Source organism: Acomys russatus, chromosome 29 (genome assembly GCF_903995435.1).
Source record: "Acomys russatus chromosome 29, mAcoRus1.1, whole genome shotgun sequence".
Classification (NCBI taxonomy): domain Eukaryota; kingdom Metazoa; phylum Chordata; class Mammalia; order Rodentia; family Muridae; genus Acomys; species Acomys russatus.
This window is the reverse complement of record NC_067165.1, coordinates 26,777,225-26,919,278: the sequence shown is the minus strand read 5'-3', so window position 1 is coordinate 26,919,278 and position 142,054 is coordinate 26,777,225. Positions and strand designations below refer to the sequence as shown.

The window sequence follows — 142,054 nt, the reverse complement described above, 5'->3', positions numbered from 1 at the left end:
AAACAAATCTTAAAAAAAAAAAAAAAAAGATAGGGTTTTACTTGGTTAGCCCAGGCTGACCTTGAATATCCTGTCCCAGCCTTTTGGATGCTGAGGTTAAAGGTGTGTGCTGCTGGGTCTGGAGAGCTGGCTCAGAGGATAAGAACACTGCCTGTTCTTCCTAAGGTCCTGAGTTAAGTTCCCAGCCACCACACAGTGGCTCACAGCAATCTATACTGAGATCTGGTGCCCTCTTCTGGTGTGCAGGCACACAAGCAGGCAAAACACAGTATACATAATAAATAAATAAATCTTTAAAATCTGTGCTGCCATCACTGGCTTTAGAGGTATCTTTACAAACAAATAGCAATCTTGATTATGATAGCATGTGTGTAGGGTGTGGGAAAAGAAGGCGTTAGTACCACAATTACATGCGGAAGTCAGAGGAAAACTATGTAGAGTTGATATTTTTGTTTGGTTAGTTATTTGTTTTGTTTTTTGAGACAGGGTTTCTCTGTGTAGCCCTGACTCTCCTGGATTCACATTGTAGACCAGGCTGGCCTCAAACTCACAGAGATCTGCCTTTCTGTGCCTCCCGAGTGCTGGGATTAAAGGTTTGCACCACCACACCCTGTGTAGAATTGATTCTTGCCTTCTATCTTTGCATGGGGTCCGGGGACTGAACTCAGGTCATCAGGCTTGCTGGACAAGCACTTTACCCACTGTGCCATTTTTTAGACCCCAAGAAGTTATTATTATTGGTTTTATTGTTGTTTTTTTGTTTGTTTTTTCGAGACAGAGCTTCTCTGTGTAGCCTTGGCTGTCCTGAACTTGCTTTGAAGACTAGGCTGGCCTCGAACTCACAGTGATCTACCTGCCTCTGCTAGGGTTAAAGGCATGCACCACCATACCCAGCTTATTACTGTTTTTTATTATTGATTTTTAATTTTAATCTCTCTTAAGGGGACAAGAGCCACAGCGGTCCCCCTGAACCTCAGAAATGATACAAACCTTTGTGGTGGTAAGGAAATAAAGTTTGCCCACTTTTTCCAGAATAAGGTCACTGTCTGGTGTGGGCAGCCTGCAGGGCAGTGGTCCCTTCCTGAGAGATGCATCTGGCACACTGAGTGGGGTTATGGCTTTACCATGTGTGAGTTATGAAGTGCCAGGTGCAAGGAGGCCTCTGGACTTGGTGAGGGTGCACTACCCAGATGTCATCCAGGCACCATCAAAACCGAGGAGGGAAAAAAAAATCCCTCTGCACTCTAACCCACTTCCTCAGATACAGAATAGTAGGTTTCACTTTGGGTTTCAGTTCTGCACTTCCCCAAGGCCCCTGCCCTGAGTCCCAAAAGGCATGTGTCTGGCCGTCTCAATTCAAATATTCAACTGCTGTTTTGCCACCAATGCAGTGTGCTGATTAATAAAAGGACAGTTTGCAAAAGGGCAGCTGGCAGGTGACAGCTAAGTGTGAAAACAGAGCAAACCTCTGAGGGGAGAATCAGGGGTTCTTAAGGGACAGGGGTGGGAAAGGTGGCTGTCAGTTAAGAAGTAATGACGCCAGGCAGTGGTGGCGCACACCTTTAATCCCAGCACTTGGGAGGCAGAGGCAGGTGGATAGCTGTGAGTTCGAGGCCAGCCTGGTCTACAAAGCGAGTCCAGGTCAGCCAAGGCTAACACAGAGAAACCCTGTCTCGAAAAAGAAAAAAACAAACGAACAAACAAAAGGACACTGTATGCTTATAACTGCCATCTCTCTAGCCCCTAAACCCGGTGGTTTTTAAAAATCAACTAAAAGTAAGTAGTCTCAGTGATAGCTTACGTGCAGTTTTGTTGTCTATTTCTGCAGTACTGGGGGGCAGACTGGAGACCTCACTCATGCTAAGCAAGTGATCCGCCTCTGAACCACATCCTGGTTTCCCTTACCATGCAGGAGGCTCTGGGGTGCATCCCAAAAACTTCAAAAAGAACTTGCTGGGGTTTGTTTTGAGAGATAGCATCTCAGCCTGGTAGTGGTGGCACATGACTTTAATCCCAACACTCAGGAGGCAGAAACAGGAGGATTTCTGAGTTCGAGACCAGCCTGGTCTACAGAGTGAGTTCCAGGACAGCAAAGGCTACACAGAGAAACCCTGTCTTGAGAAACAAAACAAAAGAAGAAGAAAAGAAAAATAAAGAAAAGAAAAATAAAAGACAGAGCTGGGCAGTGGTGGCGCACGCCTTTAATCCCAGCACTCGGGAAGCAGAGGCAGGTGGATCGCTGTGAGTTGGAGGCCAGCCTGGTCTACAAAGTGAGTCCAGGACAGCCAAGGCTACACAGAGAGACGCTGTCTCGAAAAACCAAAAAATAAAAATAAATTTAAAAAAGAAAAATAAACCAAGAAGAGACTTGATACCCTATGAGCATATACAGGGGGAGGAGGTCCCCCTCAGTCACAGTCATAGGGGAAGGGAGTAAGGGGAAAATGGGAGGGAGGGAAGAATGGGAGGATACAAGGGATGGGATAACCATTGAGATGTAATATAAATAAATAACATATATTAAAAAAAGAAAAAGAAAAAGAAAGGACAGCCTCTCACTGTATAGCTCTGGCCAGCATTGAACTTGCTTTGTAGACCAGGCTGGGTTTGAATCCTCAAAGATCAACCTGCCTCTGCCTCCTAAGTGTCGGGATTGACGGCGTGCACCACCAGCCTTGTCATGAATAAGTAATGCGGTATCTTCAAGAGGGATCTTATGTGTCTCAGGCCGATCTTGAACTCAACTCACTGTGTAGCTGAGAAGGCCACTGTGAAGATGGAGGCCTTTCTGATGATCTCCTCCACGTCCCATGATCCTTGTTGGGGAGCCGTCTACAGAATCTGTTAATACGAAAACACTCAGTGCATTATGGGAAACTCTAGAGAGCAGGGAAGAGACAGAAGACAGCAGCATCCCAGGAGCTGTGAGCACTTCTGTATTCCCATGTATACATTTTTTTTTTTCAGCCACAAGGAAGTCAGTTTCCATGCCATGCAGGGCGTTAAGGAGAGGCATTATTACCTACACGTGTTCGGTAGGACATGGGTGTCCTAGAGAGGTAGGTAGCCAGCTCTGCATCACCAGAGGTGCCGGGTGTGTGTGTGTGTGTGTGTGGACAGGACAGTATGTCTTCTTCCTCAGAACCAAAGGGTAAGAGTGTGATTTTTTTCCTTTAATTAATTTACTCAGATTACAATTAAATTGTTATCCCATCACTTGTATCCTCCTGTTCCCCCCTCTCTCCTGCTTTCACCCTATTCCCCTCCCCTAGGTCTATGACCAAGGGGGACCTCCTCCCCGACTATATGGTCATAGGCTATCCGGGTGTGTATGTTCTAAGAGGACCGCTTGAATTTGGGGTACAGCGGCGGAGGCATCTGGGCACATCGCAGCTGGGGGAGGACGACAATTTTTATCCATTCAACATCTTCCTGGCCTGAAGTAGTGAGTGGCACCTGCCTGTTATCCCGGGACTGGAGAGGAGGAGACAGCAGGAGGACCAGGAGCTCAGCTACGGGGTGAGTTCAAGGTCAGTCTGGGCTGCATGAAATCCTGCCTCGGAAATCCCAAAGGCAGAAGATGCAGCTCTCTCGGTAGAGCGCTGGCTTCGAACGCGTGAAGCCCTGGGCTCGGGCTTCCTCGCCTAATGAAGTGGGTATACTTTGGTGGTGGAGGCAGAAAGCTCCCAAGTTCAAGGTCCTCCTCAGCTACATAGTAAATTTGAGTACAATGTGTGCTACTGGATACTCCGTGTCTCTCTGTCTCTGTCTCTGTCTCTGTCTCTGTCTCTCTGTCTCTCTCTCTCTCTCTCTCTCTCTCTCTCTCTCTCTCTCTCTCTCTCTCTCTCTCTCACACACACACACACACACACACACACACACACACACACACACACACACACGTCTTCTGGGTATCAAATCTTGATCTTACATCTTACATCTGTACCATGGGGCCAAAGCAAAGGAAGATATAGGAAGTGTCTTTTTTTTGTCAGTTTGACCCAAGCTAGAATTACCTGGGATCCTCGCTTGAGAAAATGCCCGGTAGGCAAGTCTGCAGTGCATTTTCTTAACCTATGATTGATGTGGGTGTGTCCAGCCCACAGCGTGGGGTAGTGCCATCCCTGGGCAGGTGGTCCTGAGTTGTGGAAGAAAGCAGGCTGAGCAAGCCAATAAGCTCTGTTCTTTCATGGCCTCTGTGCCGGTCCCAGTCCCTGTATCTGTATTTGTCGTGGGTTCCTGCTCTGACTACCCTCTGTGATGGAGTATCGTGATCCCAGGGCTGTAAGATGAAATTAAACCCTTTCCTCCCCAAGTTGCTTTTGGTCATGGTGTTTTATCACAACAATAGAAACCCTAAGAAATGATTCAAGCGTAGAGCTGAGGAGACAGGGAATAAAGTCCTCACCTTACAGTTCGGGGTGTCGGTGAACACAGCAAGGCTCTCACCAACCCGACTTGAGGGGCGTGGTCTCTATTGGGCGTGACTTCCGGGCGATCAGCTGCCTGAGGCAGACCGGTCTGAGCAGCGCTAGCTGGGGACAAGACTATGGAGCCCGTGCCGCTGCAGGACTTCGTGAGAGGCCTGGACCCCACCTCCCTCCCGCGAGTGCTGCGGGTCTGCTCCGGAGTCTACTTTGAAGGTGAGCGGGCCCTGTGGGCAAGCCGTCAGGCGTGGTGGATCACGCCTGTAATCCCAACGCTGGGGAGCTGAGGCAGGAGGGTTGGCAGGAGTCGAGGCTAGCCTGGTCTATATCGTTTTTTTTTTTTTGTTGTTGTTGTTGTTTTTTTGAGACAGGGTTTCTCTGTGTAGCCTTGGCTGTCCTGGACTCACTTTGTAGACCAGGCTGGCCTCGAACTCACAGTGATTCACCTGCCTCTGGCTCCTGAGCGCTGGGATTAAAGGTATGCGCCACCGTTGCCCGACTAGCCGGTTCTATATAGTGATCCCTGTTCGGTCTGGCATACAGAGTGAGACCCCTGAGGAATCTGGGGCTTGAATTCGGATGCTACTTGCCCCAGGCTTATGCACCAAAAGTCATCTCCTGCCTTAGCTTTTGTCCCTCGGGTGATGAGAACTTTGTGAGTTTAGCAGACACAGTTTCTCAACTGAGGTTCCTAGGTAATTCTAACACAAACTGGGCGGCCGCCAGGCAACCTAGGAAATCCTGCCTCAAGCAACAAGAAGTGAATAAATAAGTAAATGGAGATTACATGTCCTCTGTGCTATACAGACACTAGGGTGCTCTCCACAGCTGTTGTTGCCTTTTTTTTTTTTTTTTTTTTTCCTTTGAGATGGAGGACATGGTTTTGTAATCCAGTCTGGCCTCAAACTTGAAGTGATCCTTCTGCCTCTGGCTGAAATCACAGTACCTGGCTCATTGTTCCTTTTTTTCTTTTCCCCCCTTTTCCTTTCTTTCTCTCTCCTCCTCCTCTCTTTTCCTTTTTTTAAAAAAAATCTTCTCTTTCTACCGGGACCCAACCAAGGGCCCTGAGCTCTAACCTCTGAGACACCCCAGTTCTTAAGCACCAGCTCAGCCATCCACTGCTCTCGAGGCCTCTCACTTTCCCTGCTCCCTCTGCCAGACGGTGGGGTCATTTCTTCACTTTTCAGCTGTAATGGCCTTTCTCCAGGAAGCTGGCCCTGCTCTCTGCCTGCACGTGTCCTCCTTGTCCCCCCCCCCCCACTTTCCTGGTTCATAGCAGAGGTGAGATGGACATATCAGGGACACAGTCACCACTTACTGGCTAAATAGCAAGTGACCAGGGGCAGACCACGTGGGAAGAGGAGGGAGAGAGAGGGATGCAGTGGATGAGAGAGAGCCCCCCCACACACACCCGGGGCTGCTCTGTGAATGGAGGAACCATACATAATGTAACCTCCAGTGAAAAGAGGAAGGCCGGCGCCGTGGTGGTGCACGCCTTAATCCCAGCACTCGGGAGGCAGAGGCAGGTGGATCGCTGTGAGATCGAGGCCAGCCTGGTCTACAAAGTGAGTCCAAGACAGCCAAGGCTACACAGAGAAACCCTGTCTCGAAAAACCAAAAAAAAAGGCGGGCAGAGGAGAGAGTGGAGGGAGATATGGTGGGGGTGGAGGGTAGGGAGTGGGGGGGCTGCAGGGCTTCGTTCTCAGAGAGCAAGCTTCTCAGGGTCACACAGGAACCACTGCAGTTGAGTCTCTAGGGTCCACTGGAAGCAGGGCGCTGGGGCTGTTTGTTGTTTCTTCAGCCCAGACCGTCCTCCCAGTGTCTCTTGCCTACCAGTCACAACACCTGAGTCTCCTCATTTGCTCTGACCTGGAGTCGTGTGAAGTGGCCGAAGTTTGGGGTTGCGGTGACTAGAGACAAATGTCACAGGGTGTTGACATGCACATGAGGGTACCTGGAGGGTGGATGACCAAAGAGGCTGGGTGTAGTGGAGTAGCTGGCCATGGGGCTGGGAATTCCAGTCCTGGAGGTAAAGACCCTGGACTTGACACCCCAAGTTCTGCCTCCTGCCACCCTCACATCTTTCTCCTCCCACCTCCACAGCCCTGCCCTGCTGGAGATGGAACCTGGGCCTCCATACATCCTAGACCAGCACTCTAGTACTTAGCGGACACCCTTAGTCTTTTTGTGGTTTAAGACACGTTTTTCTGGCCAGGCATGGTGGCACACGCCTTTAATCCCAACACTTGGGAGGCAGAGGCTGGCGGATCGCTGTGAGTTCAAGGCCAGCCTGGTCTACATAGTGAGTCCAGGACAGCCAAGGCTACACAGAGAAACCTTGTCTTGAAAAACCAAAAAAAAAAAAAAAAAAAAAAAAAAAAAAGAAAGAAAAAAAGAAAAAAAGACATGTTTTTTCTGTGTATCCCAGACTTCTCCAGACTCAGTTTCCTGAATGGTGTGATTACAGATGTGTGCCACCACAACTGGACAACTGGCGTGAACTGTGTTTACATTTAGTGTGTGTGTGTGTAGCACACACATGCCACCATATGCATGTGAAGGTCAGAGGACTTTTGGGAATCCGTTTTCTTCCACCTTGTAGGAGTTGGGGATTAAAGAGCCTTTATGTGATGGCATCTTGCTGGCCCTTTTCTGCTAGTTTTGGGGCGGGGTTCCATGCAGGCCGGACCTGCCTAGAAGCCCCTATTTAGCCAAGAATGACTTGGAGTCTCTGCTCTTCCCCTTTACTGATCCTTGGAGGTGCTGACACCGCCTCTCTGAGCGCCTCTCTGAGCTGTCACTTTTAAGAAAGAGAAACTGCTGTCACTACTTATTTAGCAAAGGGAAAGTGCTTCTGTCCCGGGAGGGACAGTCACGTGTCTTCAGGGCAGTGAAGCATCAGTAGCCCCTAGCACAGGGCCAGTTATATATAACTCCTTGGCTAACAATACCCTCTGCCGGAAGGCCCACATTCCTCTGCTTGTAACAACGGTGTGCATTTCCCCAAGGCCACGTGGGCATCTGTACTAGGTACTTGGGGGAGGGGGGAGGAGCTGCAGGTGACCTCAGGGCCCTGCCCCTGCAGTTTCCCATCCTCTGCCTGCTGGCTTCAAATCCTGTGCACACTGCACTGAGGTCTTCACTGTTTATTTTCCAATGTTCTCCATGGCTTCATCACTATGTGTCAGGCAAGTGACCTGCTCAGAACCTCCACTTCCACTAAGAGCAACTCCCTGGGCTGATGAGCTGGCTGATAGGCTGTCGGGGAGCGGTGGTGGGTGGGTGAGGGGTGGTAGCTGGTGATCCCTGGGGCCCACGTGGTGGAAGAACTGACTTCCAAAAGTTTCCTGACTTCTACACCCATACTGTGAAACTGCATTCAATATGAACATGAGCGGGGGGGGGGGGGGGCATCGAGCAGAGTGTATGACCAACAAGGGCACAGGCCACCCAGGCCTTTGCCAAAAGGAGAAATTGAGTCCGCATCTCCACAGGTTCCGTCTATGAGCTCTTTGGGAATGAGTGCTGCCTCTCCACGGGGGACCTGATCAAGGTCACCCATGTTCACCTCCAGGAGGTAGTGTGTGAGGACCCAGAGACGGGTCAGAGCTTGGAGCTCAGCCTCAAATTCACAGGTAAGGCGTGGCCCCCTGCCTCCCCTTGTGCCCTGGCATCCCGTACCTTGAGTGGGTAGGCTCGCCACTCCCGGCATCACCCCTGCCCCTCTGGCTTTGCATGTAATGGTGACATATCTACTGTTCTGTAGCTGCAAAGCCAAGGGCACATTTAGTACATCCTTGAGGATGCCCTGATCTTGGCTCGTCCCTGCCCTCTTCTGATTATCCGCTGCCAGGTCTTCAGGTTTTGGTTTTGGGGTTTGCTCATATACTCCTCCATCACATGACCCTATGGGGAGCCAGGCCCTATGGGGAGCTGGGTGTGTGGACACAGGATGAACTAGGTCCTTCCGGAGTGTGAGAGAAAGGTAGGGCCCATGAAGCAGGCACCAGCTCAGGATGGAGTGGCCTGCCCACCAGAGTCTGCAGAGCCACAAGCAAGAGGTGGTCTCCCCAGCTGAGGGAATGTGGCATGTGCCCAAGGGAAACAGGTGTGGTGTCACGTGCCTGGATTCTAGCACACGAGAGGTAGAGGCTGAAGAGCAGGAATTGGAAGCCAGCCTTAGCTACATAGCAACCCAGTCTAGGATGCAGGAAAGGGTATCAAAAAGGGGCGGGGACCGAAGACAGCTCAGTTGGTAGAGTGCTTCCCTAGTGCACAGGAAGTGCTGGGTCCCTTCCCAGCCCGACATAAACCAGCTGTGGTAGCGGCACGTGCCTGTGATCCTAGGATTTAGGTGGTGGAGGCAGAAGGAACTCCTGTAGGTTTCATGCCTGGGACATGTCAGCAGCAGATGCCTGCTGCCAAGCCTGGTGATTTGAGTTCAATTCCTGGCACCTACATCGTAGAAGGAGAAAGTGACTTCTACCATAGTCCTCTGGCCTCCACACATGTGCTGTAACATGCACATGCACACACACATTAAATACATGTGACTCATTTTATCGAGGCAAGGTATTGCCGTTTGGCCTTGGTTGGTCACCATGTAAGTCAGGCTGACCTCAGATTCATAATGATCTGCCTCCTGAGTGCTGGGACTAAAGGTGTGCACCACTAAGCCTGGCTTTAAGGTAATTTTTAAATTGAAAAAAAATTAAAGATCTCTTTGGAAGCCAGGCATGGTGGTTCACACCTTTAATCCTAACACTTAGGGAGGCAGAGGCAGGTGGATCGCTGTGAGCCCTGACAGCCAAGCCTACACAGAGAAACCTTTTCTTGAAAAAACAAAACAAAAACAAAAAACAAACAAATTTCTTTGGAGAGCTAGAGAGATGGATCACTGGTTAAGAATACTGGCTGCTTGGGGCTGGACAGATGGCTCGGAGGTTAAGAGCACTGGTTGTTCTTCCAGAGGTTCTGAGTTCAATTCCCAGCAACCACATGGTGGCTCACAACCATCTATAATGAGGTCTGGTGCCCTCTTCTGGCAGCCAAGTACACATACAGGCACCGTGTTGTATACATAAGTAAAATAAACCGGTAGTGGTGGCACACGCCTTTAATCCCAGCACTCGGGAGGCAGAGGCAGGCGGATCGCTGTGAGTTCGAGGCCAGCCTGGTCTACAAAGTGAGTCCAGGACAGCCAAGGCTACACAGAGAAACCCTGTCTCCAAAAAACCAAAAAAAAAAAAAAAAAGAATACAGGCTGCTCTTCTATAGGGTTCAAGTTAAATTCCCAGCACTCACATGTAATTCCAGCTCCAGGGATCCAACACCCTCACAGAGAGATATATGAAGGCAAAACACCAAAGTATATGAGATAAAAATATAAATTAAATATATATTTTTTATTAAAAAAAAGATTTATTATTTGTACAGTAAGCATTTTGCCTGCATGTACACCTTCAGGCCAGAAGAGGGCACCAGATCACATTACAGATGGTTGTGAGCCACCATGTGGTTGCTGGGAATTGAACTCAGGACCTCTGGAAGAACAGACAGTACTCTTAACCTCTGAGCTATCTCCCCAGCTCTTGTTTTGTTTTTTGAGACAGGGTTTCTCTGTGTAGCCTTGGCTGTCCTGGACTCGATTTGTAGACCAGGCTGGCCTTGAACTCACAGCGATCCACCTGCCTCTGCCTTTGTACTGGCATTAAAGGCGTGCACTACTGAGCCTGGCAAAATGTATGTTTTTAGATTTCAGTGCCAGCCTGAGATCCATGAGACCCTGTCTCAAAAGCAAGCAAGCAAGCCATGCAGAAAGAAAAACAAAAACAAAACCCAAGGGGTTCAGTTAATACAAAACAGGAGGTGTGTTGTCTGTGGCCAGGAGCAGCCTAGGTGGAAAGCCTGATCCATCGGCCTCAGCTCCCTCCTCTTTATGAGCCCTTGGACTTGATGTGGGATGTGCACAGGTAACAATGTCTGAATAGAGCAGAGGAGAGGCCAGCACAGAGCAGGCGCATTCTGAACACACACATGGTTCCAGCGGGTGGTGAGCAGAAGCTGGACTCACACACTTTCTCTTGTGAAAGTGTTGCGGACCTTGGGGCTTTTCAGTTATTCAAATGAGGCATTTCCTCCTGTGTTTTGAGGGCTCCATTTTTTTTTCTACAGATTTCTTCCAACTCTGAAATACCTGCAACTAGACCCAACAACTATACACAGAAACACATGCAGGCCCATCACCCATACAGATGCACATATGGGTCCATGGCTGCACACACATACATGTGATTACATACATGGGTGTGTACACATGTTTATTAGAGATGCTTTGGCAGTAGGTAGTGGGTGTGGAACCTTTTTTTATAGACCACGGTCCCTAGAGGACATTTGCATGCAGAACCACGTAGAGGTCAGTGATCAAAGTCTGGGGACTTAATTTCATTATTTTTTGGTTTTTTTTTTTTTTTTTTTTTTTTTGCTTTTCAAGACAGGGTTTCTCTGTGTAGTTGGCTGTCATAGACTTGGTTTGTAAATCAGGCTGGCCTCGAACTCACAACGATCTGCCTGCCTCTGCCTACCGAATGCTGGGATTAAAGGCATGCACCATCACAAGAATCAAGGTCAACACTTTTTTCCCCCCAGCACTGGGGTCCAGCTTCAGGGTCTTTCACATACTAAGCAGTCTATCACTGGACTGTGTCCCTATTCCCAGACCAGTATTTCTGGAGGATGTCCTCCAGCCTAGGCTTGGTGGTGTTTCCATGATTAGATTCCAGTTGTGGCTTTTGGGACAGGAAACCATTGTTTCCAGAAGTTGGGCAATTGAACCAGTCAGATAGCAGAACATCTGGGGGCTGCAGAAATGGCAGGAGGGCGGTCGGTTGGTCCTGGCACACCCACTGAGGGGTGAGCATCAGAGGGCGCCTGGGCTGGTAGCTCCTGGGGCTTTATTTTGGGCAAAAGAGACAAGGATGCTAGCCGGGCGTGGTGGCGCACGCCTTTAATCCCAGCACTCGGGGAGGCAGAAGCAGGAGGATCTCTGTTTTTTTTTTTTTTTTTTTTTTTTGGTTTTTTGAGACAGGGTTTCTCTGTGTAGTCTTGGCTGTCCTGGACTCGCTTTGTAGACCAGGCTGGCCTCGAACTCACAGCGATCCGCCTGCCTCTGCCTCCCGAGTGCTGGGATTAAAGGCGTGCGCCACCACGCCCGGCCAGGAGGATCTCTGTAAGTTCGAGGCCAGCCTGGTCTACAAAGTGAGTCCAGGACAGCCAAGGCTATACATAGGGAAACCCTGTCTTGAAAAACAAACAACAGAAGAAACAATGATGCTGTGTCAAGATGAGAGACAGACCCTGGATGTGTGGACCTGGAGATATGGGAGAGGTGTCTGGAGGGAAAAAATGATGGCTTGGCAAAGCTGAAGACAGAGGCCAGGAAGTGGGAAAATTTGGGAGTCATGCATGTGCGTGTGCGTGTGTCTTAGGAGAATGCCCTCTTATTCTGTCCCTCGCCATCTACTCACACACTGCCATGCAGCCTCCATCCGTAGACCTTTAGTCTAGATGACTAGACGTAGGCCCGTCCTTGACCCCTGTCCTAGGAGGGACTCTGCAGAGCGTGCCTCAGCAAAGGCCTCCATCCTCCTTCCCTCTGCTGAATCCCACAGGTCTCTTCAGCCCACTCACCAGCCGGCAGAGCTACAGAACCCTGGAGGACCTCATTTCTGCCATGCCTCAGAACGCCACACAATGGCCCATCTTCTTCAAGTCAACTCAGAGAATTGTCACAGAGGCCAGTGTGGTGCCTGAGGACCAGCTCCTCAGGCTCGAGGCTGTGGAAATGCACCACGGAACCCGCTATGCCCGCTGCGCCCTGCCATCAAAGACCCAGGAGGCCACCCTTTACCTGCCCCTTTCTCAGAAGGGACCCTTCTGGAGATGCAAGCCCGGTGCCCCACAAACCATCCTCCAGATCCTGCAGGACCCTGCTATGACGGACCTTCAGTTTACCTGCCCTAGCCTACCCTGGCGCTCTGTGATCCTAAAGCCCCAGTATATGCTCCAAGCCATCATGCACAGTGAGTTACCTGGGCAGGCGGGAGTGGAGTGGCTGGGAGCTGCACCCGTTTGAAGATATCCCCAACTCTGCATAGTCTGGGGGCTCCAGCTTGCTTACCCAGTGTCTGCAATGAAACGGGAAATATGGTATAAAAGAGAGGAGCTGGGCGTGGTGGCGCATGCCTTTAATCCCAGCACTCGGGAGGCAGAGGCAGGCGGATCGCTGTGAGTTCGAGGCCAGCCTGGTCTACAAAACAAGTCCAGGACAGCCAAGGCTAACACGGAGAGACCCTGTCTTGAAAAACCAAAAACAATAACAACAACAAAAAGAGAGAGGAAAATGTATAAACACACCCAAGGTCCCCAAGCTTTACCAAGGTTAGGTTCTGCACCAGTCAGGGCTACATCGACGCTGTCTCAAAGTTGAAAAACAAAACAATTAATTAAAGGGGAGAGGAGCAAGGTAGCTTAGTGCATAAAAGCACATGCTGTGAAAACCATCCTCTGACCTCCATGTTCCCTTTGGCATGAGCGCACACACATGTGCGTGTGTGTGTGTTGAGACAGGGTCTCTCTGTGTAGCCTTGGCTGTCCTGGACTCCTTTGTAGACCAGGCTGGCCTCGAACTCACAGAGATCCACCTGCCTCTGCCTCCGAGTGCTGGGATTAAAGGCGTGCGCCACCACGCCCGGCTCCCAGGCTCTTGTAATGGTACACCACCACACCTGACTCATGTTTTATTTTTATTTTAATAAGGTTTTTTTCTGATAACGATTTCTGTTTTATGTGTATGGGTGTTTTGGCTGCATGTGTGTCTGTGCAACATGCCCATGCCTGGAGCCCGTGGGGGCCAGAAAAGGGTATGAGATCCCCCTGGAGGTAGAGTTATAATATCAGGTGGCTCACCACTCCAGCCCCCTGCAGAACCCAACTCCTCTGGCCTCTGTGGTCACCTGCACATACCCAACACATAGTTCAAAGTAATAAAAACAAAAACAAAGTTTAAGATTTTAAAGTTAAAAAATTTTGAAAGAAGACTGGGCTAAAAATCTAGTACAGTGGCAAAATGATGGTGGGAAAGAAAAGATGAGGCAGGAGGCAGGGCTGGAGCGGGGTGGGTGACGGCTCCCGGCCCCTGAACTGCCCCTCTCCCTGCAGTGCGCAGCACCATCGTCAAGATCCCGTCTACCCTGGAGGTGGAAGTAGAAGATGTCACCAGCTCCTCCCAGCACGTCCACTTCATCAAACCCCTGCTGCTGAGTGAAATCCTGGCCCGGGGAGGCCCCTTCCCTCTGTCCACGGAGATCCTGGAGGTTCCTGAGGGACCAACCATGTTGCTCAGCCCATGGGTGGGATCTCTCCACAAAGGCCAGAGGCTCTGCATCTATGGCCCAGCCTCACCACCCTGGAGGGTTGTGGCCTCAAGCAAGAGCCGGAAAGTGCCCAGATACTTCATCCTCTCTGGGGCCTACCAGGGCAAGCTCAGGAGGAGGCCAAGAGAGTTCTCCACGGCCTATGACCTGTTGGGCGCTCTCCAGCCAGGCAGGCCCCTCCGGGTGGTGGCCACAAAAGACTGCGATGCGAACGAGGAGGAGCATCCTGAGTTCTCTTTCCTGTCCGTGGGTGATCGGCTGGAGGTGCTGAGGTCAGGCCAGGTCTGTGGGACCCAAGGGCAGGACATAGATGTCCTGATTTGTCAGCGGCTGAATGAGCAGGCCGGGGAGGAAGAGGACGAGTTGGAGGAAGAAGAGGAGGAGGCAGATGAGGACAAAGAACAGATTTTGCTACCCTTCTACCTCTCTGGTGGCTTTGTGGAGGAGGTCAATGACAGCCGGCGCTATACTCTAGCGGACCTCACAGCCCAGTTCTCCCTGCCCTGTGAGGTTAAGGTGGTGGCCAAGGATCCCTGTCACCCCTCTGATCCTCTGGTTTCCTTCCCGGGCCTGCGGCTGGAGGAGAAGCTCACAGAACCCTTTTTGGTGGTAGGCCTAGACTCCCAGCCAGAATCGGGCTTTGAGATCCCTCCCCGGTGGCTGGACCTGACTGTGGTGGAGACTGAGGGCCAGCCAGGCCAGGGGGCTGGGCCACTATCTGTTGCTACAGTGGAGGAACTGTCGGAATCCTTTTACTACAGCCTCCGGAAGCTGCCAGCCTCCGAGAGCCAGGCTCCCCCACCTCGGCCCCCAAAGAGCCTGGGCATCAGCAAGCCGAAGCAGAGCAAAAACAACTATCAGGAAGGTGATTTAAAGGTAGGGACAGACCAGAACTAACGGGGAGGAGAGAGGGCGCCACCTACTGGGCTCACCCCTGGGTCCTGCCCTTGCTTTTCACCTCCCATGATTCTCTCTTTCAGTTGCAGTTCTTTTTTTTTTTTTTTTTTTTTCGAGACAGGGTTTCTCTGTGTAGCCTTGGCTGTCCTGAACTCACTTTGTAGACCAAGCTGGCCTCAAACTCGCAGCAGTCCGCCTGCCCCTGCCTCTCCAGTGCTGGAACTAAAGGTGTGTGCCACCACGCCCAGCTAAGCACTGAATTTATTACCGTGTAGTCATGTGGCAGCAGAAGTTAAAAAGATGAGTCCTTAAGTAGTTTCAATCCCAGGGAAGTGTGACCCAGAAAAGACAGAGAGTCGCACTGTTGGGAAACCCTGTCTTGTGGGCTCAGCAGCTGACTCTTGGAAGTTTACTGAATTCTAGTTTGTTTGGCTTGTTTTCCTGCTCAGCCTCAAGTTGTAGGACCAGAGCAAACCTGCCCACTGCCTGAACTCAAAGGGAAGACCTTGGAAAACCTCCCCAAGAACAAATCCAATGTCTACAACAAGATTTCTGTCAAGAAGAAACCCAGTCCCCAAATACAGGATTCAGGTGAGTTTGGCCCATCAAGGTCATCTCCCACTTCTGTTGGCTCTGCCCAAGGGACACTATTGTTGTCCTAGCTTGAGAGCCAAGCTTATATGAAATGGGTTGGGTGGAAAGGTCTCTAGTTTCTCCTTAGATTCTAGACCCTAGTGATGAAAGGAGTCTTGTCCCAGACACAATGCTGCAGTGTTTAAGGAAAATGAACTGTGGTTTTTGGGCCGTAGAGTTAAGCCAAGCCCTCCCCTATGCAGGGCACCACACTGAAGAGGGGGCGAAGAGCTTGCCCAAAGACAAACATTCGGAATGACCTGGACTTTTCTTTTCTTCTTCAGTGCTGGGTATGAAACCCAAATCCTCGAGCACGCTCAGCAAAACCTCCACCACCGAGTCACACCTTCCGCCTGACCCAGACATGGCTGACCATGACTATGAAGAAATCTGAGCACTTTCAGGAAGTCACCTAGGTGCTAGGGGAGCCACACTTCCCTGCTGCTGCTGCCACACAGGGGGTGGGGCACTGGCTCACTCTTGGGGGACCTAGGGCACAGAACTGACACTGCTCCTGTGTCTTTGGGGTCCAGGCTCCTTGCCTCTGCTTGGCCCCAGAAGGTGGCATGTGACACCCTCAGCCTTAGAGCTTTGGTGTCCAGAGAGGGCATTCAGGCTCAGGTCACTCCCGTGCTCATCCTTTGTCCTATTACAAGGCACAAGGAAGAATCACTAGCTTTGGTGTCGCCTGCCTCTCAGTAAAGGGAATTCAGTCCGCATCGCACTACCCAGTGTTTGCCACCTCCTCTGTAGGCTCTGCCGCCTCTGCAGTCCAGGCTCGGTGCCTGGGAGCAGACAGGATTCTCATGTTGGTAGATCCCAGCTCATGACCAGTTCAGTAAATGGACTCCTATGAATGACTCTGGGACTTTGCCTTCAAGAACAAAATCTTAGGTAAGACTTAGTTCTCAAAACCTGTTCATGGAACTAAGGACAGTTAATTTACAAAGATGGAGGGACTGAAGAGATGGCTCAGTGGTTAAGAGCACTGTGTGCTGCTCTTGCAAGTGCAGATCCCAGCACCTGTATTGGGGGCTCACAACTGCCAGTGACTCAAAAAATTAAAAAGAAAAGCTGGGGTTGATATCATACATTTTTTTTTTTATAAGTGTACACCTTTAATCTCAGCACTCTGGAGGCAGGTGCATTATCTGTGAGCTCAAGGCCAGCCTGATTTATATATTTATTTTAAAAACAAACAAACAAATAAACAAGGCTGGAGAGATGACTCAGAGGTTAAGAGCACTGACTCCTCTTCCAGAGGTCCCGAGTTCCATTCCCAGAAACCACGTGGTGGCCCACAACCATCTATTTGGGGTTTTTTTGTTTTGTTTTGTTGGTTTTTCGAGACAGGGTTTCTCTGTGTAGCCTTGGCTGTCCCAGACTCACTTTGTAGACCAGGTTGGCCCCAAACTCACAGTGATCCCTCTGTGTCTGCCTCCTGAGTGCTGGGATTAAAGGCCTGCGCCACCATGCCTGGCTCCTCATAACCATTTATAATGTGATCTGCTTTCCTCTTCTGGCCTGCAGGTGTACATGCAGACAGAGCACTGTATACATAATAAATAAATCTGTAAACAAACAAGAAACAATGGAGAGCCAAAGCTGTGGAAATTTGGCAGGCTGTGGGTGGTCCTCTGACACTGTTAAAGAAAGCTGTTAGGTAACTACCCAAGGTCATCTCATGCTACAGACACAGAAATACAAACGACATACGAATTGTCTTGTCTGTGTACTAGACCCCTTAGAAACCACATCCAAACCTTGAACTCTTGGAGAGAAGCAGCTGACTCATTTTTTAAAAAAGATGTATTTATTTAATGTCTACGGATACTTTGTCTACATTACGTCTACACACCAGAAAATGGCATCAGACAGTTGTGAGCTGCCATGTGGGTGCTGGGAATTGAACTCAGGACCTTTGGAATAGTGAGTGCTCTTACCCACTGAGCCATCTCTCCAGCCTGCCTAACTTTTAAAGGTTAGGAAACAGGCTGAGTGACTGAGGGACTCAGGACGTAGAACAGCATCACGGTTAAAGAGGACAGCTCCTCAGGCCAACGCCTGGATCAGGTTCCCATCACACCATGTAGCAGCTGCCAACTCTAGCAGGTGATCTCGCTTTAGGCTTTAGTTTCATAGCATCTGATTGATTTACGGATCAACTGATGTGTTTGCAAGGTGTTTAGTCCCTGTGCTCGGCAGTCACTGGTAGTGCTGCTATTAGCCAAGGTCACACAGCTGTGTCTCCAGTCTGTGTTTCTTGTAGACTTGTCGAATTCATGCTGTTAAAAAATAATATATATATGGGCTGGAGAGATGACTCAGAGGTTAAGAGCACTGACTGCTCTTCCAGAGGCCCTGAGTTCAGTTCCCAGCAACCACATGGTGGCTCACAACCATCTATAATGGGATCTGATGCCCTCTTCTCGCCTGCAGGGTTACAAGCAGGCAGAGCCCTGTATACATTAAAAATAAGTAAATAAACAACAACAAAAAAAATGCTAGCTCCATGGACTCTAGGCCACACAGTGCTGAGTGAATGAAAAGCCACCCTATCCCAGAGCTAGAGGACAAATACAAGCCTCTGTCCATGCAACTTCCAAGGTTGGTGTAGGCATGTTGGGTGAAGCCATTCAACCATCCCCTGGGCAATGTGGGAACTATAAGCTGGTGAAGTCACAGAATTTAGCCCTCGGCCACCAGAGAAGGCAGGGAACAGATGAAAAGATACTTACAGCTGATGTGAGACTGGGTCCAATTGCTGAGTCAGATTCCAGGCACCGCATCTGTGTGTGCTCCTGTGTCTGCTCTTCTTCTGGAGTATTCCAGGTGATTCCTACAGGCTGCTGGTCAGACCCAACTATGGGCACCTCAACCACCAGTTTCTATTCGGCTCTCCCCGGAAGCCAACGTTCACTGTACTGGAAGGATCCAGGGACAAACCGTGGAGAGAAGCAATAAGCAAGATCTCGACAAAATTCCTTCCTGGCTCTGAATTACCAGAGGGCAGACTAATAGTCAAGGTGCCTCTTGACTCCTGTAGCAGTTTTCACTTCTACGTTTGTCAGTCTTGGGACAAAATTGAATAAGCCACTAAAGGAAGGCAGAAATGAGGGCGACCAGCTCGTATAAAATAGGGTTTCTGGCTGGGAGCGGTGGCACATGCCTTTAGTCCCAGCACTCGGGAGGCAGAGGCTGGCGGATCGCTGTGAGTTCGAGGCCAGCCTGGTCTACAAAGTGAGTCCAGGACAGCCAAGGCTACATAGAGAAACCCTGTCACGAAAAACAAAACAAAACAAAAAGGATTTCTGGGGCTGGAGAGAGAGATGGTTCAGTGGTTATGGGGACTGGGCTTTCTTGCCAAGGGTTCCCAGCACCCATCCAGATGCCCACAGCGGTCACCCAGTTCCTGGGATTCTGACGCTCTCCCCTGGCTTCTGTGGGCTCTGCACGAATATGGTGCAAACGCATGTAGGCAAAGATAAAACGGATTTCTGAGAATCAGATGCCTTAGTGTAGAAAAGGCAGCAGCTTCTTAGCTTCTAAGCTGTGCTTAAAGGAAGCACCTGAGTTTGGGTCCACACCACGCACTTAAAAGCCAGGCCTCGTGGTATACACCTGTAACCCTAACAGTGGGAGCTGGGGGCCAGAGACAGGCAGATGCAGGGGCTCGCTGGGCAGCTGCTCTAGTTAAGACACCAGGTTCTAAGTTCAGCGAGGGGCCTTATCTCGACAATACATGTTTGAGGGAGGTACCTGGTATTAACCTCTGGCCATACATGCCTGAATGGGTAGATGTCCTCAACCAGTTGTAGAACCTCACCCATACACACACACACACACACACCAACTGCAGCTGGTTTTTATCAGAGCAATGGCAGCTGCTCGGGACCCTCAGAGGCCATTTTTCGGGAACCAGGTGGTTAGTGGGAGGGACGTTACAATGGGGCTGGGGTGCACCTTGTGCAGTGGTCTTCCAAGTGATGAATATACACCAGTGAGTTCCCTCAGGAACAGAAAATAGGTTGTCAGCACTTTTTGCTTTGACAGTCTATGTATGTAGCCTTGGTTGCTTGGAACTTACTATGTAGACCAGGTTTGCCTCTGCCTCCGTAGTGCTGGGATTAAAGTGTTTGTCCCTACACTTTGCTCATTTCAATTTTTGAATGCTTTATGACAGGTATATTAATAGGGTAAACTTATGTAAAAATTGCTAAACAAACTAGGGTGTGTGTTCAAATATTTTACCAATGTGAAGATTCTCCCAGGTACATTATCTTTTTTCTTTTAGGTTTATGAAATCAACTGCATTAAAACAACAAAACAAGCCAGTTGCGCTGGTGCACACCCTTAATTCCAGCACTTGGGAGTGAGAGGCAGGCGGATTGCTATGAGTTTGAGGCCAGCCTGGTCTACGAAATGAGTCTAGGACAGTCAAGGCTACAGAAAAACCCTGTCTCAAAACACCAAAATCAAACAAAAAAAAAAAAAAAAAACCAACAACAAAACAGCTGGGCATGGTGGCGCAGGTCTGCAATTCCAGCACTCAGGGAGGCAAAGGCAGGGAGATCTCTGTGAGTTCGAGGCCAGCCTGGTCTATAAAGTGACAGCTAAGGAAGGCTACAACAGAGAAACCGTCTCGAAAAGCCAAAACCCAAACCAAACCAAACTAAAACAACCTAAAGCAAAACCAAACCCTTAACCCACAGTAAATACTAATAGTAAATGTTGGTCTTTCTCTGGGTAAGCTTTATTTTCCACAATGCTCCATTTCCCACCTACAGTGCTAACTTTTCCTGACAGCAAGCTGAGCAGAGTCAGGTGACACTGGGCAGTTTCTTTCTTTCTTTCTTTCTTTTTTTTTTTAGGTTTTCCAAGACAGGGTTTCTCTGTTACACAGAGCCTTGGCTGCCCTGGACTCTTTTTAGACCATGTTGGCCTTGAACTCACAGCAATCCAACTGCCTCTGCCTCCCAAGTGCTGGGATTAAAGATATGCGCCACCACGCCTGGCTCACTGAACAGTTCTAAGAGCACGGGTTATTAGTGTTCCAACGTGCTGAGCACCTCACCCTGGATACCCAGACACAGCTCTTGTCCTGTGCTAAGCAGCAGTTCCAGGGGCTGAGGCGCACACTCTCTTGCCTGTGTTCATATCCAAGAAAGATTTAACAACTGGTTAACTCAACCAGGTGGTTCCTCAGAGGAAATTACTGTCTAGCAAACAGCCGGATGTTTACCATCAGCCATCAGGGCAAGGGCTCATTTAGAAACCAGCAGTTCTTATTTGCATGTCCCACACTATCAACTCCACCCTCAAGTTAAGTTTTCATTCAAGACTCCTAGCTTTGACATCTGTGAGCTTTCAGCCTTTGTGAAGTCTCACTGCAGACAGCCAACTCCATTGCATGATCACACACTGTCAGCACTAACACCAAAGGCCCCACCCGTCAGTGCTGCCAGGGGCTGAAGCAGCCTTGAGATGGCAGGTAAGGGCTCCAATACTGAGTTATAACCCTATCCCAGTCTATTCATAATCTGTCATGGCAGTGCCACATGCTTTGCACAGCTACAACAAACCCCTGAAGGAAATAAGTCTGGTGACCTGAGTTGGGTCCCTGGAGTGCACAGGATGGAAGATGACCGACTACACTGTAGAAGAGACACCAGACTGCAGCAAGTTGTCCTGACTTCCACACACTCACACAATAAATGTGAAAAATAAACGCAACAACATCTCAGAAGCTACTATAATTGAATTGTTTTATTAAACATATAGACATTTATATTACAAAAAATGAAGTAATGTTTCTTTCTCTCAGCCCTGTGAGGCCACCACACCAGAACCTCAGGCTCACTCCAACCTCATTTCAGCCACAGGCAAGACAAGGGGAAGGAAAAGTGCAATTTTAAAAGTAACACCACACACCCAGAGTGGTAAACAAAATAGGCAGAAGGTTGTGGGTCTTTTTTTGGGCCCTAGTTCTGTCCAGCCTCACAACAGGAAGCCTTTTAAGAACAGAAGCTACCAAGCCGGATGCAGCTCTGCCCTGCTCTCTTGGTGGTGTTCCTCTTTCAATCTCGACCATCCATCCTGGAGTCCTGACTAGCTTACCAAAATTTCTGTTAAGAAATCCCAGCCTACTTTACTTCCTTCTCAAGTGTCTATCTCCTTTTGAACCTCTAAACAACAAGAAACACAACAGCAGTAAGTTTCAAGAGGACTTCAGCTGAGATCTACATGAACCTTCTGTCCTAGAAGCCACTGGCCAAACTCTGCAGAGCTGGAGAGCACAGATGATGAAAACAGGTCCAGCTGGAAACCCTTCAGGTTCCCAACGAGCTCATTACTCTGCATCTGTGGACTTAAAGTGATCATCATCCACAGTAGAATAAATGTGTCCCTCGTTACACAGAAAATCCACTGCTTGCCTAGAAGAAAAAAGGGGAGAAGGGGGTCCCCACATTAAAACTAGTGCTGTATGAATATAGCTAAGCAAGCAAACACCACTTGTTTCTGCACCTCTCATCTTAGCTATGAATTATTCAGTCATTTTGTTCATGGGAGTCTCTTGCAGAGAAATGCCAATAAAACCTAAGGATTGACATTAACCATGCACACCAGGGGTACCAGGGCTGCCTTAGATCCTGGCTTTGAATTTCAAAAGAATATGGTCTCACTTAAAATGCCAATCTAAGCTGTCATTAAAAACCTGAAGCCAGGGGCTGGAGAGATGGCTCAGAGGTTAAGAGCACTAACTGCTCTTCCAGAGGTCCTGAGTTCAATTCCCAGAAACCACATGGTGGTTCACAATCATCTATAATGTGATCTGATGCCCTCTTCTGGCCTGCAAGTATGTGTACAGGCAGAGCAGTATATACATAATAATAAATAAATAAATCTTAAAAAAAAAAACAAAACAAAAACAAACCTGAAGCCAGCTGGGTGGTGCTGGCGCACACCTTTGATCCCAGCACTTGGGAGGCAGAGGAAGAAGGATCTCTGTGAGTTAGAGACCAGCCTGGACTACAGAGCTAGTTCCAGGACAGCCAGAGCTGTTACACAGAGAAACCCTGTCTCGAAAACCAAAAACCAAACAACCACCACAAAAACAAAAAAAAACACCTGAAGCCACAGTCAGCTTACACATGAAATCCTACTGTACTCCGGGGTCTTGAGTCTCCTTTCCCTGGAGTCAGGCCCTGGAATCACGTACTGAAATGCTTTCTGCTCTGCCTGTGGGCAGTAGAGTAGCAGGAACAGAAAGGTAATTCAGAGTGATTCCTCCAAACCCTTAGGTTCTCAAAGACAGTAACATATTCAGCAACAGCTAGAACTTACCCAGGGATTAGTACCTCATCACCAGTGACTCTGAGATGGGCATTATCTACAACCATGTTCTAGCACAGGCCGGGGAAACTGATCTGGGCACTTCTTTTCTATCTAGGCCTACAGTTGTTTGGCTGAGGCAGGGCCTCTTTTTACACAGTCAAGGCTGTCCTGAACGTGCTATGTGCACCAGGCTGGCCCTGAAGTCAAGTATCATGAGTGCCATCTACTCGTAATTCATCTCAGTTCGCTGCGATGAAACCTGGGGCCTAAAATAGAGTCACAGCAAAGGTGTAAGGACTGCCTCATGCCTTCAGATCCAGAACAGATCAGCAAGTGGTGCAGCACTGCCACCTGTGAGTGACAGAAATTCCTTCCTAACTGGTCAACTTCCCTCGCAGCAGGCTGCAGTTAACAGCTCCACTTTCTGCTGTGTGGTCTCACGCAGTCCATGTGAGCTCTCAACTCCTGATCCTCCTGCTTCTACCTTTCAAGTGCTGAGATTAGAAACGAGAAACCAAGCCAGGTCCAGCTTCCCTCTTGCACGCACTCTCATTATCAGGAGACTGTGCACAGACTGGTCAAGTGTGGACCTCTAGGCCATGGACAGCAACACTTACTTGACTGAGGCTACAGGCATGTGCTGCAGCTGGCTCCTGAGATCCTGAAAGTTCAGTCCTTCTGGTCTTGGGCAAGCCTTGATCAAATTCAGCACCTGACAGTTCAAATTAGAAAGACTTTAGCAATCACTCTGGATCAGTTTACTTCATAAGAAAAGAAAGGGGCTGGAAAGGCAGCTGCACCTCAGGAGGGGCACCTGTGGGGGAAACTAGGTTTCCACTCTCCAGCCCCCACTGTACCAGGCTCATGGACATGCACTCATACATTTAAAGGGGGTGGGTGTGAAGCAGGCATCCAGATTACCTGTGCTTTGCATGTGTAAATAGGCAGTTTACCTGGTTTTGGACCACAGTGAGACCATTTGCTGGCATGAAGTTACTCCCACTGAAGTTCCCTGGCTCACCCATTCCTGAGGTGCTGATGGATGGCCTCCCTGCAGAGGCCTGAATTAAGAACAAGTTGAGGACATTAGAAAAGCCACCAAGTCAAGCCTACTTCAAATAACTTGCAAGTAAACACCAAGAAACAGTTTTCCTAGTAACTGTTTATATAGCAAAGCTGTAACAATGAACTTTTCAGAGAGGAAAGTAATATAACCGCCAGAAGCACATATTCCCTGTCCCCTGAAAAGGATGCTCTGGCACTGATTTCATGTGCAAGCTATAATGGTTTCCTCGGGACCCCCGGAGAGAAAAGGGCATAGGTTTGCCTGTAGGTACAGATCTCCAACACAGGGCTTGTCTAGTGTGGTTAAGGTGATTTAAGTTCATAACACTATGAAGAAAGGGGGCACAGTTGCGCTGTGCTCTTTTAGTCACTCCTTTCTCTGCCTACCACTATCTGGATTATCTCAAATATACTTCTGAATTGACTTCTACCAGAACTACCAATGACTTCTCAATCAGCCACCAGCTGCTCAAGTTTTTGTTTTGTTTTTTTGAGACAGGGTTTCTCTGTGTAGCCTTGGCTGTCCTGGGCTCACTTTGTAGACCAGGCTGGCCTCGAACTCACAGCGATCTGCCTACCTCTGCCTCCTGCGTGCTGGGATTAAAGGTGTGCGCCACAGTGCCTGGCTAATCTTTCAGGCTTTATAACACTTGACCCCTCAGCAGCAGACAATGCTGACTACTCTTTTTTTTTTTTTTTAATTTATTTATTTATTGTGTATACAGTGTTCTGCCTGAGGGAGTCAGATCACATTATAGACGGTTGTGAGCCACCATGTGGTTGCTGGGAATTGAACTCAGGACCTCTGGAAGAGCAGGCAGTGCTCTTAACCATTGAGCCATCTCTCCAGCCTGCTGACTACTCCTCTTAAATGTGTCCCTTCTAGGCTTCTTGACACCATAATCTCTGATTTCCCACTTACTCAAACTGTACCTCCTCAGTACCGTTCACCTTTGCACAGTACCTGGTGAACAGTACATTCTGTACGTGTTGTATCTACTGTACTGAATGACAGAGGAGCACAAATATCCTGTAAGGTTTAAAGCAGCATGGAAACACAGTAGGAGAAATTCTATCCCATTACTAGGTCATCCAGTTAATAAACAAAATGCTGTCTGGCTTGGGAGTTTTCATTCAGCCTTCTTGGTACTGGGTGAGAAAGATCTCAAAACTCGGAGAAACATGAGTGTTTCACTCAGACTAAAACAATGGCAAAGCCTAGGAAGAAAATGTCTTGGAGGGCCTAAGTGACAGCTAAAGATGGCTTAGGAGTTAAAGCCCTTTCAGCTCTTCCAGGAGAACCAAAAATTTGGTTCCCAGCATGTGTGCCAGGTGGCACACAACTGTCTGTAACTACCTCCAGGGGATCTCATGCTCCTTCTGGCCTCTGAAGGTACCCTCACACATCACAAACATTTACACAAACACATGTAAATTAACACAATCTAAAATAAATTTGTTTCCCCCGCAAAGGGAAAAAGTCGATGGCAGCTACTCACCTGGTTGTTGGATTTGCTGAGTATCATGTGTGAATTGACCACTTCCAGAATATGTGCAGTGAGCTCATTCATATCTTCCAGGGGAATGATCTTAAAGGCTACCAAGCTCTTTTTGTTCTAGTAAAGAAGAAAATGCAAGTAAAAAACAAACATTCAAGTCACTTTCTGGGCAAAACATCAGCTTTTCCCTTGGTTATATTTTTCAATATGAACACCTGTGCATATGAATGCGGCACACGTCCCACACGTTCAAGGGAAGTCAGAGGGTACACTTGCTGTTGGTCCTCACCTCCCACCTCAAGGTTTTCTACTAATACCCCCAACTAGGCAGCCCCAAACTTGTAGAGATCCTCCTGTCTCCCAACTCGCCAGAGCTGCATTACAGGGTGGCCTCTAATTCAGACCCTTATCTGCCTCTGCTTCCTGAAAATAAAGGTATGTGCCACTACATGTGGCTTCAATGTCTATTATTTTAAGATAAAACCTAGATACTTCCTCTCAATAAAGAGAAGAAAAGTATCTCATTAATATACAGATTTGATTGTTTACTTTATGTTTTTTAAAGATTTATTATGTATACAGTGCTCTGCCTGCATTTACACTCACCAGAGGAGGGCATCAGATCACATTATAGATGGTTGTGAGCCACCATGTGTCTGCTGGGAATTGAACTAAGGACCTCTGGAAGAGCAGTCAGTGCTCTTAACCTCTGAGCCATCTCTCCAGCCCTACAGATTTGATTAAGGATATTTACCCATTCTTCTAAGGAAAGATGTAAATTGAGAAATTGCTTTTATCTTCCCTTCACTTTCAAGACAGGGTTCCTTTGTGTAGTCCTGGCTGTCCTTGAACTCAACAGATTCCCCTGCCTCTGCCTCCCAAGTGCTGGGATTAAAGGTTTATGCCACAATGCCCTGCTTCATGCAAATATCCTGAAGATCATCTTTTAAAATGTAAAGATGAGTCTGTCTGTATACATAACTGTACACAGCTCACTGTGGAAAGCAGAGGGTAGTCTTTTTCCGTTTGTTTTGTTTTTTGAGACAGGGCTTCTCTGTGTCGCCATGGCTGTCCTCGAACTCACAGCGATCCACCTGCCTCTGGCTCCCACGTGCTGGGACTAAAAGCGTGCTCCACCATACCCGGCTCAGAGGGTAGTCTTGAGTGTTGGTCTAGCCTTCTACCTCGAGACAGGTTCTTTTTGTTTGCCAATGTGTACATCAAGGCAGCCTGCCTGTGAACGTCCAGGGACTGTCTCCACTTCCCTCTTTCCACACGAGAGCTGAGTTACAGGTGTGTATTAGCAAGTCTGGTGTGGCTGGCTAACTTTGGTTACAAGGATCCAAACTCAAGTCTTCCTCTAAGCCACCTCCCCAGCTCTGAAGCTACCATTTTATTTGACATTACCTGAAAAGACCTGAGATGGCCAGCCACTTTCACATATGTTTCTGGAGGAACCACAGTGTTTTCACCACTGGCATCCTAACAGATAAAATATAAACACATCACTATGCTTTTTATTTACTTTAATTTTCTGATAGGTTTCATGTAACACAGGCTTACCTTCAAACAATACAGAGCCAAGGATGACTTTGGACTTCTTTTTTTATTTTTGGTTTTTCAAGACAGGGTCTCTCTGTGTAGCCTGCCTCTGCCTCCCAAGTGCTGGGATTAAAGGCGTGCGCCACCACCACACAGCATGACTTTGAACTTCTGACCTTCCTGCCTGTCTATCTATCAAGTACTAGATTAACAGGCTTATGCTGGGGTGGGGGGGGGGTGAGAGAGAGAAAGGAAGAGAGGAGAAGAGGGAGAGGAAGGGAGGTGGGAGAGGAGAGAGAGAGAAGGGAGAGGGAGCACCTCACGTTTACCTACTGAGCCATCTTCCTGGCTCCTGGTCAATAATTTTTACCCACTTCATTGTATGTGTTATGGGTATCTGTGTACCAGTTGTGTTCTTTTTTATTGGTGGGTGCCACCATGCTTTTAGTGCCATGGAGGCCAGATGCTGAATCCACTGGAACTGAAGTTAAGACAGCTGTGGTACTGGACCTCTGGAAGAGCAACCAATGCTATCAACTGCCTAGTCATTCCTCCAGCCTGCCTGGTCAATACCCTTAAACTAAATACTGCTACACATCTTTGTTTTCTTAATGTAAATCCCTGGCAGTGGATTTGTAGGTCAACCTTTCTCTTTGTCTATATGGCCCTGGTGGTCCTCTGCAAATCAGCCTGGCCTTGCAATCAGAGATCCACATGCTTCTGCCTTCTCAGGGCTGCCCAGCAAGGCCAATCTTTTTTTATTTTATTTTTAATATTTACTTATGTATCTTCATATGCATTCAGTGTTTTGTCTGTATGTAGATGTGAGGGTGTCAGATCCCCTGGAAGTAGAGTTATAGACAGTTGTGAGCTGCCATGTAGGTGCTGGGAATTAAACCCTATCCTCTGGAAGAGCAGCCAGTGCTCCTAACCACTGAGCCACCTGTCCAGCCCTGGTCAGTATTTTTAAACTGATGAGTTCTGGGAAAGCACACCAGAATTTATTCATACACTCATACTGTCAGAGCTGTACAGCAGCCACTTTCTTTCTGTCTGTCTCTGTCCCTCTCTTCTCGACAGGGTTTCTGTGTAGCCCTGGCTATCCTGGAACTCGCTCTGTAGACCAGGCTGGCCTCAAACTCACAGATTTACCTGCCTCTGCCTCCTGAGTGCTGGGATTAAATGCACTACCACTGCCTGGCCATAGGCATTTTCTTTTTTCGGTTTTTCAAGACAGGGTCTCTCTGTGTAGCCTTGGCTGTCCTAGACTCGCTTTGTAGACCAGGCTGGCCTCGAAAACTCACAGAGATCCACCTGCCTCTGCCTCCTGAGTGCTGGGATTAAAAACACCACCATGCCCAGGCTGTCATTTTCTTACTAAAATTAAAAAAGAAAAGACAAGTCAACAAATGATTGTCTTCTACATGTTTCGAGCACTGGGCTAGGTGCTACTTTCACACAAATTAGAAACTCTCACTCATTTTCAGCACTTACTAAATCTAAAGCTGACCTGTATCGCTGTTGCCATTTTTATCTGGTCTTTTACAAATGACCTATGTATCTTTCTCTGTCCACTTCTCTAAAGTGCAGTTACTTGTTTTTGCGTTGCAGAGCTTTTTATTAAGGTGTCTGCGTATGCCTCAGTATGCTTCCTATTCATTTAAACAGTATTTATTCAAGGCCCACTGTGTGCTATTATACTATATTGCCTGCTTAGATATTGGGGACAATGATGACCAAGAGGAAAACACTCCTTAGAGAATTTACTTTCTACTCTGTTGTGTCACATGCCTATTAATCTTACACAATTTTAGGTGGTTTTAAATTTTTATGTAGTGAAATCAATTATGTTCTCACTTTATGGGTTTTCACCTTTGGTATCTTGCTTATGCATTTTCACACTAAGAAAAGCCTTCCAAAGGCTAAAACTGAAAGAACTGAACACACAAAGTCCCAAAGTAGCCCCAGCTCATCAAGAGAAGACACTCACATCTGTATCAACCCACTGGCGAACATCCATAGGTGCTGCAGTCATGTCGTCTATTTTGTAAACAATATTGGTAGGAGCCTTCTCTGCATGTCTGATTATTCCCACAATAGTGACCTAGAGTAGAACAAGAAAATAAACAAAAAGTCTAATTTCCCTGGAAATCAAAGCCAGCTGTACAAATGTGCACAAACAATCATTTTTAAAAACAATTTTTTTTTTTGAGATAAGGGTTTTATCTGGGTGTGGTGGCACATGCCTATAATCCCAGCACTAGAGTAGCAGAAGCACATGGATCTCTGTTAGTTCAAGGCCAGCCTGGTCTACAGCCAAGGCTACAGAGAAACCCTGCTGTGCGGAGGGGGTGGCAGCGTGTCTTATTATACAGCCCTGGAGGGCTTCGCACTTGCTTCATGGGCTTGACTGGCCTCACACTTGTGGTAATCCTCCTGCCTGTCTCCTGAGTGCTGGTATTATAGATATGAGCTACCATGCCCATCCCAAATTTACCTATTTTTTAAAATCTCTCTCTCTCTGTCTCTCTCTCTCTCCAGAGCAAACATTAAAGAAAATGGAAAATAACTCCTGAGAGTAAAACTCCAAGGGAAGAATACCTTCATATACTTAGTCATTACTTTTGTGTGTACATGTGGCATGAACAGAGGTCAAAGGGTATTTTAGGATGTTAGTTCTTTTTTCCAACATGGATCTGGAGACTGAACTCAGGTCATCTGGCGTGTGCAAAAAAGCCCACGCACTTTCACCTATATACTTCCCAATATAGCAAGTCTATGTCTTTCCTTTTATGCGCCTGAGCAGACAGCTGTGCAATGCCCTTGCTGAGGCTGGAGGACAGTAGGCGCCCAGGTCTAGCACTAATGGCTTTATCCCTTCGACATAAGGGTCCTCCTGTCTCTGACCCACAGAACTGTGGTCGCAGGCACAAGGGTACTCAAACTTGGGTTTGGACAAGGGTGCTAGGATCTAACTCTGGTCCTGATGTTTGCACAGCCATCTTTCCAATCCCTATGTGTTTCTTCCACAAAACTTACATACCTGTGAAATCTCAACATTCCCAATTTTGAACACTTCATCAGTCAGAGTAGCGGAAAGCAGCTGAGATATGGTACAGGGCACAATGTGCTGGGCTCGGACCCTCTGAAAAGGACAAGCATACACAGTCACCATGAGAGAATAACCATTCATTTCATATTTGCTACGTGCCAAGTCCTTTGAATATACTCCAACAGTGAATTTTCAAAACCAAACTCTCCTTGCTTCAGACACAGAAGGAGGCCAGAAAGCTAACAACAGTCGCATCTGATCCATCTGGCTGCTCCTGAGTGCTAGGATTCAAAGCAGGCACCACCACACACAGCTAATGCCACACTGATCTGATCCAGGAGCTCCAGGTGAACAGATGTTTATATTATACTGTGGGTTCACAAAGAAAAGGCCAGACCAGAGGCAGGACAAGACAGCTGGCTTTGAGAACAAATCCCAGGCCCAGGCAGTGGTATCCCACACCTTTAATCCCAGCACTTGGGAGGAGGGGCAGGAGGATCACCACAAATTCATGGTCTGCACAGACTAAGTTCTAGGCCACCCACAGCTAGTGAAAACTTGTCCCAAAATTAAAACATCACAAAAGTCATGCCTTCACCTCACCTTTCTCCTTTACTTAGCAGAAGTCCTAATGTAAACAACAGACACCATCCTGATACATTATAGAACAAAATGCCCTATTTGGGATCTCAGAAACATTTACTGGCAATTTCAAATACCAGAAACTATAACATAGACTGGAAACATATAGGGAGCTGCTTCCCAGCTCTCAGGGAAGCGGAGGCAGAAAGGCAGGAGGATCACTCCAGCCCCATCAGCTCAAAGCCAGCCTGGGCAGCAGAGGTACACCCCATCTTAAAACAAACACAGTGGAGAACAGTCACTACAGGCCACAGGCAAATATTCGGTCAGCATCGGCCCAGGGACTGTCTGGCCCCCTACTCGCAGTCAGGATGAGACTGGCAGCCCACATCCTTACTCCCAGCACTAGAGAGGCAGTGGCAGGTGGGTCTCTGAGTTCCAGGCCAGCCGGGGCTACCTGGTGAGCCTGTCTCCAACAAAATCCGGCCCCCCAGCCCCAAACTCTCAGCCTCATACAGGGATGTACAAGGCAGTAAGAGCACAGCAGATTAAGGATTAGAGTGTACTTCCTGTCAGATAGCGACAGGAAATTAACTCAAACTCTGTTCTGAACACAGGCGGACTCCTGCTATTCAGGGATTCAGTAGTTCCAACCGTGGCCTGAGGACAGCGACACTTAACACTGCTAAAGCACACTTTCAAGAGGTAGGACCAGAAACGTGGAGGCTCAGCCGACCATAGCGCGCTGGCCAAGCAATAAAAAAAAAACAAAACATATATATGTATATATATATATATATATATATATATGTATGTATGTATGTATGTATGTGTGTGTGTGTGTATATATATTTTTTTTTAACACATTCTACCCTACAAAAAGTAGGTCACTGACAGCTTCCGAACCAGATCGGATATATATATATATATATATATATATATTTTTTTTTGTTTATTTATATATATAATTTATATATATTATATATTATACATTTATATATATATTTATTTATTTATTTTTACACATTCTACCCTACAAAAAGTAGGTAACTGACAGCTTCCGAACCAGATCGGGTGTGCCACCCCCCCCTCCACAAAACCACGTACTCTCACGGACAAGTTAGCCAGGAGGAAACAAATGAAAAGGGAGCAAGTCGCTCTACGTACTGATTTCTTCTCTGCCTGCGTCGGTGTGGGCGAGCCGAAGCCGCCGGGGGTCTGCGTGTAGCCGCCCGCTCCGCCATAGCTGGAGCCGCCGAAGCTTTCGAATCCGCCTGGTTGTGAACGGCAGTTATTAGTGTCTGCGCGGCGACCCGCGGGCTCCCGTCACCTTGTGCCAGGCAAACACCGTCCCCCCCCCCCCCCCCCCCTTAAACGTCGCCGCTCCGGCCGCTCGCTCGGACCCTGCTGTCCCACGCGCGACTCGCTCACTCCTGACACCCCCGCGCGACTTTCCGCCTCCTCCCCGCCGCCCGGTCGCCCGCCATTACTATTCCACATCCTGGTCGCGGTTCTCCGGACAAAGAGGCCCAAGAAGCTCAAGTCCGGAGAGCTGGGTGAGCACCTAACAACTATTTGGCAGCCGCTCCGGCGTGGCGGCCTTGTGTCTACTTTACACTGGCGCCACAAACTCCTTCCCGCGAAGGGCGAGCCAATCAGCGCCCGGGACGCATCTCGCTTCAACCAATGAGAACGCACGAATCTTACGCCTTTTCCGGTATCTACATCAAGTTTTTATTAAAAAATGCACGCCCCAAGAAGGGATGGAATGCCTAAGCGGCCACCTTTACTGAGGGCAAAAACCAGATAGGACGGTGTTTCATAAAAGTAACCAATCAAAACACTTCCGGAGCCATTTTACCCGCCCTTCCACGCCTTCAAGTGCGTGGCGGCTCGCGTCACTTCCGTTGTTTGTTGCCCTCCTGTTCCCGCCAAACTGCTAGTTTCCAGACGAAGCTGACTCTGAGACGATGTCGTGGAAGTCACACTTTCGACGTTGGCGTTCCCCTGTGACACGCCATTTATACACCTCAGAGACTCACAGTACTAGCCTCACAGGACCTCGTGGGATTATTTACTCTCTATAAGAAATTAAGGGCTGGAGAGATGGCTCATAGGTTAAGAGCACTGGCTGCCCTTTCAAAGGTCCTGAGTTCAATTCCCAGCACCCACATGGTGGCTCACAGCCATCTATAATGGGATCTGGTGCCCTCTTCTTGCACACATGTGGGCAGAATACTGTATAAATAAATAATAAATAAATAATGTTTTAAAAAATTAAAATCGGAGCCGGGCGTGGTGGCTCACGCCTTTAATCCCAACACTTGGGAGGCAGAGGCAGGAGGATCATTGGGAGTTCGAGCCCAGCGTGGTCTACAAAGCAAGTTCAGGACAGCCAAGGCTACACAGAGAAACGCTGCCTCGAAAAACCAATAAATAAATTAATTAATTAAAATCGGGACACATGCATTAATCCCATCCCTTAGGAGGTAGAGGCAGGCAGATCTGTAAGTTGGAGACCAGCCTGGTCTACAGAGCAAGTTATGTGACAGCCAAGGCTATACAGTGAAACCCTGTCTTAAAACAAATAAAGACCCTGTCTCTAAGAAATTAAAATGGGGGTGAGGGGGCGGAAGGCAGGCATGGTGGCACACACCTTTAATGCCAGCACTCAGGCAAGAGGCAGGCAGATCTCTGTGAGTTCGAGGCTAGCCTGGTCTAGAGGGCTGTTACCCAGAGAAACCTGTCTTGAAAACAAACAAAAATGAATTAAAAATCGCCCCATATGATAATTTAATCTCAGCACTCAGGCAGAAGCAGGGGGATTTCTGTGAGTTCGAGGCCAGCCCAAACTGTATAGCAAATTCCAGGCTAGCTGGGGCTGCATGGTGAAAATGAAATAAATGAAAATTTTCCTGTAGAGTCACGTGATGGCCTCCATGATTTTTGAGTCTGTAAAAAAACTCACGGAGGCCAACCACATGGGTCAGCAAGCCGAACTATCTTTTTCACAAAAAGATTTATTTATTTATTATATACACCTGCTTGTATGCGTGCCTGCCCAACAGAAGAGGACCCCAAATCCCATTATAGATGGCTGTGAACCTCCATGTGATTGCTGGGAATTGAACTCAGGACCTTTGGAAGAGCAGCCAGAGCTCTTCCCCCCCCCAACCCCCACCCCCCCCCCCGAGATAGGCTTTCTCTGTGTAGCCCTGGCTGTCCTGGACTCACTTTGTAGACCAGGCTGGCCTCGAACTCACAGAGATCCACCTGCCTCTGCCTCCCAAGTGCTGGGATTAAAGGTGTGTGCCACCACCCCTGGCTCAAGCTCAGAATTTCTAAGGTTTCCCTTCCTCCTCCTCCTCCTCCTCCTCCTCCTCCTCCTCCTCCTCTTCTTCCTCCTCCTCCTTCTCTTCTTCTTCTTCTTCTTCTTCTTCTTTTTCTTTACAGGCTCCCTGCACTACCCAGGCTGGCTTCTGACTTTCTTTATTTACTTCTAATCATGTGTCTGTGTCTGAGTGCAGGCCATGAATGCCTGTGCTTTCCAGAAGAGGGTGTCAGGTCCCCTGAGCCTGGACTCACAGGCTGTTGTGAGCCACCTGACAGGGTACTGGGAACTGAGCTTGGGTCCTCTGGAAAATCAGCAAGAGTTCTTAAACAGAGCCATTCTCCTGCCCCTGCTTTCATCTTCTTTGGTAGCTGGGATTACAGACCTGTACCACTACTGTTTGCCCTGCAACTTTTCAGACTGTGAAATACTTATGGGTGAGCTGTCTTAGAAAGCCCTGCTTAGAGAGGGTACATATCTTTTGTATAAGTTGAGCCTTCAAAATCTAATCATTGGCTAGTTATTCTTTTTTAAAATATTTATACATTTATTTGTTATTATGTATACCAAGCTCTGCCTGCATGTACACCTGCAGGCCAGAAGATGATGTCAGATCCTATTATAGATGGTTGTGAGCCACCATGTGGTTGCTGGGAATTGAACCCAGGACCTCTGGAAGAGCAGCAGGTGCTCTGAGCCATCTCTCCAGCCAGGCTATTTATTCTTAGTGGGATGTGGTTATTTAGATCTATACTGACAGCACTTGCCCAGGCTGGAGGCTCTTGAGTTTGAGGTCAACCTAGGGTATCCCCCCAATAAAAAGAGAGATTTGATCTCCCTGCAACTTTCATGAATCATTTTATTATAGTTTGAGAGAGAAAAAAATAATAACAAGGCAAATACATTAACTTAGCAGCTTCAGGGAGGAGGGAGATGAGCCAAGAGGAAGGGAGATGGCTCTGCAACGACCCTGCTGAGCAGCGAAGTTGGGGCAAGGTCTCCAGAGAAAGGAGGAGGATGTCTAGAGAGAAACTCTGTCTTGAAAAACAAAACAAAACAAAAGGACAGGATCTCACCCTGCATGGTAGCGCACATCTTTAATCCCAGCACTCAGGAGGCAGAGGCAGGTGGATCGCTGTGAATTCGAGGTCAGCCTTGTCCACAAAGCTACTCCAGGACAGCCAGGGCTACACAGAGAAACCCTGTCTCAAAAAACCCCAAACCAAACCAAAAACAAGTAAGCCAGCAGCAATAGCTTGGTCCTCAAAATAAAGCTGGCACACATGTTCCCTTCAGAATGAACTTCTTAATGAAAAGGCCTCAAGGTCATGATACTTTGATGCGGGACAGAGAACACTAGACAGAAATAATACAATCTACGGAGAGCTAAGCATGCTGGGAGATAAGCAAGGAAGGACAGACTTCCCCTAAAGCCTGGAGAGGAGCAGCCCTAGGGGATCCCAAGAAGTCCTCTGGCTCTGAAGGCACCTGTGGTCATGTGCACATAACCACAGAGACATACTTTTCAGAAAACTAAACACAAATGTCTCTCTAGCAGGCTATGGCAACCACTCTCTATCTCTAAACTCTATTGGTTCGTTCTTTCCCCTGGCAAAAATTCAGACTCAGTGTTGGCAACAAGCAAAGAATCTTATTCTAAGGACTATCATTTTGTTTCCAGACTGCACTTAATCATAGGGAGAAACTAAATTCAAAATCCTGGGCCCTAGGGGATCTGGGGACAGTTGTCTGAGTCCAGCCATCTCAGGGACAACTTGTAAGGAGACAGTTGTCTGAGTCCAGACATCTCAGGGACAACTGGTAAAGAGACAGTTGTCTGAGTCCAGACATCTCAGGGACAACTTGTAAGGAGACAGTTGTCTGAGTCCAACCATCTCAAGGACAACTCCATCTTGCTGGCAGGGTCAACTAAGTTCATGTTCCAGGCCCAGGAACCCACTCCTGTCCTGACGGATGGACACTCCCTTGCTCCACTCCTTATGACAGTTATGACTGGACAGGGCTACAGCCCACGGTGCTCTCCTCTCTTTATAGCTTTATCCTTTGAAAATGCTGTACAACGTCCCTTCAAGGTCACAATTCACTCCAGAGTCTGACGGATCAGCAGCAGCCTGATTACAATAACATTTTGTCATGTATATTGAGCTGTTGTTGAGATATGTTGGATTTAAGTGGACCCCACATCGGTAGTTCTTTTGACATGTGCCGCCTCTGAGTGACACAGTTCTCTGGACGGGGACAGAGCGTAACCCTTCTGGTACTCTTACTCATGGGACAAGTCTGTACCATTCTGAGGGACAAAGGTGGTTTTTCCTCCCTCTCCCTCCTCTCCCTTCTTTACCCTGCCTCTTCTCTGCCTTTTTTTTTTTAATATATATATATTTTTTTCAAGATTTATTTATTTATTATGTACACAATGCTTGCCTGCATGACAGAAAAGGGCATCAGATCACATTACAGATGGCTATGAGCCACCATGTGGTTGCTGGGAATTGAACTCAGGACCTCTGGATGAGCAGTCAGTGCTCTTAACCTCTGAGCCATCTCTCCAGCCCCTCTTCTCCGCCTTTCAATTCCTCCCTCCCGACTTTCCCCTCCCTTCCTGCCTTCTTCCATTCTTTCTTGCACGTGCAGTGCTAAGGATGGTACCAGGGCCTTGTACAAGCTAGACAAGCAATCCAAGTTACATTCCTGGCTGTCTTCCTCGTTTTGTTTTGACGGGGTCTCCTGTAGCCCAGGCTGGCATCAAGCTCTCTCTGAGACAAGACTTGAACTCCCCCACGGGGGTTGGTGGTTCATCTGGGCAAAGTCCATCCTCCTCCCAGAGCCCCATTAGTATCCAGTATATATATAATATATATATAGTTGTTTGTGTTTTTTTGAGGCAGGGTTTTTCTGTGTAGCCTTGGCTGCCCTGGAACTCACTCTGTAAGTCATAGAAATCTGTAGCCATCATTTGCTACTTTGTGAGTGTTAGGACATTGGGACCCCTATGAGACCTGGCAACCTCTGATGTCACCGCCTGCTGCCGCCAGGTACCAGGTGTGTGCCAGATATAAGGGTCTCTTGAGCACGTTCTCTCTGTCTCTTTCTCTTGCTGTTTCTCTCCCTCTGTCATGGGCACCCTCTTTTTTTCTCCCTCTTCCCCACAATAGATCTCTTTTCATACCAGATCTGATGTGTGGTGTATTTATCAAATATTATAACAGTAGGTTCTAGCCAGGTATGGTGGCTCACACCTTTAATCCCAGCACTCGGGAGGCAGAGGCAGGTGGATTGCTGCGAGTTCAAGACCAGCCTGGTCTACAGAGTGAGTCTGGGACAGCCAAAGCTACACAGAGAAACCCAGTCTCGAAAAACCAAAAACCAACCAAACAAACAAAATACCCAAACCCAAAAAGCAGTAGGTTCTTCTTTTTTCCATCCTTCTCCACCCTTTCCCCCCACCTTTAAATCCCCTAACACTAGATAAGACGGGAAAAAAAAGGGTAGAGCAAAAAGGAGAAAGATACCTGAATAAAATCAGGGGTTGGAAAGGCGGGTGACATTATCTTTAGACTGCTTCCTGCTGGTTAGGGCAGTTGACTTCCTTGGGGCAAATTTGATCTTTGTCGCCAAGATATCTCATTTCTTCTATCTGTTTCCTCTTTGCGCAGGACTACTTAACAAACCAACAACCAACAAATAACAACTTGCCACTAACAATCAACAACCAAACAACAGCCCATGATGCCTTTGGAGCGCTAAAATTTATATACCCTCTGAAAAGTTCCCAGAATTCCAAACAGCACACAATCACAGAAACTCTCTGCAGCTGGCAAAACCATGCCTCTGCTAGAGCACACGAGGCGAATCAGAGTCAGCTGCTGCAAAGCAGCCCCATATCTCCACACCTAGGATTAAAATGAAAACATATGCTTATACTATTGCTGGGTTTTGTTTGTTGTTGTTTTTGTTTTTTTGTTTTTTCAAGACAGGGTTTCTCTGTGTATCCCTGGCTGTCCTGGACTTGCTTTGTAGACCAGGCTGGCCTCGAACTCACGGAGATCCACCTGCCTCTGCCTCCTAAGTGCTGGGATTTTTTAAATTTATTTTTATTTATTTTATTTTATTTTGGTTTTTCAAGACAGGGTTTCTCTGTGTAGCCTTGACCATCCTGGACTCACTTTGTAGACCAGGCTGGCCTCGAACTCATAGCAATCCACCTGCCTCTGCCTCCCGAGTGCTGGGATCAAAGGCGTGCGCCACCACGCCCGGCTTATACCGAGTTTTCATTCTCACCTCTTCAAGATTTCCCTACTGATCATGATACCTTCAGGGACCCCACAACACGTGAGCAGCCTCACTTTAGACTTCTGAGCTTCCAGGAATGTGAGCTTTTAGAAATGTATTGACATTTCTGTTCTTTACAAGGTATCCAGAGCCGGACGTGGTGGCGCACACCTTTGATCCCAGCACTCAGGAGGCAGAGGCAGGCAGATCGCTGTGAATTCGAGGCCAGCCTGGTCTACAAAGTGAGTCCAGGACAGCCAAGGCTACACAGAGAAACCCTGTCTCAAAAAACCATAAAAAAAAAAAAATACAAGGTATCCAGTCTCAGGTCTTGTGTTACACTACCAGGAGATGGACTAAGACAACTTTTTGGCCTTAAGACTCTTTGCTGTTCTCACCCTGTATTCATCTTTCTGAGATTGCAGGTAGAACTGTCTTTTGAAAAACAAAAACAAAAACAAAAACTGGGCATGGTGGCTCGTGCCTTTAATCCCAGCACTTGGGTGGATCTCTGAGTTTGATGCCAACCTGGTCTACAAATGGAGTTCTAGGACAGCCAGGGCTGTTACACAGAAAAATTCTGGAGAGAGGGGGGGGGGGAGGGAGAGAGAGAGAGATTTATCTCTATTTTATACATATTAGGGTTTTCCCTTCATTTTTATGTATGTGTACTGTGTGGGGGTGGGGGTGTGGTACCTTCAGAGGCCAGAAGAGGGCGCTGGATCCCTGGAACTGGAGTTACACACAGTCATGAGCCGCGCCCCGCCCCCCCCCCCCCCCCCCCGCCCCCCGTGGTTGATGAAAACCAAACCTGAGTTCCGTGCAAGAGGAACAAGTGCTCTTAACTGTTGAGCCACCTCTTTGGCCTCGGTTTTTTTGTTTTTTGGGACAGGGTTTCTCTGTGTATTCTTGGCTGTCCTGGACTCGCTTTGCAGACCAGGCTGGTCCCGAACTCGCGGAGATCCACCTGCCTCTGCCTCCCGAGTGCTGGGATTTGGCCCCAGTTTTACCTCTGATCCTGGTTCCCCAAAGCTCTCAGCTTAAACATCTAAGCATGGCATGGCTTCTGCCTGCATTCCTGGCCTCAGACCCCAAGTCTATTATATTCTCTCTGTTGCTGTCTCTGTCTCTCTTCCTGTCTCTCTCTCTCTCTCTCTGGGGTGCCCCTCCCCCTCCCCTGCTCTCCCACACTCATATATTATACTTTTCCATATTGTATCTGTTGCCTGGTGACAGACCAAAGTAAAAATTCCCATTTCTGTGTTTGGGTGACCTACTCCTGAACTCTGGATCTAGAAAAACCCATTGAAGGTACACTTGGCACAGAGACAAAGAATAACCAATCAGCTGCAAAACAGAAGGATACTAAAAGTTCAGACATTCCCCTAAATCCCTCCCAAAGTTATTCCTTAGAAATTAATCGTCTGTGGTTTGGCACCAGACTAGTACCAATCTAATTTAAAGGGCAAATTCCCCTACAGATGTCATCCAATCATATACTGTAAAACCCATTTCTTTGTCTAAAACCTATAAAAACACACTTTCTAAGCTCAGGGCTCCCATTCCTAGTCCACTGCGTTGGTGAGGGAGGGAGTCCCTGCCCAGGCTTAAATAAACAACCCTCGTGCACTTGTACCAGAAGTGGCTCCTGAGTAGGTCAAGATTTGGGAATCTTGAGATCTGGGCATAACACTGGCATCTTTTTCTTTCTTTCTTTCTTTCTTTTTCTTTTTTGGTTTTTCTAGTCAGGGCTTCTCTGTGTAGCCTTGGCTGTCCTGGACTCCCTTTGTACAGCAGGCTGGCCTCGAACTCACAGAGATCCACCTGCCTCTGCCTCCCAAGTGCTGGGATTAAAGACGTGCGCCACCACAGCCCAGCCCTGTTTTTGTTTTGTTTTTTAAAGATTTATTTATTATGTAAACATATGTATGCCTGCATTTATACCTGCATGACAGAAGAGGGCATCAGATTCCATTATAGATGGTTATGAACCACCATGTGGTTGCTGGGAATTGAACTTAATGCCTACAGATGAGCAGTCAGTGCTCTTAACCTCTGAGCCATCTCTCCAGCCCCAGCATCTTATTTTCTAATCATCACTATGGCTCCCTGGCAATGCTATTCCTTCTTCACATGTTGCTCCCCCTGCCTCACTCACACCCTTCTGCTCCCAAGACAACCTGTTCTCTCTTTTGTTAATTGACTTCAAGCTGGTTAGGTGTGGGGTGTGGCTGTGAGGTGGAGAGTTTGTCTTTCCTTGAGTTAGCATCTGGGTTTCATCCCGGCAAGCCACAACAGGAGCAACAAAACAACAACAACAACACAATAAACCACAAAAAGACAAAACCCAAACCATCAGTAGTAACAAGAAACAAAACAGAACTCCCAAAGGGATTAAGCCTGTGCCATCTCCTCCCAGAAACCTGCCATTGTCTTCCTCAGGCTGAGTCACAACCCTCCTCAGCCTTCTCAGGTCAGGTAACCTGCTGAGAGGTGATCTAGCCCTCAGTCTCTTAAGGACAGGTTCCACAGGACCACACCTTCCTCCCTGTCCCTCAGTTCGTGCGGCAGTTCCAGGCTCCTGGCAGGATCAATGAAGAACTCTAAGAGATGTTGAGAAACTGTAAAATTGTAAAATTATAAAATGTAAGACCTGAGGCTTCTCCCAGTTCTTGTTACTGCTAGCCTCAGGAGTTCCACCCTAGTTCCCAGAATAGATACATGCGAGCTCCCCACCATCAAAGGTCTCATACAGTTTCCAGTAACCGCCCTAGGGACCCACACCCAAGTCCCCACAAGAGGTCTCCCAACGCTAATGTCCATATGGTCTAACTGGATAAGCAACCCCCCTGCTTTGTGGTTTTAGCCTTTAAAAACTAGCCTGTAACAGCTACTCAGGGTCATTCACCTCCCGAGTGCTGAGGGACCCTGATATTATCAACAATTGGGACTTCTGATGTGTTAGTAATAAATTTTACCTATATATCCAGCCTGTGTGACTTGAGTGGTCTCTCGCGGCGACCCCCTTCCTGAATTGGACTCTAGGGTCCAACAATGTTTGTTTCTTTTATTTTATTTTTTGGGTTTTTCAAGACAAGGCTTCTCTGTGTAGCCTTGGCTGTCCTGGACTCACTTTGTAGACCAGGCTGGCCTTGAACTCACAGTGATTCGCCTGCCTCTGCCTACCGAGTGCTGGGATTAAAGGCGCGCGCCACCACGCCCGGCCTAAGAGTTGTTTGTAATAAAGCCTCTTGTAACTCAGACTGGCCTCAGTGCCCTCATGTAGCCTAGGATGGCCTTGAACTCCTAATCAATTCTCCTGCTTTCTCCTCAGGAGCGCTGGTATAAGGCTCTCTCTCTCTCAGCCTAAGCCTGGGAACGTGACCCAGACAAGCTTGGGAAAGTGACCCAGAAAGAATTGAAGGCCAATTTCAGTTTCTAAGATCAAGGTGGCCAACTGAGATAAACAATTTCAACTAAGGTAAACAATTCTCAGAAAAGTACCATCTGGAAATTCTCTGGAGCCGGGCGTGGTGGCGCACGCCTTTGATCCCAGCATTCGGGAGGCAGAGGCAGGTGGATCGCTGTGAGTTCGAGGCCAGCCTGGTCTACAAAGTGAGTCCAGGATGGCCAAGGCTACACAGAGAAACTCTGCCTCGAAAAACCAAAAAAAAAAAAAAAAAAGAAAAGAAAGAAATTCTCTGGAAACTCCCCAACACCCTTCCCTGCCAAGAATAGCCCCCAAGACCAACAGCCCCTGCAATAGCCAATAATATTTAGACAAGCACCCTTAGCGACCACCAGAGCCAATCCTAACATAGGACACGCAGCCCCTCCTAACCTTTGCGGTTTTAGCCTTTAAGAGCAGTCTGTAACAGTGACTCGGGGTGTGCCTCCCTCCCAAGTGAGTGCTGAGGTCCCCTGACACGCATCAGTAATAAACCTTGTGCTTTTGCATCAACACTGTGGTCCTCAAGTGGTCTCTCCCGATGACCCCCTACCCGAGTGGACTCTAGGGTCCAACATTGGGATGAGGGCTGAAGAGATGGCTCAGCAGTTAAGAGCACTGACTGCTCTTCCAAAGGAGCCAGGTTCAGTTCTCAATACCCACATGGCAGCTCACAGCTGTTTGTAACTCCAAGACTGGACACCCTCACACAGACATACACGCAGGTGAAAACACTAATGGGCCTAGAATAAAAATAAATACATTGTATATATAAAAAAGAGTGCTGGGGGCTGGAGAGATGGCTCAGAGGTTAAGAGCACTGCCTGCTCTTCCAAAGGTGGCTCACAACCATCTACAATGAAATCTGGTGCCATCTTGCTGTGCAGGTGTACATGCAGACAGAACGATGTATACTAAATAAACAAATCTTAAAAAAAGGAGTGCTAGGATTATCGATGAGTGAGTGCTACCATTTCTGGTTTAAATTTAGGTTTTTGTATTCACACACCTCCAACTAGCATTTAAGGCCCTTTGGTGGCCAAAGCCAGGCAATGAATTCATTCTTGTTACTGCTCCTCAGGGAGAGGACCACGAGTGGATGGTGCTTCGCTGTTTTTTTTTTTGTTTTTTGTTTTTTTTTTTTTTTTTAGATTAAGGAGGCTGGGTTAGTCTACAAAGTGAGCTCAGGACAGCCAAGGCTACACAGAGAAACCCTGTCTTGAAAATCCAAACAGGAAAAAAAAAAAAAATGGAGGCTAGGTTGAATTGAACCGTCTTCTATTCTACTGGATAATTTTAAAGCATACTGCAAAGTTCGTATCATTTTGCTTCAAGTTCTTCAGTATTTCTCTCGAGAAGGTGAGACTCCAATAAGGCATCTTGCGATACAGCTGTGGTTTCCGTAGGGTCCTCCTGCAAGATCTCCTTCCAGTGCTGACTGGGTAAGTCTCCCCTCCAGTCAAGCTCACGCCCTGCTGGCCAAAGGAGAGAAAGCAAAAGAGCAGCTCGCAGCAACCCGCCAGGGAGGGAGAGCTTGGAACACAGGTAGCAGCCAGACGGGAAGTTCTGCCCAGACACGTGGCTGGCCACAAGTTGATGGGAAACTGCGGCGCAGACAGACCTGGAGGAGCGTTGGCCGCCGCGGAGTGATCCTGAGGATGAAGTTGCTCCAGTGGCTGATACTCCTGTCCCCCTGGGGAGTCGCAGGGGCTGAACTAGGTAGGGCGGCGGGGGGGGGGGCGGGGTGGGGTGGGGAAATCCGGTTCGGTCTTTGTTTCCTACTGGGGACTTGGGGTGGGGTCTGGGCTTCTGGGAACAGCTCCCGGAATGCCGCAGCGGAAAATGTTAAGGCAGCATAGAGGTTAAAGTGCAGAGAGCTAGCCAGGCAGCAGGGCTGTTTGTCTGGTGTAGCTCGGAGCAGCCTAGGAGTCATGAAACACTGTTCCAAAACAAAACAAAAACAAAAACAAAACAAAACAAAAGGCTCCTTGAGCCAGAGGATTTTAAGCGGGAGCAGTAGCCTGTCAGGGGCAGGACACTGATTTTGCCAGATGGGACACTGGCTGAGTTGGCTTAGGGCCAGCCACTGAGTGGAAGCAGGGAAGAGTCATGAACTCATTCCGGACACTGATGGAAGGCTCAGGTGTAGCTCTGTGGTCCAGTGGTTGTCCAAATGAGTGGTTCCTTCCTTGGGACTCCAACAGAGAAACACCCCCCCCCCCAGAGAAACACACACACACACACACACACACACACACACACACACACACACACACACACACACACACACACACACACACACACACACACACACACACACACACACACACACACACACACACACACACACACACACCCCCCCCCCCCCCCGCTGGCTAAGGGCTGGAGAGATGGCTCAGCGGACAAAGGTGTTTGCCACCAAGACTTACAGAGGGAGTTCAGCTCCCCAAGCCCACATGATGGAAGGTGAGAACCTAGTCTTGTAAGTTGACTTCTGACCTCCATGCGAGTGTAATGATATATGCCCACTGTAGAAAAATGTAAAAAAACAAAACAAAATATAAGAACAAAAGCATTAGCTAAAAGCTCATCTCTGTGTCCCAGTGTGAGTGTAGGAACCAGGAAGAAAGCAGAAAAGAAAACGTGGGTCTTCAAAGAAGAAGCATTTTTTTTTTTTTTGTCCCTCAGTTGGGACAAAACAGCAACCAAGGAGAAAACCAGTGGAAGCGAAAAAAATGCATAGTACTCCAAGGTGACCTTGGAGGCTTTTGTTTATTTATTTATTTATTTGGTGCTTTTGTTTGTTTAACTGTTTTTTGAAACAGGGTTTCTCTGTGTAGCCTTGGCTGTCCTGGACTGCCTTCATAGACGAGGCTGGCCTCGAACTCACAGCGATCCACCTGCCTCTGCCTCCTGAGTGCTGGGGTTAAAGGCGTGCGCCACCACACCTGGCATATTTTTATTTATTTATTTTTTTTAAGCCGAGGTCTCACTGTGTGGCCCTGGCTAGCCACACTTGCTATGTAGATCAGTCTGGCTTTGTGAATTACAACTCAGAAAAGCAGGCGGGCCTAGTGGGGAGATCTGCAAGCCACAGCTTAGTGTCTTAGGTGTGGGTGGTTTGCCTGCATGCCTGTGTACCACATGTGTGCCTGGTGCCCCAAGGGGACCGAAAGATGCCATCGGATGCCCTGGAACTGGAGTTATAGACAATTGTGAGCTGCCATGGGGGTGCTGGGAACTCAACCACGGTCCTCTGTGAGAGCAGCCAGTGCCCTTAACCACTAAGCTACCTCTTCAGACTCTGTACTCATGATTTTTTAATTTTTAATTTAATTTAATTTTTTTATTTTTTATTTTTGCCAAATACTTAGCTTCTTGAGTATTTTACACCGAAAAACTGAACTGGAGAGTAGCAACCACCCCAGGACTAGGCTGTCCAAGTGTGCCATTTGTAATGTGGCACTTTGAAGAAACAGCCCACTAAGGAAGAGAGCAGGGGCACTTAACAGTTGTTGAGCGTCAAACACACAGAGATCTGCCTGCCTCTGCCTCCTGAGTGCTGGGATTAAAGTCCTGCACCACCACCGCCTGGCGGAAAACTGTCTTTTTTAAAAAAATAAATGTTTTTTACAGATTTATTTGTTTATTTTGTGTGTATGAGCAAAGCAGCAGCTGGACTGTGTGATGGAGGCAAAGTGACCTTCCTTGACCTTTCCCACAGTACCTAACTTTTAATCTCAGAGAATCCTCTTTTGGGGCAGTTGACGAAGTGACAACCATTTACATATCCTGCCAGCACCTGGCTCTGCAGGCACAGCCATTAACAGTTGGGATATACAGGGGCAAGGCGGGCTGGTGGCTTAAATTTTTTATTACATTTATTTATTTGGCGTGTGTGTGTGTGTGTGTGTGTGTGTGTGTGTGTGAGCTTGTGTCAGGATGCACATGTGGAAGTCAAAGGACAATTTACAAAAGTCAGTTTTCAGCCAGGCACGGCGGCTCATACCTTTAACCCCAGCACTTGGGAGACAGAGGCAGGCGGATCGCTGTGAGTTCGAGGCCAGTCTGGTGTACAAAGTGAATCTAGGACAGCCATGACTACGCAGAGAAACTCTGTCTGGAAAACCCAAAACCAAAAACCAAAACCAAAACCAAAACCAAAACCAAAACCAACCAACCAACCAACCAAAAAAAAAAAAAAAAAAAAAAAAAAAAAACCCCAAAAAACAAAACAAAAAACCTCATTTTCTCTCTCCACCACATGCACCCCCTAGCATCGAACTCAGGTTTTCAGGGTTGGCAGCAGGTGTCTACCTGCGGGGCCATCTTGTCCACCCATGACGTACTTTACGGTATTACCAAGTGTCGACAGCAAAGGACTGAAGTCGGGCCAGGGGCGCTCTGTGGGTTACACACGATGGCTGATAGATTGTGGAATCAGAGAGGCACTAGACGGAGAGGGCTCCCAGAGAACCTGTTTCTAACTTACCATCTAGCACTTCAGGGCCTAGAAGAGGGAAGGGGAGGGGAAGGGGATAGGAGAAGGGTCACCAGGCAGAGGCAGTGTGGCCTTGGGAATGGCCCAAAGGCTGGTGTCTTCATCCCCTTAGGAGGCTTAACCCACTCCTGCTTCTCTTCCTAGCCAGGCCCCCTCGGAGAGAACCGTCATCTGTCCCCCCTTTGCTCTGGGGCGTCCCCAGTCTCATTTTATCAGTGAGGAGACCGAGGCTCGGTGGGGGTGGGGTGGGGGGGGGAGTCACGCGTCCCCATTGCCTGTGGGAACGAGGGTGGTTTGACAACCAAGGTTTCCAAACACCCTCGCTCTCTCTTCAGCTACAACCTCTCTGCCTCAGAAACCTTTTGCCTTTGAAAAGCTACGTGACCTCGGTGTTGGTGAAAGTAGAGGGGAGGTCAAACGTGATGATGAAGGGGCTGGAGAGGTGGCTGAATGCTTCCGAGCGCTTGCTGCTTCTGTAGAGGACTGGGTCCAGTTCCCAGCACCCACGTGGCTTCTCACAACCAGTCAGAATCCCAGTGGCAAGGGGTTCCAGCTTCCTCTTATGTTCTCAGAGGGTTACTGCGTGCATGTGGTGAAGATGAAATCATGCACACACACACCCCACCCCACACACCGTGCGCACGCGTGCACACCCACACACGTAAGGTAAACTACAATCTACAAGCAGTGACTGTCTTCCTCTGTTGCTCTCCATCTACTCCTTTGAGGAAGGGCCTTGTGTTTCTCATCCAGGCTGGAAGCCAGCAAGCCCAGCCATCCTCCTGCTCTTCCGGGGACACAGGACAGAAGTTGGTGTCCGCTTGCTGCATTAGGCTGCCTAGCTTGGCCTGAAACCTGGCCACAGGCATGAGCTAATAGATGATGTCCAGGCGGCTGGAGGGCACACTAGCTTGTCCACCTGTTGAGTAGAGTGGGATACTTAATTCCTTTACTCTGGTTTTGGGGTTCGTTCCGGTAGGAGTAATTTCAAACACACTAGGGGCTGAAATCTGTGTGGAAAGGTTAAATCAATCCTATTGTGGGGCTTTTAGAGCCTCGCTTGTGGGATTCTGGGGACTTGGAGGTGTCTACATAGTGTAAGGTTGTTGGCCTTTCTGCTGGGCCAGCCTCTCGGTGTGCGCCACCACCGCCCTGCTTCTCAGCCAGCTTTTAACTTGACATTACCTCCCTCCACGTGGCTTTTTCTGCTCAGCTCAGGTTCTTCCTCCATCTTCTGTGCCTATCTGCCCTGTGGGTCTATTCTGCCTGTTCTTCCACCCCAGTTTTGGAGTGTGGGTGGGTGGGGTGGGGTGGGGTGGGGGTAAGGGCAGCTCTTTATTATGCAAATGAGCCATGCTCCTTATTCAGCCAGTTGGCCCTGGGGGCTCTGTGCCCTTCCCCACAGCAGATCGCCTTTCTTTTTTTGGGCGGGTGAGAAAGTGACAAACATTAACTATCCTGCTCTTGGCCTGACTAGCAATGAGCAATTGAGAACAGGGGGACACACTTCTTCACAGCCAGGAAATAGAAAATTCCTGGGTCATCCCAGCAAAATCCCACTATAAACAAAGATTCCATTTGGGTAAGAAAAAGAAAATCAGGCACATACCATCACCTAAGACCCCTATCTAAAACACTAGGGTACTGGGCCCCTCAGGCAGCAGTCCCATCTCCCTAGAGAGCCCGAGCCATAGGATCCCGGCCTTTGGCCATATGATCCCAGGCCTGTAACCCTCTGAACTTTGCTATCTCATCAGGAAAGTGGAGCTAGTAATTAAAACTTCCCAGGACTTTGGGCAGGGCAGCTGTAAAGAGCACCGAAGGGCTAATGAGCTGCTGAGTCACTTAGACCTTAGTGTAGGCAAGTTTAAGGTCCTTTCCTCAAATCCGGCATAGGTCAGGAGAGGTAGATAAGGCTGGGCGTGGTGGCACCTTTAATCCCAGCACTCAGGAGGCAGAGGCAGGCAGATCACTGTGAGTTTTCGAGGCCAGCCTGGTCTACAAAGTGAGTCCATGACAGCCAAGGCTACACATAGAAACCCTGTCTTGAAAAACCAAAAACCAAACCAAACCAAACCAAAGAAGATCCTGAGAGAGCGGGGCGTGGTGGAGCACATCTTTAATCCCAGCACTTAGGAGGCCTAGGCAGGCAGATCGCTGTGAGTTTGAAGCCAGCCTGGTCTACAAAGAAAGTCCAGGACAGCCAAGGATGCACAGAGAAACCCTGTCTCGAAAAACAAAATAAAACAAACAAACAAAATCCACGTGGGAGGAGGCAAAGTTTAGGAATGAGACTAGGACCTGTTTTGGTGCCACATTCAGAACCCCAAGTTCTGCTTCTTGTGGAGAAGGCTGTGAACTGTCCACTGTGAGTTTGAGGAAGTGGAGGAGGAAGTGACAGGGGTGGTGGAGGGTGAGGTAATCCTGAGGCTTCTCCCTTAATTTGGCTGGAAACCAAGGATTGAGGGCAGAGGCTGGACCTGCTTTTGATGTGCGGTCCTTCGAGAGCTGGGTGTGGCGATGTACATCCGTCTGTAGTCCTAGCACTTGGGAGCCTGAGAGAGGATTGAGGAGGGTTCAAAGCCAGCCCTCTCCAAAACAAAAAGAGAGAGAGAGAGAGAGAAACTGGCCCCATGCTCCACCTCACCTGCTTCTTCTATTTCCTTTCTCTGTATTACACCAGTTTTCTTTGGCTTGGAGAGAAACCCAGACAACCACTTCAACAAACATGCCCCCGCCCCCCGCTCCCCAACACACACAGCGTGTGCTGCCGTCCCAAATCCACATCACGGTGAGCACACCCGTGTGAGGAGCTCCCTCCCACCTGGTTGCACCCTCTTTCCCTCCTCCACTCTTGCTCATTTCTGCACAGGTTTCCCAGGGTTTGCAAGGTCTCCTAACTCATTTGTGTGGACGCCCCCTCCCACCTGGTCAGCTGTTTTGCTCTTATCTCACAGAGGCATGCCAGGCTCTGGATAGGCTCCCTGCGTGACTCCGCTTGCCCAAGGCCACAAAGCTCCTAGGTGGATCCAGAGTCTGTGTGTTTAACCTGTACACTTCTCTCACCTTTATTTGCAAATCAACCCCCCTGTAGCCCCCCCCCACTTCGCTCAGCACTTTGAGGGTCACGTGGTCTCACCCCTTATGTACCTGCTGTGGGTAATGGGATCTGAAAGTGTGAGAACTGTCGCCATAAGGTCACAGTTGGACCAAGCCCGGCTGTGGAGCTTTTTCTTGAAACCTTGTATCCAAAGGAGCCTGCGTTTACCTCAGGGCTTCTTCTTCATGTGGCACTGATGGGGGTGTTCTTTTTTCCCACAGGGAAGTTTTGGCATATCTCTGACCTGCATCTGGACCCCAACTACACCATATCCAAAGATCCCCTCCAGGTGTGCCCGTCAGCCGGATCCCAGCCTGTGCCAAATGCCGGCCTCTGGGGTGACTACCTCTGCGATTCGCCTTGGGCCCTTGTCAACTCCTCCGTCTATGCCATGAGGGAGATAGAGCCAAAGCCAGACTTCATTCTCTGGACAGGGTAAGAGTGGTCATATGCCACATGAGAGCCAGGCCCTTTACCTCCTCTGTCCCTTTTAATCCTCGCCTCAGCTGAGCACCCAGGATTTAGAGACCTTGGCACATCAGCCTGTCCTGCCTGGGGTAGACGCTGGGGAGCTGAGATGACAGAGACAGGGACTGGCGCTCAAAGGGCTCGCAGGCTTCATAGGTGAGCCCAGCCACCGGAAACGTTTCAGCCAGGGCTGTTACACAAAGAAACCCTGTCTCGAAAAACAAAACCAACCAATCAACCAACCAAACAAACAAAAAAACTGTCTAACACTCTAAAATACACAATTCGTCCGGGAGAGACATTGGGAAATCCATGATCCTACCCAGGTGCAGCATTTTTCTAGAAGCTCCTAGGCGCTCATAGAACTGAATGCCATCGGATGAGATGGTTTCCAGGGATTTTTTTTGTTTTTGTTTTTGTTTTTTTCAAGACAGGGTCTCTCTGTGTAGCCTTGGCTGTCCTGGACTCGCTTTGTAGACCAGACTAGCCTTGAACTCACAGCGATCCGCCTGCCTCTGCCTCCTGAGTGCTGGGATTAAAGGCGTGTGCCAGCACCGCCGGCTGTCCCTTGCACTTTTTGTGCCTGTCCCAACAGTCTCGCTGCTGTTTTACAGGGATGACACACCGCACGTCCCCAATGAGAGGCTAGGGGAGGCAGCTGTACTGGCAATCGTGGACCGCCTGACCAACCTCATCAGAGAGGTCTTTCCAGGTAGGACTCGGTGTCTGATGGCCAGAGTTTCCTGATCTCCCAGTGGGCCTGGCATAGGCAGCAGGAGAGCTGGAGTACAGACCTTCACTGATAACAATGGCTGCCTCAGGTTTCCCACCATTGGGCCCACAGGCTGCAACCTGGGGGAACCTGAGATGGCTGTCTACCAGTGTCCACCTCCATCTCCCTCTGCTCCTTCTAAAGGTCATAGCCATGCCCCTGCCCCCCTCCAGGGATCCACATACAGAATCAAGGTGCCAAAAATAAACAACAGCTGTATACATCAAGCACTAAGTACCAGGAGCTGCTGTGAGAAAGAATTTGGCAGGATTGAGAGCATCCGTTGTCACGACAACCGCAGACAGGCGCCGTCAGAGGTTTCCTAGTGAGAGAGGGGATGTGAGTCTTGCCATCCAGTCAGCTGGACACGGTCATGTGGAAAGTGTGGGGCTCTGTGCTCTCATATGAGCGCTGCTCTTGTGCCCATAGTCTCCTCCCTGGACACAAACCAACGTCTGCAGGAGACCCCTGGATCTGTCCAGCTTATCTAATGATGGCCTGCATGGTCCTTGAATATAGACTGGTTAATCTTCCGGCTAAGGTCGTCACTTAGGGTCTGGATGGGCTGTGGGTCCAGCACCAGCTCTAGGTCTCACTGTTCCCACTGCAGTCAGGTAATGACGAATTGGGAGTCATTTTCGGAAGAAAGATTTATTTATATTTATTGTACGTATAGGCACACTTGGAGGCCGCAGGCCACAAGAGACATCAGGTCCCAGTATAGATGGTTGTGAGCCACTATGTGGTTGCTGGGAATTGAACGCAGGACCTCTGGAAGAGCTGACGGTGCTCTAAACGAGTGAGCCATCTCTCCAGCCCTTGGGAGCCACTTTCTAGTGAGGGATTCAGACTCATACGCAATGCTGAGCCTCTTTCCTCTGGTCCACACAGCACTTCTAGAATTGAAAAAGAAAGAATGGGTAAGAAAGCATTTATTGGGGCTGGGTAGGTGGCTGGGTGGGACCTTGGCACACAGGCATGAAGACCGGAATCTGTTTAAATTCCTTACACAGACATTAGAGCTAGGGTCAGCAATGCATGTCTGCAACACTAGCACTGGGGGACAGAGGCAGGTAGATGTTGGGGCTTGCTGGCTAGCCATTGTAGACAAGATGACAGTGAGAAAATTAAAAAACTAAGATAGAGAAGTGACTGTCAGCCTTAGGCCTCCATCTACGCCCACGTGGGCTAGTGCACCCATGTGCACACACATATACACCACATACACAAAACCAAACCAGCAAACACTTCATGGACCATGACTTGACACATGTGTGGTCGTTACAGATTTTGGTTTTTCGAGACAGGGTTTCTCTCCGTAGCCCTGGCTGTCCTGGACTCGCTTTGTAGACCAGGCTGGCCTTGAACTCACAATGATCCACCTGCCTCTGCCTCCCGGGTGCTGGGATTAAAGGCGTGTGTCACCACTGCCCGGCTCTATGTCACATTTATTAAAGACCACTAACATCGAAGATGCCATTGGCTATAAGGTAAATCATGTTTTATATGGCCATGAAAAAAAGTGCTACCAGTTAAAGAACGACATGGTCCTTTCTTACAGCCGCGTGGGAAGGACATGTCTTATTTTGAGAGGTGTTAAAAATGAGAGCAGAGGGGGCTGGAGAGATGATGGCTCAGCGGTTAAGAGCACTGAGGGGTCTCCCAGAGGACTCAGGTTCAATCCCCAGCACCCACATGGCAGCTCCCAACTGTCTGTAACTCCAGAATCTGACACCCTCACACAGACATGCAGGCAAAACACCAATGCACATAAGAAAAAAAAAAAGAGAGAGAGAGAGAGAGAGAGCACAGTGGAAGATACCAGAGAGACTTAAAACACGGGCCAGCAGAACCGTTCTCTCATTCTGTAGACGTACGCTGTGCTACAGAGAGGTCAGAGAACTCATTCACAAAGCACAAGGGGCTCAGTGGTAGAGTGCCTGCCTGCCTGCTATGTGCAGGCCCTGGGTTGTATCTTCAGCCTGCAAAAACAAACCAATCGAACACAAGCCCCAGAGGGGTGGAGGTGGGGAGAAGGAGGGGCTGACCTGGGAGTTTTCCTTCTGTAGCTTTAGTCCACTGGTGTTTCCTGCCTTCAACGTTGCACATTGGCCCTGGCTGCTCTAGTGTAGCAGAGAGAGGCTAAGAAGATCGGTGGACAAGACAAGGCCAGAAAAGGCAGCAACGAAACCAGGCCTTAAGTTTGACTTTCCCTGAAGCCAGGCCATCTTGTCCGGAATCTAATTTTCTTTTTTTTGTTTTTTGTTTTTGTTTTCTAGACAGAGTTTCTCTGTGTAGCCCTTGGCTGTCCTGGACTCACTCTGTAGACCAGGCTGGCCTCAAACTCACAGAGATCTGTCTGCCTCTGCCTCCCGAGTGCTAGGATTTTTTGTTTGTTTTTTTCGAGACAGGGTCTTTCTGTGAGCCTTGGCTGTCCTGGACTCACTTTGTAGACCAGGCTGGCCTTGAACTCACAGCGATCTACCTGCCTCTGCCTCCTGAGTGCTGGGATTAAAGGCATGTGCCACTACCGCCTGGCTTCAAGTGCTAGGATTAAAGGTGTGTGCCACAATGCCCAGCCAGGGTCTAATTTCTGCCTGTGAAAACGGTGGGAATTAAGAGGCCCACCCCAAGGCCCACTCCAGGAGAGTTTATTCGCTCATTCAGTCAATCAACAGATATTTACTGAGCTACTAGTGTGGAAAGTCAGGGCACGCGATGAGTAAGATGTAGGTCACACCTTCATGTAGCCTTTGCTTATACGGAACCTGGCCCACAGCGGAGGTGAACAGTGTGGGGGAATCGACTCCTTCCCTCTCATCAGCATTTGGAATGCCAGGGGTTAGTGTTTTCTCTCACGTGGGTCCTCCTCCTCCTCCTTCTGAGGTTCTGGGGCTGAACCTAGGGACTCTTGCTTCCTGAGTGAGGCAGGCACTCTTCCAAGGGCTGTAACCGGAGCCCATTTTAAGACCAGGTTTCACTAGGTTCAACAGGTTGCCCTTGAACTCACCTGTAGCAGAGGAAAGACTTGAATTTGCAGTCTTCTCACTTCGGCCTTAGCTGGAATAATAATAATAATAATAATAATAATAATAATAATAATAATAATAATAATAATAATGATGATGATGATGATGATGATAATAATAATATCATATATACTTTTTTATATGATGATGGTGATGAGACAGGGTCTCTCTGTGTAGCCTTGGCTGTCCTGGACTCACTTTGTAGACCAGGCTGGCCTCAAACTCACAGAGATCCGCCTGCCTCAGCCTCCCCCAAGTGCTGGGATTAAAGGTGTGCATCACATGCCTAGCTTTTCCCAAGAATCTTCTTTTGTTGTCGTCAATTGTTAAATATTTATTAAGCACCTACTGCCTGTCAGACACAGCGACTAAATGACCTCGAGGTACCGGAACAGGTCTGCAATTCCAGCAGTTAGGTAGAGGCAGGAGGATGCCAAGTTCAAGGTCAGCCTGGCCTTCACTGTGAGATCTAGCCTCAGGATAAAACCCAAAACAAACACAACCCACCTGCCACCACAACTCACTACACAAAAAGCGAGCACGAGGCTGTCTATAAGGAGGCGGTCGTTTGGGCTCCCCTAAACATTTTAGTCACGTTCACGGGGCACCAGAAGGAGGGATTCCCCTACCCCACCTCCGCTCCACGTCTCTGTTGCCCCTCCCACAGCAAGTGCTCCTCACACATCTAACTCTTCGCTCTTTATTACAGTCTCGGCCTGGTTCCCAGGTCCACTCTGGCATATGGCAGGTGTGCAATAGAGCATTTGTTGACTCACCTGAATGAGGGAAAATCCAAAGCCCTCTTCCCGGGAGCAAGCTGATGTGTAATTGATAAGAAGGCAAGTGGGCCAATCACCATAAGGAATCGCTTATCACCCTCATCATCTGAGGGCCCCCTTGCTGGTCAGGGGACCCCCTGCTAGGACGATAGGGTTCAGAAATGAGATGAGACAGTTTATGACTCTTCCCTTCCGGGTTCTAAGTGAAGCCCGGCCAGAGGCTGTCTAGGTGTGGTTTTCTGTCTATCTTTGTTTTTCTCTCATCTGCCTTCCCCTCTGGCTTTGAGGGCCAGTGACTGCTGAAGAAAGAGGGCTAGGTGCTTTTGTCTATTTTTGTTTTTTTGTTTTTTGTTTTTGTTTTTTTTTGAGACAGGGTTTCTCTGTGTAGCCTTGGCTGTCCTGGACTTGCTTTGTAGACCAGGCTGGCCTCGAACTCACAGTGATCCACCTGCCTCTGCCTCCAGATTGCTGGGATTACAGGCGTGCGCCACCACGCCCGGCCCTGCCTATTTTCTTAATATTTCTTCTTTTTTCTTTCAGATACCAAAGTCTATGCTGCTCTGGGAAATCATGACTTTCACCCTAAAAACCAGTTCCCAGCAGAGAGCAACAACATTTACAATCAGGTGGCGGGAATGTGGCGGTCCTGGCTTAGCAACGAGTCCTTCGCTCTCTTCAAAGGAGGTATTCTGGCACTTGTTACCATAGGGACACATACTGTGTGTCAGGCAGGGTCTGATCCGGTTTTGTCTTCACAGCAAGCTCTGAAATAGTGCAGGGCTTTATCCCCATGTCACAGCCCAGGGGATTGAGGCAGAGGTCACACGGCTTGGCAAGTCCGAGCTAACTCAGAGCAGTAAAAGGGGGGGACCCTAAGCCAGGAAGGGCCAGGCACTGCTCTGGGCAACCCTGCTGGACCCTCCTAGCAACCCTAGGGCAGCTCTGGGAACTTTAGCTCATGCTGACTTGAGGCTGGGCAACTATTGGCCTTGTGGGCCGGCTGGTGGGCAGCACTCTGGCACAGCTCTTCTGTTTCTCTAAAAGTAGGTGTTGCTGGTCTTTGCTACTTTTCTGCTTCTTCTTTTTCCCACCCTTTCCCACCCCCTTCCCAATTTCATCCCTTAACACCAGATGGAGAGAAACGAGAAAAGAGCGGGGAGAGGAATTAGGAAAATCCCTGAATCGAATTTCTTTTCTTTGGTTTCTTCTTTGGCCACAGCTACTAACAAACCCCAAACAACCTCTCTAAATGACCAACAACCATAGACACCTCCTCTCGGGGCCCTCGGATTTATATACTCTCTGAAAAGTTCTCAGAATTCCAAATGTCACACAATTGCAGAAATTATCTGTGGCTGGAAAACCCACAGGCCTCTGCCAGAGCACAAGGCAAATCATAGTCAGCCCCCACATCCCCACACCTGGGATTAAAACAAAAGCACGTTCTTATAATATTTGTGGGGTCATCTTGTGCTTGTTTTATTTTTAGAGACAGGGTCTCTCTGTGTAGAGTTAGCTGCCCTGGAACTCGGCTTGAACTCACAGAGATCTGCCTGCCTCTGCCTCCCCAGTGCTGGGATTAAAGGGATGCACCGCCACAGACAGGCTATTTCTGTGTTTTGTTTTTTTTTTTTCTGAGACTGCATTTCTCTGGGTAGCCTGGCTGTCCTGAACTCACTTTGTAGACCAGGCTGGCCTCAAACTCACAGAGATCCACCTGCCTCTGCCTCCTTGAATGCTGGAATTAAAGGCTATGTTTCTTTCTTTCTTTCTTTTTTCTTTTTTTTTTTTGGTTTTTCGAGACAGGGTTTTTCTGTGTAGTCTTGGCTATCCTGAACTTGCTTTGTAGACCAGGCTGGCCTCGACCTTACAGAGATCCTCCTGCCTCTGCCTCCCGAGTGCTGGGATTAAAGGCGTGCGCCACCAATGCCCAGCACTATTTGTGTGTGTGTGTGTTTTTTGAAGAAACCAAAATTCCAGAATTCTCACTACAAGTGGGGTGTTTAACAGTGTCTCTGTCCCCATGTAGTAACATGTCCAGTGTGACCACCAGATGTGTCTTTGAACATTGACAGACGTCCCTTGGGGACCACATGACTCAGCTGAGAATGACTGATGTACAGACTTAGCCTGCACTTTCTTCCCTGACCTTCCTTCCCCTCCTGTTGCTGGGACTCCTCGGTGGTCAGACCATAGCGCAGCGGGCACAGAAGCCCATTGACTAAATAGGTCAGCTGCTGAGGCAGGGAGCTGGGTGGAAGAGGGTCAGTAGGAGGTCTACGTAGAGACTACAAGTCATTGTTAGTTTCTAGATTTAGATTAGATTAGATTTGAATTCGATTTAGATTAGATTGTTAGTCCATTTTCCCGATGAGGATACTGAGCACAGAAAAGGAACTTTTCCAAGTGGTACAGCTGATCAATGATAGAACCAGAACCTTTGCTCTTACCATGCCTCTCTTATGGGAAGGGAGGGAGGGATCCTGGGAAAGAGGTCAGAAATTGAGGATGCAAGGTGGCTGAGCATCCCCCCTCCCCCGCCTCCTTCAGACTCTCCTTGGCTGTGACATCCTAGGTGCCTTCTATTCTGAGAAGTTGCCGGGTCCCGGCAAGGCAGGGCGAGTTGTGGTCCTCAACACCAACCTGTACTACAGCAGCAATGAGCAGACAGCCGGCATGGCTGACCCTGGCCAGCAGTTCCGGTGGCTGGGAGATGTGCTGAGCAATGCATCTCGGGACGGGGAGATGGTAAGCGCTCCTGCTTCTTCCTGTGCTCCCGGCTTACTTCCTGAAATAAGTCTCCCACCAGGCACAGATTTACACATCCACTGGGGATGTTCACATCCCAGAGGGCCCTGCATCAACGTAGCCCCAAAAGAGGCTTCCTCCAACCACAACGGCCCTGTCAGCCTGGTGTCCAAGCTGCAGTTTGATGCCAAAACTCATTCATGCTAGCTATTTATTTGTTTGCTTGTTTTCTTTTCTTTCTTTCTTTCTTTCTTTCTTTCTTTCTTTCTTTCTTTCTTTCTTTCTTTCTTTCTTCTTTCTTTCTTTCTTTCTTTCTTTCTTTCTTTCTTTCTTTCTTTCTTTCTTTCTTTCTTTCTTTTTGGCTGTCCTGGACTCCCTTTGTAGACCAGGCTGGCCTCGAACTCACAGCGATCTGCCTGCCTCTGCCTCCCGAGTGCTGGGATTTAAAGGCGTGCACCACCACTGCCTGGCTGCTTGTTTTGTTTTTTGAGGACAAGGGTTTCTCTGTGGAGCCTTGCCTGTCCTGGACTCACTTTGCAGACTGGGCTGTCCTTGAACTCCCAGCGATCCTCCTGCCTGTCTGCCTCCTGAATGCTGGCTAAGCACACGCTCTTGATACTGCCTTCGTTCTACACTTTGCAATGGTGGCGAGTGCCCAGGTGACTTAGGGTACATAAAACACAAATGCGCGCGACCCACTTAGTGTTCTCACACAGCCATGGAGGAGCTGCCCCAGCTCTGAGAAGAAATGAGCAGTCTTTGGAGGGCCAGGAAGAGTTTGCAGAGGAGGAGGCGTTTTGGGGCAACATTCAGGGGGAAGAGATACACCTAAGCTAGTCCGCCTGCCTTTGCAGACATGGGCAGGGTTTTGGAAGGCAGTGGGGGCTGGAAGGAGCATTTTGGATCCCGCTGCTTCTTTCTCGCAGGTGTACATTATTGGCCACGTGCCCCCGGGGTTTTTTGAGAAGACACAGGACAAGGCCTGGTTCCGAGAAAGCTTCAACGAGGCTTATCTGAAGTTGGTCCAGGAGCACCATCGCGTCATAGCGGGGCAGTTCTTTGGGCATCACCATACCGACAGCTTCCGAATGTTCTATGACAACGCAGGTACTCCCATCTCAAGGAAACAGGCCACCTGCCACCTCCTCTTCCCTTAGCCCCTTTCAGCCTGCTGTCTTTTTCCCTTAAAGGCGCCCCCATAAGCGTCATGTTTCTCACACCCGGCGTCACCCCGTGGAAGACCACATTACCCGGAGTGGACAACGGGGCCAACAATCCAGGCATCCGTCTTTTTGAGTATGATCAAGCTACACTCAACCTGCAGGTTAGGGGCCTGGGTCTGCTCGGGGGCCAGCGGTCGGGGGAAGCTAAACATATCACAACCTTTCGTAGCCCCAGATAACCCACTTGCTGCTGACCACCGAGTCTTGGAGCCACCTACCACCAAGTCAGGGCAACTCCCCCCCCCCCCCAGGTCTTTCTTTGTCCTAGATCACTGTCACTGTCCCCTACCAGGCCTCCTTGCAGCCACAGGCAGGAGGGACTAATTTTTTTTTTTTTTTTTTTTTTTTTTTTTGGTTTTTCGAGACAGGGTTTCTCTGTGTGGCCTTGGCCATCCTGGACTCACTTTGTAGACCAGGCTGGCCTCGAACTCACAGCGATCCGCCTGCCTCTGCCTCTCGAGTGCTGGGATTAAAGGTGTACGCCACCACGCCCAGCTCGGAGGGACTAATCTTGCTAAAGCACTGACTACCCGCTTCCTCTCTGCTGCACACAAAGTCTTAAATACCTCCCAGTGCCCTCAAGAGAAAAGTGCCTCTCCTTAGGCGAGTAGCAAAGAGTTCCCACTGTCTGAGCTCAAGCCCATAGCCACCAACTAGGGCCCCAGCCCCTAACCCGTGAGCATGTCTTCACCTCCTGGGATTGTTGAAATGATAAAGAAATGCTACTTCATTTATTCATTCATCCATCCATCCATCCATTCAACAAAACATACTAAGCACGTGCCAAATGCCAGGCCCTGCTCAAAGCTCAAGACATGCTGAAACAAGCATCAGAGTAACTGCTGTCCTGCACCAAAATCCCTCCAGGAGGGAGACAGTAAACAAATAAGTAAACGAAATGGCAGTGTGGCAGCTGGGCCTGCTGGCATAGGACTGTAATACCGGGCACTTGGGGAGGCTGTGGCCCAGGAGTGAAGTTTAAAACCAGCCTGGGCTACATAGTAAATTCAAGACCAGGCAGGAACCTAGTAAGAAGACCTTGTCTAGGAAGGGGTGTGCAAGTGGGGTGGGAGCGATGCCTGTAGCTCAGCAGCAGCAAAGTGCTCGCTTAGCATGGAGGACACACGCGAGGTTGAAGAAAGAAAACGGAGGGTATAGGCGATGATTTTGGACTGTGTGGGCTGCGTTACATAGATGAGCAAGGGAAATGTCAGAAGTAAGGAGGCTTTTTGAGTTCTGTGTAAACCGGGTGAGCCTGCTGGGTTTGTAGGGAAAGGAGAGGGAGCAGCCAAGTCAAGAGGTCCTGGGGTGAGAGGGGGTTTGGTATCTCAGGGGAGGAACGCTGGAGGGTGGGTGACGTCAGAGAGCTCGGGGAGAGAGAAGAGAGGCAGGAGGCCAGGTCAAGCTCATGGGGAGAAGTCTGGATCTGGACAGCTGGGGACAAAAGTGTCAACTGTTCTGATTCAGTTTCATAAAACCACCATGTGTTCTGGGCAAAGAGCGGGCTGCTGTGACCCAGGTCTGGGAAACACCAGCTGCCACAGGGTGGTGGTGGCTGGGGCCGGGTGCTGGGAAGTATTGATCTTAAAGGATTTCAGAGGCTGAGGAGCCAGAATTTGCTGACAGACACTTGATGCAACCTTTCTTTCTTCTATTTATTTATTTAAAATTATTTATTTATTTACTTACTTATTTTCAGGTTTTCAAGACAGGGTCTCTTCGTGTGATAGCCCTGGTTGTCCTGGACTCTCTTTGCAGACCAGGCTGGCCTGGAACTCACAGAGATCCTCTGCCTCCAGAGTGCTGGGATTAAAGGCGCTGCTGCTGCTGCCACTGCCACGCCCCCCAACTTTTTTTTCCTTCTTCTTTTTTAAAAAATAATTATTTTTATGGTGTTTTGCCTACATGTAGATCTAAGTGAGGGTGGGTGTCAAATCCCTGGAAACTGGAGTTGCTGGGAATTGAACCCTGGTCCTCTGGAAGATTATCCAGTACTCCTAACTGCTGAGCCATCTCTCTAGCCTTGATACAACCTTTCTGCCTCTGTCTCCTGAGTGCGGGGATCACAATTGTGAGCCACAGTTCCCTGCTGGATCTGAGAGACAGAGAGAGAGAGAGAGAATACAAACCCAGTTCCTCATAGTTGTCCAGAAAGTGCCTTTGGGAGGGGAAGGATGGCTCAGTGGTTATCAGTATATGCTGCTCTCATAGACCACTCATACCAGGCAGCCCACAACTGCCGATAGCGCTAGTTCCGGAGAATCTGACACCTTCCTCTGGCTTCTGTGGGTACCTGCATACATACATGTACACACACTCTACTTCACAAATTAAAAAACAAACAGCCAGGCGTGGTGGCGCACACCTTTAATCCCAGCACTCAGGAGGCAGAGGCAGGTGGATCGCTGTGAGTTCAAGGCCAGCCTGGTCTACAAAGGGAGTCCAGGACAGCCAAGGCTATACAGAGAAACTCTATCTTGAAAAACCAAAACCAAAACAAAACCAACCAACCAAACAAAAACCCTCTTAAACACAAAGCCATCTCTCCTGCTCAGGTCTGAGGATTGAAAAAACAAAATATAATGTGTGAGTGTGACTTGACAAAGTTAGTGTTTGCCTTCCATCATGTGGACTCTGGGGAGCCACACTGCTGGCCCCAGGCCTGAGGATTTTTAGGAGTATGTCCTGTTGCTTGCATGCTCATGTCATTGCTTCTGTGCACTGGAAGTCACAGGACAGAGAGGACTTCGTGCAGTGATGTCACATGCCTGGCACACACAGTTCCTGCCCAGTCACTGAACTCCTCTTACCTCTCTGTGGCAGCCAGTCGCTAGTTCTGAAGGCACTGCTGAGTCCTAGAGGCTCTTGTTTGAATGTGAACCCCCTGTCAGCCACAGTTCTCTAACCTCTGCCAGCCAGGCGCCTCCCCTACCCCTACCGCCCTGCCGCCGCCAGGATCACTCCCGTCCATTTTGTAAAGATACTATCAGAACTTCCCTGATGAGCATGTGGTTGGTGCCTGTCTGTTTGGTGGGGCAGGAAACATTGAGGAAAGTCATCCAGGATCTAATCCCACCCCTGCCACTGAATGCTTGAATACTCTAGAAAGGTAATATTACTTATGCAATACCATGATGGTGACACCAACATCCTGGTTTCTGAGCATGTTGCTCCATTCTGGTGGGGGAAGGCACGGCAGAGTCAATGGTGGCGGAAGTGTGTGTGGCGTGGATCAGGGACTCCTGGCAACGGATCCAGGGCACGCTTCAAAGGTCTTACTTTTGCCAGCTAGAATTCACTTCCTAAGAATTCTACAGCCACCCAAAATAGGTGGGCACTTCAGATTCAAAGGATAACAACCCCTTTTCCCTCCGTGTCCTCATCCATCCGAACCAAGCACATGCCAACAAGCAAAAGCAGTTATGGTCGATCTAGAGAGCCTGGGGCCCAGATTGGGTTGTGGGTAGAAGTAAATCAACTGCTCGTTGCTGTCTTACGCTGTGTCTCTAATCCAGGACACGGTGACCTACTTCTTGAACCTGAGCCAGGCGAATGCCCAGAAGATCCCACATTGGGAGCAGGAATACCGCCTGACAGAAGCCTACCAGGTGCAGGATGCCAGCACCAGCTCCATGCACACGGTACTGACCCGGATCGCCAGCGAGCCTCACATCCTGCAACGTTATTACATCTATAACTCAGTCAGCTACGACCATTCGACCTGCAGTAACATCTGCCGCACCGAGCATGTGTGCGCCATGCAACAGGTGGCGTTTGACACCTACGCTACCTGCTTACATGGCCTTGGTGCCAAGCTAGTGCCTGGTTTCCTGCTGGTACTGACTCTGCTGCCAAGCCTGCTCGTATTGGTGGTGCTATGACTGTAGGCGCTGCCAGCCTACTTACCCTCTTACTGGCTTCATCTTTCTCCCGGTGAATTTGGGCAAGTACACCCAAGGGAGAGATGAACTTTGCCCGCAGTCTCCCCTGTCTGCGGAGAGCAAACTGGGATGGGACATTTGGATTCACCAGAGAGGTTCCAAGGGAGCACGTTTCTTCCAAGTTTCACGTTTTTTTCCCACAAAACATGCTCGTGGTACACGTCTTTGTGCATTATTCCTTTCAATACATACGTATCAAACTACTGTGCACTCGATCACCGCAGTAAAATGAGCGGCCAGGAAGACGGGCCCCCGGAGATCCTGTGCTCGAGGCTTTGAACCGGGCGTCCCCTAGGTACTTTTCTGGTTTGGTTTTGCAATAGTGCAACCCTGAGGGATCGCCGCTGTGGCCCGGAGGACTGTAGGCCATCCATTGTTGCTTCCTTGAGCTTCAAGAAAAATCAAAACCTGTAGCAGTCGGGCTCTGGGCAAGGCGGGCTGGAGGCGGGGTTTGGGCGGTGGGACTAGTTTGGGGGCGGGGTCGCGGGCTCGCCCCTCCCCGGACAGGGCGAGAGGGGGAAGTTCCGCCTAGCAGCCAGGCCTCCCGGAGGGCTGCCCCGCCCCCTTCCTGCCCCCCTTCGAGCCCGGCTGCAGGGCAGGTCTTCCGCGGCAAGGCTGGCTGGCTGGCTGGCTGGCTGGAGGGAGGGCCATGCCCTTTAAGCTGAGCTCCCCTCTCTTCTTGCAAGTGGTCGTGAGCTCGATGGGCATCCTGTCTTTCGTTCTGGACCTGGCCGCCGACCTGTGGGCTGTCGTCCAGTACATGCTCGTTGGCCGTTACTTGTGGGCCGCGCTGGTGCTGACGCTGATGGGTCTCTCTTCGGTGCAGCTGCAGCTCTTCAGTTGGGTCTGGATGAGAGCCGACCCCTCTGAACTGTTCTGGTCGCAGTACTCGCATCGTTTCCTTTTCATGTTGCACGTGCTGCAGCTCGGCTACCTGTACAGGTGAGTGCCAGTCCGGTGGTCGAGGAAAAGAAGGAATGTGGGTTGTCAGACGGCAGAGCCAGTCCAGGTGAACACCAGGAAAGAAAAAAGGGACTGGGGGGGGGGGGCTTTGGAGTCAGAGATTTTCCCAGGGCCCAAGTTTGGCACTGCCATCTGTGAATTCTGTGGTTTTTTTTTTTTTTTTTTTTTTTTTTTTTTTTTTTTTTTTCTTTGCTGCTTTCGGTGTACTAAATGGCAGTCATGTGAAGAGGGCAGGCTGGTGGACAGCCAGAAGTGAGGACAGTGCGAAAGTCCTTGGAATAACGTGGGCCAGGAGACTGTTTAGTTTGTTTGTTCCTCTGTTTGTTTGTTTGGGTTTTCGTGACAAGGTTTTCCTGTGTAGCCCTGCCTGTCCTGGAACTCTAACAGGCAGGCCTTGAACTCAGACCCACCACCTGTCTCTCTGCCTCTAGAGGGCTGGCTTTGAAGGTGTGTGCCACAACTTCCTGTCTTGTTTTTATTTTTATTGTGAATAGGACCTCGAGTGAGTCACTGACCTCCCTGGGCCTCAGTTTACTCAGTGTTCTCGCATGGATGGCGATAGTTGCTACTGGTGTCCTGGGCAGATTAAAGGCACATGTCTGTAAATTATCCTGGCCCTGGTAGCTTCATGCATGCCTGGGTCACCTGTGGGTATCAGCAGCCCCAACTTCCAGGACAATGCCCCCTTTCCTTTCTACATATTTGCCCTTTTCTCTGAACGTTTGCGTTCCCCATCAAAGACTGAAGAGGGCAGAGATGGGTCCCCTTGACTCATCTGTGTCGCTGGAGCCAGCCAGGGCTAGACACAGACTGGTTCTTGGAAAATGTGTGTGAATTGTTCCAAACTGTGCATGACCCATGTTCAGCCAAAAGTGAAGCCAGTGAGAAAGTCCCTGGCACAGTGCTGGCCTGAGGAGGAGGGTTGTTGTTTAAGATTTATTAATTTATTAGTATGTGTACAATGTACACCTGTAGGCCTGAAGAGGGCATCAGATCATATTATATATGGTTTTGAGCCACCATGTGGTTGCTGGGAATTGAACTCAGGACTTCTGGAAGAGCAGTCAGTGCACTTGACCTCTGAGCCATCTCTCCAGCCCCTTGTTTTGTTTTGTTTTAAATCATGACTAGGCCCTGGGATGAGATGGAAGAAAGTGAAATCAATGGGTCAGAGTCATGTGATGGAGGCAGGGCTTCATGCTGTGCTCTGGATTGGGCTGAGGCCGCTGCATCCGGAGCCCACTGTGGAGTTCTCAGATCTTGACAGAGCTGCATGCCTTCCCCAGCTGTGTGGAGGGAGCCTTGACTGCTAATATTTTCCTTGAGGGATTGTATTATCAGGAGTTCAGCCCCGCTGAGTATAAAGGGCAGTTCTCACAGGCAGGCCAGAAATGAAAAGGATGCATCATCCTTTGGAGCTAGAGTTACAGGTGAGGCACCTCATGTGGTGCTGGGAGGTAAACCCTGGTCCTCGGCCAGAGCACTGACTTCAACTAACTGCAAAGCCATCTCTCAGGCCCCTCCCCTATTTGTGTCTTAGTTCTACTTCCTGTCTCCCATTGGGCTTTGGAGAGTAGGTAGGATGGGGTAGTGATAAACTTGGGGTCGTGCGTGACCTGCAAGAGAAGCTGGTATCTCTCCCACTTTATGGATGAGGAAACAAGTCCCGTGCGGCCAGGTGGCTTGCCCTGAGGTCCATATGCGTCTGAGTGACAAGGTAGCACTGAAGCCCGCCTCCGTGCACTCAGTGGTAGGAAATGGAAGAATTCACAGACCGCTGACCTGGCCCGCTGGGCATGTGTGTGTTCTGCCTAGGTGCTTTCACGGGCTGCAGCAGGGGCTGTCCTTGTGCAGTCAGGAGCTGCCGTCTGAGTTTGAGCTGGCCTATGCAGACTTCCTCTCTCTGGACCTCAGCATGCTGCGGCTCTTCGAGAGTTTCTTGGAGTCAACACCACAGCTCGCGCTGGTGTTGGCTATCGTGTTGCTGACTGGCCAGGCCGAATACTACCAGTGTGAGTGTTTGGCCAGTGGCCGTCGGCCTTTGATGGCCCTTCCCACGTCAGCAGTGTCCTCGCTCTTAGACAGATTAGAAAAGTGGGAGACTGAGCGTTAGGCAGTTGAACTAACTGGATGCAAACCTAAAGTTGTTTTCAAGCATCATGAACTTAGGAAATCTAAGTTCCCCTCTGGACAATGGGCAGAATAAATGTGCCTGTGTCGTGGAGTAATGAGACAGACATGGGGAATGCATACAAAGCCCAGGGTCTGGTCCATACTACATCTTGTTTTGTGTCTGGGTGTACATGTTTGTGTGTATTTGCACGTGCACGTGTGGATATGCAGAAACCAGAGGTTGGTGTCAAGTGTGTTTTTCTCCCATCTTTTATTTTATTTTATTTTTTAAATTTTCTATTTATTTAAGTGTACAATGTTTTGCCTGCATATATGCCTGCACTCCAGAAGAGGGCACCAGATCACATAGATGGTTGCTGGGAATTGAACTCAGGACCTTTGGAAGAGCAGCCAGTGCTCTTAACCACTGAGCCATTTCTCCAGCCCCTATTTTATTTTATTTTTGAAACAGGGTATCGCTGCGTAGATCAGGTTGGCCTGGTATTTATTATATAGACCAGGGTGGCCTTGAACTCACAGAAATCCCTCTGCTTCTGCCTCTCCAATGCTGTACTTTTTATTATTTTGATAGTAATAAATAAAATATGGTTACCTGACACATAATGGGTTTGTTAGGTAATAGACATTTTCTTGAGCACTGCCTCAACCTGCATGGTTTAGGGGTGACCTAACTGGCAACCAGAATGAAAAAACCAACAGATAAGACACAAAGCTGGGAAAGTTCTTCTTCTCTTCCTCCTCCTCCTTCTTCTTTTTATTTTTTCAAGACAGGGTCTCTCTGTGTAGCCTTGGCTGTCCTGGACTCACTGTGTAGCCCAGGCTGGCCTCGAACTCACAGCGATCCGCCTGCCTCTGCCTCCCAAGTGCTAGGATTAAAGGCGTGCGCCACCACCGCCCGGCCAAGTTTCTTCTTTGTTACAGTGCTGGGACCCAGCGGTGAACAAGGCACACAGAACCTCACCCAGCCTAAATGGTCGCCAGTAAAACTAATAGTTATACCAGGTGTGCCAAGTGACAGGCAGCTGGCAGAGCCTCACAGGGCCCGTAAAGCCTCGGAGACTGAAGACCAGTGCTCAGTCCGAGACTAAGCAAGGCTCTGCCTCACACCTGACTGAGACCTCAAGGTCCTCTGGAGCAGCTCCTCAAGGAACCGTCTTGTCATAACCTGCAGTGGGCCCTAGGAGAACCCCTCACTTTACATAAGAGAAGAGGTGCAGGAAGGTGACCTGCTTATTTCCAGCACTCGAGGGAAATGGCATTTCTTTGGGATCAGAGCCAGGTGGGGACAGTCTGTACTGTTGGTAGAGCAAGAGAGACAGGTTTTTCTTTTCTTTATTCTTTCTTTCTTTCTTTCTTTTTTCTTCAAGATAGGGTCTTTCTGTGTAATAGCCCTGGCTGACCTGGACTCACTTTATAGACCAGGCTGGCCTCAAACTGCCTCTGCTTCCCAACTGCTGGGATTAAAGGTGTGCTCCGCCCCTCCCCTCTGCCTCCCGCCCTCCACTGGCAGAGGAGACAGGTTTTTCTAAACTTTAGATTGAGCAAACATTTATTGTGTGCCATGTATTGGGCCACCTGGGGGCCCTAGATGAACTGAATCAGTTTGCTCTCCAGGAGCTCAAAGATAGACAGCTGGGCCTGAAGAGCTGGCTCAGCAGTTATGAGCACTAGCTCCTCTTCCAGAGGACCTGTGTTCAGTTCCCAGCAACCACAGGGCAGCTCGTGGCAGTCTGTAACTCCAGCTATCTGACACCTTCACACAGACATACACACAGGCCCAAAACAAACAAACAAACAAAAACCCCACTAATGCACATCAAGTAAATAAATAATAAAAAAGAAAGAAGGAAAACAGGTTGGGCCGTGGTGTTGCACGCCTTTAATCCCAGCACTCTGGAGGCAGAGGCAGGTGAATCTCTGTGAGTTCAAGGCCAGCCTGGTCTACAGAGTGAGTCCAGGACAGCCAGGGCTACACAGAGAAACCCCCGTCTTGAAAATCAACCAACCGAACAAAAGAGGTAATTGCTATGTTAATGGAGTGGGTGGGTTGTTACAGGGGCCTCTGGCACCAGGGTAGGGTCTAGATGGGCATCCCCAGGAGACATTCAGGCTGAGTAGCTACAGATTTGATACCAGGCCACAAGTGGGCTCTGGGCACACAATAGATTCAGTAAACACCTGCTGAGTGAATGAGTCAGAAGACGTGAGGGAAGACACATTGAACAGCATGCATTACCCATATTACTCTGTTCTCAGAGGCCCCCAGTACTCTAGGCAATGCCGGGGGGGGGGGCACAGGAACCCTATCATAAACTCCTGGATGTCAGAAAGTCAGGGTGCTCCTGAAGGAGAGTGAAGAGGAGGGGGCAGGCCATCGCCCCCAGTCCTGAGGGCTGCTGCAACTGGAGGGGTGGGGGACGGTGGGGCGAGAGCTTCTAATTTTCAGATCCGGGGAATTTGGGTTACAGAACCTAGGCTTAGGGTACAGTCCCGTCTTTTATGTCACATCCCCTCCCATACTTAAGAATGCTACCACAGCAGCATTTGAAAGAAAGCAGACCCCTCTCTCTTTGGCCAGAACGTAACAGAATGGTCTCCCTCTCCAAGTGTCTCCTGAACAACCTGGGGCTTCTAAGGCCTGCTTTGGGATTTCTGTGAGGGTTCCTGTGAGCCTTGGGGGTTGCCAGGCAGGCTGCACACAGGCTGACTTGTTTCTTCTTGCTTCTGGTAGGGTTCGGCATCTTATCATCCTTTCTGGGTATCTCGTGGGCACTGCTGGACTACCACCGGTCCTTGCGCTCCTGTCTTCCGGCCAAGCGTAATCTGGGCTGGAGCTCCTCTGCCATCTACTTCCTGTGGAACTTCCTGCTGTTGGGGCCCCGAATCTTTGTCATTTCCCTGTTCTCAGCTATCTACCCTTATTATGTCGTCATGCATTTCTTCAGCCTGTGGCTGGTACTGATGTTCTGGACCTGGCTTCAAGACACAAAGTTTATGCCAAGCCCCAACTATGAATGGCTATACCGGATGTCTGTGGCGACCATCCTGTATTTCTCCTGGTTCAACATATCCGGGGGCCGCACCCGAGGCCGGGCCGTCATCCATTTGATCTTCATCTTCAGTGACAGTGTTCTGCTGGTCATCTCGGTGTTGACCTACATCACCTGGCTGCCCAGTGAGATCTTAGTGGCAACGTACCTGATTATAGGAGCAGTCTGCTTCCTCCTGGGACTGGTTTTGCGTCTGATCTACTACCTCTGGCTGCACCCTCGATGCTTCTGGGAACCTGACCTTGTGGATGGGACTTTGGGTGGGGCCATGGATGGGGCTTTGGGTGGGGCCGTGGATGGGGCTTTGAGTGGGGCCAGGGATGGGGCCGGGGATGGGGCCAGGGATGGGGCTTTGCATGGGTCCAGGGATGGGGCTTTGCATGGGTCCATGGATGGGGCTTTGCATGGGTCCATGGATGGGGCTTTGCATGGGGCCAGGGATGGGGCTTTGTATGGGTCCAGGGATGGGGCTTTGCATGGGGCCAGGGATGGGGCTTTGCATGGGTCCATGGATAGGGCAGGAAGTATCCTCTCTCCAGACTATACTAAGCTGCTTTACAACAGGCGAGCCACTCAGTTAGCACAGAACCTCTTCCCCATGGCCCACATGCCTCAGTTAGCACAGAACCTCTTCCCCAAGGCCCACATGTCGGTTATTCTGCCAGAGAAAGAGCCGATAGTAACAAGCTGAGGCAGGATCTGACTCAGCCAATGAAGATGATGAGGTGAGTGAGGCCTTGCAAGGACCAAGGGGGTCTGCCACATACAGGCCGTTCTCTCTTCCTCTTCACCCAATAGAGCTTGCTGTCACCAAAGCCTCAGGTTATTGCCACTCTGCCCTCTCAGGTGATTGGTGGAGGTGGCCTGTCTCCTGGTTCCCCAGCCGGCTCTAGAAGACCCTGGGATTCTGAAAGATGTTCTGAGGACATCTTCCTTGACTGCACTCCATCCATTCACTGCAACCAACAAACGCCGAGGGCACTTTATGTTCTGCGGGCATCATCCTAACTTTTGAACTGGCTGCCACCCTAGCTTCTTTCCCGGTCCACTTGGTCAAGTCTGGGGTAGATTCTCCAACAGCAGAGGCCATCGATGCTCCTGCCAGCCCCTCCAGTGTGGTGCTGCACACTGCTCTGCTCTGGCTCTTAGGCCACCTTTTTAAACCAAGTGCCTTATGGACCTATGGTCCAGGCCACGTACTGTCCACTGAGTATTTTTCATTCTAGCTATTGTACATAACCTCCTACCTCAATCTCTGTTAACAGAGAACATGTACACACGTGTTGAACAGTATTAAAACCCCACGAAATTCTCCAAACCAGCATGTGCCATTCAGTGCAGTCCGTCACCCTTTCTGTTACAGACAGGTGCAGGGGCCCCTGGAAGAGAGATGTGGGCCGGCTGGGGCTGGTGAGGCAGAGTGGGTTGCTCATTTGGCTGTCCGGGCAGACCTTAGTGCTTAGTACTGGGCCTGAAGAATACGCAGTTAGGAGGCGAGTTTGAGGGCTGGGTGGAAGGTAAGAAGTGGAGCGCCCCTGGGATGTGGATATGGCTGATGGTTCTGTGGAGACATTCTGCCCGCTCTCTCTCTGGGAGGTTTGTGGTCTGCTGGAACAGGAACAGGAGAAAGGTTCTAGGCCCTGGTGCTGGGATCCATACCAGCCATTCATCATTGGTGTGGAGGTCAAACAGACTGACCAGAACCTACGTAGTATATATGTATAGTGCATATATAAACATATATAGTATAGTGCTGAAAGGAAAACAGTGGAGAGGTGAGGGGGATCTAGGTGTGTCTAGGAGTTACAAAGAACCTTTAGGGAAGACCCCTCTGAGAAACTGAGGCACTGAAGGTGAAGAGCAGCGACTGTAGCCTGCAGAGCCTACAGTCATGGGGTATGTTGGAGAGGAGTCTCTAGCGAGTGCTATTTCCTGTGGGACAGTGCTCCCACTACAGGGGGACTGTGCGGGTGCTGTTGGCCCCAGCTAAGAAGGCTGCAGAGATGTGGGGAGGTGGGGGGGGGGCAGGGAGAGAGGCTCTGGGAAAAGGTGCTTCTTATCCTGGAAATGTGTACTTAACTGTGTGCTAGTGATTTCCACACTTGAATTTTACAGATCAGTAAAAGGGGCCAAAGTGGTGGTTTATGCTAAAAGTACATGGAAAACAATCCCCACTGCCGTCTTCACCATCTCATGAAAGGACAGAAGGGCCATTCTGTGACTGGACACCTCTATAGGTACACCTGCAATCCCTGTTCTCCTCATTATGCAAAGGGTAAGAGCACTGGGCTGGGGTGGCACACCTGCCATTCTAGACAGGAACACCAGTTCAAACTGCTCCTCAGTGACATAGAGACCAGCGTGTCTCAAACAAAACAGAAACAACAAATATTATAAAAACAAAGACAAAACATGTGCTTAGAATGCTAGTTTTGGCTAAGCTTTCATGTGTATTATAGGTAAAACTGTCAAAGGATGGTAAAAAACGTATTTAACTAAATCCAAACAACGCATTATACTATATACGAATTACAGTATTCTACCTAAAATACACTCACGCACAGTCTGTGTTTTGGAAACAGATCTTAGCCCATGCTAGCTTGGAACATACATGCAGCTGAGCCGAACTCCTAGTCTTCCTGCCTCCGTCTACCAAGTACGTGTCAGGGCCCAGGCTGGAGATGCGGCTCAGCAGTCAAAAGGGCTTCTAGAAGGCTGAGGCTTGGTTCCCAGAACCCACTCTAGGCAGCTTACCACTGCCTACCCCTTCCTCCACAGGCCTTTGCACACGCACTTACAGGCACACAAACACCTAAGTTAAAAAAAAAAACAAAAAAACGAGCAACTCATTACTACATGGCCTTGTTTTACGACACACCACCTAGCCTATTCAAGATGGCTCTGAACACACTGTCTTCCTGCCTCAGCCTCCCAATTGCTGAGATTATAGGCATGCACTACCATACAAAGCTCTGTGTGTTCTTAAAGTTTTAGAGAATTGAAAACCAGATTAGTGACACTACCTGAAGCTGGAAAATGTCCTTGAAGATTACAAGTAAGATACATGTATTTTTGTGTTTGGTCATTTGAGACAAAGTTCCACACTGTAGCTCAGGCTAGCCCAAACTCTTGGACAATCCTGCCTCAGCTTCTGAGGATTACAAACACAAACGCCACACCTGATGAAGAACTTTTCAACATGAAGAAACCTGTTTTTAGAAAAATAAACCACCTTGACCTGGGTGTGGTGGCGCACACCTTTAGTCCCAGCACTCGGGAGGCAGAGGCAGGCCGATTTCTGATTTCAAGGCCAGCCTGGTCTACAGAGTCCAGGGCAGCCAAGGACAAACGGAGAAACCCTGTCTGGGGGAGGAGGGGAACAAAAATTTACATGTCACCTAAGGGTTTGCAGGAGAAATCTCATTTTGTTAGGGGATGAAGGCGTTTGCTGTCGGGGTTTGGAAAGCAAGCAGCACTAGAACCTGTACTTGTAAGAGAGCAAGGGTGCAGACACAGCACACGACAGCCTGGTTCAGCCGCCTGTGGCATGAGATGACCTTCCATTCTCAGAGCAAACTCACCTTGTGGCCTGACATATCTAACCCCTGGAAACTATGAACGGATTCTAATTTCCTTCATTGGAATAAAAGGCAAAGAGGTTTCTTGGCTGTTTTCTAAGTGGACAATTAGACTAGATGTGGAAGGATGAAGGAAAACTGGTTGATGTGACATGAGATCAGGCCAGATCGCAGGCTGCGTATTAGCTTGTTAGCTTTCTTGGGTGCAGCTTGTACTTAGCACACAAAGGCTGATGCCTTTCTTGTGCAGCTCAGCACTTGACAGCTTATGAAATCTATTCCATTTCTGCACCCTTAAAAGCAGTGCATTTTAGAAACAATTCAAATAAAAATTTCCCTTGAAAATTTTATTTTAAAACCTTTTCTCATATTTCCCAATATATAACAAATGATCGCTTCTTGTATGTGTGAAATTCATGACTCAGTTATTGAAAGGATGACATCTTTCTTAATGAATACCTAATTAGGATTCTGTACGGCTCAGCAACCAGACCAACCCTATTTAGAAAAGACAAAGGAGAAAACTGTATAGAAAATAAAAACTTTATTTTTTTAAAGTTTATAAGATAGTTCCCATTACATATAACATTATGGTCAAGGACTCTATAGCCACAAATGCCTGGAGTCACATAAATATATCCAACCTAATCGATGCCTTTTCCTGCTGAAGAGGCATCTGGAGTCCAGAGGGAGAGTGGTGATCCAAGTAGAAATGGTCCTTACTGGGATGGCTCCACATAGTGTGCGAAGGAGGACACACAGCCAGGGAGCCGTGCTCGCTAGAGCTGACTCGGCAGAGGGAGAGCAGGTGGCCTGTGGATGAGGCTGGGACACAAGCAGAGTTTTCCCTCTGTGCTTAAGATATTTAAGAAGCTCAGAATTCCAATTTGGCATCTGCACGGAACGTGCCTGGGCAGTTCTAGCTTCTTTAAGATGGAGAGCAGGTGAGCAACAAGGAACACACGCGTACATAAGAAGGGCCTCAGCCACACCTGGGCAGGAATGAGGAAGGAGGCGGGGCTTGCCGTGACTCCCGTGTCTAGAAGTGCCACGTGCTTGCAGCTGCAGTTTGGAGCTGTGAAGGTTGAGTTCGGGTGAACTTGCACACAAGCTGTGCCAAGTCTCTAGGGACACTAGCGCTGACACTTAAGTCACAGAGAAAACAACACCCACAAATCAAAGCCCAAATCAATTCTGGAGCAGGTACCCACTCTCCCAGACACCACCAGCTGCCCCAGGGGCACTGGACAGGGTGATGCTAAGGCACAGTCAGTTTTACATTCCAAAGTCAAGCCACCTTGTATCCTAGGGCATTCCCGTACTCCACAGACACCCCTAGAACTAACCCTCACCATGAGATGTCCAGAATAACCCTCAAGATCAAAGGATCCAACGGAAAAAAATCCGCCAGCTAATTTCTCCAAGGTGCTCTTCTTGATAAAGGACCCAGTTTCTTTTAGCTCTAACCTCCAACAGCTTTTATTTTATTAAAAAATGTATTATGTGTATGTTTTCTTATATGCAAGTGAGAGCTTGGTGCCTGAATAGGCTGAAAGAGGCATCAAATCCTCTGGGACTGTAGTTACAGATGCCTGTGAGCAGCCTTGTGGGTGTTCATACCTTCGACCTCTGCACCAGTGGCCAGTGCTACTAACCACCGAGCCATGCTTCCAGCACTTGTAGCTCTTGGTGCTGTCTGCTCAGTTTCCTTCCCAAGGGAGGAAAGCCAGCACAAAGGGCAGCAGTGCCCGGAGACGCCAGTACACTCTTGCTTCCTGCTGATAGGGTGGCTGCTCAGTTAAGAGTGCCTCCTTGTCTCTTCACCTTGGCCAAGAGGGAAGGGATTCTGTTATATTCTGAGAATAAAGAGTTCCCCCTGAAGTGTTATGGTGGTACCTGTGTGCCGAGGGCCATGTGTCACCATTGGCAGCCTTTTAAGTCCGAAGCACAGCACCAATAGGACAGAAACTACAGTGGCAATGAGCGAAGGGTTTGGGGCTTAAAGAGAATTTATCCTGGAGTTTTCTATGATGAACCTGGAAGCAGGCTGGGCGGGGTTGGGATAGCAGGGCTAACTAGCCTAGGAAGGTCTGGCTTAGACTCTAGCTCCCTGCTCCCACTCCTACCTCAAAGCAAAGGCAAATGAGTGGCCAAGCCGCGACACCAACCTCACCCCGCATCGTCAGCTGCTGGTCTCAGTTCTAACACTTCTGTTGCTGTCTTGTCGGGTAGCCTGGCTTTAAGGAGTCTTGCCTCTGTGCTGCAGCATCTCTGGGAGCAGTAATTATAGCTAGGGGTTGGTCAAGTAGCTCCTGAGGGCCAAGGCTGCACATTTCAACTTTAGGGAAGTTTAACCCAGTTAAGCAGGCACCCACATTGGTCCTGAAGGGACAGTGCCTTCAAAAAACAAACAAAAAACCACCCCAAACCCAAAGCAAACAATAAAAACCCCTAGCTGGCTTTGAACACTGGGACTAGTCCCAGCTCCCCTCCAAACTGTGTAGGTGGCAAGGGGCAGGCTGAGAGGTGTTCTTGTACCTAGCTCAGGGTTATATTTTCAAGCATTTGAGTCAAGAAAGTCTTTCTGGCCTGGTTTCCCACTTGAGCATGGAATCTGACAAGTGGGGTATCTCATGGGGAAGGATTTTAATTCAGCTATCTGTTCTCCACTCTCAGGTACAGATCCATGTATATACAAGCTAGGATAACTCCATGTAAGTGCACAGCGCAAGAAGCAGCTATAGCCTGCTCTTAGACTTTGCCTTGAATTGAGTGGGCAGGGGCTGGCCAGAGCTGCGTGGAGAGGCGGATGTGAGATACTGAGGCCATGTGAGCCCAGCATCTGATGACTGAGCCAGCCACAGAGGGAACATCTGGTCAGAACAGAGCACTGCATGGAATCTTACTTCAGGAGCCAAGGATGAAAGTCCTAAGAAGCCCGAGCTGCTTCTCTCCAGTGTAGAGGGTGAGCCTCCCGGGACTGAGCCTCTGAATTACAGGCTAAAGGGTTAGGTTTATTGTCTGTGAGGAGTTCCGAGGGTTGTGCCATTTGGTTACGGAGGAAGGAGGATGGCAAGGAGACCAAGGCTTACAAGATGGGAGATGCCAAAGTCTAACGTTAGTAAGTGACCAGGGCCCTGTTGACGGCAATAAGCCTCCTAGAGAGCAGAGCTCTGCAGTCACTGACGAGGTGCTGCTGTCACAGAGGTATTTTAGATATTTCCACTACTACTGTCACAGAAACTTTACACACGGCTTTCTTCATAGAAAAGGGGGGCAGCTGCTTTCAGAGACCAGACCCTCACCTACAAAAATAATATTCCCATTCTCTGGAGAGAAGTTCTACAGCTAAGATCACAGAAGATGCTCTCAGGGAGACACATGTTCTGTCAGCGCGATCAGGAGCAGCCCCCCCGCCCCCATCTGTCCACGCACCAGGAGTGCAACTGTGTCCCAAGCATTGCCTCTTCGTGTTCTTCCTTTTCAAAGGAAACAGAAAAAAAAACTAAAGCCCGGTAGCCACAGTGCGCCTGCTGCTCCATGCAGTGGCCTCCTGCCCTGCAGGGGACGGGGCTGCAGCTCACTCTTAGCAGGAGCTGCAGTTTTGGTTCTGATTGTGTTCTCGCCAGCATTCCATGGAGAGAGAGAGAGCACAAGACAAGGGGAGGGGTGCTGAGACAGAGACAGAGACAGAGTCAGGAGAGAAGGGTCTCAGAGGGCTCTGGCCTCTGGCTCCTGTGGGAGGGAAAGAGAGGCTCACGAGGAAGGAAGGCTCCGCACTCCAGGTCTTACAGGAAGTCCAGCTCTAAAGCCTGGTGCAGGGACACCAGGTCGCCATGGTTGGTGATCCTCCAGAAGGGCATGTTGTGCTGGAAGAGGTGAAGGAAGCCTAGTTAGCTCAATTTCCAGTCCCAACCTGCACCCTCTCCTCCACAGAGGTCTCCTTCAGGCTCCTAGTAACCCTCTATCCTTGCCCATCCCACAGGACTGAAGGATGAAGTCATGTGTAAGAACTCTGTGCAACACAGGACACTTACAGACATCAGGATTTTTATGAGATTTCAATGCTACCTGTGCTTTAAAAAAAATTCATTTATTGTATATATGCACTTTGTCTGCATGTACACCTGCATGCCAGAAGGCACCAGATCACATTATAGATAGTTGTGAGCTACCATGTGGTTGCTGGGAATTGAACTCAGGACCTTTGGAAGAGCAGTCAGTGCTCTTAACCTCTGAGCCACCTCTCCAGCCTGCTACCCGTGTTTTTTTTTTTTTTTTAATGTTTTATTTATTTATTTTATGTATATGAGTATTGTATCTGCCTGTACACACCTGCACACCAGAAGAGGGCACCAAATTATATAGATCTGAGCCACCATGTGGTTGCTGGGAATTGAACTCAGAACCTCTGCAAGAACAGCCAATGCTCTTAACCACTGAGCCATCTCTTCAGCCCCACCCCTTCCTTTTTGTTTTTTTAAGACAGGGTTTCTCTGTGTAGCCTTGGCTGTCCTGGACTCACTTTGTAGACCAGGCTGGCCTTGAACTCACATTGATCCACCTGCCTCTGCCTCCCCAGTGCTGAGATTAAAGGCGTGTGCCACCAGGCCCGGCCTGCCTATGCTTTTAAGAGAGTACCTGTTTCGGCTTTTGAGGTCTTCAGGATCAAATAAGATACTAGTATTTCTGAATTACAGTGGTGAGTGCCTGTGATCCCAGCACTTGGGAGGCTGAGGCAGGAGGATTATAAGATTGAGGGGAGTCTGAGCAACAGGAGATCCTGTTACAACTGACAGGCTAGGAAGGAAGCAAGTACTAAGGTAAGTTTCACTGCCTTGCAGATGGTCAGTTTCTTGTCAGCTTAGCTCTCACAGGCTCAAGTACTACCCATGTCCCAGATGTAGGATGTACAGACTTTATGTCATTAGAACTGTGCCGAGAATGCCATGTGCTGCTCTGGAAGGACTCGGGTGCTGGAGTGCATGTTCTGTGAAGTGGCCGACTGGTTTCACTGACTGTCTGTTCACTGGGCAGCTGCTCAGGAGGACTGTGCAAAGTTGTTAGTCACAGCACAGGAAGAGGGCAGCATGAGGGGAAGGAAGGACACGTGACAGCTTGGATAACCCTATGGGCAGGCTGCCTGGGTCAGTCCCCTCAACCTTGGAGCACATTCATGCAAAGTCTAGCCCTCTTTCATAAAGGTGGTCAGAAAGACTCCTGACCGAAAGCAGTGCATAAGGCACTCAGACAGCTGGGGGGGGGGGGGGGGGGGGGGGGGGGGGCTGTGGCCACGGGGCAGATGCTTCAAGACAGGGTTTCTCTGTGTAGCCCTGGCTGTCCTCGAACTCAAAAGAGATCTCCTTGCACTCAGATTTTTTTTTTTTTAAATTTTTTTTTCACTCAGATATTTTTAATGAGTAATTTTGCTTTTATCCTTAGTGCTGAAGACTGGCTGCAGAGACACACAGCCCTGGAGGCTATACTTTCTAGTAGATTCCAGACATCAGCTTAGGGGTGAACTCTGCGAAATCTAATGACCGTCTCTATCTTCCTTGCCACTTCTGCAGACTGAGAAGCCACTAAAGGTCTCCTCATGGGGAGCCCGAGCCGCACTGGGGAATCAAAGCTTCAGTGATTAACACAGAAAACCAAACCCCTCCAACTGTTCTATCCAGTGGCAGCTGGCTGTGAAGCACACAGTTCACTAGTAGTCGCTGTGGTCTCTGTGACCAGGGATCTAAATCTAAAACTAAGAGACAAAGGCAGAGGAGGGCACTTCATGTCCAAGCAGCAGATAAGCAGGTGCAAAGGACTGAGTCAACGCCCACACAGCTCAGTGCATCACCTTACTTCTAAGAGCCAGGGCCTTTTTATTTAGATGAAGCTGAGCCAGACTCCTGGCTCAAGCCATCTCTACTCTCCACCCAAGGATGGAGGACTGTGGGTGCACACAACCACGCCTGGCTTAATCTACTGGTTTTAGGTTCCACAGCTCAAACTCACCTTCTGTTTCCTGAAGGAAGGAAGGGTGACCTGGGGCTGGGCCAACACAGTGACAGGGGGACTATGTGAACAAACATTCAGGGCTTTCAAAAGCAATGAAGATTTTCCTCCATGATAAAATTCCAGTTTGGGTGTATGGTTCTCTTCTTGCTCCCCCTGTCCCCACTTCTAAGACAGACCCTAAGCATGGAACGGCTAGGGCAGTTTGCCTTTGTGCAGTTACTCTGATGGCCTCAGATGAAGATGAGGCCCGCTTCAGGATTAGATGAGGGGACCTGACCTTGCTGCGTAGCTGAGGGATGCCTTTGAGCTTCTGATCCTCTTGCCTCTACTTCCTGGTTACCAGAATCACAGATGTGTACCACCACATCTAGTCTTATGTGGTGCTGGGGACTGAACCTGGGGCTTCCAATGCACGTGAGCAAACATGATAGACTGAACTACATCCCTAGCCTGGCTCTAAGACTCTTGAGTGGCAGGCTTCCTGCATTCTAGACAGCACCCTACCAAGGAAGCTATACCCCCAGACTTCATTCCCTCTTTTATTCATAGCCCCGCCCACATCCCACCCAGCACAGCCCCCTCCTTCCTCCAGAGGGTAGGGATTACAGATGTGCACCACTGTGCCTGGCTCTACTGTGCAGTTTCTCTAACTGCTTCCTGCACAACCATATAACTGCATTTTTTCCCCCTTTCCAGTTACCTGCTTGGCTGCAATTTCTTCATCTCGTCCATCTCCAATCACTACATATGTGACTTTTTTCCCAAACCTCGACACAATTCTCTCAAAGCAGCTCTCCTTACCTACAAAGGAAAACACATTTCCTGTTAGGATGGTCTTCCCTACCAAACAAACACAGGGACTGTGGCTCTGTTCACCTGCCTGTACCTAGACAGCGTGGCTGACACCCTGCGCCAGAGGTTCAGCAGCCCCTCTGCCCAGAGACTGAATGTGCACCATTACCAAATAACTCACGCTAATCTTCACATCAAGGTTTCCCAAAATCTTAACATAAAGGAGTATTTAAAAACAGAAGACAATGAGCCTCGGCTGAACAAGCTCTTCTTGTGTGTGTGTCCCACACTTTATAGTTTACAAAGCACCCAACTCCTTCCTTAACTCTCGCTCCCCACTTTATACACAGCGGGCCTTCACAGGTCTAGTGACTGACCCCAGGCCACAAACAAGCCAGCAGCTAGACGTGGCTTGCATCTCGACTCCAAATCCAGGCTGTGGCCATGATCTGCAGCAGATGTTCCTCCTCTTTTGAAAGCTCCAGGACACGTTTTTATCGACTGAACTTGTTCTTGGAGAATGTCGTATGTATAATAAATGTGTTCTGATTACCCCAGTCCTGCCTGTCACCTTCCTCATATACCTGTGGCCCCCAAACCCCTTTCGTACAGCCATGTCTTTTTGTTCTGTGTCACATGGCTTTGAACCAGGGCCATCTATGTGACCAAGAGCTTCAAGCTACCCATGGAGCCTGCTGGCCTCACTGCTGTACACCCAAGCACCGTACATTGTTAGTTACAGAGATGCTACCATTAGTGATGATGGGGAATGAGTTGACTTAGAATTATTACTGTTATTATTTTTGGTGTTGCCTGGGACCAAACCCAGGGCCGCGTTCATGCCAGGGAAGCACTCTGCCACTGAACTACATCCCCAGCCGAAAATGAGTGATTTAAATTATAGACCGCTTTTTCGATTTTTTCGGAGACAGGGTTTCTCTGTGTAGCCTTGGCTGTTCCGGACTCATTCTGTAGACCAGGCTGGCCTCGAACTCACAGAGATCCGCCTGCCTCTGCCTCCCGAGTGCTGGGATTAAAGGCATGCACCACCAAATGGCTCATTGTAGACAGTTCTAAGAATCATTTTGTGGTATCAAAATTCAAAGCTAACCTGGAGTCAACACCTAAAACCCAAGCCGAGTACACTGACAGGGGAACATACTTTACAGAGTAAACAACGAATAGGGAATTATAGCCCTTGCTTTGGGGGGAGGGGCTGAGGTAGGGGGGACAATGACAAGGTTTTGCCATGCCACCCAGGCTTTCCTTGGACTGGAATCCTTTTGCCTTAGCCATCCACGTTCAGGAAATGCAGGGGTGTGAACACAGGTGTGTGCTGCAACTCAGCCTTGTCCCTTTTTCTGCTCACAAGTTATCTTCCCTGTCAGTTAAGCAAGGTCCAGCCTTACATCCTTCACCCTGCACCATTAGCCTCATTTTAATTCCTGCCAGATCCAGTGCCTTAAGACTCTTCCACACGGCCATGACTGCCAGCTGCAGGAGTGGTTACAATACACACCAAGGCCAGGCCAGTGGGGTGCACAGTGGGTAAAGGTGCTTACTGCCAAGCCTGATGACCCCAGTTTGGTCCCCAGTACCCACATGTTGGAAAGAGAGAGCAGACTGATATCCACATGTGTGTCTTAGATGCATGCCCACATACACACATACCAATTAATTGAACAAAAATTTCTAAAGAACTTCATTTAAAAAAAGTCTGCAGTGGTAGAGCACGTCTTTAATCTTAGCACTTTCGACAGCCAGGACTACACAGAGAAACCCTGTCTCTAAAAACCAAACAAAACCAACCAAAGACAATACGCACAAAGGCATTAATGCAGAAACTAAGGGGACTGACAGAAATCCTACACTTCTAACTGCTTGCTCTATCAGAACAGCTGTAAATCTGCTACTCCTAGCCAAGTGGCATATAAGAGGTACTCTGGTCCAGACACTGGTGCACTCTGGGTTTCAGTGTCCCCCTGAGAGACAAAGCTCTTTGGGTCCACTTGACACTTGCGGTGCTGACTTCCCTCGCAGTCCTGCCTGACTTTCCTCCATAACATTCAGTTGTTGCTGAATTAATGCTGATGACTGTGTAACCTCCCAGATGCTTCAGTGAGCGCTGTACCTGATGTATCAAGCCCAATTTAGTTTAACTATTAAATAATTTAACTAATATTCAAATAACAAATACTTTCTATTTTGTGTGTGTCTGTGTGCATGGCTAGATATGTGAACATGCACACGGAAGCCTGGGTAAACCTCAATTGTCATTGCTCGGGAGCTATAAACACACCTAGTTCTATGAGACAGGGTCTCTAGGACCTGAGGCTCACTGCTGGCCAGCTAGTGCCAAGGAGCCTCCTGTCTCTGCCTTCCCAATGCTGGGATCACAAGTGCCTGTCCTCACACCCGCTAATGTGGGTGCTGGGGAACGAATTCCACTTCTCAGGCCTATGTGGCAAGCACTTTACCAACTAAGCTTTCTCCCAGCCCCTGAAACTTTTTGTTTTTTCCTTGTCTTTTTCGAGACAGGATTTCTCTGTGTATCATACCCCTGGCTGTCCAGGACTCACTTTGTAGACTATGCTGGCCTTGAACTCAGAAATCTGTGCACCACCAACCTTGGCTGCCCTGAAACTTTTAGTTTTCTCTTTCCTTTTCTTGCTTTATGATGTTGGCAATCAAACGAAGGGGTGAATGCTACAAAATTTTTAAAATTAACTTTTTACAATTAGCAAGGGGACAAGTGTTGCAGAATAGTCGATCCCATTGTGAACCCCAAGACTGTTAACTGTAAAAACCTGTTTCTTGTTTGGTGTGAGTGACACACACACACCCACACACACACCCACACCCACACAACACACAACACACACACCACACACACACACACACACACACACACACACACACACACACACACACCCTTTAACCCAAAAGCTTTCTGTTTATTCTAAACAAGTAATTGTGGTGGGGACCAACCTTAGCACACACCTTTATTTTTTTTAATCTTTTATTTATATTTATTTATTTATTTTAGCACACACCTTTAATCCAAAAACTTTGTTTATTGTAAACAGGTGGTTGTGCCAGGTGGTGGTGGCACATGCCTTTAATCCAGGCACTTGAGAGGCAGAGGCAGGTGGATCTCCACGAGTCTGAGGCCAGCCTGGACTACAGAGTGAATTCCAGGACAGCCAGCGCTGTTACACAGAGAAACCCTGTCTCTAAAAACCAAAACCAACCAACCAAACAGGTGGTTGTGGTGCAGCTCAGCCTAAGAACTTTCTGTACACAGAATTAAATAAAGTTAACCCTAGGTCAAGAGGCGGAGCTAGCAACTAGATGACAGGGAATAAAGAGAAAGGAGAGGAATTGAGGTAAAGGGTACTTAAGACAGTGCGCAGAAGGGGCTTTTGGCTTTTTCCTTCTGGGACTTGAGCTGAGTAGGAAGGTCAGCTGAGTGTTTTCATTTTCACCCCACTATCTGGCTCCTAAGTCTTTATTGGTGAAAAAAAAAAAAAAAATCAATCGATTGAGATTTTGCTTATAAAACAACAAGAAAGCTTATGAGCTGCGTGTGAAGAAGGAGAGCTGTATAGAAGAGCTAACTCTACCAGGCGCTTCAGTTTCCACCTCAGGACACTGTGGAGGATCTGGCCAACCAAGTCTTTTCAGAGTACCAGTCCCGGGGATTCGACATCTGATGTGGAGCAAATGCTTGTAACCAAGACTTGGTAAGGCAGAAGGAGCAACCTGAGCTAGAGACCCTGATTCAACGGAACAAAACAAACGAAGGCCCCAAGCCACCGCCGGCAGTTTCAGAAATGACCCTGAGAGTTCAGTGCCCTAGGGTCCTGAGTTAGCACACAGAAAATCAATTTTAGCTGGGCCTGGTGGCATACGCTGTAGTCCCAGCTCTTGGAAGGCTGATCACCACTTCCAGGCCATCCTTGGCTACACATTTGCGTACATTCCAGGCAAGCCTGAGCTACATGAGACCCTTTGTCTAAAAAAACAAAAACAAAAAACAAAAAAACACACACACAAAAAGGAAAACCATGATTTTGAAATCACTTCAAAGAAACTGGAAAACCCTTCCTCTTCTCACTCCCCTTTCACAGTTCTGTCGAGGAAGCCTTGGGCATCTTCCTGTAGTTACCATAGCACCCGATCACGCTGCAACTTCTAACATTAGCTCTGGACAAATTATGACTGAAGAAAATCACCAAATAAGCTCCCTTAATGTCAGGGAGAGTAAAACCATTGCATTAGTCTGATTAGCCTACAGAAAACAAAAGCAGAGGCGGCACCCATGTGACAGGCCTCTGTTTCCTCAATACTCAAAATCCCTTGTCAGTGGAATGTCTAACTATGGGGGAAGGGAACAATGAATAAAACTTAAATGACCACAGAACTCCTGCTAATAACTCAGTTTTTTCTCAATTCTTTTTTCCTTGGGAGGTGGGGAGGGGGTGGAGGTTTCCAGGCAGGGTTTCTCTGTGTAGCCCTGGCTGTCCTTGAGCTCTGTAAACCAGGCTGGCCTTGAACTCTTAAGTGCTGGGACTAATGTTGCCACCATTGCCTGGTAGTTTTCTCAGTTAATATTTCATGGTTGCTTTAAATCTTTTTATTTTTATTTTTTAATAATCTATTTAATGTTATTTTATGGTCATTGGTGTGGGGTGTCAGATCCCTTGGAATTGGAATTATATAGGCAGTTGTGAGCTGCCATGTAGGTGCTGGGAACTGAACCTGGGTCCTTTTGGAAGAGCAGACAAGAGCAGACAGTGCCTGTGCTCTTAACAACTGAATCATCTTTCCAGCCCCCTTATTATCTCATTTGAAAATTTTTTTGTCTTTGTTTTTTGTTTTCCGAGACAAGGTTTCTCTATGTAGCCTTGGCCTCGAACTTAGAGATCTGCCTGCCTCTGCCTCCCAGGTGCTGGGATTAAAGGCGTGTGCCACCACACCCGGCTTAATTTAAATTAATTAATTAATTTATTTATTTATGTTTTTTTGAAACAGGGTTTCTCTGTGTAACTTTGGCTGTCCTGGACTCGCTTTGTAGACCAGGCTGGCCTCGAACTCACAGTGATCCTCCTGCCTCTGCCTCCCGAGTGCTGGGATTAAAGGCGTATGCCACCACGCTTGGCTATTTAAAATTTTTAAAAATGAAATGTATTCATTTCCTGTGTGTTTCGCCTGCATGTATGTGTATGTGCCCCGTGTGTAACTGCTGCTCTCAGGTCAGTGGAGGGCATGAGATTCCCCAGAACAGGAGTTATGGGTGGCTGTGAGGCACCATGTGGGTGCTGGGAACTGAACTCAGGCTCTGGCAAGAACAACAAGTGCTCTTAACTACTAAGCCATCTCTCCAGTGAAACGTTTTTATTTATTAATTGTGTGTGTGTGTGTGTGTGTGTACACATCCGTGTACATCTATGTGCCGTGAAGATCACAGGACAAGCTGTGGAGTTGATTCTCTCCTTCTAACATGTGGGTCCTGGGGACTGAGCCCAGGCCATCCTAGTTGGTGGCAGGTACTAACTGAGCCAGCTAGCTGGACTCAGTAACAGATTTTAAGCTAGAAAATGATGATGATGGCGATGTAGGAGAAAGAACATATTACCTAACTTACTTAGTTCTGATTTCATGAGCACACACTGTAACTGCTTTGCCCAACCACCTAACCAGAAGACTGCTGGATGGCAACCGTGCTTGTAGCAGAAGAGCGATCAGTAAGACAAGCCCCAGGGGAAGTTTCCCGAAGAGCCCGGCGGGAGAGTAACACCATACCAATTTTGGTAGCGCTGTAGATGTTTTCAATAGGAAATATCTCTCCGAGTCCATACAGGAGAACCTTGGCCAGGGCTGGGACCAGCTGGGTGGTAGTGATCAGAACATTCACACAGTTCTTCCTAGAAGGGAGTAAGAAGGAAAATAAAATAGCGAAACTGAAGCAACACAGGAACACAAATTCGAATGGGCCACCTCTTTGGGATCTAATTTAAAAGGAAAAAAAATGTTTTTGAAGATTTATTTATGCCAGGCGTTGATGGTGTACGCCTTTAATTCCAGCACTTAGGAGGCAGAGGTAGGTGAATCTCCATGAGATTGAGGACAGCCTGGTCTACAAAGGGTTTCTTCCTCCTTGTAGCTCTGGCTATCCTGGAACTCAGTATGTAGACCAGGATGGCCTTTAATTTAGAGATCCACCTGCTTCTGCCTCACATATGCTGGGATTAAAGATGTGCGCCACTGGGCTCAGAGGTTAACAGCACTGGCTGCTCTTCCAAAGGTCCTGAGTTCAATTCCTGGCAACCACATGGTGGCTCACAGCCATCTAAAATGAGATCTGGTGCCCTCTTCTGGCCTGCTGGCTCACATGCCAGCAGAATACTGTATAGGTAAATAAGTAAATCTTTAATTAAAAAAAAAAATGTGCACCACCGCATCTTGCTCAATTATTACTCTTATTCAGATTTTATTTTCTATATTAAAGGACAGTAAGATGACTTACAGACACATGTGGGTGCTGGGAACTGAACCTGGGTACTCTGCAAGAGCAGTGAGTGTCTCAACTCCTGAGCCATCTCCCTATGCTGCCGCCTGTTAGCTGCCATCACAGTCTTCTTGTTACGGACAGCACATTTTAGAAATCAACCGCAGAGCGGGGAGATTGCATCTGCTGTTCTAAATACTGGAAACGCCACTCTTCTGATGTAAGTTTTATCTTTTCTTCACACCACAGCCACTCAGGTTCCAGAAGACACAATAATCCCCTAAGTCCTAAAGGAGGTAATTAAAGACTGCTATGTTACACTGTACCATACTATACTATACCACTGGATTGCTATCCTCAGCGGAGTTTTGTTTGTGCCCAGGTTAGAGACATGAGGGGGGAGAACAACATGGTACAGGTACATGCTATAGCTTCGTGTACTTTCCAGTCTAGGCATCAAGGCAAAAACCCCTTAATTATCTTAATTTTAAACAAATGACATTTGTTGTGCATGTTGGACTTATGCTATCAGGCAGCAAGCTTCTGCTGAGCCCTTGCTGGCTCCTTAATCTCCTTAAGACATCCACTGTTTCCCTTCTTCTTTCTGAGTCTCTCATGAAGCGCAGACTGCCCTCAAACTCAGTATATAACTGAGGATGGCCTTGAACTAACTCCTGATCCTCCCACCCCCATCTCTCTAGATCTGAGACTGCAGGTGTGCACCACTATGCCTGGCTCTATACCTTTTTTCATTTAAAACCTGCTTTCTTTTCTTTTTATTTTTGAAACAGGGTTATTCTGTGTAGCCCCAGCTGTCCTCACACTCAGAGATCCACCTGCCTCTGCCTCCACTGTTGGCTCACTTGAACCTTCAAATCCCTGTTCCTACCCCATTTTATGGGATGGCCTAGCTTGGAGTAGGGATAGAAAAGAGTGCCAGAAGATGAGATGTGAAAGAGACATTTCCATACCTAGACTGGATGAGAAGCAAGGACTTTAGCGCAGTTCCTAACCAGGAATCCGTCAGAACTTCAATCTCTGCTCTTAGCCTCTGCAGGGCTTCCTTCCTCTGGGGGCTCAGGAGGCCTTTTGATAAAGCAGACACACATGTTATCCTGACAACATATACTTACTATGACGGTCAATTTGATCATCAGCTTCATGGGACTTGGAATCACCTTGGAAACAAATCTCTGGTCCTGAGTGTGAGGGACCATCAAAACTAGGTCACTGAGGTGGGAAGACGACCCACTCTAAATGTAGGTGGCACTATTCCATGGGCTGGGGTCTGGGGTAACTAAACAGGAGAAAGCAAGCTGGGCACGAGTATGCTTCCATTTCTGTTTACTGACTGTGGACTCAGTGTGAACAGTGGTCCCTGCTCCTCACACTGTAACTTGCATGCGGCCTTGGAACTGTGAACCAGAAGAAACCCGCCTGCTTTAAATTGCATTTGTCAGGTGCTGTGCAGCACACAGTGGCCAATGTACTTGCTGTGGAGAAGTAACTTCCATGAGTCCCTGAGTTTATACATGCTTCAGGAAACTTTGGGAATGGCGCTACTCAAATGTGGCACTTCACCAAAATGTTTGCTTTCCTATGGGCACACCATAACAAGGTCAGCTGACAGAAACTTCATAATTAGGTTCTGGTATAATCTCCTACTTTGCAACACAACTCCAAGAACCAAACAAGGACAAATGTGTGGTGTTAAAATAGTTTAAAAATATATATATATAATTTACTTATTTTTATTTTATGTGCATTGATGTTTTGCCTGCATGTATGTCTGTGGGTGTCAGCTCTTCAAGTTACAGACAGTTGTGAGTTGCCACGTTGATGCTAGGAATTGAACCTGGGTCCTCTAAAAGAGCACTTAACCTCTGAGCCATCTCTCCAGGTCCTAGAATAGTTCTCTGTTTAAAAAAAAAAAGAAAAAGAAAAAGACCAAAGAACATAGGAGGGTTGCTTAGGATTCCAGGGCCAGTGGGAACATCCAGTGCCAGGGACTCTCCCGGCTCTCCTCCACCTGCACAGGAAGGTGCCAGGCAGGATTCCAGGGTGCAGGACCAACCCCTGCACTACATTCACTTCTGAAACAACTCCAGCCAACAGCAGACTGACACGCTGCTCTAGAGGCCTAGGTTGACTTTGCACAAAACATAACAGGTCTCATGTGGGAGCCACTGCCAGATACTCTGAGTCACAATTATTCAAAGAGCGAGTGTGACTCGGAATTTTCTGTAGCAAAGGTTAAATAAAAAGTCCTCTATCCTATTCACACCACAAAAACAGGGAGGCATTAGTTTTTTGGTTTTTTTTTGGTTTTGTTTTGTTTTTTAAGGCAGTCTTAGCTTAGAACTTACTCTGTGACCAGGTTGGCTTTGAACTCAGAGATCCACCTGCCTCAGCGTCCCCTGTGCTGCATTAAAGGTGTGCGCCACACACCTGGCTGGCACCATTTTCTATATGCTCTCCCAGGTAGGCCCAGGAGACTCACAGTGCGCTGTATCGCTCTCTCCAGGGAAAGAGGTCCAGTTAGTAGGCGAGAAAGGACCTGAGATTAGGCTTGGGGGAAGGGAGAATCTGAAAAAAGAAATTAGATTCTCGAGAGCTGGAAGCCCATGATTTTTGTCTAGTATTAGAGGGTTGTCCCAGGAATGACCCAACTGAACGTCAAGGCCCTGTCTCTGCGTTCAGTCACACAGTGGGTGACATGACTGTCGACATGAAGAACACTCTCCTGTGTAGTCGATGCAAGCCCTAAATTCCATGCAGCACTCGGTGCAGAATGTTTTTTGAAGATGATGGCTCATAGTTTTAAATATTTTCCTTCCTTCCTTCCTTTCTTCCTTCCCTTCCTTTCTTTCTCAAGAAAGGGTTTCTCTGTGTAGCCTTGGCTGCCCTGGACTCACTTTGTAGACCAGGCTGGCCTCGAACTCACAGAGATCCACCTGCCTCTGCCTCCCACGGCTAAATATTTTCTTCTTAGAGTGCAACATTATAAGCTTAGAAAGTGCAGCCGGGCAGCGGTGGCACACGCCTGTAATCCCAGCTACACAGAGAAACCCTGTCTCAAAACAACAACAACAACAGATTAGAAAGTGCCCTGACATAAAGTCAGGGAATGTGGCCAGCCTTCTAACTTGCCATATGTTATGCTTGCCCCATGATAGATGTTAATTTCTTAAATGCCAAAGAGATATTTAAAGTAGATTGCTGATGTCTTTTCCATTTTGAATAATCCATGACTAATTAGTTCTGTGTAACAGAATTTTAGGCACACTAACACCTACAATATTTCTGGGCAGATAAAATTTCCAAGGCCTTTTAGATTACCACACATGGACACTGACACTATAATCTTGGGCCTATTTCCCAGCCAATGTGGTAACTAGGTCTATTTGACTTGCTATGATGAGTATAAATAGCTGTTCTTCAAAACTTGGCAGTCTATTAACTAGTACCAACGGTGTGTGGCTTAATAATAATAGAAACACTACACCAGATGTAATGTACTGAGGTGGTGCTGCGTGGGCTATCTAGAATCCCAGTACTTGGAAGCAAGTTCAACGATGGTCTGGGCATCCTAAGAAGACTGTCTCACCAACCAACCAACCAACCAACCAACCAACCAAATACCAGGTCTAAACCATACCCCCAAAACTAATGTGATAAGGCTTGCCCTCCCCTGAAGGCACTATTAGACTGAGGTAAGCCTAGTTGGAACCGAGCTACCTTCTCATCCTCCTCCCTCTCTCTTTCCCAGCCTCTCCCTGACATGATATTCTGGTTTGCCACAAGCCCAAGATAACAGGGCCAAATTACAACAGGACCAAATTCGTCTTTCCTCCTGTTAAACTGATCATTTCGGGTATTTTATCATAGCAATGGAAGTTGACGAATATAGCACATTTTCTTTAAAAAGGTACTTGTCTGAAGAAAAAACCTTAAGGAAAAAAAAAGCTTAAGCTGGGTGTGGTGGTGCACGCCTTTAATCCCAGCACTTGGGAGGCAGAGGAAGGCAAATTGCTATGAGTTTAGAGGCTAGCATGGTCTACAAAGAGAGTCCAGGACAGCCAGGGCTGTTACACAGAGAGACCCTGTCTCGAAAAACCATTAAAAAAAAAAAAAAGAAAGAAAAAGAAAAAAAATAGCTTAACAGCCAAAAGTTACTTTGTTAAGAGGAATTAGGAAGTCGGGCATGGTGTCGCACGCCTTTAATCCCAGCAGTAGGGAGGCAGAGGCAGGCGGATCTGGGTTTGAGGCCAGCCTGGTCTACAGAGTGAGTTTCAGGGCAGCCAAGGCTACACAGAGAAACCTTGTTTTGGGGGGCAGATGGGATTAGGAATGTACAGTTTCTACTTAAAGCCCACATTTTAATGGATTATCATGTACCATTTTTCCTGTTTAATTTTTAAATTTATTTGTGTGCGCACGTGCCCACGTATAATGTGCATGCCCGATGCCCACAGAGGTCAGAAGAGGGCATCAGATACATTAGGACTGGGGTTACAGATGGCGGAGAGCTGCTGCATGGGTGCTGGGAACTTAACCTAGGCCCCTGGAAAAGCAGCCAGCACTGTAACTGCTGAGCTGTTCTCTAGCCCTTCATGTCCCACTCCCTCAGCAATGGTGCAGAGCCTCTCACACTGCCTTCCATTATGATGGCCATCACTGGTGTACATCCTCTCAAGGGTTCCAATTACATCTCTATGGTTTTGTTTTTAAAAACAGAATTAGTAGCCGGGCGTGGTGGCACATGCCTTTAATCCCAGCACTCGGGAGGCAGAGGCAGGCGGATCGCTGTGAGTTCGAGGCCAGCCTGGTCTACAAAGTGAGTCCAGGATGCTCAAGGCTACACAGAGAAACCCTGTCTCGAAAAACCAAAAAAAAACCAAAAACCAAAACCCAAACAAACAAACAACAACAACAACAACAACAAAAAAAACCAGAATTAATAACATGGCATACATTCCTAAAAAGTTGCAGGGGGGAATCTAAGGCACTCTGGGAAAGGGATGCAGGAGATCGCTGAGAAGCGGCTCAGGACGGCCGTCCACACTTACCGCCCACGTTGCTTTTATGCTTATCGTAGATCTCCCTCACTTTTCGGTAGCGGAAGGCCAGTTTCCTCATCCAGTCCACGCCTCCCTGAACCCCGACAGATGAGCCATGGCTACCGCTGCCTCCTGAACCACTGAAACCATCTGTTGAGAAACTATAGTTGCTGCAAAGAGAGAGGATAATGAAAGTACAAACCACGCCCACAGGGCTTGAGGTCACCTGTGGCCTGTTCTTGGTGTCTGATAAAGCTTCAACTTAGCTCTACAGCTGACACTGCACGTGTATTTCCAACCCTCCTCCTGCCTCTACCTCCCAAGTGTTGGAGTAACAGGTGTGCACCACCATGTCCGTCCATCTTCTCCTTACTTTCCCAGGACAAAATGACAGTGACCACCAAGAAGAAAAGGGGAAATAACATAGGCACCACTGCCCCAGAGAGGCTGACTTAGGATACAGTATTGTTTTCATTAATGACAGGATATTATCCAGTGGAAAAAGCAGAATACACAACTGTTACAACTATGTAAATATGGTTACAACTGTAATCCAGCACTTGGGAGGCAGAAGCTAGAGCAGTTTGCGTGTAAGGTCAAACAGGCTACCTAACAGCTTCCAGGGCAGCTTAGGCTAGACTCTTTAAAAAAAAGTCAAACATATCAAAATCAGGTTCTATACATTAAATGTAAGATTTTGTACTAAATAAAGCTGCCAAGAAGCCAGGCAGTGGCACTCAGGAGGCAAAGGCAGGCACGTCTCTGAGTTTGAGGCCAGCCTGGTCTACAGAGCAAGTTCTAGGACAGAGGACTGAGTTCCAGGGTGTTACACAGAGAAACCTTGTCTTGGAAAAAACAAAAACAAAACAACCAAATACAGGTTGCCATGACATAAAATAGGAAATCTGGTCAGTCACACATATAAGAGTAAACAAATATATAAGCCAACAGGCCATAAGCTGCTTGATGAGGCTTTCCTAGCAAAGCCAGGGAGGGTTTCCTTCTCAGGTCTGCACGGACAGGTGTGTCCAGCTCTGCTATGCATTTAGGAAGTTACACATGCTTTTAGTCCCTGAACTCAGGATGCAAAGGCAGACAGAGCAGAGTTTGAGGCCAGCCTAGTCTACATAGTGAGTTCCAGGACAATCAGGGCTACAAGAGAAACCCTATCTCAAGAGCCAAAACACACACACACACACACACACACACACACACACACACACACACACACACACACACACACATGAAATGCTTAATTTTAGGAAGTAAAAGGGAAGAACACTTTACCTATGAAAAGGGATAAAACATTAAAACAAATTAACATGTGCTTGCCACACAAGCCTGGTGACCTAAGTTCAATCTCCAGATACCAAGTAAAGGTAGAAGGAGAGAACTGATTCCATAAAGTTGTCTCTAACCTCCACAAACATTCGCACACATGCAACGATAACAAGCAAATTTTATATACATATATATTTTTTCCTCCCTCACCTCTTTGGTTTTTTGAGACAGGGTTTCTCTGTGTAGCACTCACTCTATAGACCAAGCTGGCCTCAAACTTAGAGATTCGGCTGCCTCTGCTTCCTCAGTGCTAGGATTAAAGGCCTGCACTATACCACCACCTGGCTAATAATTATTCTTTTTAAAAAAAGATTACTGGGCCAGAAGAAACAGTAGCCAGCAGAGGAGTGAGGAGACATGAGCTGGCAGTCTGGTTTAGTCTTCGCTGTAATCCAACAATGAGACTCTCATCAAACCACCACAGCTCACTGGGCACAAGTCCTGATGAACTACCCAGCCTAGAAGCATGCTTTCTCCAGAGAGGAAATCTATATACAGAGAAACCAGTGCAGCAGTGCGCCCGTCACTCTGAGACGCTGCCGCATCATGCAGTATTGCTGCCTGGTAATTCTCGAGGCTTTGGTCAAACGCTACCCCACAGAGGACTCTCTAATGGCGCCACCTGCTCCCTTTACAGCTCAGTGCCATTTTACTTCCTCTGCTTCATATCACCTTATTTTCCCCTCACCCAAGACAGGGTCTCTCTGTGTAACAGCTCTGGCTGTCTTGGAACTCGCTCTGTAGACCAGGCTGGCTTCGAACTCACAGAGACCCACCTGCCTCAGCCTCCCAGGTGCTGGGATCACAGGCGTGGGCCACCACCGCCCGGCTCCTATCAGCTTTCTATCACTCCCTCATCATACCCTATGTCATGGCTACTTATTGGTTTCTGACTCTTCTAACAAGAGACAGTAAGCATCTGAACTGTGTGCTTCCTCTGAACGCAGAGCTTCTGCACATACTAGGTATACTGATGTTCAAGCCATCACTGTGTTTACCCCACCTCAGATCCTGGCCATTGTCATCAGAAGCCACGTCTTCCACATGCACCTGGTCACACTCCTGTTAAAAGACAAAATGCACTATTTCATTTCAGGGCACAGAGGTGCTATCACTACCTCCACATACTGTTAAAAGGCCATATACGATGACAGGATGGGAAAGACCTCCTAGTCTCTCTGGCATGCGGACACCCCCACCGTCCCTCAGAAACCAGATGCTGATAGCCACAGGGGCCACAGCTCCCTTGCATCCTTTACTATTTACCACCCCCCCCTTTTTTTTTTGGATTGGGTTTCTTTGTGTAGCGTTGGCTGTCTAGACTCACTTTGTAGACCAGGCTGTCCTCCAACACAGTGATCTGCCTGCCTCTGCCTCCCGAGTGCTGGAATTAAAGGTGTTCGACAACAGCTTTTATTTAGTGTGTGTGTGTGTGTAGATGTACATGTGCAATCTACCCATAGAGGCCAGAAGGAAGATCGGATTTCCTGGGACTAAACTAGGCCGCTTTGCGGCACTTGGCCTCGGAGCTCCGACTGAATGCAGGGCCTCAGAAGGGCAGTAAGCACTCTGAACCACGGAGGCATGACTCCAGCCCTCAGTCCACCACTTTAGTCTAATCCAAATGTCCTTAGGTAGCATATGTCCAATTAGTTCTTTTCTCCTGAGAAGGGTTTCTCTGTGTAGCCTTCGCTATCCTGGAATTCATTCTGTAGACCAGACTGGCCTTGAACTCACAGAGATCTGCCTTCCTCTGCCTCCCGAGTGCTGAGATTAAAGGAGTGTACCACCACAGCCTGGTTTGTATACAAATTACTTTTGTAGATGATACAGATACTGGAAAAATATGATACCAAAATTGGAAATAGGGGCTGGAGAGGTGGCTCAGAGGTTAAAGGCAGTGACTGCTCCTCCAGAGCTCCTAAGTTCAATTCCCAGCAACCACATGGCAGCTCACAACCATCTGTACTGAGATCTGGTGCCCTCTTCTGGCCTGTAGGTGTACATGCAGGCGAGCCTATTAATAACATAAATCTTAATTTAACCGCTCCCAAACAAACCCAATCAGAATACTTAGAACAGAAACGCATACCTAAATATTAGCATAACACAGGTCATGTAAGTCAATGCTTATAGAACGTGTGTGTGTGTGTGTGTGTGTGTGTGTGTGTGTGTGTGTGTGTGTGTGTTAAAGACAGGGTCTCTCTGTGTAGCCCTGGCTAACCTGGACTAGCTTTGTAGACCAGGATGGCCTTGAACTCATAGAGAGCCACCTGCCTCTGCCTCCTAAGTGCTGGGATTAAAAGTGTACACCACCACACCCAGCTAGAACTTGTGTTCTAAAGAGAGGTGAAATGGTTTTCTCAGGATAATACAACCAGCGAGTGGCAGAAAGAGAGGGAATGGAGATCTATCAAGTCCAAATGTACCAACCACTAACTGGCTGCCCTCTTCCCTGACAGCACTACAGCATCTGCACCAGAATCCTCTGGGGAAGGTTTTTAATGCATATTTTTGGGTCTATGACAGACCCACTTGACCTTCTGGAACTGAAGTCCTAGTATCTCCTATTTTAAGACACTCTCCAGGGATTCTTCTGCCCCCTAAAGTTGAAAACTACTGGCCTGGGGGCAGGAACACGTCCAGGTCGAATTCTTCTAGAACGTTCAGTACTGAGTGCGGACTATGCCTAAAAAATCATTAAAATACACTTTGGGAATAATTATTAGCACACAGTAGGTTTTCAACTAATGTTTGCTTATTAAAAACTATGCTGTCGGGGCTGGAGAGATGGCTCAGAGGTTAAAGGCAGTGACTGCTCCTTCAGAGGTCCTGAGTTCAATTCCCAGCAACCACATGGTGGCTCACAGCCATGTATAATATGATCTGATGCCCTCTTCTGACCTGCAAGTGTACATGCAGCCAGAGCACTGTATACATAATAAATAAATAAATCTTAAAAAAAGAAACAAAACAACTATGTTGTCACATTTTGTCATCAAGTGAAGCTGAGGCAAGATTAAAGCGCTGTGGAGTTGAGGCAAAGCACTGGAGTAGAGCCATGGCGACCTGAGCTGTTGGAGAGCGGTCTGTCTTTAAAAGCGAGGTAACACATGAAGTCATGAAGTAGAAATGGTGGCCCCGCCTCCTCTGTCGTGTTTCCCAGCAACCGCTGCTCTGGCCAGAACAGGACTCCCTCAGCCCGAGGCTCCCACTCTGAATTTTTCACAGCCCCAATCCTACGATCCATGTTCAGTTCAGAGGGAAGCTCAAAAGGCAGAGACAAGAGTTTCTCACCGTGTACTCTCAATGTGGTCTGTTATCCTAGCACCTAATCACAGAATAGCTGAATACATCAGGTGTCACTTAAACATGGATAATAAACATGTGTAGAACATGTACATCCAGAGCCAGGTGTGATACCGTGTGCCTGTAAGGACAGCACTTAGGTGGCTGAGGCAGATGGATTTTAACTTTTCAAAAATTAATTAATTAATATGAATGTTTTATTTGCCTGACAAAAAAGGGCATAAAATCCCATTATAGATGACTGTGAGGCATCATGTGGTTGGTGGGACTTGAACTCAGTACCTCTGGAAGAGCAGACAGTGCTCTTAACTGCTGAGCCATCTCTCTAGCCCCAGATTTTAACTTTAATGCCATCCTGAGTTGTACAGACTGAAGCCTTGTCTGAAAACTTCCAGACCTTCAAACCAAAACCAAACAAAACAACCCCAAAACAAAACAAAAAGTACCTAAGAGTTTCTACAATAAAATATAGAAGAGTATCTCTGCCACTTGAGGATAGGTAAATAAACTTTAAACAAGAGCCAGAAACATTTTAATATAGAGGAAAAAAAGTAATAGTAAATTATCCTTTATTAAAACTAAAATTATGGATTTCTAAAGGGCATGAAAAAATCAAAACTATATTTAAAACACATTTATAGGGCATATATGATACAGAGCTTTTATCTGTTCAAATAATGACCTTTGACAAATTATATTTTAAAAAAAAAAGTCAATGAAAGTGGACAACGGGCTGGGTGGTGGTAGCAGAGGCAGACAGATCTCTGTGAGTTTGAGGCCAGCGTGGTCTACAAAGTGAGTCCAGCACAGCCACAGCTCTGTTACACAAAGAAACTCTGTCTTGAAAAACCAAAAACCAAAACCCAAAAATAAAAGTGGACAAAAACCATCAAACAGCAGCAAGAGTAGTCATCTATCAACTAGAACCCAAGAAGGTAAATTATAAACAAAAGGTAGGATTAAAGAACACTCAAGATAGCCAGGCGTGGTGGCGCACGCCTTTAATCCCAGCACTCGGGAAGCAGAGGCAGGTGGATTGCTGTGAGTTCGAGGCCAGCCTGGTCTACAAAGTTGAGTCCAGGACAGCCAAAGTTACACAGAGAAACCCTGTCTCAAAAAATAAACAACAACAACAAAGAATAGTCAAGATATAACCAAGAAGCTGGGCACAGGACAGGAGAGCTCAGTGCTGAAGTGTACTGGCTGCTCTTCCACAGGAGCTGGTTCATTTCTCAGTACCCACAGGGCAGTTGTAACTCAAGGCCCAGGGTACCTGATGTCCCCTTCTGGCCTCCATGGGCATTGTACCCATGTGCGTATGAACAAACAGGAATGGAAAACACCCACACATACTTTAAAAAAAAAAAAAAAAAGGAACTTAAAAAAAAAAGGCAGCAATAGCAGGACATGATGGCAACATGCCTTAATCCCAGAACTCACAAAGCAGAGGCAAGCGGACTTCTCTGAGTTCAAGGCCAGCCTGGCCTACATAGTTTCAGGCCAGCTCGAGCTACATAGTAAGACTGTCTCAAACAAAACAAAATAAAGAAACAAAAACAAGAGTATGAATAATAAAAGCCTTTCTGTATTATTTAATATTAACATACTGGATTACTGGCTTTTATATTAGTGTACCTGTACTCTGCTTCCAAATAAACTAACCAAAACACAAATCAATTTGTACTTTATTTTTGGGAGACAGGTCCTGAACGCATGGTCTTCCTACCTCAGCTCCATAACTGCCACGATTACGGGTGTGTCATGGCTCAGAGGGGCCATTCTGAGACGCCCACATGCTTTCTTTCTTTAGTGCCACTTTCACTCCCGTGCTTAAAATCTACGTTAAAAACATCTTTTAAACTCTGTTTCAACAAACTCTAACTTGGGCGAGCTCCGCTGGTCGAGTGGTTACCTAGCATGCACAAGGCCCTCTGTTCACTCCCCAGCACTGCATAACCCCTGGCAGGGTGGCACACGTGTAACTCAAGCACTCAGGCAAAGGCAAGAAGATCGCAAGTTCAAAGTCATCTTCAGCTACACGGTCAGTGTGGGCTGCATGGGACCTGGTCTGAAAACAAAATGAAACAAAACATTCCTCCAATTCTGCTAAAAAAAAAAAAAAAATACAAAACCAACTAAGTCTAAACTAGAAGTCCCGCCATCTGGTGACATGACGGTGACGCTCTTCCTCCTGGAAAGGGGCCATGAGGTGAGCCTGCTAACAGGGACTCTCCATCTGTCTTAGCCAATTTCCTATCTTCTAAATACAAGTGTAGGCACTAATAGTTACAGAACAAAAGATCTCACTGAAGCAGAAAAACTATTTACACCACTCACCTCTAAGTCATTGAAAAATAGATGTGTATCGGCCACTTCAAAAATCATTTCTTCCATTGTTAAACCTGAGCCAATGACTACTGTCGGGTCCTGCAATTAAAAAAAAAAAAAAAAAAGAGGTGAGAACAGCGCAGTGGATCTAATTTCCAGGTATTTCCAAACTACTTTGGGTCTTCCAACACATCCACAACAGCACTTCAAATCTCACTGAGGCAATTTCACACACACTTATAAGAACCTGGGCTTACAGAACATAGAGGCTGTGGGTAGTTATTAATAGAAATGTCAAAGCCAGGAGGTAGTGTGCACGCCTTTAATCCCAGCACTCAGAGTGGCAGAGGCAGGTGGGTCGCTGTAAGTTTGAGGCCAGCCTGGTCTACAAATTGAGTCCAGGACAGCCAAGTCTACACAGAGAAACCCTGTCTCAAAAAATTCAAACCAAACCAAACCCAAGAAAACTCCTGTTATTGTAATATGCAAGACTCCTTTTCTGCTCCTGTGACACAGGGAATACCAGACACCTAACAATTCAATAAGCCAGGAAGTAAAGATCAGAGTCGAGCCGGGTGCGCCTTTAATCTCAGCACTCGGGAGGCAGAGGCAGGTGGATTGCTGTGAGTTCGAGGCCAGCCTGGTCTACAAAGCCAGTCCAGGACAGCCAAGGCTAACATAGAGAGACCCTGTCTTGAAAAAAACAAAAACAAAAAAACCCAACTCAAACCAAACCAAACAAAAAAAAGATCAGAGTCCAAGTATGTCCAGGACAATCAAGTCAGGCTGCTTTACAATGAAGCATCAGTCTCACTTAGAGCCTAAGTACATGTCTACTGATCCTATTAGGGAGGTCATTTTGGTGCTTCCGTCAGCTGCTCGCAGGAGAGGGTCCTGGCAGGATAACTGGGAGTACCAGGACAGCAAAGTTATTTTTATAATTTATTTCTAGAAATAAACGATCCTGGAGATGGTGTGTGGTGAAGCACAGTCTCACCCAGGAGGCTGAGGCAGGACGACTTGAGTTCAAGAACAGCCGAGGTTACACAGTCAGACCCGATCTCAGGAGAAAGAGATACACACAGAACTCATAACTCATTCTTCTGCTAAAAGTAATGTTTACACTGAAAAGTAAATGCACTCAATTTTGTCTGGTACAATTGGCTTTTTAAAATGCACATCAATGTGGTGGCACAGGCCTTTAATCCCAGCACTTAGGAGGTAGAGGCAGGTGGATCTCTGAGTTCGAGGCCAGCCTGGTCTACAAAGTGAGTCTAGGACAGTCAGGGCTACACAGAGAAACCCTGTTGTTGGGGGGGGGGGGAGAAGCACATCAAAAATCGATGTGCGTTTTTAGATCTAGGGGTGGTAGTTTACACCTGTAATCCCAGCATTTGGGAGGCTTAGAGGCAGGAGGGTAACTGAGATTTGGAGGCCAGCTTGTGCTACGGAAGGAGACCACATCTCAAAACAGAATACAACACAAGTCATATGATGATATATTTTAGTAATCTTATCTATATGCTTAATTTACTTATTTCTAGCTCATTTTTTGCCACATGAAACTTTTGGAGCTATTTTAGTGATTTAAGGCTTAATAGGTCAGTCTTTAGAATATATAATCTTGAGACAGCATTCAATTTTGAGTATTATTTCTATACTTTAGTGCTCATAAAATACATTATAAAGGGTAGTTATTTATTTTGGCAATTGTATGTGCATGCCTGTGCACATGGTCCGAGGACAACTTGTGTGGACTTGGCTCATGGCTTTCACCGTGGTTACTGAGGACTGAACTCAGGCCATGAGGCTTGACAGCAAGCACTTTTACCTGGCCGAGCATCTCATCAACCTGAAACACACTCTTGAACAAGAGTAGTCATGTAGTCAAGTTTTATGCATGGAGAGTTCCAAGCCAACAGGGTAGGATGAGGGATGTAGTCCATTGATACAGCACTTGCCTAGCATTTATGAGGCCTGGGGTTTGATTCCTAATACTGTTTTTTGTTTTGTTTTGAATTTTTATGTGTATGGGTGTTTTGCCTGCATGCATATCTTTGCATTACATGGAATTGGTGTTATAGATGGTTGTAAGCTGCCATGTGGGCACTGAGAATCAATGTCCTTTGTAAGGGCAGCAAGTAAAAGCTGGGTGTGGTGGCGCATGCCTTTAATCCCAGCACTTGCGAGGCAGAGTCAGGTGGATCACTGTGAGTTCGAGGCCAGCCTGGTCTACAAAGCGAGTCCGGGAAAGCCAAGATAACATAGAGAAACCTTGTCCCGGAAACAAACAAACAAACAAACAAACAAACCAAAAACCAAAAACAAAAAGAGCAGCAAGTGATCTTAATCAGTGAGCAATCTCCTCAGCCCCAATCCATATATATGCAATATATATATGCACGCACGCGCGCGCGCGCACACACACACACACACACACACTGAACAGAGCAAGGCAGGCATCAGAGAAAGTGGCTTTTCTACCTCAGCAGCCGGGAGAACTGCGGCAGCTACTCGTCTTGTCAGAGGAGGGGCTGTTGCAACAAAAGACTCGAATTACCTTTCCGTACTTCTGAGCGTAGGATCCAGTGAGAAGGGAATGAAATATGATGATGGTCTCATCCAAGTCCCAGAGGAATACCCGCTGAGGGGGAGACAAAAATGAGTCATCTATCAATCACAGGGGAATAAACAAACAGAAAGTAAAACTGAAAACGCCCACAAATATGTGAGAGTATAACAACACAATTTTAGACAATCAATGGTCCAAAAAAGAAACCATAAATAAAATTAGAAAATATATCGAGATGATTGAAAACAAATACAACGTATTAAGACTTAGGAGACACGGCAAGAGCACTGCTGAAAAGGAAATTTTAACTGTAAATACACACATTAAAAAGCAGGAAGCAGCTGGCATGGGAAGCACGCCTTTAATTCCAGCAGTTGGGAAGCAGAGGCAGGGGGATCTGTGTGAGTTTGAAGCCATCTAGGTTTACACAGAGAATTCCAGGCCAGACAGGGCTACCCAACAAGACAACAAAAAAGGAGAAAAAGAAACAGAAAAAGAAAAAGCAAGCAAGCAGTTGGCATGGGTGCCACCTGCAATGCCCAAACTCAGGAAACAGACAGGGTCTGTGAACTGGCAGCCCAGGCTACAGCAAGCGCCCATAACAAGAGAAGAAGGCACCAGGAATGGCAAGCCTCAGGGCTTAAGGCTCCGGGTTCAATCCCGAGTCCAAGAAGGAAAATCTCAGGTCCAGCCACACTATATATGCAAGGACTATTTAGACATGAAGGGAAAACTAAAGCTAACGCTAGGGAGAGGGAAGGAGTAAATAAAGGATAAAGTAGAAAGAATCAAAAGAGAGAGCAGAACAGAGAAAAGGCAATGACAGCAACAGTGGATGCTTTGAAAATATCAACAGAACTGACATTCACCAAGACTGATGAAGGAAAGTCAGACTCAAATTACTAAAACCGTAAGTACAAGTGGCTCAATGCTCCAGACTTCACAGACACACGTGGTCCCTGACTATGAACCATGAACAGCTGTATATGCCAGCAAGCGGGATACCCAGGTGAAATAGTCCACTTTCTAAGAAGCACACTACACAACCTAAACTGGCTCAAGAAAAAGCAGAAAGTGTGGTGAAACCTGCCACTAATAAGGAGACCCTGAAGGAAAAGCCTGAGATCTCACCCGTGAATTACAGGGACATTTAAGTAAGAATTAACACCACTCTTCCTAAATTTCCCCAAAAAACACATAGAAAAAGGAAGGAACACTTTCTAATTCATACAGTGAAGCCAGCATCACTCTAAGACCAGATAAAACTAGAATGATGTGGAAAACGACAGGCTTCATGAAAAACAGTGCATAAATCTCAACCAAATAGTAGCAAGGCAAATTCCCCAACATGTAAACATAACTGTAGACTGTGACTGAGTGGGACCAGTTCTTGGAATGTAAGGATGACATATATACATAACAGAACTGGGTGTGGTGGCGCACACCTTTAGTCCAGCACTCAGGAGGCAGACGCAGAGGCAGAGGCAGAGGCAGAGGCAGAGGCAGAGGCAGAGGCAGAGGCAGAGGCAGAGGCAGAGGCAGGCGTATCTCTGTGAGTTTGAGGCCAGCCTGGTCTACAAAGCGAGTTCCAGGACTATTACACAGAGAAATCCTGTCTCACAATAAGTCAACAACAACAACAAAACAGTAAATAAAATCAGTAACTCAGGAGTAGAAGATAAGGTCAATATATTATCTTTAAAAAAAAGAAAACAAAACCTTGTATTTTAATGCAATGAATGATCTAGAGAAAATACTAAAAATCAATCCCTGCTGGGTGGTGGTGGTGACACACACCTGTAACCCCAGCACTTGGAAGGCAGAGGCTGGCACATCTTTGTAAGTTTGAGGCCAGCCTGACCTATAGAGTGAGTGCCAGGACAGCCAAGGCTACACAGAGAAATCCTGTCTCAAAAAACAAGCCAAAACAAAACAAAAAGGTAAACTTGAGTTGAAACAGTATTTTGGGGGCTGGAGAAATGGCTCAGTGGTTAAGGGCACTGTCTGCTCTTCCAAAAGACCAGGGTTCAGGTCCCAGCACCCACATAGCAGCTCACAACCATTTGTAACTCCAGTGCCAGGAGATCTGACATCTCACACCAATGCACATAAAGTAAAATAAATTATTTTTTAAAACCAGTGTTTATGTAAAACTGAATTTAATTACTACCAAATTAAAATACACAAATTAAACAAGAAAAAGGAAAAAAAAACTGTTCAAAAATTCATAGGTAATCTGAAGAGACCTCCAAATAATCAAACCACTTTGAGTGTGGACAAAGTTGGGGGAGTTAATGTGGTTTAGGCCTCCATGGAAAGGTGTTCAACATGATTAGTCATTAGGAAAATGCAAATAAGAACTACAGTGAGATGTCACCAAAAGGCTGGCTTTCATTTTTTAAAAAGGAGGGGTCAGGCATATATCTTTTTGAGTTCGAGGTCTGTCTAATTTACATAGTAAGTTCCCGCAGCCGGAGCTATGGAGAGAGCCTTTGTCTCACCACCACCACCACCCAAAATACAATTTAAAAAGGAGAGGGGAGAAATGAGCATTGACGAGCATGTGGTAAAAGTGAGATGTGTAGAAGGCTAGCGGCTCCTCAAAACTCTGAACACAGAAGAGATCCAGCAATTCCACTGCCCTGTGTAACGACCTGAAGGAGGATACTATGAGGGACGCAACTCCCCACTATTCACAGTGGCCTGGCAGTGAAAGTGCCCTTCAACAGACGCAAGGTGAGCACGACGCATTATGCATGTGAGTACATAACGGAGTATCTTTCAGCCACGGAAAGAAATGAAACCTGTTCCATGCTGCAACACAGATAAATCTCAAGAGCACTGCACGTAATGAGATAAGCCTGGTAAGAGCACAAATATTCTATGTCCACATTCAGATATATCTACACCAGGCAAAGCCACAGTAGCAGAAAGAAAAACAAAATAGAGTTACCACGGGCGAGGAAAAGAGCATGGCGAGTTACTGCTTAGTAGGCACAGAGTCTGTTTAGGGTCAAGAAAAGGTTCTGAACACAGGGTAGAAGGTCTCATCTTGTCATCTCAGCACTTACGAGTGAGTCACGATTGCCCAGGAGTTTAAGGCAAGACTAAGACTGTCTCAAACAAAGAAAACCAAACACAAAACACAAACATATTCCAGAAATATATAGTGGCTACTATATTTAGTAACACTGAATTATGCTCTTGAAATCGTAAAGACGGGGGCTGGAGGAGAGATGGCTCAGAGGTTAAGAGCACTGACTGCTCTTCCAGAGGTCCTGAGTTCAATTCCCAGCAACCACATGGTGGCTCACAACCACTTGTAATGAGATCTGGTACCCTCTTCTGGTGTGTGTGAAAACAACACACACACACACACACACACACACACACACACACACACACACACACCACACACACACGGAGAGAGAGAGTTTGGGCAGGAGACATGGCAGTTAAGAGTACTGGCTGCTCATCTAGAGGTTTGACTTCCAGCACCCATGTGTAGGTCACAACAGTCTGAAACTCCAGTCTCAGGGGATTGGACACTCTCCTCTGGCCTCTGTGCGCACCAGGCATGCATGTAGTATACAGACATTACATACAGGCAAAATACCTACACATATTTTAAAAACAAAACACCAATACTCATAAAAACTTTCAAATCGTTTTTTTAAAAAGATTTATTTTATATATTTATTAATCACAGCACTCAGGAGGCAGAGGCAGGTGGATCACTGTGAGTTCAAGGCCAGCCTGGTCTACAAAGTGAGTCCAGGACAGCCAGGGCTACACAGAGAAACCCTGTCTCAAAAAAAAAAAAAAAAAAAAAAAGATTTATTTATTTATTATGTATACAATGTTCTGCCTGCATGTATGTCTGCACATCACAAGAGAATACCAGATCTCATCATAGATGGTTGTGAGCCGCCATGTGGTTGCTAGGAATTGAACTCAGGGCCTTTGGAAGAGCAGCCAGTGCTCTTAACCTTTGAGCCCTCTCTCCAGCCCAAAAACTTTCAAACCTTAAGAAAACAGTAAAGTCCTTTTTTTCAATTTTTTTTTTTTTTTTTTTTTTTTTTTTTTTTTTTTTTTTGCTTGAGACAGGGTCTTAAGAGGGCACCAGATCTCATTAAATATGGTTGTGAGCCACCATATGGTTGCTGGGAATTGAACTCAGGACCTCTGGAAGAGCAGTCAGTGCTCTTAACCTCTGAGCCATCTCTCCAGCAAGTCTTTTTTTAAGTTTTTTAGGTGGAGTCTCAGGAAATTCATGCAGCCAAAGATGACTTTGAACTTCTGATCTTCCTGCCTTCTGAAGTCATGGGATTACAGGTGTGTACTATGTCCAGCAATAAATAGTAAAGTTTTATGTAATATACATTGTGGTACAGTTTTTTAAAATGAGTTAATTTTCCTAAGAATGATATTAGAACTTTAGTTTCCTTATTTCTTGCTGTATTTACTCCCCGGAAATGAAGAGGAAGACAAATTCTATGTACAGCTTCAATTTACCTGTGTCTAAGAGCATATTTAAGAGTATCTCTTTGCTTTAGTATATACCATCAAAGAAAAATTAAGGCCACAAAAATAAATGTAGTAATTCTAACTTCAGAATTCTGTATGTTTTCCTTTTCTTTCTCACCGTAACTGAAATCTATGTCCACAGTAACTTCCCCCAGTGCTTACAGCACAGCACTGTTTGCTGGCACGCACATTAAGCAGTCGCCAGATCTGTGCGTGTACACAGATGCCCTCCCTCTACCCTCCCACTTTCTTTCCATTTCTAAATGGAAAGTGTGTGACATCATTCATTGCTCCCTTGGCTTTCTCCTAAGATGCAGTGTATTTTTTCTGTTCTCTGTAAGTGGAAAACAATTTGTTCCTTCTGTTAGGGTTACCCTGAATCAGGAAAGGTGAAAACAGCTGGAAGGATATATAAGCTAAGTTGCGGGCATGAAAGGCTTTCTTTTCCCTACATTTTTTTTTTCTTTTGGCCAATTAAGTCCTCTCCCCATAAAGAACTCAAGCAGACACAACATCAACATCATCTCTGCAAATTCCAGACACATGCTTGGCAGGAGTAAGGAAAACAGAACAGGTAAGACAAGTGCATTTCTTCACATACTTCTAGCTCACTGTCCTGGGAAGACCCGGCATCAGCTTTCCTCTTGCCTCGGTTTTTGACAGTCATGTTTTTCCTGGACTGATCATCAGCATCTTTATTTGGTGTAGTCTGGGACAAAGATGGGCTTGTAGATGAATCTGTTGAAAGGAAAAGTCAGAGACACAGTCAGCAGTCACAAGCTGTGAGAACCATGGGAAGGACAGGGTCCTTATTTTAAAAAGAAAGGAGCCTGGGAAGAGAAGGAAGCCGCTTACACCACACTCTGCCCAGGAGCCTGAAGCAACCATGACTGCCTACAGAGAGAGACAACGTGTGCCTAGAGGCAACGTGTGCCTACAGAGACGACATCTGCCTACGGAGAGAGTATCTGCCTTCCTAAAGACATTCTAAAAGGACAGCTTACTCCTCTCTCATCCCGAAATGTACCTCATGAAGAGGACCTCACCATTTCATTTATGAAGAAAATGTTCCTGCCTGAGAGTGGCTCAGTGGATAAGGGCACATGCTGCTGTTGAAGAGACTTGGGTTCAGGCGACTTAGAGCCACCTGTACTCAGTTCCAGAGACCCAAAGTGCTCTTCTGACCTTTGAGGGCAGCAGACAAGCAGTGGCATACATACACACATGCACAAAAAATTCATAGACATATAATAAATCTAAAAAAATTAATAAATAAATAAATCAGCGTTATTGTTTTTAAAAACAATTATTATTGTTATTTTATATGTATGAGTGTTTTCCTTGCATGAATGTCTGTGCATCACACGCATGCAGTGTCCCAGAAGGCTTGAAGAGGACATCAGAAACCCTGGAACTACTAGACTTCCAGACAGTTGTGAACTTCCATGTGGACACCAGGAATTGAATCCAGGTCTTCTGAAGAGCAGCCAGTGGTCTTAACTGCAGAGTCATCTCTAGTCCAAAGTGGAAAAACTAATCTTTAACCTAACTTCTTTTGAGACAAAACCCAGGTTGGCCTAGAACTCACAGGTATCCACCTGCCTCAGCCTCCTAAGTGTCAAGGTGCTCACCACCTCATCCAGCCTTTTTACTTACTATTTAAGCTTTACTTAAATTTTAAGCTGTTTATTCTCTAACTTTATTGTAAATCACATTCTTTTGAGCAATGTAACTTAAGACACAAAAAACATATCTACCGCCATTGTGAAGGCACCTAAGTGCGATCCCTTGAGAAGCCATAGCTGCAGAGGGCTGTGTGATCTTTCCCAAGTGCTCTGACTCCCACACTCTCCCTGGTCTTAACTCGCTAACTCTGTTTCACTCTGGCTCATCCTGGAATTCTGTGGTATAATGAAGAACTGGGCTTTCTGAAAGCAAGAAGTTCCTAAGTGGAAGGGAACTCCTTGGGCTGCTTGGTGGCAGTGCAGGCAGAGCCACACTGCCCAGTGCCACTCAAAAGCAGTCTCTGGCCTTGTGGGTCAAATCTTAGAACCACTGGGAAAGCATTATAGCTGCTCTTGGGACCTTAAAGAAGTTTAAGACACAGAAATCGCATCTGCTCTGAGTTCCTAACACAAGTTTCAAGACATGCCTGGATTAAAACTTCAACAAGTAAGCCCTTTGTCTGAAGATCTCAGCGAGTGCCGAACACTTACTTGGAGGGCAGAGTGTGCCCTAGAAGCAATTGTCTGTTCTAGCGTCTGCAGACATCCTAACAGTTCCTCACACAGAAAGGGAAACCAGCAGCACGTGGCACTACCTTATCTAGAACAAACTCCTTCTCCCATCACTTGCCAATACCTGCTGGATGAAGTGTCCTTCATCTGTTTTTGGTACTTACCAGAGGGAAGCCTCTGTGTGGCTGGCGCAGGTACCATAGCACTAGGCTTCTCCGTCTGGTACGTGGGAGCTGCTAACGTGGTATTCTCAGCATCACTGTTAGTCTGGCCTGCAACTCCAAAGCTGGAACTGGGGTAGCAGGCCTGGTACTGATTCTGTCCAAGAATAGTATAGGTGGGATAGTCCTGTGGGACAAAGGGAGGAAACCAAGAATACTACAAGAGGTATTAACACGAGAGGCTCGTTTTCCCTCTTGCTCATAAAATATTGTCTTCTTACATTTCTATCTTTCTAGCAGTCCCAAGAAATCAATGATTTTCAAAATGCAGAAACTTGAGTACAGATGCATCATCTGAGTAGACAATGAGAGTTTACTCCCGAGTTACTCTTCAGAAGTAAATTATAATGTGAAAAACTAGAGACTGTCCTTAGAATCAAAAACAAGAGCTGTGAAGAGATAGCCCACATAGGGCTGGGGGCCCCTGTGCTGGCACATGAACTCAGCTCAGGAGACAGGCAGGAGGACAAATACAAGTTCGAGGCCAGCCTGGACTCTAGTGCCTCCCAGGGCTGCTAGAGATACATAGTGAGGCCCTGTCCCCAAAAACCAACGCACGCACCCGAAACAAGTCAGCCCCCTCTCAACCCCAAGGTACTTGTGCACTTAAGAACGAACAACAACAACAACAAAAGAATAAATAAATAAATAACAAACGGGGGCTGGAGAGATGGCTCAGCGGTTAAGAGCACTGTCTGCTCTTCCAAAGTACCCAGGTTCAATTCCCAGCACCCACATGGTGGCTCACGACCATCTATGAGATCTGGTGGCAGGCAGGATGTTGTATACATAGCAAATAAACAAATCTAAAAACAAACAAACAAAACAAAACAAAACACCACACACAGTCTGTGGAGACAGTGGTGGTCATGGCAGTTGCTGCAGAAAGTCTGAACATGTTAAAAACAAACTCTAAACCACTGAAGACGTTACAAAATATAACAAATCACAGCTGGGCGGGGTAGTGGCCCACGCTGTTAATCTCAGTACTAGGAAGGCAGAGGCAGGTGGATCTCTGTGAGTTCAAGGCCAGCCTGGTCTACAAAGTGAGTCTAGGACAGCCAGGGCTACACAGGAGAAACTCTTTCTTGAAAACAGACAGACAAACAAACAAACAAATGAGCAAAACCATAAATAGCGAGTAAGGGTGGAGGTAGTATCGAATCATTCCATGATAGGTGTGAATGCCAGGGGTCTGTGGGCTCTGGGAATATAAAAGTGACACAAGTAGAAAAAGAAATCCCTCTCTTCTTGAGTGCACATTCTAGTGGGGGCTGGGTTAGGGCAAGCACAGTACATAAGGCGTCGACAGAACCACACTCCTGGGAGGATTAGCAAGGCACAAGGGAAATGGGATAGCAGCCAGAGAGCATGGGGCATCCAGCAACAGGACTCTGTACAGTCTATCCTATCCCTGCTTGATCCTTACATGGGAAGGTGACCATGGAAAGAAGAGAAAGCCAGGGGGATCATATCAAGGATGAACAAACGGGGCACAGTACCTGGTTTGAGATGCTGGCCACAGCTGCTGCTGGGATATTGGCAATTGCAGAAGAAGTGGATATCAGGCTGGCATTTGTGCTTGACGCTACAGGATTGAGAGGGTTAGGAAATATTAAAGATCCCATGTAACTCCTTAAAGATATGGAAAGTAACCCACTTTAATTGAACATGCTGCAAGGAGACAAAGAATACTAACTGAAGAGGCAAATGCTGGAAGCTGGAAAATGGCTCAGTGGTTAAGAGAACTGGCTACTCAGCTGGGCGGTCGTGGCGCACGCCTTTAACCCCAGCACTCAGGAGGCAGAGAAAGGCAGGTGGATCTCTGTGAGTTCAAGGCCAGCCTGGTCTACAAAGCGAGTCCAGGACAGCCAAGGCTACACAGAGAAACCCTGTCTCAAAAAACAAAACAAACAAAAAGAGAGAACAGGCTACTTTCCTAGAGGACCTGGGTTCGGGCTCCAGCACCCACACAATGGCTCACAACTATATGTAACTCCAGACCCTCCTTCTGGCCTCTGGCACCAGGCGCACATGTGATGCACAGACGTAAGAGAAATCATTTACATCATTTACATAAAACTCAATTACGTTTTTTAAAAGAAGTGAATGCTTGTTTTGCTTTTGTATGCCACGCTTTGGTGAGGCTTGCTTATAAACAACACACCTGGAGTATCTGCTTCAACCTGAGTCTTCAGCTCTTTCTACGAAAGTCCTAGAAGGATGCTCACACAATCCACAGCTCACACTGACACACCAGTGAAGTCACAACTAAACCAAATCATTACAGTCTTTTCTAGAAGCTTAAGAACGACTCCCCTGCAAGTGACCTGACGATAAAGCTCTGGCAAATCCTATGCTATGGTATTGTTTATGGCCATTTGCCCCAAATGATGCCTTTCCTGCTACTTCTCCAAATTCTAAAATGTTTAGGACTGCTATGTTCAAATAATGGGCTATTAATGTGGGCCAATAAACGCTGTGAGGACTGGTGAGACAGTTAGCAGGTAGTGCTGCTTGCTGCTAAGCCTGATGACCTGAGTCACATTCCTGTGACCCACATGGTAGAAGGAGAGATCTGATTCCCACAAGTTGCCCTCTGACTTTCACATGTGCATTTGAGTGTTCACACACACACACACACACACACACACACACACACACACACACACACACACACTAGTGTAATAAAAAAAAAAAAGTTTAAATACTAATAAACCTGCAAAGACTCAGAAGTTTGTTTTTTGTTTTTCAAGACAGGGTCTCTCTATGTTAGCCTTGGCTGTCCCAGACTCACTTTGTAGACTAGGCTGGCCTCCAACTCACAGCAATCCGCCTGCCTCTGCCTCCTGAGTGCTGAGATTAAAGGCGTGCTCCACCATGCCCAGCTGACTCAGAAGATATTAAATCTCACCTGGTCAGGTAAAAATGCATTCTATCACATAGTTACTTGGAATGTCTTTAAGTTCTACACCTTTTCGTAACAGAGTCCATCAGGTTCTGACCCCAAGGTTCAGTGACTAGCAGATAGCACAGGGCTTTGCCTGCTTCGTCAGCATTACCAGGCACCAGTTCTGAACTCTTCTCTCTCACTTAGCACAGCACAGAGACATGGCTCCTACTGCAGTTGTCCACACCCAAAGTGTTCCCCACCAGGAAGACCACTGCGACCAGCAGAAAAGTCCTCCAGGGGAAGGCAGCAAGAAAACCTCACGAAGAACAGAACATGAGCCGGGCGTGGTGGCGCATGCCTTTAATCCCAGCACTCGGGAGGCAGAGGCAGGCAGATCGTTGTGAATTTGAGGCCAGCCTGGTCCACAGAGCTAGTCCAGGACAGCCAAGGCTACACAGAGAAACTTTGTCTCGAAAAACAAACAAACAAACAAATCGAAAAAACAAAAAACAGAACACGAGAAAAAGAGCAGGAAGAACTCAGGCCAGCCATCTAGAGCAGGATGGCCACTGCTCCTGACACAGGCTAGCCTGTTGAAGAGCTCGGGCTAGAGAAGAGTGCAGACAATGTGTGCAGTCGGGTTGATCATCCAGTGGGATCTCCCACCTCCTCACCTGGAGCTCTGTCCGCAGTCACTGGCTGAAGTCTCCTGACAACCTACAGCGCTCTGCCCCAGGGCCATTACAGGGCTCTTAAGGGCTTCCTTTCCTAAACACAACTAGATCAAATGCAATTAATAGCTTATAGATGGTATTCTTTCCCATCAACAGTCACTTTCTTCTTTGCTGTACCTTAATCCACTAATTTTCCTAAGAGGAAACACAGGGTAGATAACTCCTAAGCAATGTTAATCGTTTTGTGGGAAAAGACTTTCTGGTAGTTTCCAAAGTCTGTACGCAATATATTATCCTAGGCAGGCCTGAACCAAATAGACTAGATAAAGGTGACTCAAATCGGAGAGAAGATAGCTTACTCAGCTCCCCCAGCAGTGTCATCCTGACCAACTTCCTTCCCTCTGGGTGTGGCTCTTGCTTCTCTTCCCTCCTCCGGCCCAGCTTTCTCTTACTAACACCCGAGAGTTTGGACTCAGCTATACCTGGTCACTATGCACACGGGAGAAATGTGCTCTGGCCAAGTAGTTTTAGAAATGTAATAATCAACCGGGCGAGGTGGCGCACGCCTTTAATCCCAGCACCCGGAGGCGGACTGCTTTGAGTTCAAGGCCAGCCCGATCTACATAGCGAGTCCAGAACAGCCAAGGCTACACAGAGAAACCTTGTCTCAAAAAACAAAACAAAACAAGAATTGTAATAATCAGCCAAGCAGGTACACAGCTAAGGTGAAGGGAGGAGGACCAGCTCAAGGCCAGCCTCATGTTCATGGTGAATTCAAAGTCAGTGTGGGATATGTGAGAGCCAAGATCCACCAAACCAACAATGAAAAGAAACTTTAGCTAGCCTGGTCTACAGAGTGAGTCCAGGACAGCCAGGGCCATCATACAGAGAAATTCTGTATTGACATCCCACCTGCCACAGTGCAAAAAAAAATTACTCTCTACCAGAACTGTCCCTCCTTGTCCTCTCCCGGCCAGCAGAACATGCCTGTCTTTCTTACAGAAGCTCCTTCAGATCTTTCTGTTAGTTAAAACAAGCCCTTCCAGCTTTCTCAGACACGTTGGGTTTTTTGTTTTGTTTTGAAAACAGAGTTTTAGCTGGGCGTGGTGGCGCACACCTTTAATCCTAGCACTCAGGAGGCAGAGGCAGGCAGATTGATGTGAGTTCCAGGTCAGCCTGGTCTACAAAGGGAGTCCAGAACAGTCAAGGCTACACAGAGAGACCCTGTCTAGATAACAAAAACAAAAACAAACAAACAAAAACCCAAGGTTTCTCTGTGTAGCCCTGGCTGTCTTGAAACCTGCTTTGTAGACAAGGCTGGCTTTGAACTCAGAGATCTGTGCTAGGATTAAAGGTGTGGAACAAGACAGCTCTCTCCTGTTTTGTTTGTTAATCAGATCACATTCTAGATGGTTGTGAGCCACCATGTGGTTGCTGGGAATCGAACTCAGGACCTCTGGAAGAACAGCCAGTGCTCTTAACCTATGAGCCATCTCTCCAGCCCCCTTTCCTATTTTTATAATCACAGTAGTGAACTTTTCTTCCTTCAAAGTGCTTTCAGAAATCGTATTCACTCCCTGTTGGAGTGTTTTGGTCCCTCCACTAGACCGTAAGTGCCAAGAAAACTTTGTTATCTTATTATCTCCAGCATCTAGTAAAGTACCTGAACATATAAAAGATGAGGCTAAGCCGGGAAGTGGGAGCACACTCCTTTAATCTGAGCACTCAGGAGACTCTGAGTTTGAGGACAGCCTGGTCTACATAGGGAGACAGCGAGGGCTACATAGAGAAACCCTGTAGAGGAAAAAAAGATGAGGCTTAATACGGATTTGTGAGATTCAGCCTTGTGCACACGAGGTGTGGGAGATAGAGGCCGACAGTGCAGTTACATCCTCTTGAGAGCTGCACACTCAGTGCATAACCAAGTATCACTCATTCACTTGTCAAACACTGTCTACTAAATGTAAGTGCTATTCCATGGGCTTGGATAATATCAATGTACTTTAAAAATTAAGAGAAAAAAACCCTGTGCTCAAGAAGCTTAGTAACAAAATCAAAGTGATATCTCTTAAACAACGATTGCTGAGATCGCCAGGGGTAAACGTAGCTGCTGCCAAGCCCGAGGACCTGACTTCAGGCCGGGAACCCACATGGCAGAAGGAGAGAACTGACACCTAAAGCTGTCCTCCAGTGCATGCTGGGGCACACGCTCATGATGAAGTAGACACTGACATCAGCAGCGGATGGTGTGCACTGAGCTATGCGTAATGCCTTGGGGCTAGAGGCACCGATGAGGATTCATGTTTAACTTTAAAATATTTATGTGTGTCCTTACAGGTTAGAGCACACACACATATTTCTTGCTTTGTTAACAGAATGTCTAAAAGAAATGACACCTGACACCAGTTGCAAGTGCCTACATCTCAGCTTCTTTTTAAATGTCTTATTAGTAGGACTGCTTGTGCACGTGTGGTGGTTTGAGTAAGGATGGACCGACCCTACAGGTTCATTGTGCACGTGTGCAAGCATGTGTAGGAGGGCAGTTTATGGGAGGGAGCTGGAGAAGAATGCAGGTCACATGGCTTCCAAGACAGACAAGTGGCTTTACACAGTGAGCTATGTTATATGTTTTTGTACATTTATTTTCTTTCTTTCTTTCTTTCTTTTCTTTTTTTTTTTTTTTTTTTTGTTTTTTGAGACAGGGTTTCTCTGTGTCGCCTTGGCTGTTCTAGACTCGCTTTTGTAGTCCAGGCTGGCCTCAAACTCACAGCGATCCACCTGCCTCTGCCTCCCGAGTGCTGGGACTAAAGGTGTGCGCCACCATGCCCGGCTTTTATTTTCTTTTTTAAAAGTTACATTCGTGTGTGTGTGTGTGTGTGTGTGTGTGTGTGTGTGTGTGTGTGTGTGTGTGTTTTCTCTCATATGGAGGTCAGAGGACAAGCACCATTAACCATTGATCACCCTGCTACACATATCTTGGTTTCTTTTTGTTTTGTTTTGTTTTTGGAGACAGGGTTTCTCTGTGTAGCCTTGGCTGTCCTGGACTTGCTTTGTAGACCTGGCTGGCTTCGAACTCACAGCACCCCAAAACAAAACAGGTCAGTAACGGTGGTAATGTAAAAAGGTGTCAGCTGAGCAGTGGTGGTGCATGTCTTAATCTCCGCACTCAGGAGGCAGAGGCAGACTGATCTCTGAGTTTGAGTCCAGCATGGTCTACAGAGTGAGTTTCAGGACACCCAAGGCTACACAGAGAAACTCTGTCTTTTAAAAAAAGGGGAGGAGGGCTGGAGAGATGGCTCAGAGGTTAAGAGTATTGACTATTGTTCTAGAGGTCCTGAGTTCAATTCCCAGCAACCACATGGTGGCCCACAACCATCTATAATGAAATCTGATGACCTTTTCTGGTGTGTAGGTATACATGCAGGGAGAGCACTGTATAATAAATAAATAGGCCGGGCGTGGTGGCGCACGCCTTTAATCCCAGCACTCAGGAGGCAGAGGGAGGCAGATTGCTGTGAGTTCAAGACCAGCCTGATCTACAAATTGTCCAGAATAGCCAAGACTACACAGAGAAAGCCTGTCTTGAAAAATCAAAACCATAACAAAACAAGCCAGGTACTTCTTTTGCAAAAAACAAAAACAATAAAAAGAAAAACCAAACAGAAAAAAATGTAAAAAAGTATCAAAGTCAACTAAATGTATTCTCTGTGACCAGATGAGATAACAAATAAAGCTGTTCTGCATTAAAACTCAACATATAAAATAAATGTATATAAATCCAGAAACAAATGATCAATAAAAACAAAGTGATGGGAGAAAACTGAATGGCCATCACAGAGGGGCAGGGACCTTTTAAGCATGGATATAGTTTCCAGACCTGGCAGGGTGGCTCACACCTAATAATCCTGGGGAGGGTCAGGAGTCAAGATCAGCTAGGGCTACAGGGCAAGACCCTCTCTCAAAGACAAACACACACACACACACACACACACACACACACACACGAGTGTATACACACACGTATTCACACATGCATACACATCACACAATGGAAAAAAATTTAGAAAGTGACTTTGCAGTGGGGATGCCAGATGATCACGGTTAGCACCAACTGAAATAAGACATATGGATAGAATGTACATTTGACACGTGAAGGCATTTTACCTCTGTGACCATTGAGATACCTGTAACTCCACTCTAATCATGAATAAAACATCAGATAAGTTCTAATAGAAGGGCATCCCCAGAGCCACCCAGGCCAACATAAACCAGAAAAGTCAGAGAGCATGAAGTCCACAGGAATCTAAGGAGACATGCCCATTAAATGTAAGGTACATCTTTCATTTGGGGAAGTTACATCCTTAACTGATAATTTATAATACTAGTTCATTAACTGTACCAATTGTAGCATACTCTCATTAAGATGTTAACTGTAGGGAAAATGGAAGGGTGTACATATTAGCCATGATCATGTCAGTTTTAAAAGATTTTATTTATGTATTTATTATGTATACAGTGCTCTGCCTCTATGTAATGCCTGCACACCAGAAGAGGGCACCAGATCTCATTACAGATCATTGTGAGCCACAACGTGGTTGCTGGGAATTGAACTCAGGAACTTTGGAAGAGCAGCCAGTGCTCTTAACCTCTGAGCCATCTCTCCAGCCCTCAGATCACATCATTTTGTAAAGCCCCCATTTTGGAAATAGTTAAGCAATAACCATTCCAAGAACTAAACTCACTTGGATCTCATAACTAAGTAACATATTTTTCTAGATTTTTGTCTACCTCACCCTGTCACCCCACAGTACAGCTGGTCACAGCAGACATTAATGCATCTTGACATTTCTTTTCAGCCCCCTTCTCCCTTCTTTTCTGCCCTAAGTCACCCCAGCTGCAAGCTGGCCCCGCGCTCTGGTTCTGTTTGCTGAGCTGCTCATCCCTTGTCTGTATTTCCTTCTCTCCAACCTTGCAGTACAAATTATATGAGGACTGTGCACGCTCTGCTCAGTTGCTCTAGCAATCTAAAAGTACAATAAAACACAAAGTCTGCAGGGGCTGGAGAGCTGATCAGCAGGTAGAGCACACACTCCCCTCACAGAGGACCTGAGGTGCCCAGCAAATGTGCACCTCACTGCCTGTGACTCCAGGCCCAGGGGATCCAATGCCCTCTTCTGGCCTCCATGGCACCTGCACTCACATGCACATACCCACAGTCACCTACACAGCTTTAAAAGGGGCCCAGAAAGATGGCACGGCACTTAATTAAGAGCACTTGCTGCAGGGCGTGGTTTAATCCCAGCACTCGGAAGGCAGAGGCAGGCGGATTGCTGTGAGTTCGAGGCCAGCCTGGTCTATAAAGTGAGTCCAGGACAGCCAACGCCACACAGAGAAACACTGCTAGGAAAAAAAAAGAGCACTTGCTGTTCTTGCAGAAGACCTGGGTTCAATTCTCAACACCCATATAGTGACTCACAACCATCTGTAACACCAGTTCTAGGGGACATAACACCCTCTTCTGACCTCTGCTAGCACCAGACATGCATGTGATGTACATATAAACATGTAGGCAAAACATTCATATATGTAAATAAACATCTTTTTTTTTTTTTTAAGGTTTTTCAAGACAGGGTTTCTGTGTGTAATAGTCCTGGCTGTCCTGGACTCACTTTGTAGATCAGGTTGGCCTCGCACTCACAGAGATTCACCTGCCTCTGCCTCTCAAGTGCTGGGATTAAAGGCGTGCACCACCACCACCACCTGGGAAAAGGTTTTAGTTTTAGTTTTTGTTTGTTTGTTTGTTTTTGGTTTTTCGAGACAGGGTTTCTCTATGTAGCCTTGGCTGTCCTGGACTCACTTTGTAGACCAGGCTGGCCTTGAACTCACAGCGATCTGCCTGCCTCTGCCTCCCGAGTGCTGGGATTAACGGCGTGCGCCACCATGCCCGGCTTGTTTGTTTGTTTTTTGAGACAGGGTTTCTTTGTGTAGCATTGGCTGTCCTGGACTCGCATTGTAGACCAGGCTGGCCTCGAACTCACAGGGATCTACCTGCCTCTGCCTCCCGAGTGCTGGGATTAAAGGCATGCGTCACCACCGCCCGGCAACAAATCATATAATAAATAAATAAACGTTTTTTTTTAAAAAAGTCTGTTAATAAAAGGAAAACTCCTAGTTAAACAAAGGCTATGGGCATTATCAGCAAAATGATAGTCCAAAGACATCGGTGTGTGCAGAGGAGAGAAACAGTAGGGAGAGCTACTGATCACGAAGATGCACATGCTTCAGCCCCACTGCTAACCCTACACTTCATTTTAGTCAAATATTTTTCTGTAAACTTTTTCTTTAGATTATGAAGAAATGAACAACCTGATGCCTTAAAATTTCTATGCCTGTAATTCCAGCACTCTGGTCTACAGAGTGAGTTCCAGGACACAGAGAAACCCTGTCTCAAAAAACCAAAAAAGAAAAAAAGAAAAAACCCAGGGGTCCCGCTCAAACTAAGGCACCAGCCAAGGACAATACAGGCGGTAAACTTTAAACCCCTACCCAGATCTAGCCAATGGTCAGAACATTCTCCACAGTTGAGCGGAGAGTGGGGTCTGACTTTCATACGAACTCTGGTTCCTCTCATTTGGCCACGTCCCCTGGAGGGGGAGACCTGGTGGCACTCAGAGGAAGGACAGCAGGTTACCAAGAAGAGACTTGATACCCTATGAGCATATACAGGGGGAGGTAATCCCCCTCAGTCACAGTCATAGGGGAGGGGAATAAGGGGAAAATGGGAGGAAAGGAAGAATGGGAGGATACAAGGGATGGGATAACCATTGAGATGTAACAAGAATAAATTAATAAAAAAATTTAAAAAAAAGAAAGAAAAACATTTCTACTCTGTATCAAAGTGTTGAACAATAAGTGGAGGAAAAACAAGGTTAGATATTTGTTAATAAAGTTCCTCAAATATGGGAGAGTTGATACTAACACCATGATTTCAATTCTGAAAAACAAAGATTACACTCACTCTCAGTTAGAATGTTCCCCCTCCATCCTGATTTGACTACTTACTTGGTGACTATCAATAGTTACTTAGATTCTCTGTGCCTCAGCTTCCCCACCTGGAAAATGGGTTAATAATACTTACTCACAGGGCTGCCATGCAGAGGATATAGCACCTAGCCATGGTTTAGAGCAGAGCTGAGAACACAGTAAGCGCTGACTAGATACCAGCAGTTACTACTAACAGGATGGAGGGAAGCAGGTTAACAGACTCAAAACACACAAGGTCGGAGGTTCAAGACCCACTGAAGTACAGTCATCTAACTCACTCCAAAACACAATCCCCTTATTTAGCAAGTGAAGAGAAGTATGTTAAATTCAGGACACAACCACAGAGGGGGGGAGACTTCACACCCCAGTGGGAAGACAACCTTACTCTTCTTGTCTTCTTTCATGACCTGCGTGACCCCTACACAGGCATGTAGCTAAGAGAGACCTGGTTCCCTCACTGCGTGCAGTTGATCCCAAAGGCCTATTGTCTGAAAAAAACACTGACAATAGAGTGAAAGTTAGAAATGGAACTGTGTTGTGCGCAACTCCCAGACGGGCTCAAAGGCCTGGGCTAGGAGGTTCCTATAATTAGGCCCACAGGTTCAAGGTGAGCCTGGGTCATGTCTTTAAGCTTTGCTCCTCTTGTGTTGTTCCTGTTAGGAAGAAAGAAAACAGGGAGGAGAGGGCAAAAAAAGAAGGGCCTCTGGAAGCCAGAAGATATGGGCACCTTCATGCACATGCATATATTCATACACAAATAAAACTAATCTTAAAAAGACAAAATCAAAGTGGCCTAGAGCTGTTCTTACAGAATTGAACAACTTCCAAATCAATTAACTGAAAACAGTTAAAAGTAAAAGTCGTTTTCGTGAGCAAGGCTTCTGTCTGCAGAGGCTCTGGGTGCCTGACTCATCCCTCTAGAGTTTATCTGATGAAGAACGAAGTGTAAGAAGCTGTAAGACAGACAAACAACCACAGAAACAGAAGCATGGAAGCGGATGAGAAGCCAGGTACAGGCCCGAGGCTTCCCACGCTAGATCACTGGATTGGGGAGGGTACTCATTCAGACATCACACTGCCCTTCTGTCTACTCACCCTGAGTATATAATTCTAAAATTTTCAGCCAGGCATGGTGGTGCACACCCGTAATCCCAGCACTCAGGGAGGCAGAGGCAGGAGGATCGCTGTGAGTTTGAGGCCAATCTGGTCTACAAAGCAAGTCCAGGACAGCCGAGGCTACACAGAGAAACCCTGTCATGAAAAACAGAAAACAGGGCCGGGTGGCAGTGGTGCATGTCTTTAACCCCAGCACTTGGAAGGCAGAGGCAGGCGGATCTCTGTGAGTTTGAGGACAGCCTGGTCTACAAAGCGAGTCCAGGACAGCCAAGGTTACACAGAAAGACCCTGTCTCAAAAAACAAACAAACAAACAAAAAAACCAAACAAACAAACAAACAAACAAAAAAAAAAAAAAAAAAAAAAAAGAAAAAGAAAAGAAAGAAAGAAATACAGAAAACAAAAAAATTCTAAGCTTTTCAACGAACAACTCAGGAAAGTAAAAGTGTTTAAAATCAAATTTCACCCTGAATAGAAACAAAAATAACTTTTCTCTTTTTCTTTAATGCTGGGGATGGAACCCAGTGTCTGTAACTTGCTAGACAAGCACTCTACCACTCACCTGTACCCTCCATCTGGTAGTGAGTGATCTTTTTCAGCAAAAGAAATACTCTCAGATGGGCATGGTGGAGCACACTTTTAGTCCCAGCACTTGGGAGGCAGAGGCAGATGGATCTCTTGTGTGTTCGAGGTCGGCCTGGTTGCCAAAGCAAGTCCAGGAGAGCCAAGGACTACAAGAGAAACCCTGTCTTGAAAGCCAAAAAAGAAAAGAGGAAAAAAAAAAAAAGGAAGGAAGGAAGGAGCCGGGCGTGGTAGTGCATACCTTTAATCCCAGCACTTGGGAGGCAGAGGCAGAGTGGATCGCTATGAGTTCGAGGCCAGCCTGGTCTACAAAGGGAGTATAGGATAGTCAATGCTGTACAGAGAAACCCTGTCTCCAAAAACAAAACAAAACAACAACAACAACAACAACAACAAAAAAAAAAAAAAAAAAAAAAAGAAAGAAAGAAAGAAAGAAAGAAAAGAAAATACTCTCACCAAGAAGTGGTGAATGGGGAGGGTGTCACAAAGCCACCAGCAGAAAAGCAGTCCACATCGCACATTCCACTGACAATTCACGTAAAAGCCAGCCAAACTCGGACTCAAGGAGTCGCCAACTTACATGTGAAAAATACCACCGAGAACCGACTAGAACAAAACAAGAGAAGCTTTCTGGATATTGGCATGCAAGAGAAGGCTTCACTTGTATTACGCAGCTCGCATTCAAAGCCTAAGCTACTTCAAAGCACATTCAGAGTGGCCTTCCTAACACAGAACACATGCACAAACGCATGCCATTCCCTTTACTTTGGACAGCGCGCCCGTATCATCATCCAGTTTGTTTGGATACAGGGGCAAATTAAAAATAAAAACAATGATAAAAGTGAAATAACACACACACAACCATGCCTATTTACCTTGGATGGGGTAAGAATAATGTGCTGGGCTTGGCTGGCTTGTGGTTAGCCCTGTAGTGCAGGTGAGAACACTGTGTTGACTTGGAGATGGAGTCTGAATTAAACCACTTTCAGGTTTCATACCTGGCCACAGTGCACCTGAATCAGATAAAGTGGACCAATTACAAACAACACACGGGGCTGAGGAGCAAAGCTGTGCTTTAACTAGCAGCTGCTAGGTTTCAAGTTGAAATCTTCAAACAAATTTGCTTGTAGGAGAAAATTACTCCACATGTTATATACCACAAGCAAATATATTTGCAAAGAATTAGAAGATGGGTCCATAGGAAGAAAAACTTTGCTAAAACCGCAACAGTAGCATGCAGGTACCTTCATGTCAATGGCTGGAGCAAGTGACCGGGACTCAGCAAAGAGTATAACAAACTGGACCACTTGTCAGAAAGAACAACTGATGCTGACGTGCAATGAGAAATCCAAACTGGCAATGTGGGAGACAGTCTACGTAAGTTAACATTCACTTACCGATAGAATAAGCAAGGTTTCTAATTGCCTTAGATACATCCTTCTCCTTTCTTTCTTTCTTTTTTTTTTTTTTTTTTAAGATTTATTTATTATGTATACAGTGTTGTATCTGCACAAAGTCGGAACGCCAGAAGAGGGCACCAGATCTAATAGACGGTTGTGAGCCACCATCTGGGTTCTGGGTTGCTGGGAACTGAACTCAGAACCTCTGCCCAAGCAGCCAGTGCTCTTAACCACTGAGCCATCTCTCCAGCTCCATATAAATCTTTTTCTTAAACTGATAATTTCATAACCGTCTCCTAGATTAGGAAAGGTTTGCCTGTTTTTAAAAAAAGATTAATAACATCTTGTGGGCCCCAGATGTGGTTCAGCTGGCAAGGAGCTTGTTTAGCATACATAAAGCCCCGGTTTGAGTTCCACCACGTAAAGTGGGCATGGCGGTGCACGTCTATAATCCAACACCCAAGAAATAAAGGCAGGAGGACCAGAAGTTCAATGCCATCCGCGGTTACCTAGCACCTGTCTAAAACAAAAACCACCTTGAAATATGTAACTTAGGGGAAAAAAGCTATACATAATCCTATCACCCAAACTTAACTACTATTGAAGGGTTGCAGAAGAATTACCCGCTCTCTCTCACTGTCCCTTGCTCTTTGAGGCAGGGTCTCTTGCTGAACCTGGAGCTAGGCTGACAGCCAGCAAGCCTAGTGATCCTCCTTGCCTGTGCCCAGCCCCTAGGCTGGCACATGGCCGTGCCCAGCTTTTTATGCAGCTGCTTGAGAAGCAAGCCCTCTTTCCCACAGAACCAGCTCCTGGGCCACTATTTATTTTTTAAAATGTACATGTAAAAGACTATGATTCTTGGGGCTGAAGAGATGGCTCAGTGGTTAAGAGCACCACCTGCTCTTCCAAAGGTCCTGAGTTCAACTCCCAGCAATGACATGGTGGCTCACAATCATCTATGATGTGATCTGATGCCCTCTTCTGCAGATAAAACACTCATATATAATAAATAAATAAATAAATCTTAAAAAAAAAAAAAAGACTATGATTCTTGGTGGTTTGGAATTATGTTTTTGTTAATGTATCACCATTTACATGTTACAATAGCTTCCATATTTATTGTAAGCAATGTGATTTTATTTCCCAAGTAGGTTGCAGACCCTAAAGAAATAGATATGCAGGCCAGGCAATGGTGCATGTCTGTAATCCCAGCACTTGGGAGGCAGAGGCAGGTGGAACCTTGTGAGTTTGAGGCAGCCTGGTCTACAGAGCGAGTCCAGGACAGCCAGAGCTGTTATACAGAGAAACCCTGTCTTGAAACAACCCCCGCCTCAAAAGATATGTGAACATGTTTAATGACACATAGTATTAAAACAACATTTCATCAACACCAAAGCATCAAGAAGAATGTCTTGTTGGCCTTAATACTTAGTATTTCACTCTCTGAGGCAGTTTTACCACATGCATCAGTGCGCCTCAGCACTGAGGTTAGAGGTGGGTGCCATCATGCCAGGCTAGAAACTCTAACAGACCTACTTTTTTTTTTCTTTTTGAGGAAAGGAGGAATAAAAGACAATATGAAAACTGCCTTGATCATCATTGTAGCTCCTGACCTTTAGACATTTAAATATGCTCCTTTTAAAACACCCTGTTCAGAACTCCTTATATTAAGTAACATGACTAAATAGTTGAATTCTATGCACAGAGTAAATGAGGAAACCAAACCATGGGTTTTAGTTTTTTTGTTTGTTTAAAATGTAGTGTGTGTGTGTGTGTGTGTGTGTGTGTGTGTGTGTGTGTGTGTGTATGCGTGTGCGCGCGCGCGCGCATGACCACACATGCAGGTCAGAGGACAGCTTTCTCTGCTCCTGCCATGTAGGCTTGGCACCGTTACCTGCTCAGCCAGCTCACCAGCTCTCCTTTCCTCATTCACTCACGTACTCATTTATTTTTTTGAGCCAGGATCTAACTGGGAAGCTCAGGCTAGTCTTGAACTTATGTCTTCCTGCCTCTGCCTCCCAAAGGATGGGACTACATCTGTACACTATCACATCTGTTTAAAACCGAGCCTGATGTGGGGGACGGAATGAACCCTTAATATGCATCACTAAGTCATCTACTTCACAACAAAGTTCTTTTAAAATAACCAGATCCGTGCCGGCTCCGAGCACACTGCATGGGCCTCTGAAAACACGTGAGCATCCTTCCTCACTCACTCCTTACTGCACCAGACACGACCTCGCAAACCCCTTCCCTCTCACATCACCCAGCTCTCTACAGCTCTGGAGAGAGTAGGAGTAAGATTACTCCCAAGAGCTTTTCTACATTTCTAGTTCCCACCCCTTTCTTTTTTCTTTTTTTCTTTTTCTTTTTCAAGACAGGATTTCTCTGTGCAGCCTTGACTATCCTGGACCCACTTTGTAGACCAGGCTGGCCTCGAACTCAAATAGATCTGCCAGCCTCTGGCTCCCGAATGCTGGATTAAAGGCGTGTGCCACCACCATCCAGCTTTCCCCCTATTTTTAAAAGAAGATAATTTTTGATTTCAAGCTGAACTCTGAGACCATCTTTTTGATACAGACCGAAATTTAGGGAAATCTAGCAGACCAAGGCTTAAATTGAATCCTAAGCATTTACTAATTTTATGATTTTGGGACAGTGACTTAACCAACTGTAAGCTGCTGAAAGGGGACAATGGTACTACTTAGCTCTAAGGTCTGCTTTAAGGATTAAATGAGATGATAAAGTAAAATGTGAAGTCCTATCCTAACCCATTGCTTGATACAGCCAACATTAAAAAAATAATTATAATAAAAGTTTATCGCTGGGCGGTGGTGGCGCACGCCTTTAATCCCAGCTCTCGGGAGGCAAAGGAAGGTGGATTCTTGTGAGTTCAAGGCCAGCCTGGTCTACAAAGCGAGTCCAGGAAAGCCAAGGCTACACAGAGAAACTATGTCTAGAAAAACAACAACAAAAACAAAAACAAAAAAGTTTGTCTTTAGCTGCATGTGTACACTGTAAGTACCACAGTGCAGCTTTGTGGAGTGGGTCTCCCTGCTCCTACCTATGAGTTCTAGGGATTGACCTTAGGTTGTCAGACTTGCACTTCAAGAGCCTTTACCTGCAGAGTTATCCTGATGGTGCCAAGAAAATGATTTTAAAGACATGGTGGCATATGCCTGCTCTCCCAGCGTCTGGGAGGTAGAGGCAGAAGGATGAGAAGTTAGAGACCAGACTCATATACACACATTCAAAGCCACGAGGACCCAAAGAGACAAAGACAAGGCCTGTGAGACAGCTCAGCAGGTAGAGAGGCACAAGCAGGCAGGCCTGATTTCCCCAGCTCTCAATAGGTGGCAGCAGAGAGCTGACTCTCACAGTCATACAAAGTTAACAAAATTGAAAAAAAAAAATTAGATACAGTAACTTAAAAAAAAAGATGTACTTATTTATTATGTATACAGTGCTCTGCCTGCATGACAGAAGAGGGCATTAGATCACATTACAGATGGTTGTGAGCCATCATGTGGTTGCTGGGAATTGAACTGGGAACTGAACCTCTGGAAGAGCAGTCAGTGCTCTTAACCTCTGAGCCATCTCTCCAGCCTGAGATACAGTAACAGGAGCCAGAATGATGGCTCAGCGGTTGAGAGTGCTTATCTGTTCCACCATTCGGACCTGAGCATGTTTTCAGTATGTGCCTGGTCCCAGGGCTCTACTGGGTTATACTGGGCGAAGACTGGCAGATCATTGGGGCTTGCTGACTGGCAGCCTAGCCCAAAATGCAGGCTTCAGGTTCAAGAGAGACTCTATCTCAAAGGGATGAGACGGAGTGACAGAAGATGATACTCAATGACTTCCTTTAGGCTGAACCTGTGTGCGTGCGCGTGCACGCACACACACACACACACACACTCACACGCTAAACATTTCCCATAACTCTTCTGGAAAAGTGGAAGAAAATACCCCTATCAAATACAGGGCCCCTAACCTAAATCTTTCATCAGTAAGTCTCACATATCACTTGCTAGAACATACCAAAAGAATGGCCCATGGTAGACAACACCTTGGGGAACTGTGACAGAGGCCCCAGTCAAAAAAAAAAAAAAAAAAAAAAAAAGGCAGCAGGCCTTCTACTTCAGAGGCATCTTGTATGCGATTTTGTGCCTTCTATGTTAAGCATTTACATTCAATTTATAAGGTTTGTTTATTCATGTTGGATGTCATAACATACAATAGAACGCAATCTGGTCACTGCACTCTAACTCGACATGGCCTCTGCTTTGCTTTCCTGTTTTCCCAGACATAATCCATACTACATGGCAGGCAACTGTGGTTTAACTGCTCTGTCCTGAGAAAGCTCTGGGAAAGCGCTGCTCTGTTAACATTTAGTGTGCTTACTTACCTTCATTTGCAAGTTTTTCTGATATTCTTTTTCTAAACTCAAAAAGCCTTCCTTGGAGTATTGTTTTGTCTTATTTGTGTATAAAATGCACTGAAACTAAAGTAAGATTGTCTACAGCGTCAGACTGTAGTCCACCTCATTCTCTGAGGTCCTCAGAGCCTAGGACCAGCAGACAAGAGCTGCATGGGTTGCTTGAAAAGTCGACAATTACTTAAAGTCAACTCAAGTCAAAATAATCAACTGATTATTTTGTCTCTCATTTACTTACAGGATAATCTATGTAACATAAGCTTCTCTTGCCTCCAACTACAATAAACAGATTATGAACATTCATAAGAACCAGTTATTCTTTATAATAACATATGTTCTCAAAGTTCTCAGCAGAGCTCTAGTTACAGAATTTCCTTTTCTTTTCTTTCTTTCTTTCTTTTTCTTTTCTTTTTTTTTTTTTTTTTTTTTTTTTTTGATTTTTTTTTTCGAGACAGGGTCTGTGTAGCCTTAGCTGTCCTGGACTCGCTTTGTAGACCAGGCTGGGCTCGAACTCACAGCTATCCGCCTGCCTCTGCCTCCCGAGTGCTGGGATTAAAGGCGTGCGCCACCACGCTTTTTTTTTTTTTTTTAAAGTCCTACACACTAGAAGAGGGCATCAGATCCCAGTATAGATGGTTGTGAGCTACCATGTGGTTGTTGGGACTTGAACTCAGGGCCTCTTGAAGAACAGACAGAGCTCTTAACCACTGACCCACCTCTCCAGTCCCTGAATTTCTTCTTTTAGTATGAGGGATGTAGTGACTATAACGGGCACTGTAATAAAGGATGCACAGAGCACCTTGTGAGGTGTTTTATTACCTGAGTTTGGGGTTAAAAAACAAAACAAAGAAACAACCAAAAACCTTTGTCATTCAATAGCAAATAGGGTCAACTATTCAGTGTGCCATACAGCTTGGGCTTGATAATCATAAATTTCAATCAGAATGAGAGGAAGAAATATGAAAATAATTACTGTACAACTGTTTGCCTGTTATAACCCATCTGAGGAAAACTTGGCTTAATATATGTGATAATAAATAACCACAGTGCTGGAGAGATGGCTTAGCAGTTAAAGGCACTGGCTGCTCTTCTAGAGGTCCTGAGTTCAATTCTTTGCTCCTACATGAGGGCTCACAACTGTCTGTAACTGTAGTCCCATGGGACCCTATGCCCTCTTTTGGTATGCAGATATATATGCAGATAAAACACCCATAACACACACACACACAAAAAAAAAATACAAATAAAAACATATTTTTAAAAAATTTTTATAGCCGGGTGGTGGCAGCGCACACCTTTAATCACAGCACTTGGGAGCCAGAGGCAGGCGGATCACTGTGAGTTCGAGGCTAGCCTGGTCTACAAAGCGAGTCCAGGACAGCTAAGGCTACACAGAGAAACCCTGTCTCGAAAAACAAAACAAAACAAAAAATCCTGTCATGGATTATTACCACCTGAGAGCCATATAGGAGGATTTAGAATTAGAAGTCAGCCTGGCTATAAAACACTGTCACAAAAACCAAGAGAAAACAGTCCTTGGATGGAGGTAGAATGCTTGTGTTGTGTGCAAAAAGACAGCTCTCCAGCACATCAAAACAAGAAGCACACAACACCTTCAGTTCTTTTAGCATTTACCAAGAAGCCAAAGAATGCTCAGAAGCCTAAAAGTAAGACAGCTGTCCAGCAGTACACGACACTGGCCAAGTGACCCAACAGAAGCCAGAATCTAGGTAATAGTAGTGCTAGAAGATTAAAAAAAAAGAAAATTTAGCTTGTTTAAATGAATATTTTTCACTAGGAAATTTTTTTTTAGATTTATTTGTGTGCAGGAGTATTTTTATCTGCTCATGTATCTGCATGCCTGCACGGTGCCCAAGGAGGTTAGAAGAGGGCAGCTAAACCCTCTAAAACTAGAGTGACAGAAGCCAAGGACTGTGGGTGCTGGTGACTGAACCTGGGCCTCCCCCAAAACATAACTTTAATATATTAAATCAAATTAATTAATATTAAATAATTTTTAAAACCAGGGCTAAAAACAGAGGAGCAATACGGCATACTGTGCATATATATCAACTTATATATATATATGTAAAAAATTGCCATGGATATTAAATGTTCAAATAACCTTAAACTAACTTCCAGTAAATCATTTTGATTTACAGTTTATATTAAAGATAAATAAAACAAATGAAAACAACTCCCTGTAAATATGACCTCAGATAGCTTCCATTCTAAAAGCACTTTTGGGTCATCATAACATTTGATCCAGCTTAGGGAAGGAGTGGCAGGGTTAGCCAAAACAAACAAATAAACAACAAAGATAAACAACAAAACGAAAACCTACTGTGATTCTATCTGAATATTTAGACTACTTGGTTTTAGCAGAAATTGGTCACCTAAACATACACTTATTTTGTTTAGGTTAGCGTGCCACTATCTCAGTCAAGTCAATGGTAATTCCTCAGTTTCCCAAACAATGACTCTAAGCTTCCAGCTGGGTGTGGCGCACATCTGCGATCCTAGACGTAAGGAAGCTGAGGCAGGAGCACTGAGACTTCCAGGCTGGCACTGGCTACACAGCCAGGAGAGAGCCAGCAGGACCTAATGTAGCAACTGTCGGAGAGCCTAGTGTGACTGGGAGGGCCTGAGCTCAAATCGCAGCATCTGGGGGGACGACCAGAGTTTCAGAATAAAGGGCTTGAAGACAATCAAAGTTTGGTGAGTAATGAAATAGTTATGGAAAACTGCAAACACAACTTCCAGCACACACTTAGTGAGTGTGTAAAGGGCAATCAATGTACCTTCCTCTTGAGCCATGCTTGCTTTCTGAGGATGGACACAAGTTTCCGGTTAACGAGAACATGCTTAAGAACTGCTCACATCAGGGCAGCTTACCGAAAGGAGGTAGTCCGTAGGTTTGAGTTGCCTGAGGGTAGACAGCGTAGGGCTGAGACTGCTGCAGCGTCTGGTACTGAGTCTGCCCAGGGTAAGCAGTTTCCGAAACAGGAACTGAGAGGATATGTGCGTAAGGTCTAGGAAAATCAAGATGAAAACTTCCATATGTGGCTCATTTTAGTAAATGAAAATGGGCAAAGCAGTTCATATCATTAAAGCAAAGAATCCAGGAATGAGACAAGCATCTTTCAACGGTATTCTGAGACAGGGTCTCTCTGTGTAGCCTTGGCTGTCCTGAGCTCACTTTGTAGACCAGGCTGGCCTTGAACTCACAGCGATCCGCCTGCCTCTGCCTCTCTGAATGCTGGGATTACAGGCGTGCAGCATCACACCCAGCTAAAATAACTTTTATTATGGCCAGAAAACACATGTTTTGTGCGGTTCAGGTTCTATTATCAATCTTTCCAAGGAGTAATTTTATAGAAAATCAAATAGTTTCAAACATCTTCCAAAGTTCTAGCTATTGCCCTACAAATAACGGTGTTACAGGCAAATCCCTAAATGAGATACAAGGATTCCTTATTTATGCCCTCTGTTTGGGTACTAACTAAACTCTGGGCTGGGGACATAGTTGGCAAGAGCACTTGCATTTCATTCTTAGCACCACATAAACCAGGCACTGTGGTGCAAGTCTGTTACCGCAGGACTTGGGGGGACAGGAGGATCAGGAGTTCAAGGCCATTGTTCAACACAGAGTGAATTCAGTCGTCCATAACTATGTAGTGAGTCTGAGGCCAGCTTGGGCTACTTAAGATTCCGTCTCAGAAAACAAAACAAAAGCAACACATTAGAACAATGGGAGAATCTTTGTGAGTTCAAAGCCAGCCTGGTCCTCAGAGTGAGGACAGTCAGGGCTACACAGAGAAGCTCTGTCTCAAGAAAACAGAAAGCCAGGGAATAGAGGTGTCCTCCAATATCCTCATCTCATCTGTGAGGCAGGAGCCATCTCGGCTAACAGACCATGGAAGTCACTTTAAGCTTTAGCACACTGCAGCTGGTTGGTGGCAGCCACACCAGGGAGCGCCAGGGACACCTTCACCCTGGCTGCTGACTTGGTAGTCTACCCACTCTACTATACCCTATGCATAACTTCTACTTATTTCATTTGGCATATTACATTGCATGAATCCGTGCTATTATGTATCATAAAAGTCTTAATAAATATGGGGTGGAAGGGTTAGGTCTAAACAAAGGAAAAGACACCCCCCCCAAAGCAACCCCCCCCACAAAAGCCACCTGTGGAAGAAGCAGACCATAAGGGAAGGCTGGGAGGAAGGAGCACGTGGACCCATCAGGGAAGCTATAGAGATAGACAGTGCTCCGGGAGGGGGTGAAGCACAGGCACGCAGGAAGGAGAGGGAGGCTTCAGGACCCACGAGAAAGACTTGTACACGTCCTAAGAGAGGCACACTGAGAAAGAAAGGCGCATGCAAAAAGAAGAAAGACAGAAGCATGGCCTCACGTGCCAGGCTAGGGTTCAGACAGACCCAAACAACACTCCCATCACAGAATGGCAAGAGCAGAGCTGGCCTTTCATAAAGGTTAATGTCACGCTGCTTTCTAAAGTGGATTAGAAGGCCGGAAAAGGAAAAGGAGGTCCGGTTAAACAGGGATTTTAAGGCAATGTTTCAGTACGTGGTGAGGCGGTGAAAAGGCAGGCAAAAGGCACCTGAATAAAGTGTCTGGATGTAGCACCTGTGCGAATGTTAGGGATGAATTTGGTGTATATAACACTCTCATGTTCTAACAGACTCTCGGAGACTTTATTAGCCAGATCCAAGCCTGGAAAATAATTTAAACAGGTGCTACTCAAGTCACATGAAATTACTTTGAAAGAGCAGTGCCTCAAAACAGTCAATTTCCAGGTAGTGCAAAGAGCACAGTCTCCTCTCCCACGCCTTTACAGACCACCACCAGGGCACAGTCAGAAGGCTTCACAGATGCAGTGAGGGGATATGTCACCTCACGCTTTAGTCTTCCAAACTAAGTAACGCGGTACTAGTAGGACAGCAGAGAGCTTGCAGGGCTGACATGTATTCTACATGTGGTGTCTAATCTAGGTGTGCCCAGTCTGTGGCCGGCAGGCTGAATTCACCCCAAAGGAGCTCTGAATGAGGCCTAGTACGTTTGTAGATGACAATGTAATGTCACATGTCCAAAGCGTGAACACTCCTGGGGCATGTAAAATCTCCCCGTAACGCTTCATAAAGACAGTGTCACTCTCTCCCCAGAAGGGAACAACGGGCCCAAGAAGACATTAACGTTAACATCAGAATGTGGGAAACCTTAGTTTATTTATTTATTTTAACTTTAGTTTATTTAACTAAAGGCTTAAGTAAATGGTACAACAAGGGGGAAAAAATCGCATTTTCCTTTCATAATAGCCTCACAGGAGTCTCTCGCCTCTGCTATCAATTTCTTCCTGAATCTGCATTTGCAAGTGCTAAGAACACGCTGGTTTAGTGAGTGCAGGTTGTGTCTGTGCATGGATATATGTCCACCCTCCATTAATAAAACTGCAACTTGGTATAAACACTGTTCTGCACGCTATTCAACTTACAAATGACTAACCTAGTCGGTCATAAGCACTGACCTTACACTGTGAAGGCCTAAGATGGATCTCTTTGTAACTTCAACCCGTTCCACCCGTCTCCCTTCAAGCCCAGCTGTTTGTGGTTGCCAATCTGGAGCAATGGTGAGCTTTTTTTTTTTTTTTTTTTTCTGACCCATATGTCAATGTAGAGAAAAGAAATGATCAGACCGCTAACATGCTTTTGGGAAGTACCCTACATGCTGAGTGCCTACTCAATTAGAGTCAGTTCCAATGTAACAGTAATCTATTCCAGCAACCACCCGAGTTTTAAAAGGATGTTAGTGTATATTTAGATGTAATAAAAATTGGAGTAAAGGCAGAGAACAAGGGAGGTGAGAAAAGTGAAATATTAAATTTGTAATGAGCCTAGAGAGAAGTTTGGAAATAATTATTCAACTTACTTTGCAGAATACATTTGTGAGGTATAATCACTGGATGAGCGAGGGATGTAATCGGTGCATGTCATAACTGAAAGAAAGATATTGTCAGGTAAAAAAGTTAGAACATTTAAAAAATTAAATGGAAAACTTACGTATCTTACTATATAGTCTTTCAAAGTGAGTAACACACAGACTAGATGCCAAGAAGTTTCAAAGACTGTGTAGCAGACAACACTATTCTGTGTTTACAGACTTGTTTGTAGAGTTTACTAGGCAGTAACAGAAGCAAGACAGGATGGAGGGGGTGGATAGACACAGAAAAGATCTGAAGATAAACCGACTAATCCACTTTGCCGTCACTGACCTCAACTCTCTATGAAGCTGACCCCCTAGGCTCTCAGCCATGCTCAGGAAAGCAAACCCATATCTAAGAAATCAGATGATGCTTCTCTGACGTCTCTAAACCCTGAGTGCGTACTCTAGTGTCAGTGGGAAGCCCGGGGCTGACTTGAGACACAGGTTTGGTGTAGGTGCCCAATCTCACTTGGAAACCATTGCTATTGCTCTGCAGATTCCCCAGGAGCACAGACAGGAGCAGGCTCTGTACTGTCACCGTCCGCTTTACAGTAACGGCTGTAAGCCAAGCAGATGCTTCGAGAGCCATGTAACAGAGCACTTTTCCACCTGGTGTCCTCGTGCCCTCCGTCGTTTACCTGGAAAGGCTGCTACGAAAGCTTGGCCCTCGTGGCCACAACTGGGATAAATGGCACAGGTGCTGAAGGCCACTCATCAGCTCCGCTTCAGTTCGCTATACACAGAGCTGCACCGTAAGTGCGTGGACCACACTCCTGGACTGTTCAGACCTCCTTCAACATCACAAGAGGAGATGCTCTGCTGCCCAGAGGGAATGAAGACAGGCGTCTCCCCGCTGCCTGTCAGGCTCCCTGGAGAGTAACTCACACAGAGAGGAACCGTCAGGAGAACATGAGGGGCCAATTCACACCCAAGAGAAAGACAAGCTAGCACCTGTGAGTTTATTACAAAGAGCTTGTCTGATGCCATTGTCTGAGGTCTTGAAAAGAATACTAAAAGCTTTAAGATCTCTTATATGCAGATTGACAGAAATTAAAGTGATCTCAATTAGATGTGAACTTCTTATCCATCAGGGAACATGAGGGGTAGGGTCATTCAAATTCTGCAAGATGGTTTCCTCTCCATTGACAGGCACTCAAACCTTTATCTACCTCTCCTCCAACGACAGGCTAAACCTGGAGTTTGGCAGTATCTGGAAACAGTGACGGATCACAAAGGCAGGGGTTTAAAAAGTAGTATATTGTCCTGCAGTAGAGTGACAGCAGTGAGCATGAGGCAGAGTGGAGGTACGATCAGCACCGTATCCACATCAGCTCAGGTGTATGGAACAGGGAAGACAGGATGACTTCCGGACAGGATGGGCATGTTTGGGAGAAGATCTGGTTAGTTAAAAGAAACAAAAGCTTCTTACATATTTCATATGACTTTGCTTTCAGACACTAACTAGAGCCAGGAGTGGTGGCTCATGCCTGTTATCCCAGCACTCAGGAGGCAGAGGCAGGCGGATCTCTGTGAGTTCAAGGCTAGCCTGGTCTACAAAGTGAGTCCAGGGACAGCCAGGGCTATGTAGAGAAACCCTGTCTCAACAAACAAACAAACTCAGATACTAACTAGACATTTCAAACAGGCAGTTGGATACACAAATAAAATAAGAGAAATCACACTGGAAATAAAAATGTGGGATTTGGGCATGATGCTCCTTGCTTTTAATCCCGGAACTCAGGAGGCAGAGGCAGGAGCAACTCTGTGAGTTCAAGACCAGCTTGGTCTAACAAGTTCTAGGCCTGCTAGGGCTACGTAGAGAAGCCCTGTTTTTAAATAATTAGTTGGTTAATTAATTTGGGATTTAGTTACTAGCATGTGACATTTAGAATAACGTAATACGATGTATGGAAGGATCACCAAAGAGGATGTCAGCCTAGAAGCCAAACCAGAAGCCTCCAACATTCAAGTACAGCTGGAGAGGGGTCACTAAGGAAGAAAAGTGAGAGGAGACATGTTGGGAGGGAGACTGTGAGGAGAAAGAAACATCTATGAGAATTGGCAGTATGGCAGCAACTGAGGACCGGGAGAGCAGTTTCACGAGGAGCGACACAGGAGAAGCTAAGTCAACCAGCTGAAGAGGAAAGCAAGCGAAGGCAATTCTCTTCAGAGACTCTGACGTGTCATAGAGCACAGAGGAAATCTGTAGATCATAAAGATGTGGAGCAAAGAGAGCTTTTGCTGCCTTCTACAGACGGCAGATAGCAGAGCACATCTCTTTATGACAAGAAGAATTAAGAAGAATGTGTTGAAGCCGGGCATGATGGCGCACACCTTTGCTCTCAGCACTTGGGAGGCAGAGGCAGGCGGATCGCTGTGAGTTCGAGGCCAGCCTGGTCTACAGAGCAAGTCCAGGACAGCCAGGGCTACACAGAGAAACCTGTCTCGAAAAACAAGCAAACAACAAACCAGAATGTTTGAGTACAGGAGTGCAGGAGTGGAGGGGAGGTAATCATCACACCAAGTCTTGGGGACGACCGGCGAGGGGAGAGAACGCAAACAAAACGACTTACATTTGACAAGACAAGAATACCCTTCTGTTCTCACAAGGAGGAAAGCAAGACAGTATGGGCACAGACACGAGGGCTGGAGATCAACGGTGTACTGAGGGAGCTGCTTGTGTGGAGCGTTTATTTGCGAAGACAACGGTTAAGCATGAGGAAAGGTGCTCTGAGAGATGTGAACTAAAAGGAAAAGCTCACCAGAGACGAGCAGACTTCCCCAACAGCCTGAGCTCTCACCCAGAGCACTGTTAGGACTAGGGGCTACCCAGCTAAGTACTGCTCCCCGGTGCTGCTCAGTTATCTGTACACACTTACCACAAGAGGGAGAGCTGAGTGAAATCAGGGCTGAGGTTTAGGATGAAGAAAGCAGAAGGAGCTTTCAAGATCGATAGGATTGCTCGGTTTTAAGTTTCGCTTTAATCCCTGAGGGACAGTCAGGCACTAGCCCCACTAGCCTTTTTTGATTTTCAGTAAAATGCTACTACTTTTAGAAGCTCAACTTCCAACCAAAAATAAAATCACTGACTCCTTGGATGAGCCGATCCATGAGACATGTACTCAGCTGGTATGTCAATGATGCTTATTACAGTACACACATGAACAAGGGGTGAGGGCCTTCCAGCTGTGTTCCGGAAAGCCCAGATGCCGCGTAAGACCCAAATATACAAGAAGAACATCGCTTGCTGACAGGCACACCACATCCCCCGGGCGTAAAATATGGTACTTACTTTCCTCTGACATGCTAAGATTTGATGCAAGGCTGGATGTCTCAGGCTTCTGCTCGCTGACATCTGGGTTGTTTACTTGACTAGGAGAACCAAAGTGAACATCCGTTAGCTCTGCACGAGTTCCTATAACTGTGAACAAGAAGCTCAGCCCATCTCCTCCTAGGCTATCCCAGTAAGAAGCAGAGCTAGACGAGCTCCTAGTCTTAGTTTTTAGCAAGCACGCTGAACGAAGGAGAGCTAGAACCTTCAACTCACTGTTCTCTGATATCGTTCACTCAGGCAGCCCTGAGCTCGGGAGGCAGAGGCAGGCGGATCACTGTGAGTGTGAGGCCAGCCTGATTTACAAAGTCAGTCCAGGACAGCCAGGGCTACACAGAGAAACCCTGTTGGGGGATGGGGGGGGAACAACTCTGAACAGCCAGGCATGGTAGTCCCAGCACTCGGGAGGCAGAGGTAAGAGGATTTCTGTGAGTTCAAGACCAGCCTGGTCTATAAAGCGAGTCCAGGACAGCCAGGGCTGTTACACAGAGAAACCCTGTCCCAAAACCAAACAAACAAACAAACAAAGCCAACAACCCTGAATATCTAACACAGTGCTGTTGCTTTTCAAATATGATAAACCAAGCTAGGTAACAAACCCACCGCCTCACATGCTTATTTCTTGTGGTAAACGTGTCTGAAATCTATTCTTCTGGTGATTTAGAAAGCTACAGTACTGACTTCCACGCCATTCTGTGTATCCGTTACTTCGGTTCAGAACATAACAAACTAAGCAGGGAGGTGCCTAACTAGACAGCGTGGGTCATCATCAGCTACAAATCATAATTTGAAGATGTTTTTTAAAGATGAGATATGCTTGTTCCCAAGGAGGAGTTCTGAACCTTTAAAACCGGTCCATTTGCCAGGGGTGTGGTAGTGTGCACCTCTAATCCCAGCAGAGGCAGGCGGATCACTGTAAGTTCAAGGCCAGCCTGGTCTACAAAGTGAGTGCAGGACAGCCAAGGCTACACAGAGAAACCCTGTCTCAAAAAACCAAACCAAACCAAACAAAACAAAAAATAAACAAACAAAATAGACAAGTCAAGACACAGCAAGCACACAGTAACCACAGCTATTCTATTTCCTGTTTTCAGACATGTACCACATTTATGTTGCCTGCTTTACTCTTTCTCCCCTAGGTAGAGGCGAAGGTTACTTATGTGCCAGAGGCTCTACGTCTGAGGATAAAAATGTCTAATCGGAGGTAAAAGTAGTTTCTATACAGCAATATTTAGAGCTCTCATATGACCTCTGAAGCTAACCTCTAATATATTAGCCAGGCACTGTGGTGCATGCCTGTAATCCCAGCACTCAGGGAGGCAGAGGCAGGCAGATCTCTGTAAGTGCCAGGCCAGCCTGATGGTCTACAGAGGGAGTTCCAGGATAACCGGGGCTACACAGAGAAACTCTTCCTCAAAAAACAAACAAACAAAACAACAAAAAGAAAATTCTGATGCATGCTATAGTGACACACCTTGAGAACATTATTGCTAAATTTTAAAAAGACCATATATGTAGTATGTCTTTTTTGACTATATACATAACTGTATAGTCCTTTACACGAAGGTGTTAGAATAGTCAATCCGACAGACTGATCTCACAAAAACAGAAAGTAGACCAGATGATTTTAGCAGGTATGAAGTCTCACTGTGGAAGACAATACAAGTTTATCTCCTCTGTCTCCTCCTCTGTTGGAGGAGTCGACAGAGCACAGGCTCACGTACACACAGCTGCTCAGTGGTACTTTTAAGGATGTTTTAAGGCTGTGGGATCCAGGTCAGTGATAGAGCTCCTCCTAGCACACACAAGGCCCTGGATTCAATCCCCCTAGTATGGAAGGTCGAAGGCTGGGCATAGTGGTTCAAGTCTTTAACTTCCAGTGGTCAAAAAGCTAAGGGTCATAAGTTAAAGGCCAGCATGGCCCACACAGTAAGACTCTGTCAAAGAAAAAGGGAGTAAGTTGCAAATTTTATGTTAAGGATCTTAGCAATAGATTTAAAACTTAGCAAAGAAGAAAACAAGGACCACAGAAAAGACAGTTAACAGGTTCTTTAGCACAGGAGAACTGACTTCCCAGGAAAAGGAAACAAAGTATCCACTAGGCATTTGGTGAGAAGCAACATGCCTCTTTTTTAATGTCTCAAACTTGTCTTTGATTAGGTAGCAAGTTCCTTAGCTGAGTGAATAAAAATAGTGGGAAGTGAAGAGAAAAGGAAGAGGACTGGAGGCAAAGACGAAAAGGAAGAAGAATTAAGAAGATTTTAGACACCAGGAAATCAGACACACCTATGTGTCTGCTGGAGATGTAACCCTGAGTGGAAGCTAAAATGAGCCAGTACAATTAGTGCTATTCTCGGGAGGCAGAGGCAGGCGGATCGCTGTGAGTTCAAGGCCAGCCTGGTCTACAAAGTGAGTCCAGGATGGCCAAGTCTACACAGAGAAACCCTGTCTCGAAAAACCAAAACAAAAAACAAAAAACAACAACAAAAAAACAATTAGTGCTATTCTATTACAGAGTTATGGTGACAGGGATCTGGGTTTAAGCAAAGCTGTGGCTGGCTGGCAGGTAGACTGGAGACATGCATACAATAGGTGCACCATTGGGTTCATGCAAGGACATACATTTGCTGGTGAGCATACCATTGGAAAATGAAAAAAGCTAACACTTCCAAGGAACTGACTATCGTAGTAGCTCTTTTAACTTAACCAGCATTAAGAGAGAAACGGAAATCCTTTTTGAGAGAAAGGTCAGTGCGTGATAAATAAAATATGCTAAAACTTTAAACTGAAAGAACGGGCAGCGTGGCAGCTCCAGGGGAAAGGATCTGGGATGCTTTACGTGGTGGTAAAAACAGCGTTCTTGGCACTCATGAGTTGGCAATGATAGGAACTGGCTCAGGTGGCTAGTGGACAACCGGAAGGAGGTAAAACTCTGGAAAAATGGCAATCATGATGGTGTAGGAGACAAAACATGAGATGTGGGAAAACCCAGCTCCTTTCTAAAGGAGTGGGACAAACATCTAGGGCATTGCATACTCAACTCATAATTAATGCCAAATTCTTTGTGTTTTCCTTATTTCAATTTGACTGAAGAATATATCATTTTTTCATTTTCAAGTTTCTCCATAAATGCCTGATATATAAAATGAACCCAGCACATTTTTCTAATAAGGAAGGCGTAACAACAACAAAAGATCTGCGTGTACATTAGAGAAGGGGTTGCGTGGTTGCTGAGACAGGGTCTTGCTATGTTGTCCAAACTAGTCTCTGGCTTGGAGTTTAATCAATCGTATTTTAAAGAGAAATTTCACTCTGAAACCAAGTAATTTCTAAATGTAAAGGTGACGGTAAGAACCAGAGGCAGTGGTCAACACGAAGGGAGCCCTGCACTAGTCAGCAAGTGGTAAGCTAAAACACATGATGAAGAAGCAGCCCAGTTCCACGGATACCTTAAAGTTTGTTCTCCTGGTTCCTGCATCTTGGCTTTTTTCACCTGCAAAGATCAGCACATGAAAAAAATCAGTAATCTGACTCTGAAACCCCAGTTGTTCGAACACAGCTGTCTCTCAGTGTCTCAGGGAGGCCGGCTCCAGAAACCCTGACACCCAAATCTGTACAATCAAATCCTTTATATCAGCACACACAGTTCTCATGTACTTAAGCCATCTCTAAACTACTTACAATTCTAATACAATATAAATGCTATGTGAATAGTTGTAATGCTGCATTATTTAGGAAATGAGAATATCTACACAAAATGTGTACTAAAAACTATTTTTTGCCCGTTATGTTTACCCTCAGTTGGTTGAATTCACAGACTAACACCTGGTAGAAATGGTTGACTGTATATTAACCAAAATGTTAATGTTTCATTTTGTTTTGATTAGACCTAAAGTAAATGTCATTACACAAAAAATGTGACACTTTTATGTGGTAATAGTTACTTACAATAAGATGACCAAGAAGTTGAAGAACTCCTAAGTGACATGCAGACTCTGACAAAGACTCTAACCCCATTATAAAACTGGGGGAAAGAGATGTAGACCAAGTAATAAGGAAAACAGTGTTTTGAATAGAAACTGTTTTAAATAAGAAAAATTCAACTGCAGTTTACTGTCTGCCATAATTCTTATTTTGTCTTGTTTTGTTTTGTTTGGGTTTTTGAGACAGGGTTTGTAAACCAGGCTGGCCTCAAATTCAGATATCTGCCTGCCTCTGCCTCCTGAGTGCTGGGATTAAAGGTGAGCATCAGCACACCCGGCTGTTTGTTTTTGTTGTTGTTTGAAACAGAGTTTCTTTGTGTAGCCCTGGCTGTCCTGGAACTCACTTTGTAGGCCAGGCTGCCCTTGAATTCACAGAGATATGCCTGCCTCTGCCTCCCCGAGTGCTGGGATTATAGGCATGTCCCAGCCTCTGCCTCCCCGAGTGCTGGGATTACAGGCATGTCCCAGCTGCCTGCCATAATTTTACAAGAGAAAAATTTTCAGCTCTTGTTTACCCACCAGTTAGCAGTTAAATAGTTAAATAGTACCCTATGATTTTAACTCAATTGAGAACCCCAGTGTGGTGGCTTAGCACTGTAGGAGAACAGAGGTCTTGGCCTACATAGAGAGTTCCAAGGACAGCCAAGGATATAAACAGCCTGTCTAAAAACAAACAAAAAACATTTGAAAATGATTAGTCTAAGATGAAACCTGATAAATGGAATAATTTAGTTAGATAAATGGGAGGAATTTGTATGAGAGTCGGGGAAAGCTAATTTGTACCGAAAAAAAAAAAATCAGGCATAAAAAGGGTTCAATGATAATAAAGAACATGAAATTCAATGTTTTGAAAATTCACTGTGCCCAGGAGTAGCAAGACACAGAGCTGCGACAGTGAAGAGCAGCCTAGTCCACCCTCAAGGATTGGATTAGGGAGCTCCAGTCTATCTTGAGGGTACCAGGGAGCCTTTGAGCATTTGCGAGATAGCAGAATCCACTCTGACTTTGAGAAAGGCCATTCTGACAAGAACAAAGATAGAAAACGGAGAAGAGGGAAACAACATTCAATGTGAAAAGCACAAAGAGGCTACTGGATCAGCACAGCAGGAGAGGATGGCGTACATGAATTTCAGGGTAGACTAAGGAGCACAGCTGGGGGGGCTGCTTTAGGACATACTCCCCTACTGTACACTGTGCATGACCATTTCTAAACTGTGGGCTCATTTCAGGGATTTGATGGGGACAAGATGCTACACCCAATTACATGAGACACAAACACACACACACACACACACACACACACACACACACACACACACACACAGAGTATATACTGATTCCTGTTTTCTACTCACCAGAAATCTACTTTAGGGAATGCCCCATCTATTTAAAGCACTTTTTGTCCCTTAAAACACATGGGGGCATAAAGCTAGCATTCTTTATTCATAGTGTAACATGGCAAAACAGGAAATAAAGTGGTAGACCTTCTTTTATTTTTTGGAAAAACAGGTACATCTGGCAAGTAATACTAGCAGGCCACATTTAGCTAACAGTGAGAGGGAACCACCAAATTACAAATAGCCTCGCAATGTTACCAGGAACAACCTTACAAATGCAGCAATCCTCTACAGAAAGAGGACCCGTTCCCTCTGACCCTGTCAGCCTCTGTTTGATGAGAAGAAAATGAAATACCCAAAGGCTAGCTCAGAGATAAAGCACTTGCTTAGCGCGAGCAAGACCCTGGGTTCAATCTTTAGTACCAGACACAAGAAAACAAAATCGAGTAAGAAAACAACTAACACACACAGAAAGAAAGAAAGAAAGAAAGAAAGAAAGAAAGGAAGAGAGAGAAAGAAAATGAGAAGAGGGCTCACTGCAACTTAGAGAGTGAGCATCCCTGAAGCAATGATGTTATTCTCTGGTGCTTTGAAGAGTTTGTGTCAATTTTCTAGTACCGTGTAGCCTTTGAGCCATGCATATTCTAAGAGTTTAAACTGCCACCATCACTGTGGAACATCATGTTCTTTTCTAAGGCCTTCAGTTTTAGGATGCTGCTGACGAGCTGACACTAAAGCGAGCTGACACTAAAGCAGCGCGGGCCTGTAGTTTCCACGCCCACGCCTTCATCCCTCCCTGACGTCACTGTTGAATTAACAGTAACATGTACACAGCACACTTCTTTGTAGCTGTTTCAAACCCCTCTCATTCACTGGGACTTTTCAGAGATAATCACAAGTGGTCTGATAGTTGTGTTTCTAAGTCTCAGGTCAACTGGACAGTCGATTGTGGTAGCACATGGCTGTACCCTGAGCACCCAGAGGCAAAGGCAGGAGGATTGCCTGTTGTTTAAGGCCAACCTAGACACAAACAGGGATTTTATCTCAAAGAAATAAAGTTGGTTCATGATGTAAAACTTCTGAGTCTGGAAGGTCAGAACTCACTTAAAATCCCATAGGCTGAAAAGGTGGCACACTCCTGTAATCTCAGCACTCAGGAGGCTTGAGGCAGGGGGCTGGCTCATGAGTGTCAAGCCAGTCTCTGCTCCTCAGTGAACCCCTGCCATGTTTGAGTTTAAAACCAAGCAACACGCCAGACAAGGAAGTGCACATCTGTGACTCTGACCTGGGAGGGGAGGTAAGAGGAGCACACGCTTGAGGACACCGGAGGATGCATACAGCAAGACTCCATCTCAAGAACAAAACAAAAGAGCACACAACATTGCTCTCTCAGAGAGAAACTGCTAAGCAATCTATTCTTTAGTCCCACTTCTAACTTGGATTCTGTAAATATAATTGAGTAATGTTCAAAACCTCTTCAAATGAGCTTTTCTACAGCCAGCCTGAAGTGGAGGCACTCACCGGTTGCTCTGGTAGGTCTTGCTCTTCCTCCATGAGGGGCACGGTCTCCCTATACACTCAGGTGGCTGGGTTGCAGGGCTCTGCAGTCTTCACAAACTGCTCGTACAAAGAGAGGAGTGCACAGCTTTAAGTACCTGTCAAGTGTTATCATCGGGGCCATCAGAGAATAACTTTTTAATATTTTGCTACTCAAGCTTTCTACGTTAGTTCCAATCTCAAAATCTCAACCTTGCACGTGGCTTTTCAACACTGACACACTGTTCCAAGTCACGAGAGCTGTACGCAATGACTCCTGTAGGACTCTGCAAAAGCCAGCACGTGGCGCCACTGCTGCTGGTTACTATAGTGCCTAATGCATTGCACACTTACAATGACAGCCATGTGCAGATAATAAAACAATTTTTTAAGGATTAGGGTTACATTTAAAATGACACAGACAGGCCTATCAGTAAGTTATGATACCATCTAACCTGCTTTAATGTGGGACATTTACATAACTGTTAACACAGACACACAGAACTGCTTTAAATAGGACAAACTGGGAAATCAATTAAATACATCACAATCAACTATCTGTCTATATATGTAATCAATTTAAATGAAAATCTAATTCTTCTGGATCTCCATAAGCCAAATAAACAGTAAAGTGAAACCTTAAATACGAGAATTAAGGGAAAATAATTATGTAAAGCTAGGATCCAATTTAATCTGAAATAATGAACTTCCACTAACTATACTAGGTATTTATTTAAATAAATCTTTACTTTTCAAACCCTGTTCCTCTGGTCCTAATTTTTAAACAAAAGAAAGAAAAGAACCACCTTCTTTGACCTGCTAACAGGAGATATATCATAAAAAACAAAATACTCAACTGAGGTTAGCTCTTTGCCAGAGAGATGCTCTGAAGTCTCACCTGTGACCTCTCTTACCTACTGACCATGGAACCCAACTTAACATACAGACAACAGAAGTTAAGATTCATGCTGCAGCAATAATGAAACAAACA

The 142,054-nt window shown here is 46.9% G+C and overlaps 5 protein-coding genes across 6 annotated transcripts; 3 read left to right on the top strand and 2 right to left on the bottom strand.

The window, feature by feature from the left end:
• The first annotated feature begins 4,503 nt into the window (after positions 1-4,503).
• On the top strand, positions 4,504-15,785 carry Themis2 (thymocyte selection associated family member 2). Its single transcript, XM_051171727.1, has 6 exons — positions 4,504-4,643; positions 7,922-8,062; positions 12,098-12,508; positions 13,647-14,737; positions 15,208-15,349; positions 15,676-15,785. Exons 1-6 carry the CDS (start codon positions 4,550-4,552, stop codon positions 15,783-15,785), a joined length of 1,989 nt encoding a protein of 662 aa, XP_051027684.1. The 5' UTR covers positions 4,504-4,549.
• A 5,343-nt stretch (positions 15,786-21,128) lies between these two features.
• On the bottom strand, positions 21,129-32,043 carry Rpa2 (replication protein A2). The gene is made up of 9 exons (XM_051171726.1): positions 31,957-32,043; positions 31,634-31,740; positions 29,876-29,977; positions 28,823-28,936; positions 26,698-26,772; positions 25,291-25,407; positions 23,680-23,787; positions 23,344-23,438; positions 21,129-21,825 (listed from the first exon to the last, which is right to left on the bottom strand). The coding sequence occupies exons 1-9, from the start codon at positions 31,964-31,966 to the stop codon at positions 21,741-21,743; spliced, it is 813 nt and encodes a 270-aa protein (XP_051027683.1). The 5' UTR covers positions 31,967-32,043; the 3' UTR covers positions 21,129-21,740.
• Positions 32,044-43,070: 11,027 nt separating this feature from the next.
• On the top strand, positions 43,071-62,265 carry Smpdl3b (sphingomyelin phosphodiesterase acid like 3B). The gene is made up of 8 exons (XM_051171725.1): positions 43,071-43,257; positions 49,361-49,574; positions 50,222-50,319; positions 54,728-54,871; positions 56,763-56,935; positions 57,862-58,042; positions 58,126-58,259; positions 61,674-62,265. The coding sequence occupies exons 1-8, from the start codon at positions 43,197-43,199 to the stop codon at positions 62,037-62,039; spliced, it is 1,371 nt and encodes a 456-aa protein (XP_051027682.1). The 5' UTR covers positions 43,071-43,196; the 3' UTR covers positions 62,040-62,265.
• Positions 62,266-62,667: 402 nt separating this feature from the next.
• On the top strand, positions 62,668-69,058 carry Xkr8 (XK related 8). Its single transcript, XM_051171731.1, has 4 exons — positions 62,668-63,041; positions 64,878-65,074; positions 67,927-68,505; positions 68,767-69,058. The coding sequence occupies exons 1-4, from the start codon at positions 62,749-62,751 to the stop codon at positions 68,934-68,936; spliced, it is 1,239 nt and encodes a 412-aa protein (XP_051027688.1). The 5' UTR covers positions 62,668-62,748; the 3' UTR covers positions 68,937-69,058.
• Positions 69,059-75,320: 6,262 nt separating this feature from the next.
• Eya3 (EYA transcriptional coactivator and phosphatase 3) lies at positions 75,321-141,113 on the bottom strand. 2 transcript variants are annotated; one of them, XM_051171728.1, is made up of 17 exons: positions 141,049-141,113; positions 137,657-137,700; positions 134,169-134,248; positions 130,823-130,889; positions 127,769-127,905; positions 119,914-120,051; positions 108,233-108,318; positions 106,674-106,857; positions 104,874-105,010; positions 99,734-99,817; positions 97,183-97,272; positions 92,540-92,598; positions 90,205-90,365; positions 86,107-86,221; positions 84,430-84,551; positions 78,533-78,633; positions 75,321-75,692 (listed from the first exon to the last, which is right to left on the bottom strand). In XM_051171728.1, the coding sequence occupies exons 1-17, from the start codon at positions 141,079-141,081 to the stop codon at positions 75,612-75,614; spliced, it is 1,719 nt and encodes a 572-aa protein (XP_051027685.1). In that variant the 5' UTR covers positions 141,082-141,113; the 3' UTR covers positions 75,321-75,611. The 2 variants fall into 2 exon arrangements, with proteins under 2 accessions (XP_051027685.1, XP_051027687.1); XM_051171730.1 differs by lacking the exon at positions 119,914-120,051 and having other exon boundaries at positions 141,049-141,109.
• Between the last annotated feature and the right edge of the window lie 941 nt (positions 141,114-142,054).

Coding starts and splice junctions, on each gene's coding strand:
- Eya3 (XM_051171728.1), bottom strand. CDS start 141,081: ATGGAGGAAGAGCAAGACCTACCAGAGCAACCG. Junction 137,701..141,048: donor AAGACCTACCAGAGCAACCG/GTGAGTGCCTCC, acceptor TGATCTTTGCAG/GTGAAAAAAGCCAAGATGCA. Junction 97,273..99,733: donor ACGCTCAGAAGTACGGAAAG/GTAATTCGAGTC, acceptor TTTTAATTGCAG/GACCCGACAGTAGTCATTGG.
- Smpdl3b (XM_051171725.1), top strand. CDS start 43,197: ATGAAGTTGCTCCAGTGGCTGATACTCCTGTCCCCCTGGGGAGTCGCA. Junction 43,258..49,360: donor AGTCGCAGGGGCTGAACTAG/GTAGGGCGGCGG, acceptor TTTTTCCCACAG/GGAAGTTTTGGCATATCTCT. Junction 50,320..54,727: donor CATCAGAGAGGTCTTTCCAG/GTAGGACTCGGT, acceptor TTTTTCTTTCAG/ATACCAAAGTCTATGCTGCT.
- Themis2 (XM_051171727.1), top strand. CDS start 4,550: ATGGAGCCCGTGCCGCTGCAGGACTTCGTGAGAGGCCTGGACCCCACC. Junction 8,063..12,097: donor GCTCAGCCTCAAATTCACAG/GTAAGGCGTGGC, acceptor TGAATCCCACAG/GTCTCTTCAGCCCACTCACC. Junction 12,509..13,646: donor GCTCCAAGCCATCATGCACA/GTGAGTTACCTG, acceptor CTCTCCCTGCAG/TGCGCAGCACCATCGTCAAG.
- Rpa2 (XM_051171726.1), bottom strand. Junction 29,978..31,633: donor CGCAGGCAGAGAAGAAATCA/GTACGTAGAGCG, acceptor TGTCCTTTTCAG/AGGGTCCGAGCCCAGCACAT. Junction 21,826..23,343: donor ATGCCTGTAGCCTCAGTCAA/GTAAGTGTTGCT, acceptor TTTTTCTTCTAG/GCAAGCAGTGGATTTTCTGT.
- Xkr8 (XM_051171731.1), top strand. CDS start 62,749: ATGCCCTTTAAGCTGAGCTCCCCTCTCTTCTTGCAAGTGGTCGTGAGC. Junction 63,042..64,877: donor CAGCTCGGCTACCTGTACAG/GTGAGTGCCAGT, acceptor TGTTCTGCCTAG/GTGCTTTCACGGGCTGCAGC. Junction 68,506..68,766: donor CCTTGTGGATGGGACTTTGG/GTGGGGCCATGG, acceptor TGGATAGGGCAG/GAAGTATCCTCTCTCCAGAC.